Raw genomic sequence first — 142,873 nt, 5'->3', positions numbered from 1 at the left:
GAGGGATGTGTGGAGGAGGGATGTGCAGGAGGAGGGATGTGCAGGAGGAGGGATGTGTGGAGGAGGGATGTGTGGAGGAGGGATGTGCGGAGGAGGGATGTGCAGGAGGAGGGATGTGCAGGAGGAGGGATGTGCAGGAGGGGGGATGTGTGGAGGAGGGATGTGCAGGAGGAGGGATGTGCAGAGGAGGGATGTGCAGGAGGAGGGATGTGTGGAGGAGGGATGTGTAGGAGGAGGGATGTGTGGAGGAGGGATGTGTAGGAGGAGGGATGTGCAGGAGGAGGGGGATGGGCAGGAGGAGGGATGTACAGAAGGAGGGATGTGTAGAGGAGGGATGTGCAGGAGGAGGGATGTGCAGGAGGAGGGATGTGCAGGAGGAGGGATGTGTGTAGGAGGGATGTGCAGGAGGAGGGATGTGCAGGAGGAGGGATGTGCGGAGGAGGGATGTGCAGGAGGAGAGATGTGTGGAGGAGGGATGTGTGGAGGAGGGATGTGCAGGAGGAGGGATGTGTGGAGGAGGGGTGTGCAGGAGGAGGGATGTGCAGGAGGAGGGATGTCCAGGAGGAGGGCTGTGCAGGAGGAGGGATGTGTGGAGGAGGGATGTGCAGGAGGAGGGATGTGTGGAGGAGGGATGTGCAGGAGGAGGGATGTGCAGGAGGAGGGATGTCCAGGAGGAGGGATGTGTGGAGGAGGGATAGAGCAGGGTAGAGCAGCACACTTGACAAGAGTCATTCTCTGATTGATTCCTGCCATGAGCTTAACCCTGGACCTGTAGCCATCCTAGCCCTGCCACCCATGCTGTGTTGGGAGCTCCAGCTCCAGAGTTTGTCTGTGGGTGATGGGAGCCTGAGGACTAACATGCCGCCTGGCATGCAATAAACACTCAAAAGTGACTGTAACGTCAGACATGTTAGCATTCTGTCTAAACTCAAAGAAAGGGGGGGGGCTGTTGAATTATGATTGATATAAAGAATAATAGAAGTTTTAAAGCTTATTAATTTCAGACATTAAAATCCTTTAAATGCAGCAGTAATGCTTTTCAGTTGTGTGGTTCCTGTTGACTGACGCTGGCCTTCTGTCTGCCAGGCTTCTAACAGCGCTTCCTGCCCGCCTGCTGCAGAATCATCATCATTCACGTGCCATGAGCCCACAGCTCGGCAAAACTCTGAGTCACCGCTAAGAACCCAAACTGCATTCAGTGGGATTCCAGAGCTGACAGTGGCTTTGTGCTTGCACCGCAGACCAAAGACTGGGTGTTTATAGGAGGCCGGCGGAGGCAAGGCAAGGGAGGGGGCAGGTTACCTAATGTCACGAGCCACTGATAGATGGCCATCTTCAGTCGCAGATGATGAGTTTAGAGAGATCTCTAAACTTGAAATTCTTACTTAAAGAGAAAAGGGCCAGATGTGGTGACACATTACCTCAGCACTTAGGAAGCAGAGGCAGGGGGATTGTTGCAAGTTGAAAGCCAGTCTGTTTGCGTGGTGAGTATAAAGCCAGCCAGGGATGCAGCTACTTAAATATGTCTCCTTGATGGTCATATGGCTCAAAAGGCTGAAGAAAAATAATTCAACGGGATTCAAAAACTCCAATGATGCTGATTTTCTTCTTTTGGTCTTTTTTTCTTTAATTATTGTTGTTCGTGGTGGTGGGTGTGTGTGTGTATGCGCGCACATGCACGTGTGTATGTTTGTGTGCATGCGTGTGCGCACATCTGCGAATGACTACATAAATAGGACTTGCTGCTCACCTGTATGATTTTAGGACCAACCATTTGATACTGGATAACCAATCAGAGGCTTGATCCTGAGGAAGACTAGCTCTTGGCAGTCTCTAGCTGCCTGTAGTTCTTTATTTGGACACCCACACTCACTTGCTCATGAGACTGAACTTTTTCATTCCCGGATTCTGTGCATGGTTTACCCAAAGTTACCGAGAGCTTCAAGGTTCTCTCTCCCACAGCCCTCCACAGCTTTCTCTGCTCATATGGGGGGGGGATCACAAAGTTACAAAAGCCTTGCTGGTGGGGGGCACTACAAAGTGTTTTATTTTGAATGTAACTAAGTATTTAAATCCTACAGGAGGCATGAAAGAGGTATAAGGGAGTTTTGGGTTTTTTTTTTCCTATTTTTTTCTAACTTTAACTGCATTGTAGTTTTTCTTTTCTTTTTCACGATGGGTAAGTATATAACAGTATTTTTACTGTTTTAAGTGTAAAACCCTGAGTGAAGCCCACGCTGCAGAGTGAGATGTTACCTGCTCAGAGGAGACACGGGAGAGAGGCCTGTGGGTGTGGAAGGCCCGGCTTACTGTGAGTGGCACCATTTCCTGGGCAGGTGGCTCTGGGCTGTGGAAGAAAGCTGTGAGCTGCCCAAGCAACACCAAGCAGCACCCCTCAGTGATCTCTTCTTCAGGTTCCAGCTTGCACTCATGTCCTAACTTCCAGCGGTGATGGACTGTGACCCGGAAGTGTAAGCCAAAATAAATCCTTTCCTCTATAAGCTGCTTATAGGCCACTTTATCACAGCTGCAGAATAAAACTAGAACCCCTGGAGAAACTTCTAGAACAGAATAGCCAAGGCTGTTAGTTCCTTCTGGGAGAAGCTATTCCCAGGGCTACCAGGGCTACGAAGGGGAGCTCGGAACCCGAAGAGCAAAAACCGATCCCCACCACCAACCTTCCATTTCGGTCTGACTCTTCTTTCATACCCAGGAGAAGACAGAAGATGAACAATAAGGCTTCACTGAAGGTCTTACTCTCTCACTATCCATTACATTAGGATTCACTTAAACACCAGACTTAGATTCTCTTCCCCAAAGCAAACAATTGTTTAAGCTTTGCACCAGAGGAAGAAAAGCTAGCGTGACAATTATACTCCGGATTAAAACTTTCCTGTCAGACTCCAAGCCTCGGGGCATGCACGGAGAGGCAACAGCTGAGATGCTTATGGACAGGAGACAGAGGGATGGTAGCTTGGGACAGTATCACAATGGTGCTGTCTGCACACATGGCGGCTGTTTTCCTGTCCTGCTGGGGGAGCCTGCTGGGGACGCTGAGATGTATAGTTTGGGACTGGGCGAGCATCTCCCACAGGCACCACCCCCCGAGGTGCCCCGTGGCCTCAGCTCCCCCAAACAAGCAAAGTCTCACCACTTCATTTAATCTCCACTGAGACCCGAGGGCACGGAACTGTTTTTAAAATAAAATACATTATCCTAATTAACCCACAAGTAAAAGCAACCCAAAGCTTGTTTAAGAAAGTGTGGTGGCTTGAATTAGGCGACCTTCACAGTCTCAACCGCTTAAACAGCTGATCCCAGTTGGTGGTGCCCTGTGCGGAGAGGTTCAGGAGGTGCGGCCTTGATGGAGGAAGTGTTTCACTGGAGATGACTGGCATTCTTCCCTCTCCTCTGTGCTTGATGTCAAGATACGACCCACAGCCTTCTGGTCCAGCTGTGATGCCCTCACTCCACCACCACGGGCTCTAACCCTCTAACTCTTGTGTACCGAATACAGGAGTTACACAGACACTTGCCCAACCCCAAACTCTATGCACCGAATACAGGAGTTACACAGACACTTGCCCAACCCCAAACTCTATGGATCTCAGTGGATTTATATACAATTAGAATGGCCGTTCCAAAGCAATGAAGGCTCTCTTAAGGCTTTACACATTCACTATCAATGAGAGAGAGAGAGAGAGAGAGAGAGAGAGATCATGACAGGATTGAAGCAAAAAAAAATCCCTTATGTCATCTATATACTATTTTAATCACAGTTGTATATGTGAGCAATTCAGGTTTAGAGAGATTAAGTAATAGGAAAGAAATTAAAGATATTAAATAATGGATAGCAAGATAAAAGTGCTTGCCACACAAGCCTGGTGGCCTCACTCGGATACCTGAACCTCATGTAAAGGTGGAAGGAGATGACCAACTCTACAGCATCCTCTGGCCACACATGTATTGTGGCAAATGTGCTCCCACACACATCGCGCAAAGGTGCAATAATACTTATTTATACATGGGTGTATACAGGATGCAGCTGAGGTGCCTCCTCTCTTGATAGGAACAACAGAAGTGACAAAATTGCTCGCTTTCAAACAGAGAAGGTCTTCTTTTTCAAAACAAGCTCGTGTTCTCTGTAATTTTTTTTTTTTTTTTTTTTTTTTTTTTTGGTTTTTCGAGACAGGGTTTCTCTGTGTAGCCCTGGCTGTCCTGGAACACACTTTGTAGACCAGGCTGGCCTCGAACTCAGAAATCCGCCTGCCTCTACCTACCGAGTGCTGGGATTAAAGGCGTGCACCACCACACCCAGCTCTCTGTAATTTCTACTTGCTCTTGAGTACCCAAGACATTGGAAGGAGGCTCATAAGACCTAAACAGTAGTGAACAGTGGGCACCACCTTAACGTCACACAGCATTCCTGTAGACCAGCCGTTCTCAACCCGTGGGTCATGATTCCTTTGGGGCATTGAATGACCCTTTCACAGGGGTCGCCTAAGACCATCAGAAAACATATTTACATTACAATTCATAACAGTAGCAAAATTACAGTTATGAAGTAGCAACAAAAATAATTTTATAGCTGGGGGTCAACAGAGCATGAGGAAGGCTGAGGACTATTGCTCTAGACACTGCCACCAAGGCAGAGTTTGATATGTCACCAAGCTAAGTGGCCCCAGGCCATGAGGCCACTGATCAGCCAAGACCCATCCAATCCTTTCCAGTCACCTCCTAGATTCTTCCTGCACTGCCACATGTCTGGTAAGATATCATGAACTTGTCACATTATACACACACAGCCTGCTGAAGACGACAGTATTATATTAACGTGCATTAAAGATTTCCTGGCATTAGAGCTATAGGACTTCCAAATGAAGCACACATCTATTGTACTTCCACGTGGTTATCAGGATGCAGGCACTCAGAGAACAGTTGGGCAGCCGAGAACATTATGTCCATTTTTTACAGTATTTCAGTTCTGGGTCTGGAAAGACCTCGGCTAGAATGAGAGGCAGAAAATCGTACAAAATGAGTAGAAAATTGGAGTTGTCTGGCTGTTTAAATTTTAAAACAGAGAAATCAAATTTTTCCCCCTGACTCACACAGCACAAGGAGGTCCTGTGACTTCCTCAGCTCTCCCTACCATGGTATAATGGGACTTGTGGTCAGCCCCTGGGGACCAGGGCTTTCATCATGGAACATGAGCATGGAGGTTGTTTTCTGGAATATCTTAGGTCCTTTATCCACCATGACAGATTTAGGTGTCTGAGCATTCACTGTGGCACTGATGGTGTCTGAGCATTCACTGTGACACTGATCTCAGGACAAGCTGGGAGCCAGATGACAATGCCCTCCAGCTGATCCATTTGCCCCACATTATAAAGTGAGAGCCACTTGTCTATTAAGCATGCCTCTATTATGTTCAGCCTCGTTAAAGTTTGAGGCTAAAAACTTTCTGAACCAAGGAACAAATATAACAGCCTTGCTGTTGGGGAGTAGAGTAGGCAGGAGAATGTGAGGGAAGGTGTTGGATTTACGTTAGATGGTAGAGTGACACTCTCCAGCAAGTGCTTCAGGGGGAGGTGGGATGGGGTGCCGAGTGGAAGACCCTGGCTGGCTCCCAAGTTCTAGGACTTCTCCAGGAGCACAAGACTTTCAGATAACTCATTACGCTGCCAACTTGTTTGGGCCGCTCCTGTGTTTATGCTTTTGACAAATATTTGAAGGTGTCATCAGTTTTTCAGAATTCCACAAGGGAAAGGCAGGCCACTGAGCAGGGTACAAGTGATCTTTGGGGGGAATAGGAATGAGGAGGGCTCTTTGGGGACGAACGAAATAAAGGAGGAGGGAGGAGAGTAAAATATCGCTAAAGATGTTTGAAAAGTTATAGGGAACTACAGTACTAGCTATCTTTTAAAAACCTATAATTTGAATAACTCTGTGTACAAATATGCATATATAGTTTAAATGAAATTTTCTCATCTGAAATGACAACGCTCCATCCAGCAGACAAAGTCCATCTAACAAAAGCCCCAAAGCCAGGCCTGAGGAACCATCTTTTGAGTTGTTAGTCAGGGTTATTCAATAAACTCCCGGAAAATACCATCTTCTGCTATTGCTGTGGGTTGCCCCCCACCCACCCCAGCCAAGAGATGGGGTAAGTCCCTATTGCTGAAGGCACCATGTACTTCACACAAGGGGCTCAGGGGACCCTGAGCTGTAACCTATTTAAAAGTTTCCTCCCTGAAGACTACCTCACGATCCCAGAAGGCACCATGCAAGCTTCCAAAGGAGGGAAGCAACCAACTCTCCTAGCCAGCCGGGTACCTATGAGCCACATCACTGGTCAGCATGGCACAGTAACCCTAAAGGTGTAGTAGTGGCACACACACACCTGGGCTGTAACCAACACCTCTCTTTTTTTTTTTTTTTTTTTTTTGGTTTTTCGAGACAGGGTTTCTCTGTGTAGCCTTGGCTGTCCTGGAACTCACTTTGTAGACCAGGCTGGCCTCGAACTCAGAAATCCGCCTGCCTCTGCCTCCCAAGTGCTGGGATTAAAGGCGTGCGCCACCACGCCCGGCTAACCAACAACTCTCTAACTGGACTTTAGACTAGATCGACAAGAGGGAAGCCAGGCCTGGTACTGGAAACATATCTAGCTACTTAGGGCTCATGAGGTGAAGCCATGAATCTTGGAAGGGAACCCACAACCACCACTAAACAGGCAGAATTTCAGGGATGATGCTGGCTCAGTCACGGTATTAGGTCAGAAAGCAGATCCCGAGATGGCAGTGCGGCTGATAGTGTCCTAATACATACTATATGCTATGTGCTATAATATATAACATATAACATATAACATATAACATATAACATATAATACATAATACATAATACATAATACATAATACATAATACATAATACATAATACATAATACATATTACATAATATATAATACATAATTAATACATAATACATAATACACAATACATTATATAATATATATAATATATGATGATATATGATATATGATATATAATATGTAATATGTAATATATAATATGAAATATACAGTATATGATATACGATATGTGATATGTGATATGTGATATGTAATATGTAATATATAATGTATAATATATAATATGTAATATATGATATATAACATATAACATGTAATATATAATATATAATATGTATATGTAATATGTAGTATGTAATATGTAATATGTAATATGCAATATGTAATATATGATATGCATATGTAATATGTAATATGTAATATGTAATATGTAATATGTAATATATGATATATGATATATAATATATAATATATGATATATGATATATGATATATGATATATGATATATGATATATGATATATGATATATGATTGATATATGATTGATATATGATATGTAATATAATATATAATGTATAATATACAATATAATATATAATATATTATACAATATACAATATACAATATACAATATACAATATACAATATACAATATACAATATACAATATACAATATACAATATACAATATACAATATACAATATACAATATACAATATACAATATACAATATACAATATACAATATACAATATACAATATATAATGTAATGTGTAATATGTAATATGTAATGTGTAATATGTAATATGTAATATAATATATGATATATAATATATAATATATGATATAATATATGATATATGATATATGATATATGATTGATATATGATATATGATATGTAATATAATATATAATGTATAATATACAATATACAATATACAATATACAATATAATATAATATATAATATATTATATAATATACAATATATAATATACAATATACAATATATAATATATAATATATAATGTATAATGTAATGTGTAATATGTAATATGTAATGTGTAATGTGTAATATGTAATATATAATATGTAATTATATGATATATGATATATGATATATGATATATGATATATGATATATGGTATATGGTATATGGTATATGGTATATGGTATATGGTATATGGTATATGGTATATAGTATATAGTATATAGTGTATAGTATATAGTATATAGTATATAGTATATAGTATATAGTATATAGTATATAGTATATAGTATATAGTATATAGTATAATGTGTTATGTATTATGTATTATGTATTACATATTACATAATACATAATACATAATATATAATACATAATTAATACATAATACATTTTATAATATATATGATATATATTATACATATTGTATATATAATATACAATATACAATGTGTAATATGTAATATAATTCATAATATAATTTATAATATATAATAATATATATGCTATATGTAATATAATATAATATAATATAATATAATATAATATATAATAATATATGCTATATGCTATATGAAATATGCTATATGATATATAATATATAACACACACACATTTTCTTAGTTTGGTTTTGGTAAGGTTGTTTTCTATGATCTTGTTGAAGATCTGGTCTATGCCACTGCCTTGGCGTTCTCCTCCCTCATCTATGCCTATCTAGGGAAGGTTTGAGTGTTTTTCATGGTGTCCTACATGTCCTGTATGTTCGATCCTCTATTTTATCTTCAATCCTGACACTCTCTCTTGTACTAGATTCATTCTATGTGGAAGACTTGCCTTTCTAATTTCTAGGTGACTTATTGGGTTTTGTAATTCCATCTTCACTCCAGCGTGAGTCCTCCTCGGTGTTTCTGCCTCCTGGCTGAATTCCATTTTCAGGTCCTGGATTGCCTCCCTCCTTTCCTTCAGTCTTATGTTCGCGTTTCTGCTGGCGTCACTCAGACATTTATTCTTTCTCCTTAATGTCACTGAGCTGTTTCTTTATGCCCTCTCTAAATTATTTGGATTATTTGATGAAATTTATGATCAATCTTTTAAATTCTGTATGCTGGAGTTCATCTAGGTGATTCTCATTAGCAAATATTTCTACAGGATGGGTAGGCTTTGGAGAGAAGAGACTGACTTGATCTTTTACATTGTTATTATTATTAATTTTTAGATGAGCTCTGGACATGTAGAGTTTTTTGTTCGTCCTAAGTTTGATATGGACAGAGAAGGTCAGAACAGAAGAGAGGATATGTGAACCTAGATTGGACCTAGAGGTTGAAAATGGCATGGGTGACATGAAGTCGTGTGGGAAAGGGGACTGAGGTGGGACCTAAGTTGTGCTTCCTGGTCCAGGCCTGGAGAGTTGGTATATATGGCTGGGTGGAAAGGTTAAACATGGTGTAGCAGGGGCCTGTGGGTTGAGGGGTAGGTAGAACAGGGCCTGGCCAAGGTCTAGAGATCATTTCCAGTGCAAGCAGTAGAGACCAGATGAGGTCAGAGCACTGTAAGTAGAACCCAGGCTAGATCTCACCGGTTGGAGAAGGCATGGGTGGGGATGTCAGGTTACACCCTGGAAGAGGTGGTAGGAAGTCAAGTTGGAGAAAATAGGAAAGTAGATATCAATCAAAAGTATGTTCACCAACAGGGTATTACATAACCCCAGAGGGCCTTCCCACACCAACACATTAAGTATAAACAGAAGGAGTAACTACAACAAAAAAATGCCTGCAGGTATCACCTTAATCAGAGAACCAAAGTCAACATGGTCAGTGATGGGACAATCCAAAGTGATGCTCTTGTCTGCTAAGGTCGTCAGGGACACAAATCCTACGATGCTCCCATAAAAAGGCACAACTAGGATTCAGTCTGACAAACTGAGGGCTATCCTTCATAGAGCTGACACGAAATCTTCAAAATTTTAAAAGGTCAAGAAAGTGAAGGAAGGACTGAGGAGCTGATGCAGGTCGTAGAGGATGCACACAACACACGCATCTCAACTCAGTCATTTTGCACCACTGGTCAATTCGTAAGGGATGGTGACACTTAGTGTCAAAGGATGGGTCGTAGTCACGTCTCTACTGATTTCCTGAGTATATTATGTTGCTGAGACGTTCACAGTAAGTTCTGGGGAATGGAGAGACCATCGATGACGATGGATGCTATTTGTACCAAATTTGCAACTTTCTTTTCACTGGCAGATAATTTTAAAATAATGGTATAGTTCTTGGAATTTTCGATGGGCTACCACTTTTACCTATTTCTGATTTAATGTTCCAGTGGTTTGAAGGGAGCCATCTAAATAAATAAGTAAATTCTTACTTATGCCTTCCAAGTGCAAACGTAGTGTTTGTTGTACACAGCACTCTGTCTTCCTCTTTCTAAACAGTATGTCCTAAAGAACACTCCACACGGGCACACATAGGAGCTTCTTGTGTCTTCGGAGTGTTCCCTCCACTCATTTAAGTGTCAGTGACCTCCTGACCTCCAAGCCACAATGAATAACATTCAAGGAGCTACCATTTCATACTCACACACCGTATAATTAGAACACATTTCTACAAGTGGGAGTCTTCAGCCAGAGACAAATGTTCCCTTCATTTATAACATTGCCATACTGTTCTGCATTTCTACCGTAGATCTCTCGTTCCCCCACAGGCTCACAAATAGAACATGTCTTAGATTTTTTGCCAACCTGACAAGCAATTTACATATTTTACTATGCAGGTGAAAAGTACTAAGCTCCCAAAATGTATGCCTTCCCGCAGCACGTGAATTTGACCGTGCAAAATATAGGAACTGCTTGCTTGTTGTGATGGTTTATCTCAATTGTTACATGATCTAGAAACAGCTGGGTGTGGTGTGATATCTGAAGAATTATCTTTGGAGAATTCTCTCTATTAGATTAATTGAAGTTTGAAGATCCACTTTGGGTGGCACTATTCCCTGGGCTTAGACTGAATAAAAAGGAGAATCATCTAACCAGATGCTTGAAGCCCCTGCTGCCTGACTTCTATTCCATGATACATTGTATCCTTTCTATCTTGAATCGATCTTGTCAGGGCTGTGATTATACCACAGCAATGAGGGAAAAATTAAACAATAAATACTGTTAGCGTTTATTGCTTTTTATTGACATTTAGTTCAAGACTCTAACCAATTAAAGTATTCTTTTTTCAATGAAACACTCTCCAGCATCCTCAATCTGGCCTTAGGGCAATTACCCAATAGCGATATGTATAAAATTGATCCTAAGATATCAGACTTATCGGTTTGAATGATGTTTTCCACTTAGTTGTTGACCCTTGGGAAATAAAGCACTATACCTCATTCAGTCTCAGATTCTTCGATTCCAGCCTCATTACTAGTACAGAATAAGGTGTTCCTTAAGAGTGTTCCAGTCAGTGAAGAAGTGATTAATAGCTAAAGCCAGTGTTAAACTCATAGGCGAAGCAAACATGTCCTTGCTCTTTAAAACACACACAACAAAAAGGACATGTCTTTTTCTTTCCTGGCCTTCTAGAAGTCTGTAAGGACTGGTCTCAGTGTGAGCTCCTGATACCTTTCCTAAGTCAGTGATGCATGAAGCCTGGAACCCTTCACAGACATCCTCCAGTGCTGTTCTTAAATATGATCCTGAAATCTGAACCACTCTTCCAGAACAATCGTCACAGGCAGGACATCTCTCTAAAGTTTTTCTTCTTCTCTCCTGGTCTAGGGATATGTACTTCTGATAACTTATTTCATCTTTGAAATTTTTCTTATGTCATGTTAGAACCCAAATACTTGGATCCAGAGGGTTATCAGCATAACATCTGCCTAGACTACTATAATTGCCTTTTCTCCCCAAGAGAGGGAAGATCTTAAACACAAAGCATCTATCTGCCTACAATACAATAGGAATCCAAACTCTGTAACAGTCTCCTTAGTCGAGTCCCTATTTATTCTTAAAAATAGTCTGAATCACTCTAGGAAGCTGGTAGTGGTTCTTAACGGTAGGATGGTTGGCTTAAAGTGCCAGGAGCTACAGCTGTGGAAGGAGCTGTGATGGCAGTTGGATTAGCTTGATTACGTCACAGTGGGGCTCATTATAAATGTAGGAGGCTATAGCTCTGCTCTTGAGGAAAGCTGTTCTGTCTAATAACAGCTGCGTCTACTCCACTACCATTCTGTACTCTTCTGTCTTAGTTAGGGTTTCCATTGCTGTGAAGAGACACCATGACCAAGGCAACTCTTATAAAGGAAAACCTTTAACTGGATTTGGCTTACAGTTCAGAGGTTTAGTCCCCTGTCATCATGGGGAAGCCTGATGGCACACAGGCAGACATAAGTGCGGAAGTGGTAGCCAAGAGTTCTACATCAGAATAGGCAGAGAGCAGGAAGAGAGCGACACACTGGTCCTGGCTTGAGCATCTGAGACCTCAAAGCCCATCCCAGGTGACACACTTCCTCCAACAAGGCCACACCTACTCCAATAAAGCCATGCCTCCTTATAGTGCCACTCCCTGTGAGCCAATGGGGGCTATTTTCATTCAAACCACCACATCTTCTAAATATGTCTGTGAATCACTTCTAAGCTACCCCTTGGTGCTTTTTATACACACACAATTTTAGCTCAAAATAAAAGTTGTTACCTAGATTTGCAATGCAATGCAATGAGGTGAAAAGTAAGTCAAGGGGCAGCAAGGTTGTGTCTCCAACCTGGTACCGAAAAAAACTGAACCAACAGAAGGCTCTGAAGTGGCCTCCTTGGGCAGCTGTGTGTCAGTCTCTTATCAGGAAGCTTTAACATCCACAACAGTGCAGATGCTAAAAGGAAGGCAGAAGCAAAAGAGGTGTGTTTTAAAGAATGCATTTGATAGGATGGTAATGCATCCTGTTCACATAGAGGGTTCCTGCCATTGCTAGTGTGTGTGGGCTGGGAGCTGTCCTTGTCCTTCTCCACTATTGATGGGTTCAGTGTAGGAGGGAACAGAGCCCTAGGGAAGTGGAAGCAGGCAGATCAGGGTCACCCTCTGCTACATACTGAGTTGATGACTAGATGGAGTACAGGAGACCTCTCAGGGGTCAATACATTAAAATAATAAGAACCTCTACCTGCAGCTCAGACAAGGTAGAAATCACGGAGCCTGGTCCCTATGGGCTGTGGCCCTGCCAGATCTACAGGAGACCCCAGCTATAGATTGAGAGACCCTAGGAGACTGATTTGCTGTCTATCATGCCATTTCTATTCAATGACATCTGTCTTGGTACCCAGGTATTGAAGCAGAGACTCAGGAATCACCAGAAGCCCTCCAGAATTTTGGGGAGTTTTGTGCAGCTAGGGGAGGGCAAGACCACAGGTTTGAGAAGCCCTATGGGACACCAACCTCTGGGTGTCAGAATCAGCAGCTGCACTCACAACTCATCAAGGGCTCCGGGATCAATAAGAATGAGCCTGGACCACCAGCTTTGTGACTGGCAGCAGAGAGCCTTGTGGTACACACAGGAAACACTGTTGGGCCAGTTGGAGTGGTGCAGATGGGCACAGGGGCTCTGTCTTCCAAGGAGCTCTAGATAAACGAAGTCTCAACTTTCTCTCCCTTAGACTGAACCTGGTAGCTAGGACCTTTCAAGCCTCAAGGTCAGTTTGCTGTGAGACTGTGTCTCCTAGAAGTGTCTACACCAATAAAGTCTCACCAATATGATTACATAACCAGGAGCTGAACAAGGACAACAACAATAGATTTGCCAAAGTGGATGAGGAGAAAGACCATGAGAGCTCAACCCTACATAAAGATCTACAGGCAACTAAGGAATGGTGAGAGCAAGAGAAATAGTTTTTCCCAAAGAAAAGCACAGCAACTGGTTATCCAATACCCAATGATCGGTCCTGAAAACATACAGGTAAGTAACATTATACAGTCTGACCAGGAAATCCTAGGCTGGGCTCAGTCAAGATGGAAGCACCTTGGCATTCCCTGCTCTCCTTGCTTTGGGCCCCACGATCAGGATTACAGCTGGGAGCAGTGCTTGGAGCTAGAAAAACACTTGGAAGTGGAGCCACACACTGAACTGAAAGCGTCTCACTGCCACCTTCTCTATCCTAGAGGAGAGTCCTCAGGAGTCAATAGACCTTCCTTCCTGATATCTGTTCAGATGGTTGGGGGTCTGAGTTCCTCCAAAAGACTTTTGGATTTCCAACTTCAACCAGCCTCAGCCAGACTCTATGCATCTCTGAAGCTTTCTTCAAGCATTGACATCCAGAGACTGGTCAGAAATAGAAACATGTTGACAGCTGGTCAATGTTCCAGGCTTCTTCTGAAGGCCTGGAGATTGGTCAGAACCATCCATAGAGAATCTTACACCTGAATTTCGGATTGGCTACCACACGACACGCTTTTAAATAGCAGAAGAGTCCCATAAAGCATGAGAGAAGTGCTATGGTAACCTAACAGGCTAGATGAGAAAGAAACTCACTGGAGCTCATATTCTGGGGCATGGTCTGTGAAATCCCAGACAAGCCCCCAAGATCTTGCTGCATTTCTTGTACCTGTGAAGGTGCCTCATAAACTATAAAGAATAAATCTCACAGACTTGAGAAAATTTGCTCTCAAGCAGTGGTTCTCTACCTTCCTAATGCTGTGGCCCTACAATATAGTTCCATATGTTGTGCTGACTCCTGGACCATGATATTATTTCATTGCTACTTCATAGTTGTAATTTTGCTACTGTTATGAATTGTAAATATCTGATATACAACCCCTGTGAAAGGGTCTTCCATCCCCCATAGACTCATATGTTTGATTGCTTAGCCCAGAGGGAGTGGGACTATTAGTAAGTGTGGCCTTGTTGGAGGAAGTGTGTCACTATGGAGGTGGGCTTTAGGTATCATATGCTCAAGCTACATCCAGTGTGGCACACAGTCTCCTTCTGCTGCCTGTAGATCCAAATGTAAAGCTCTCAGCTCCTTCTTGAGCACTATGTCTGCCTGCAAGCTGCCCAGCCATGCTTCCCACCATGACAATAACGGACTAAACCTCTGAGACTGTAAGCTGGCACCAGATAAATGTTTTCCTTTACAAGAGTTGCCATGGTCATGGTGTCTCTTCACAGCAATGGGAACCCTAACTAAGAGAATCAGCAAAGAGGTAGCACCCCACAGCTTAAGACCACTGCTCTAGCGGAGCAGAAAGTACTGCTTGTGGGAGGTTCCCCAAGCATAGGAAAACTATTTAAGTGGTGAGGTTTACGGGTTTTTAACTCCTTGAAGAAAACTGATGGGGTAAAGGATGAGCGCTCTTTTTCTAGCACACAAGATGGCTGACTTCTTATTGCCCCCAGACTGCCTGAGATAGACTGGTAAGTTTATCAAAGGGTCAGTAAGTAGAGCTATTAGTTTCTATTTTCTTGTCTTAGGCTTACATGGAAAGTTTGTTTTGTTTGTTTGCTTGAGTATTTTGTTGCTGCTGTTGTTGTTGAGATACGATCTACATATACATGTCAGGTTGGCTTTGAATACACAAATTCAATTGACCTAGGCCCTCTGCACATATGTTACAGTTGTGTAGCTTGGCCTTTCAGTGGGACTCCTAACAGTGGGAGCAGGGGAATGTCTCTGTTGTCTGTCTTTGGGACCCTTTCCTCCTACTAGGTTGCTCCATCTAGCCTTAAAGGGAGAGGAGGAGGAGGAGGAGGAGGAGGTACCTAGCCTTAGCGCAGCTTGATATACATAGCTGGTTGATTTACATGGGAGGTCTGCCCTTTTCTGAAGAGAAACATGGAGCGAGTGGATGAGGGGGTGGACTGTAAGGAGAGGGGAGAGGGGAAACTGCAGTCAGGATGTCAATTAATTAATAATCAATTAATTTTTAATTAATCAATTAATTTTTAAAAATTCAAGATCTTACTTCCAACATTTTCAGAGTATGGAGATTACAGGCTTGTGTGAGCAGGCTGTGAAGGTCACTTTGGAAGGACCAGCCTTCTCCTCGGACTGTGTGTCTCACACATCCCAACCTCCCTTTCTGCATGAAAGCTCATTTCCTGTCTAGTCTTTCCTCTCTTCCAAGTCTCACTCTTTCTTACCTTTTCCATCCTCACCTCCGACAAGCACTCTCACCCTAAGCCTATTTAACAATATGCAGTTCTCCAGCAATCCACTTCACGTTTTTTTTTGTTTTGTTTTGTTGATGTTTTGTGTTGTGTCTTTATTTGCCAGTTCTTTATAGTCTGTCTCCCCTCGTTAGTCCGTGAGGTAGGGAGAGTAGGAATGTATCTGCCTTACAGATCGTTGTACTGTCAGACTGGGGGAGGACTATCAGCATTCCTGACGTGATTGGTTGACTAGATAAATTAACGAATGGCCCAGTGCCTTTGCCCATGCTGTCTGTTTCCATGTAAGATAGCCTTTTTCCTTTGGCCTCGCTGCTTAAATCACATTTCTCTTCTAATGCTCAGTTTAAATATAAATTCTTCTGAAAAAAAATCTGACTGTAATTTCCTTTTCCTCTCCCACCACCCACTACTTACCCACATGTGTACATATGCACACAAACACACACACACACGCACACACACACACACACACAAACACACACACACACACAAACACACACACACACGCACACACGCGCGCGCGCACACACACACACACGCACACACACGCACACACGCACACACGCACACGCACACACACACACACAAACACACACACACACACACGCACGCACACACACACACACACAAACACACACACACACATACACACACACGCACACACACGCACACACACACACACACACACACAAACACACAAACACACATGAATGCACACACACGTATATGCCATGCAACTGGGTTTCATTGTCTCCTGAACTCTCATTTCAACCCTCCCTCAGGCATATGTAACAGGGACAAGTGGCCATCCAGGAAGCATTTGCCTTCCATGGTTCAGAGCTGGTGCCAGAAAGTAGCCATCAGACCCTGATCTTCCTGGAACCAGGATGACGGAACCCTGACAAATCGCTTGTAGACATCACTTCTTAACCTGTCCCGCCAACATGTCCTGGATCACAGTCTGGCTTCCTCTCACTTACACCTGCTCATTGATGTCCTCTGAGCCGGGAAGGAGCTCTGAGTCTGTGGGAACTGGTGGAATGCTTGCAGACTGCCAACCACCCCCACAGGGCTCTGAGCCACATGTACGAAATAAATGGCAGGATGGTGAACCATAGGCTTTGGGAGCCACCATCCCAGCATTTATCTCACGGTTACACACACTGACCACAGGGCAGAGGGAATCCGTATCCCTGCATCTGGCCCAAAGTGGTCCATTTTTCTAGAGCAGGTACTGGAGGGCACTGACCTACATATCCAAGGCCTGGAGATCTTCTCTGTATGGCCACTGTTGGAACGTGGTCCAAACAATGACCCATGCTAAACAATGCCTTGGGGAGCTCTGAGAGGGGTTCCAGGAAAAAAGGCAGAGGGCCTTTGTGTCCGGTCCATTTTGTTTCCTAGATTGCTGGTGGATGGATGTAATTTTAATTCCTCCCACAAGGAGCATTTATATTCAATTTCTAAGACATGTTTATCCTTGTTAGATGTCAGATCGTAGCTATAGAACCCAATCTGGTCAGTGTAGCCTGAATCCACATATGGCCTTCTGCCTTGCTTTTGTGCTTTCCCAGGCAATCTATATGTGCCTAGCAAGTGGGTTTAGCTGGGTCTGTTCTGAGAGAGTTTTCAGAAAGGGCCTCTCTGTTCATATATGTGCTTCCTGGCGTCTACTTGCATGGCTTTCCGGGCATGTTTTTCAGAACTCAGACAGCCTGCCTTCAGTCACTGCTTTCTTTGCCACAGTCAGTAGAAAAGTACACTGAAGCTCAAGGAGAGTTGTCAACGGCATCAGACAGAGGTCTGCCCCATCCTCTCAGATCCTGGGTCTCTCAGACAGATCTGCGTAGTCGGGGGAAGCCCACAGCTACTACGTCTGGCGACTAGAGCATGACTCCAGAAAGCAAATGCAAAGCCAACTCTTGATTTTTCTCCCTAACGTCCTCTCTCATATAAATTCCTACTCTCCTATCACGAATTCCTCACCCATGTTTTACCCTGGAAGGTCACTTGAACTCGCTGCTCCCCAGAATCTCTGCCCCTGTGAACTTCCTTACCAAGTAGCTCAGCTTTCCGCCTCTGTCCTAAGACCTCACTGATGCCATCGCTTTTGTCATCAGTGAGGACAGAGCAGTCTCCGCCTGAGACTGCTCCTACCTTCCCCCCAATATGTTTGGTTCATTTCGTTTGGTTTTAAATGGCGCCTCTTCCCATTAATGAAATAAATGCTGCCTAATTCCCTTCCTCCTGTCCAGCCTAAACTAATCATGACTGATTCTGAATTAGGTGGATTTAATCCTGGTGAGAGCTACATTTCAGTGAGAGTCTGAATAGCGTAGGTGGAAGTTAATCACATTTCTGAAACAAACAATAAAACCCAAGTGGATTCTGGGATGCCAAATAGAAGTGGACATTTCTGTCCCAAGCTCACGTCCAGACTGACGAGCAATGTCTCCGTCCATTTTGTGGTGTCAGACCAAGTCACCTGGGTAGGCTAGGTAGAGCAGGAACTGACTTCTCAGAGTCCTAAAGACTTAGAATTAATTGTAAGACCAATCACGTAGTGTCGGCACCATTCGATGAAACATTTTTTTACAGAAGGTAGACAGGATCTCTCTCATCCGAGTTAAGTGTCAGCTGGTCTTGGGTAGCTACACGTATACCAAAACAGTGACATCACCACCATCCAGTGCTGTACAAAGAGAGCTCGTCACTTCCGTTTATCATCCATTGAAGGAGCGATATTGTATACAGCAGCCTGGATGGGGACCCTACATTACTTAGCTTTCCACAACCTAGAGACAGTCTCCATGAGCCATCCAGCCTCCTCAAGCTGAAGTACTACCATCACCACAGACCTCTGAGCATCTCTCCATCCTCAATGGTCTCAGAAAGGCTCACTTGCACAACTGGGCCCAGCTCAAGCCCAAAGATTGCCCTGCAGCCTGCTGTGTATGGCGCTGGAACTGGCTTCCCAGTTCTGAAGGGTTCTGGCCCAGCTCTGTGACCCGTCCTCTCGTCAATCATATGGAGCTGCTGAGAGGACCCCATACACTTTACATCGTATACTGTGAGGTCATGTCAGTCAAGGTTGATCTGTTTTTAACTGTGTACTCTATCATGCATGTCTTCTGTGAACTGCTGCGCTAGCTTAAGAGGCTTCTGGCAGCTCACTAGCGTAGCACTTGGCTTTCTGTTGATTTCTCCCTGGGAACTTGACACAAATCTTGGCACATTTGCTTCAAGAGGCCAGGACAGACTTCCGTATCTACATTTCTATCAGCTCAACTTTGATTCTCTCTCTCTCTCTCTCTCTCTCTCTCTCTCTCTCTCTCTCTCTCTCTGTGTGTGTGTGTGTGTGTGTGTGTATTTCCCCTTTGGAAGATGGAAACTTTCCTGTTTTCCTTTTCTCTCTCGCCCTCATTAAAATCGCCTTCAAAAAGACTTCCTGGGAACCACACATACACGTCTGTTACTCACCGAAGACAGGAAGCCCATGGCAGATCAAAGTACAGATACCACCAAAGTCCAACTTGGTGAACCAAAGAGTTTCATTTACAGAAATATGCGTCAGGGGTTAGAGACAGGAGGAAAAATGATTCAAAAATGGCTACATCACCAAAGCCCACCCCAACATGGATGACAGCTCACAAAAGCCAGGAACCTGGAGCACACTGCACAGCCTGCAGGCTGCTCAATGGTTTTAGACAGTGTCCTTTCTGAGTGACTCGGGTGGTCAAACTTCTTCCAGGCAGCTCTACTGGGCTCAGACTTTTTTGCAGCTCTGCTTGTCTGAGAATAACTCTGAGAAGTCTCTATTGCTTACTCTGGGAGGGCGGGACTTAATGAATCTGGTCAGTTTCAGGAACTTCCTAAAGGTATTTTGAGTTGTTTACCGTCTGGGTCATGGAAAGTCCCAAAGACAGTCAAGACAGATGTGACTGTCTTAGGGGCTGAAAGCATCACAAGACACAAAATGGAGTCAGAGTGAGATCAGGGCAGGATGGTGTTACCTCGGTCACTGCAGAGTGAGAATGGCCTCCATAGGCTAATCTGTTTTAATCTTGGACCCTGACGTCTTAAGGAGCTTCCCTGGGAGAGGGAATGGCTCAATCCCAGAAGAAACTGCTACACAACAATCAAAATGTCTCTAGTCTCTCTCCAATTCTGAGGCCACTCAATAATTTTAAATATTTGTCTGAGTGGCTTTCCACTTCTGGCACTAATAGTCTGTTTCAGCTCATTTAAGGTGCTATAAAATTTTTTTAGAGATTAGGTGTCCTAGTTATTTTTTTCCTGTTGCGGTGATATGGCACCATGACCAAGTCAATCTATAAAAGAACATTTAACTATGCTTACAGTGTCAGAGGGTTAGAGTCTATGATGGGGGAGCAAAGGCAGTGATGGCAGGAACAGCAGGAACAACAGAGAGCTCACATCTTCTTCCACAAGTAGGAGGCAGGAAAAGATACATTGAGAATGACAAGAGTTCTTGAACTTCAAAGCCCATCCCCATGGAAACACTTCCTCCCAAAAGGCCACGCCTCCTAATCCTTCCCAAACAGTTCCAGCAACTGGGGACCAAGATTAAAACAGATTAGCCTATGGAGGCCATTCTCACTCTGCAGTGACCGAGGTAACACCATCCTGCCCTGATCTCACTCTGACTCCATTTTGTGTCTTGTGATGCTTTCAGCCCCTAAGACCCCGAACAGTCATATCTGTCTTGACTGTCTTTGGGATTTTTCCATGACCCTGATTATGGCATCACCAACCTTTCTGCCAAATACATAGTCAAAACCCAGTGTTACCAGGCTCGCCTAACCTACATCTGTCAATGATGTCATTGTGGGTCTCACCTATACAACTACTGTACTTCTGAGCTTTGGTGCTGAGAGTTTGTGAGGGCAAGAGTTGATAGCTAATAAAGGGCTCTGATTTGGCCTTATCTGTATGGTAGTCTGCAACTACCTTACCTGAACGATAACAATTCAACCCACCACACTGGGTAACTGTTTTACTGCTGTGAAGAGACGCCTTCGAGACGTATTTACCTCCCCCAGACCCATATCCTAACCACACACACTGGAATCAGGGTTTCCGGATATGTCAGGATGGGAACATTTCATCCCGTGACACCATTGAGTGTTTCCAAAGAGGTTTTAGATGCTAAGCTTTCTGCGCTTGAAACTATCCATCACTAGTTAAGAAGATACAATCTGCTTCATGCGGGCCACGACACACTTCAAAGCAACCTCTTTCTAAAGAAATGTTTGATTTACCCATTTTTAAAGTCATTGATATGTCTTGATTGCTGCTGAAGAAATAGGAAAGAGAAAGAAGTGATGGGCTCAACTAGGAAAAAAAAATAATACTTAAAATAAAACCCAGCCATTCCCAAAGGGCATCTTCATGTCAGTTTAAACTGTGCAGCTTGACTGATGTGGAGCTGTTTGTTGCCCATCGAGTGCCATGCGTAGATACTTACCTCAGCCTCCATGCTCCACAAGAACAGTTTGGGAACTGCATAATTATTTCAGCAATTAAACCTTGCAAGTACTGAGAGTGGCTTAGAAAGCAGCCACATGGAAACTGGATTCTGAAGGATTTGGAAGATAAATACTTGGCGAGGAAAAACAACCGAGACAAAGACTGAGAGACAAGAAATCAAGAAATCAGAAATGCAACAGAAAGGAAGACCCAGCAACAGGAATGGAGGGTGGATTTGAGCCTTAGAGGGGGACAGCGGGGCTGGGCCTCCTAGCTGTCAGCTGGTGCAGTCCCGGGACCTACTCCCTTCTTGTTAGCAGGTCACTTTCCTTAAAATCTCTAAGGTCCCTGAAAATCTGTTTATGATGGTCCATGAGAAGCCGCTAAACAGATACTTGCATTTTAAAACTAAAAACCCATTTAAAATGACTGCTAATGTGCCTAATATCCGGCTCCTCTTTCTGCAGGTCTATGTGGCTACTTCTTAATGTTGTTCCATTTTAAAAGTATCAGAGCTCCCCCTCCCTGCTGCCCCCAGGAAGCCTTCTGCCAGGCTTTGCTTGATTAATTCTTTTATCTGCCTCGGAGTCCAGGGACCTAGAGTGATCTGGCCCTCCCCGTTCGCTAATGCTATGACCTAGTTTGGGCCCATTTCACTTAATAAACAGGAGACTTGTAGCCTCAGGCTGCCGATCCATCTGAGGCTGCTTCGGGCCTATGGTTTGTTTATGAAGGATGTTTTCGCCCCCAGTGAATCAGGCATCAGCTGCTGGTTTCTTCTGAGTTTATAGAAACAGACTGAAGTCTGCAAGAAAAGTCTAGGCTCCTCAGACACGCTCGTGAAGGTGTTATTTTTGTCTCTTAACATCCTCAGGGGTTGGGGGGGAAAGCCCTGTATATGTCTTCCCCAGATACACTTTGACAGTCCCTGTCCCCTTCTGATAACTGACTAGAGGCAAAACACATTGCCCACAGCACCTACACCACAATAAATCATTCACTTCCAAATCTCCTGGATTTGTTCTGATATTATTACACCATAAATGCACAACTGCAGTAGTAACTAACTAGTACTGACTGGGTATTCAACTAACTAGCACTGACCGGGTATTTAACTAACTAGCACTGACTGGGTATTTAACTAACTAGCACTGGCTGACTGGGTATTCAACTAACTAGCACTGACTGGGTATTTTCAACTAACTAGCACTGACTGGGTATTCAACTAACTAGCACTGGCTGGGTATTTTTAACTAACTAGCACTGACTGGGTATTTAACTAACTAGCACTGACTGGGTATTTAACTAACAAGCACTGGCTGGGTATTCAACTAACTAGCACTGGCTGGGTATTCAACTAACTAGCACTGGCTGGGTATTCAACTAACTAGCACTGACTGGGTATTTTTAACTAACCAGCACTGACTGGGTATTTAACTAACTAGCACTGACTGGGTATTCAACTAACTAGCAGTGGCTGGGTATTTAACTAACGAGCACTGACTGGGTATTTTTAGCATACAGGTTCAGGGCTAAGCTCTTTGCGTTCATTAACTTATTTAAGCCATGGAACGTTATGCAGTAGACACCACCACCCCCACTTTATAGGCATCCAAGAACACATATCTCAGTAAAACCATTAAAAACAGGGCCTGTCTCATTCCATGTGGACTTGGTTATAGTCATGATCTAGAATGCACAGAGCCGTGGGACCTGAATCATTGTGACTACTTTAACCTTGCCTGATCTGTTTCCTGGCTATCTTCCCTGACCTGTTTCCTGGCTCTCATTCTTGCAAGATCTATTTCTCACCTCTGTAAGGCCCAATGCTTCGAATGAAGAAATAGAAACTTCGAGAGTTTGCACGTCTTACCCAAAATAGACCTGTCCTATTGTGGGGTACTCACCAGAGAAGACTGCCGGGACACGGGTTAACCAATGGAAAGTATTTGCTAGAAACTACATGGGAAGTTCAGGATGCCAGTGTAGCGCCAAACCTTCCTCAAGGTGAGCGTTTAAGCACAAAACCCACGTCCTGGGGTGATATACTTCAGTTATCAAGAACAGTTAGCCAAAGCAGAACTACAGATGTAAAAAGGCAAGGTTAATACATTCTGAGACTTTCCCAGAACTATGAACTTTGGTGAATTAGGCCTTTGGTTTAGTTTTGGCAGGTGGTGCTGTCTACATGCTGGGCTTTACAGCCTGAATGGTACTTCCAACATGAAATCCATTGTGCTAAGGTCTGTCTCAGGGACCCTGTTATAGTCTAATGTGGGGAGAGAGTGACAGACACAGAACACCTGGCTGAATTAGAATTTCAGATAATGAATAATATTTGAATTATATTTATTGTTGGCATCAGAGACCAGCTTTACCGTCGCTGGTCGCCTCTGACTCCAGTGATGACGTCACCGCTAGATGACAAGAAACCGCCTGCATCTGTAGTCACGGCAACCGCCACACATTCCCAGCATGCACCTTGCCTGCCTGCTTTACTTGTGCATCTCAACTGTGCGCGGTGGTGCGCCTGATTACGTCACAGCCCGAATAAAAGGCAGAGACCCCCTCCCAGCCCCTCTCCCCTTCTTCTTCGTCGTCCCCACTTCTTTCCTCCATCTCTTCCCCGCTTCCCCCAATAAACCTCTTCTTGTAGAGCTATGCTGGCCTGGGGTGATCTTTCCAGATCCGAGCTGCCTTCTAACACAACATTTATTCTAAAAACAAGAATTATTTGTCTGAAGTTGAATGTCATATAAAATTAATGGTAAGCAGCAAATAACCCTTTAGCATAAATACATCTTAATAAATACATCCTAATTCTTATCCAAAATCTAAATCCAACGGGGTGCTCGGTGTGTTCATTTATTAACCTTATCCTGAAGTGACTTTATAGTAGGAAGCAATGCTACGACTGTAAGGCAGGTTTTCTCCCCAGGTCTGGGTCTCCATCCCATTAAAGAGTTTTTACCCTCAAGAAAACAGCCTCGGTCGGCGGTGTACTGGGGTGCGTGGAGGCTGTAGTCACGGTGGCGCTCGCGGGGACGGAGGAGGGAATGAGTGAAGAGGATCAGGGCTCCGGCACTACTACAGGCTGCCGGCTGCCCAGCATAGAGCAAATGCTGGCCGCCAACCCGGGCAAGACCCCGATCAGCCTTCTTCAGGAGTATGGGACCAGAATAGGAAAGCCGCCCGTGTACCACCTTCTCAAAGCCGAGGGCCAGGCCCATCAACCTAATTTCACCTTCCGGGTCACCGTTGGCGACACCAGCTGCACTGGTGAGGGCCCCAGCAAGAAGGTAGCCAAGCACAAGGCAGCTGAGGTGGCCCTCAAACACCTCAAAGAGGGGAGCATGCTGGAACCAGCCCTGGAGGACAGCAGTTCTTTTTCTCTCCTAGACTCTTCACCACCTGAGGACACTCCTGTCGTTGCTGCAGAAGCTGCTGCCCCTGTTCCATCTGCTGTACTAACCAGGAGCCCTCCCATGGAGATGCAGCCCCCTGTCTCTCCTCAGCAGTCTGAGTGCAACCCTGTCGGTGCTCTGCAGGAGCTGGTGGTGCAAAAAGGCTGGCGATTGCCAGAGTACATGGTGACCCAGGAGTCTGGGCCTGCTCACCGCAAAGAGTTCACCATGACTTGCCAGGTGGAGCGTTTCATTGAGATTGGCAGTGGCACTTCCAAAAAGCTGGCAAAGCGTAACGCAGCAGCTAAGATGCTCCTTCGAGTACACACCGTACCTCTGGATGCCCGGGATGGCAATGAGGCAGAGCCTGATGACGATCATTTTTCCATTGGCGTGAGCTCCCGCCTGGATGGACTGAGGAATCGTGGGCCAGGCTGCACCTGGGATTCCTTGCGGAATTCTGTGGGAGAAAAGATCCTGTCCCTCCGCAGTTGCTCCGTGGGCTCTCTAGGGGCTCTGAGCTCTGCCTGCTGCAGTGTCCTCAGTGAGCTCTCTGAGGAGCAGGCTTTCCATGTCAGCTATCTGGATATTGAGGAACTGAGCCTGAGTGGGCTCTGCCAGTGCCTAGTGGAACTGTCCACCCAGCCAGCCACTGTGTGTTATGGTTCTGCAACCACCAGGGAGGCAGCCCGAGATGATGCTGCTCACCGCGCCCTACAGTACCTCAGGATCATGGCGGGTAGCAAGTAGCATCCCACTGCAGTGATGGATATGCATCTTTTACTTCTTGCTCCTTCTGCCCCTGGGTCCATGTATCCACCTAGCTCTGGTACCCTCCAGAGGTGCCATCTCTACCTCTGACACAGCCTGTCTGCCTTGAGACTGAGGAAGGCACAGGCAAGCAAGGAGCCATGAACCATAGGGCCCCAGCCAGCACAGGATTTGTCCTCATTCCGTGGGTGATGAATCTATTGGAGTCCTGAATAAATGCTGCTCTTTGGCTTCCTAAATCCTGCTCTCTCTCTGGCCTTGGGTCATGAGGGTATAAGGAATAAACATGGTGAGCTTGTTCTCCTTTTGAAAAAAAAAAAAAAGAAAAAAAAACAGCCTCATACCCATTAGTCAAGCAGTCATGTAAATTAATACTTTTTTTACTATAGGTAAATTGACCTAAAACAGGCATGAATCCTGTCCATACATGCTGGTCTCCAAATTATAAATGTATTTTCTCCAACTCAACAGGGTTCTGTTTTCAGGCCTCCTCCTACTGAGCTGATGGAAGGTCTGCTGTGAGTGAGGGGTAACCTGATGAACCCCGTCTTGGGAAAGTCCCCACAGTGCCTAGAGTGATCCTGTGCATTGTAGTTGCGGGACTGTAGCCTGCAGCAAGTAAAAGGGAGAAACTGTAGCTTATAAACACCTGGTTCTCCAAAGCAGGACGTATGTCACAATGCGGCAGAAGGCTACTTTATCACCCTGCTGGATTTTGTTTCTCTTCAAATTCCCTTTTGTCTCTCCCTTCATTCAATTAGCTGCTCCTGTTTACTTCCCCCTCCACCCGGAAAGGGAGAGATGCTCTCTTGTGAGAAGGCCCAGAGACCTTGTCCCTAGGCTGAGCTTCAACTCTGGGTCCTACTTGGTGCCAAGCACCTAAAGAGAAGAAGGCTTTTGGGTCAGTGTGTTGTAAGCTAAGTGGCTGTCGAAGGCCCTCTGAGCCCTGCAGAGCACGCTTCCAGAAAGGTTGGATTGCAGGCCTTGGCAGAGCCTCTGGGTGACTGTGCCAGAGAACAGAGGGACAGAACAGCTGGGCTCCTGTCACCTGTCACCCTCTCCTCCACCTGGACACAAGCTGTCACACTTCCTTCTTCTACTCCTTGGGGAATCACACTTCCCTTCAGTTTCTCTATTCTTCGGAATCCTTCTTGGGTCCCTTGAGGTTGGGGGTGGGGTGGGGTGGGGTGGGATGGGGCTGTGGCAGGGAAGGGGGGATGGAAAGGTATGTACAGATATACAGAAGCAATGGAACAAAGCATTGGTTCTTTGAAAAGATAAACACGAGCCACAAACCATTAGCCAAACTAACAAAAAGAAAGAGAAGGCCAAAATTAATAAAAATTACAGGTGAATATGGAGGCTTTATAACAGATACCAATGAAAAACTAAAAACAACTAGAATTTATCTTACAAACATCTATACTTACAAAATTGGAAAATCTAAAAAGAACTTGGTGAACTCCGAGATGCATCTGTCTATAGTTTTTATCACAGTAAAGCCGAAATGAGATAAACCATGCAAACTGATTGTAACAAATAACAGGATTGAAGTAATAATTTAAAAAAAAAATCCAACTGGAAAAGCTTCACGCCCAGAGAGATTCCCTGCTGGGCTCTGTGAGACCTTTAAAAATGAACTAACACCAATGTTTTTAAACTATTTCATAAAGTAGAAAAGAAAAGAGAGGGATTTTGTCAGATTCCCTAATACTAATACCAGAAAAACCACACAATAAAATTTATAGGGACTGGAGAGATGGCTCAGTGGTTAAGAGCACTGACTGCTCTTCCAGGGGTCTGGAGTTCAATTCCCAGCAACCACATGGTGGCTCACAACCATCTGTAATGGGATCCGATACTCTCTTCTGGTGTCTGAAGATAGCTATAATGTACTCATACATACAAAATAAATAAATCTTTTTTTAAAATGTTAAAAACATTTTATAGACTAATATCCCTGGTGAACATAAATGCAAAGCTTCCCACTAAACCAAATTGAACAGAATACTAAGGATGTCATTTTCAGGTTGGTTTCATCCCTTAGTTGCAGAGACAGGTCAACATAAGAAGGTCAATGCATGCCAGTCATCACCTAAACGAACTCAATGACCCAAACTTGTTTATCTGAGTCAATGCAGAAAAAGACTTTGACCAACAATTCAACATCATGGTAAAAACCTTGCAAGTAGCATATTTCAACAAAATTAAGGCTATACATAATAAATCTACAGCAAAGATTATACTAAATGGGAAGAAACTCAGTGCGTCCACTGCAACAATGCGGGACAGTTCCTTTCTTCACTCAATGTAACACTTGGAGTCTTAGCCAGAGCAATAAAACAAGAAAAGAAAACAGAAGGGGAGGGGAGGGGAGGGGAGGGGAGGGGAGGGGAGGGGAGGGGAGGGGAGGGGAGGGGAGGGGAGGGGAGGGGAGGGGAGGGGAGGGGAGGGGAGGGGAGGGGAGGGGAGGGGAGAGGAGAGGAGAGGAGAGGAGAGGAGAGGAGAGGAGAGGAGAGGAGAGGAGAGGAGAGGAGAGGAGAGGAGAGGAGAGGAGAGGAGAGGAGAGGAGAGGAGAGGAGAGGAGAGGAGAGGAGAAGAGAAGAGAGAAGAGAAGAGAGAAGAGAAGAGAAGCACACACATAGGAAAAGCAGAACCTAGAATATCTTTATTTGGAGATCATATGATTCTAGACGTAAGAGTCCCCCAATATTCCACCAGCAAATTCCTACAGCTGACAAGCCAGCTCAGCAAAAAGAAGTGTAGGCAATTTCTGTCCACCAGTCCAGCTCTAGAGAAGGAGCTCGAGGGAGAACTTCAGCCTGAGGGGGTAACCACACCCAAGAGAGTAAACGGCCCCAGAACAGTAAATCAAAAGAGAAGGGGAGGGGACCTGTACCACAACAACAAGATAAGGGGAATTAATGAACACTGCTCATTAATTACTCTCCATACTAATGTCTTAATTCCCCAATAGAAAGACATAGACTAGGAGACTGGTTTAGGAAACTGGATCTGTCTTTCTTCTGCCTCCAGGAAACACACTTTATCAATCAGGATTCTCTAGAGAAACAGAACTTACAGAATGTGTGTGTGTGTGTGTGTGTGTGTGTGTGTGTGTGTGTGTGTGTGTGTGTGTGTTAGGGAAAAGGGAGATTTATTAGAATGGCTTACAGACTGTGGTCCAGATAGTCCAACAATGTCTGTCTATCAACAGAAGGTCCAAGAATCCAATAGTTGTTCAGTCTGTGAGGCTGAATATCTGAGCTGGCCTTCAGTATGACAGATTCTTAAGGAAGTGGACTCTAAAGCCAGTGAAGGAATAGACTTGCCAAGGAGAGTGAAAGTAAGCAGGCAAAGAGAGCAAGCTTCCTTCTTCCAAGCCATTCATACAGGCTGCCAGAAGAAGGCATAGCCCAGATTAAAGGTGGAGCTTCCCACCTCAACAGATTAGAAGCCGGTCTTCCCACTTTAAATAATTTAATTAAGAAATAAATCCCCCCGGGGGGGAGGGTATAGGGGACTTTTGGGATAGCATTTGAAATGTAAATAAAGAAAATATCTAATAAAAAATTGAAAGAAAAAAAAAAGAAATAAATCTCTTAAGGCCCACCCAGCCATTTGGGTTTTAGTTCACTCCAAATTAGTCATATCAGCAACCAAGCATAGCCACCACAGTCACCTTATCAAGGACAGGCTTCATTTTCAAATAAAAGAATGGAAAAATGTATTCCCAGCAAATGGACCCAAGAAGTTAGCAAGTGTAGCTTTTTAGATATCTGAAACAACAGACGTCAAGCCAACACCAGTCAAAAGAGATAAGGGAAGACACTACATACTCATCAAAGGAAAAAAATCCACCAAGATGAGATCACAATTCTAAATTTTATGCGCCAAACAGAAGTGTGCCAGATTCATAAAAGAAACATTACAACTAAAATCACACACTGAGCCTCACACAGTGATAGTGTGTTCATACCTCACTCTCGCCAATAGACAGATCATCCAGACAAAAACTCAAGAGAAATGCTAGTATTAAATAATATCATAAATCAAACGGGCCTAGTAGACATCTACAGAGCATTGCACCCAAACATTAAAGAACATACTTTTCTCAGCAGCCAATGGAATCATCTCCAAGATTGATCACATATTAAAACATAAAACAAGTCTCAAATGTCTAAAAAAAAAAAAGTAAAATCCCCCATGACAGCCCATCCACTAACGTAGACCACCACTCACTAAAGATGCTGAATGACAATAGAAATGGCAAAAAGTATACAAACTCGTGGAAAATGAACAACTCACTACTGAATAAAAATTGTATCAAGACAAAAAACCAAGAAGGACATGTAAAGCTCTTTGGAATTGGATGAAAGTGCGAACGGAGAACATAGCAAACCTACGGGACATAATGAAGGCAGCGCAGAGCACTAAGGGTCTAACAAGACAAGACAAAACAAACAAACAAACAAGAAAACCACACAATTAGAATTTAAAACTTGGATAATTTCATACTAATAACATACTCTAGAAAATCAGAAAGGATTAAAACCCAAAAAGAATAGCGGGGAAGAAATAATCAAACTCCATGCTAAAAATCAATGAAACAGAAACAATGCATGTATCAATCCGTTAAAGTCTTGGTTCTTTGAAAAGATCAACAAGATTGACAAACCTTTAGCCCAATTAACCAAAAGACAGAAAAAGACCATCCAAGTTAATAAAATTAGATATGAAAAGGGAGACATCACAACAGACAGACGCCGAGAAAGTTCAGGGAGTCATAGGACATACTTTAAAAATAGGTATTCCACCAAACTGGAAAACCTAAAAGAAATGGATAAATTTCTTGATACACACAACCTGCCAACGCTAAATCAAGATGAAGTAAATAATTTAAATAAACAGACTCGTGACTTCTTATGAAATAAAAGATAAAAGCAGAAACTAAAACTCTCCCAACTTAAAAAAACAAAAAACAAAAAACAACAACAACAAAAAAACCTCACAGGGCCAGATGGATTCAGTGCAGAATTCTACCAGACTTTCTTTCTTTCTTCTTTCTTTCTTTCTTTCTTTCTTTCTTTCTTTCTTTCTTTCTTTCTTTCCTTCTTCCTTCCTTCCTTCCTTCCTTTCTTTCTTCCTTCCTTCCTTTCCTTCCTTCCTTTCTTTCTTTCTTTCTTTCTTTCTTTCTTTCTTTCTTTCTTTCTTCCTTCCTTCCTTCCTTCCTTCCTTCCTTCCTTTCTTTCTTTCTTTCTTCCTTCCTTCCTTCCTTCCTTCCTTTCTCTCTCTCTTTCTTTCTTTCTTCCTTCCTTTCTTTCTTTCTTTCTTTCTTTCTTTCTTTCTTCCTTTCCTTCCTTCCCTTCCTTCCCTTCCGTCCCTTTCTTTCTTTCTTTCTTTCTTTCTTTCTTTCTTTCTTTCTTTCTTTCTTTCTTTCTTTCTTCCTTCCTTCCTTCCTTTCTTCCTTCCTTTCTTCCTTTCTTTCTTTCTTTCTTTCTTTCTTCCTTCCCTTTCTTTCTTTCTTTCTTTCTTTCTTTCTTTCTTTCTTTCTTTCTTCCTTCCTTTCCTTCCTTCCCTTTCTTTCCTTCCTTTCCTTCCTTCCCTTTCTTTCTTTCTTTCTTTCTTTCTTCCTTCCTTCCTTCCTTCCTTCCTTCCTTCCTTCCTTCCTATCTTTCTTTCAAAAAGATTTATTGTATGTGAGTACACTGTAGCTGTCTTCAGACACACCAGAAAAGGGCATCAGAACCCATTACAGATGGTTGTGAGCCACCATGTGGTTGCTGGGAATTGAACTCAGGACCTCAGGAAGAGCAGTCAGTGCTCTTAACCTCTGAGCCATCTCTCCAGCCCTCTACCAGACTTTCAAAGAAGAACAAACATCAACACTTTTCAAATAATTCACAAAATAAAAACTGAAGGAATGTTTCCTAATTCTTTTTACAAAGCCACTACTTCCCTGAAACTAAAACCACACACAGACCTGAAAAAGAAAGAAAGAAAAGAAAAGAAAAATTGCACCAATTTCCTTATGAAAATAGATAAAAAAAGGTCCCTAATAAAATATTTGCAAACTGAATCCAAGAACACATCAAAAAGATCATCCAACATGGTGAAGTTGGCTTCATCTCAGAAATTCAGGAATAGTTCAATGTGTACAAATTAATAAATTTAATCCACCACATAGACAGACTGAAAGATAAAAACCATGTGATCCTCTCATTATTTGCAGAAAAGCCTTTGACAAAATCTAATACCCCTTCATGATAAAAGTCCTGGAAAGATTAGGGGTATAAGACACACACCTTAACATAAAAAAAAGAGTAGTTTACAACAAACTGACTATGAAAAATCACTGTGGCTATTCCTCAGAAAGATGAGAATAGATTTACCTCAAGATCCAGCTATCCAGCTCTTGGGCATCTACCCAAAGGATGCTTCATCCTTACCATAGAGACACTTGCTCGGCCATGTTCATTGCTGCTCTATTTGTAAGAGCCAGAAACTGGGAACAACCTAGGAGTCCATGAACTGATTGATGAACGGACAATCAAAATAGGATGCAGTTACACAACAGGGTACTATTTAACTGTTAAGAAAATGAAATTTATAGGTAAATGGATGTAGCTGGTCATAATCATCCTGAGCAAGGGAACCAGACCCCAAAGGACAAATGCTTTCTATTATAATATGCAGATGTTGCTCTTTAAGCTTTAGATGTGTGTGTTTTGATCCAAATAAACCATGGAGGTTAAGTAGCTAGTAAGGGGCCACAGGTGAGATCTTCCAAAGAAGGGGCAGTAGAGTAGTGTTGTACGGAGATGAAGGGGAAACGGGAAAGGAGAATTAAATACAGAGAGGGATGCGGGGGAGGGCAGGGCAAAGGAGGGAAGACAGACAGGGACAGTGAAAAGCCACGTGAGAACCTACTGTTGCAGAAACATCCTAAAATATACATATATGAAAGTATTTAAATGGAGCTATCACATTGTAGGTTTAGATTTTTTTAAAAACCCACTTTTAATAAGGGTTCTTAAATGTTTTAACATATTGCTATATCCATAGATCAGAACCGCCATCAACCGCCATCACAGGAGCTTCTTACGGTCGATGGTAATCAACCCAGAGACTCACAACTGGGCAATCTGGAGAGAGTCAGAGTCCTTGGAACACTCGGTCCTAAATGAGATGTCTGCATCAAATTCCTCCCCTCAGGGTTCAGGGAACTCGGCAGAAGAGGAGGCTGGAAGATCGTAAGAGGCAGAGGAGATGGATACAGAGACTGTGGCAGCACCCACAAGGCTTGCACAGGTTCAAACCAGACAAAACTCTAACACTGACCACAAGAAGTGGACACAAAGCCCCACCTAGAACCAAGAAGCTCTTGGTAATGATGCCTACTGTGAAGGAAAAATCGGTTTTCTCCAATGGAGCATGACTGGGTATACAGACCACACTCCAGAGGAGGCGCTGTATCTAGTAGGAGTAGTTGACCAACACTAAATGAATTCCATATTTGTGTATTTGTGTGTGTTTTTTGTTTTGATTTGATTTTTAAAAATCTCATTGGTTTTCTTTTTCTTTTCTTTTTTTTCTTTTTTCTTTTTCTTTTTTTTTTTTTTTTAGCTTTTTTGATTTTCAATTTTAGTTTTCATTTTGTTATTCCTGTTTGGCTTATTTGTTGGGGTGTTTTTGGTTTGTTTGATTGTTTGCTTGCTTGTTTTTGAAAGAGGGAGAGAGAGAGAATGAAGGTGGGTGGGTAAGGAGATGGAAAGGAAACAGGAGGAAGTGAGAGAAGGGAAAGAATTTGATCAAAATATATTGTGTAAAAATGTTTTAAATAAGAAGTATACCTGATAAACTAGAGGTAAAAGACCTCTACAATGAAAACTTTAAACACACATACCAAAAAAAAGACACTAGAAGATGAAAAGACCTCCCATATCTACAGATTATAAGGATTAATGTTGAGATAATGGCTGTCCTACAAATTCATTATAATCCCATAAAAATTCTAATGCCATTCTTAAAAGATACAAAAACACACACACACACACAAAACCAAAACAGCCAGGCAGTGGTGGCGCACGCCTTTAATCCCAGCACTAGGGAGGCAGAGGCAGGCTGATTTCTGAGTTCGAGGCCAGCCTGGTCTACAAAGTGAGTTCCAGGACAGCCAGGGCTACACAGAGAAACCCTGTCTTGAAAAACAACAACAACAACAACAACAACAAAAACCAAAAAACAAAATCTTCAAGATTCATATATGGACGCACAAAAGACCCTGGACAGTCAAAGTATTTTGGAGCAAAAAGAATAGCACTGGAGGAGCTGGTGAGATGGCTCAGTGGGTAAGAGCACCCGACTGCTCTTCCAAAGGTCCAGAGTTCAACTCCCAGCAACCACATGGTGGCTCACAACCATCCGTAACGAGATCTGGCTCCCTCTTCTGGAGTGTCTGAAGACAGCTACAGTGTACTTACATATAATAAATAAATAAATCTTTAAAAAAAAAAAAAAAAAAAAAAAGAATAGCACTGGAGGTACTGGCATGCCTGGTTTTAAATCATACTGCAGAGGCACACGAACAAAAACAGCATGGCACTGGCCCAAAGCAGATACACAGGGCAGTGGGTCAGTGGGATACAAGAGAAGACCCAGATTGAAACATACACACACACACACACACACACACACACACACACAGAATGTTGTAAACAAACAAACAAACAAACAAACGGTGGATAAAAGACAAATCTTCCACAAATGGTGCAGAGAACTGGCTACCCACATGTGAGTACAAAATGTACTTTCCTAGTACAAAAATGTCAACTCCAGATGGATCAAAGACCTGAATCTAAGTCTTGGAACTCTGAAACTGTTAGAGGAAGAAGCAGGAGAAACACTTGCAGGTTATAGGCAGAGACAACGGTTGTCTGACTAGGGCTCAAGTCCCTCGGGAAATAATGCCAGCAACTGACAGGTGAGCTTCCATGAAATTGAAAAGCTGTTGCACGGTGAAGGAAGCAATTAACTGAGCAAAGAGACAGCCTACGGAGTGGGAGAAAATCTTCGATAGCTAAGTACGTGACAGAGTATTATCTAGAATATACTACAAAGAACTTAAAGGAAAACTAAACAAGCCGACATTAAATAAACTCAATGAATGGTCTAACAACACAGAGAATTCTCAAAAGATGAAACAAAAGTGGCTAATAAACATGAAAACTTCAGACTTACTAGGCATCAGGGAAATGCAAATCCAAACAAGGAAAAGACACATGAAAACTTAAAAAAATGCATGTGCCTAAGGACTGATGCCAACTGTGAGGCTGAGCGCATGCGCTGTCTCTATCTAACGCGAGCTCTGGCTGAGGCCGAGCGCATGCGCTATCGCTGTCTAACGCTCTCTGGCCATGTGACGTCCTCACTATGGACTACTCTTAGGGACTCTAAGAGTGAGCCAAATAATCTTCTGGTTATAAAACACTTAGTCTCTGCTACTGTAGCAGAAAATAGAATAAGACGGGGAGTCAGAGATGCAGCAGCTGACACCAGCATAGGAATCCCAAGAGAGAATCACAGTAGCATCAACGTGGACTCATAACAAATGTCAATTTGTCCAAACTCTCCACAGTGTAGCCAAAAGAAAGTGTTTCCCCATGGACCTGGGTTTCAGTGCTTATTCCTGCCCCAGCCCCATGTGAGCAAGGCTCACCAGTATCAGAGGCATCTGGGCATGAGTTCTCCAAGGGGAAATCAAGTCAGGCATACTGAGTCGCGCCTCGTTCCCCCATCTGTCAGATCTTCTCGGCACCGTAGGGAGGTCTCTGCCCACACTGCCTGTGGGAGTATCGGAAGTTCTTCCCCACAACTCTTCCAACAAATATTCCTGCACATGGTGTCAGAGGCCAGGGTCAGACTGGTAGCCGCTAGCCTTTCCCAGCATGCTCGATGGTACACACAAACCTGACTTCCCCATTCACTTCTCCCCTGGAGGGCCTCCCTTTGTTGAGACTCAACCCACTCATCCAAAAGAAAGCCCCAGACTTGACAATGTTGTTATTGAGGCAATGGCTTCGGAGCCTCTGGTGGGAGAGGTACCAAACTGCTGCTGGGTGCGGCCTTACAGACACCAACTAGTGTCTGTGACTGAACAATTTCCCCACAGCAGGACAGAGGAAGGATCCTCAAAGCCACACAGATCTGGCTGAGTGTGGGGAGCAGGGAGAGCCTGAGAAGCCCAGACAGGGGCAGGAGCCCTGGAGCCTCCTTTTCAATAGATTCACGCCTTGAATACTATTCCAAAAATAGGACCTAAAAGCCAGAGGGCTCCCGAGTGAAGTAGAGATTTAATTTAGATAGCACAGCGGGAAGAAGCGTGAAATCGGAACCGACAGCAGGCAAAGGGCTGGGATACTTCCTCCAGGACGTGACCCAGACTCTAAATGAGAAAAAGTGGTTCTCCACCAGGACAGATCGTCACATTCGCCAGCATTCCCTAACCAGTGTACCTACTGCTGCAGGGCTGCAGCCCCGCTCTGATGAAAAGCCCTGCTCCGAGCTGTAGGCAAATGAACAAGAGCTGCTAGTGCCAGGCCAATGAGGACCATCATAGCCAGAGTCCTTCCTTCCTTGTTGATTTGGGTCATGGGCAGACCTATATGGTTCTGGGTTCTTAAGTCTGCCCGAGATGCATCTCAATTGCTATATGTGCATCAGGGATGGCTCAGCCCACACACACCCCTCGCAACATTTCACAACGTTCCTCTCCATCCTGTAATACACGGTGCGTTCACACCCAGTGATAAACCACAACCTCTCTCACTGGCGGTTATAGTTTGCTTTCTATTGCTGTGCTAAACACCATGACCAACAGCAACTTGGGGAGGACAGGGCTTTATTTCCATTTATTTCAGCATCATGAGCAGGAACTCAAGAGAAAACTGGGGGGGCAGGAGCTGATGGAGGGGTGCTGCTTACTGGCTTGCTTCCCCTGTCTTGCTCAGCCTGCTTTCTTACAGAACCCAGGACTACCATCCCAGGGATGGCACCACCCACAATCAGCAGAGCCTACACCCGACTCCATCAATCATTAGTCAAGAAAACACACCACAAGCTTGCCTACGGGCCAGTCTGATAGAGGTTATTTTCTCAGCTGAGATTCCTTCTTCCCAGATGGCCTCAGTTTGCATCAAGTTGGGGAGAAAAAAAAACAAAACAAACAAACAAAACTAACCAGCATGCTATGTTGCAAACCCCATACCAAACATTTATTTTAGTTAAATAGTTTTTATCTTGTGATGTGGCTTTTTATTATTTATTTATTATGTAGTATGTATTTATGTATTTGGTAACTGACAGTTCGGGAACTTTGGCCCCAGAGCTGGGGCTCAAACATCTGATTCTTCTGGGTAAGTTCTGATGCTGTACCGCCTCTCCAGACATGATGCATAAAAGCCTGGGTGCTGTCCTTCATTCCCCCGCTCAGTAAACGTTTACTGCATAACTACAAGCCATTCTTGGTGGGTAAATACAGTATGCAGATAGGATTGCTATTTGAAAGGAGCTAATATTTCAGACATAGAAGAAAAAAAAACCCATAAGAAATGAAAATGCCCTGGTACGTGGAAAAGATAAACCGAGTCACGATGCTATGAATGAGGGGAGATGAGAGAGTGCTCATTCTTCAATCGGTACATGGCTAGGACCCTGGACTGGAGCAGGACCACGTCTGATAGCTCTCACTTTCATCCAAGATGGCATACTCCCCAGTTGTTGTATAGAAGAAGCCCACCTTTCTAGGGTTTGTTTTCACGAGTAGGTTCTTCCTCTGTGGGAATTTTAGAGAGCCTGGCTCTTGCCTCATCCAGTCTGGTCCCTGCTGTCACTTAAAGCAACCCAACCCACAAAGAGCATCTTGCCTGGTTTCAGTTCAAGAAGGAGAAAGGAGACCTGGCCCTGGGCCTCACCCTACAGAATATAGATAAATGTCCAGACACCACAGGGCAAAAGGTGTTCCAGCTCTGCACTCCAGTTCCCTCACTGGATTATCTCTTTGTGAGGGGTGACGTGTGTACATGTGTGGGGTAGGTGTCAGCTTCCAACGGCTTCCTTGGTTGGCTGAATGTAGAGATCTCTCCCACCGCTAAAGGACAAAACCTACATAACACACAAAAGGATCCTTACACCTATGGACCCAGTTCTCATTTTCAGGTAACAAATTCTCAGGAGCCATGCTTGGTGTGGCTAAAGGACTCAGGTCTGAGCAGGCTGGGAATCCAGCAAAGGAGGACACCAGCTTCCAAGGACAATGGACGACAGGCTTAAGCCAGTTTTAGCTCAACATAGTATGCCCAATTCATGCCCTTGGGTGACAGGCTTTTCTGAATAGCCGCCAGCCACACATTCAGCACCGCGAGCAAGCACACAGGCGGGTGTGTGAGTTCACCCTGCCTGGTCTCCCCTTCCACAAACTGCTGTCTGTCCATCACGGTTCTTTCCAGTGGAGAGGCTAATTAAGAAAAAAGCACACAGAGCCTGCAAGAGCCTAGATGAGCCAGAAAAAACCTTTCACTGACTCTTGGAGATAGATCGGAAATTCATTCACTGAGAAAATGAAGTCTATTCAATCCAGCTCCTTAGCCAAGCTCACTTTTATACGAACATGAATGTATGTTGTGACGGTCCAGCCCGCTCGACAATAGCTGACAACTCCGAATGTGTCTCTGGGACTCCGCTTTCTCCTCCCTGTAAAGCTCCTATCTTCCCTTCCAGACCTGGAAAAGTCCTAGTCATATTCAAAGGCCTCGTTCACATGCCATCCTCTGTGGCAAGCTTTTCAGAATGTTCATCCCACCATCCACGAGGAAGCACACTGCTCCTTGGGTGCTGTGCTCTTCCTCAGTCAGCTCCCCGCCGTTTATTCAACCATCCTACAATGGCAGTGGCTTGTGCTCCCAGGTGCTGACATGAGTCCACTATCCACGGGAAGGCGAGAGTCCTGCTCCGTTCATGCTTGTGGCCCTGGTGCCATGCACAGTGTCTGGTGTTTATGTGTCCTCAGTCACCAAGTGACTTCCAGGCCTCAGTTTCTCCTCCGTAGAGTGTCAAGGCCATCCACAAGCCAGGCTCTGTCCACGTGCAGTATGGCAATGTGAAGTCCTGCCTTGCCCTCCACAGACCACCTCACCAGGAGTTCACTCCTTTCACCTCTTCCAGCATCCCAATGAACGAGAGACAACAATTCTGATATTGTGAAGTGTATACCTCAAGGGGGTGGGTGGGTGGGGAGTGGAGGCACACGCTAGCAAATAAGTAACGATGCCTGTCTTAGTCAGGGTTTCTATTCCTGTACAAACATCATGACCAAGAAGCAAGTTTGGGAGGAAAGGGTTTATTCAGCTTACACTTCCACACTGCTGTTCATCACCAAAGGAAGTCAGGATAGGAACTCACACAGGGCAGGAACTTGGAGGCAGGAGCCGATGCAGAAGCCATGGGTGGGGAGGGAGCAGAATGCTGCTTACTGGCTTGCTTTCCCCGGCTTGCTCAGCTTGCTTTCTTATAGAACCCAAATCTACCAGCCCAGGGATGGCACCACCCATAATGGTCCCTCCCACCCTTAGTCACTAATTGAGAAAATGTCTTACTGCTGGATCTCATGGAGGCATTTCCTCAAGGGAAGCTCCTTTCTCTGTGATAACCCCAGCCTGTGTCAAGTTGACATACAGAACCAGCCGGTACAGTGCCAGAAGATATCAGAGAGCTCGAATAAAATTAAACAGTGTTTAAGAAAAGTTTCATGAGTAAGAGAAGAAGTTAGCGGCTCTCTTAGAGGAGGTGAGACCGAGCAGGTGGGTGCAAAGGCCCTGAGACAGCATAAGACAGCACTAACAGAGAGGAAAAGGAGCAAGGGGTGCTGGGAATGCAGTGACCACGGGAAGAATCGATAAGTATTAGTGGCTGAAACAGACAGCAGGTAGATCACGTAGGGGCTTAGTAGACTATGAATAGGAAGCCTATTTCAGGGCTGGCATAGTTAAGAGTACTCACTACCCTTGCAGAGAAACCCAAGTTGGGTTTCCAGCACCCACTGAATGACTCTTGATCATTCATAACTCCAGTTCTAGGGGAGCACATATCCTCTTCTGGCCACATGGTGCACATGCATACATACATACACATATACATACACACACATACATACATACATGCCTACACACACATACATACACACATACATGCATGCATGCATGCATACACATACATACACACATATATACATGCATGCATACACACACATACATACATACACACATACATATACATGCATACACACATACATACATACACACATACATATACATGCATACACACATACATGCATGCATGTATACACACATACATACATGCATGTATACACACATACATACATACACATATACATATACACACATACATATACACATATATATATATACACATACATGCATACATACATACATACATACATACATAGAGGCAAAACTCTCATACACAAATTTTTAATTAATATTTTAAATTTTTTAAAAAGATGTTATATTTTATTAAAAGTGTAATGACATACCACTTACAGATTCTTTTGTTTTCTCTTGTTTTGTTATGTATTTTTTGAAAGGGTTTCTCTGTGTAATCCTGGCTGTTCTGGAACTCCCTCTAGACCAGGCTAGCCTCGAACTCAGAGATCTGCCTGCCTCTGCCTCCTGAGTGCTGGGACTAAAAAGGCCCTGTGCCACCACACGCACCTAACTTTCCAACTCTTAATCCAGCAGTGGCAAGAACTGACTTGTGCTTTTAGAAGTTTGGTGGCTGACGTGGGTAAAAAAAATGCTTACCATAAAGATAAACTGAGTTCTTTCTGTCCCCAGATGTGGGGCACCAACTCCATGGAGTTATCCTAAAACCACACCTGTCATTCTCTCTCTCTCTCTCTCTCCCCCCCCACACACACACACACGTATACATTAATAAAAAACATTTTCACGTTTACCTTTGCGATAGAGAACGGCTTATAGGGACTGGAAGCAAAGAGAACAAATAGCAGACTAGGGAGACGTTGACTTGTAGACTTTACCTCGTTGGTACAGCAAAGGGCTGGGACCACATCTAAGTGAGCTTCAGAGAGGGAACTAAGAGGACTTGGGAGAGGGGTGGCCTGGGGGCTATTGCACCAAGGACGGTGATGATTATCTCTAGATCCCTAGCCATTCAGGCTAAAAACCATAGGTGGGGAAGTCCTGGAAGATTCAGTGTCTGGTGAGAGCCTGTTTCCTCACATGGTGCCTTCTTACTGCCCCCCTTGTGGTACAGAAGGAGCAAGGCAGATCTCAAGGGCTCCGTCTTCTAATCTCTATCTTGTATTTTCGCCTTCCTAGTCGCTGTGATGCTACCTGGCAGAAGCAATTTAGAGAAGGAAGGATTTCTCTCGCGAGGACACTGCCCACTGTGGCAGCGTTCATAGCCTGGCAGCGGGAGCCTGGGGCAGATGCGTGCTCCATGGCGTCAGCCAGGAAACAGCTGGTTGATAACCCTCAAGACCCTTTGCCTGTCAGCTAGGTGCAGCGTCCAGATTACACAGCCTCCCGAAACAGCGCCACCAGATGGAGACCAAATGTCCCGAAACACGAGCCTGCAGGAGATGTTTCACATTCAAACTGTAACATTTCCCAGAGCCAGCCTGTCACCTTCGAGACTTCACAGAATCCTGTAGAAGGGACCAAAACAACAATCTGTTAAAGAGAGATTACCATGCACTAAGTCTCACCCAGAAGCTTCTGCCCCTTGCTGCCCCCTTGTGGGGACAGGGATGTTGGGCAAGGAGGTCTTAATCTCACACCAGAAACTTCCGGGTGAGATTAAGAATTAAGTACAGAAGATATTTTTAAAATGATTAAAAGTCGGTGCAGTTTTGCATATTTCCACTGCTAATTACAACTGAAAGGACGTCGTCGTGTACAGATCATTCTAAAAGACAATTCTAAACGCCGGGTGCAATGGCTTACACCTTTAGTTCCGGTACTCGGGAGGCAGAGGCAGGCAGATCACTTAGTTGGAGGCCAACCTGGTCTACAGAGTGAGTTCCAGAATAGCCTCGGCTACATTATGAGACCCTGTCTCAAAAGAAGAAGGAGGAGGAGGAACAGGAGGAAGAAGAGGAGGACAAGGATGAGTGGGAGGAAAAAAGCTGCTAGTAAAGTAGAAAAAAGAAGACAGACTGTAGCCGGGCAGTGGTGGCACACGCCTTTAATTCCAGCACTTGGGAGGCAGAGGCAGGCAGATTTCTGAGTTCAAGGCCAACCTGGTCTACACAGCCAGGCCTATACAGAGAAACCCTGTCTCAAAAACAAACACACAAACAAAACAAAAAAGAAAACCAAAAAACCAACCAACCAAACAAAAGCAGACAGACTGTCCGGGGACCTTGGGATATGAGGAATTCAGTGTGAATTCCCTGAGCTTAGTGTTTTTCTCACATACTAAACAGCTACAAAGGCCACCAGCAAACTAGAAACTCCAATTGTGTGCATTGCAAGAAAGCTCCTAGGATCACCCATAGGGGACCAGCAAGAGCTTTTTCTCATTAGCCACCGCGGTGCAAAGGGTGGCGCTGACATCCCCCCCCCCCAGCATTGAAAAGGAAGGCTGTCAGTCAAGAACTCTGTATCCAATCAAAACATAATTCATTCGACGCAGTTTTGGTTTGGTGAGCCTTGTGGTTCCACATAGAAGTTTTAAGCAGTGGTGTCTTTTTAAGTTTCTATTTTGGTGCCCAACCATCGAGTACCATGTTGTGTTCATTAGATCCCTTTTATGAATGTATATGACCCCATTACTACAACTCAATTTTTCTAACGTTTTAATGCAGGGTAATGTCAATGGACAGTCGTGTGGTGAAGTTCACAATGTACCACCTATGTACTTAAGAGTTTATGGGGTAAACCAACCAGCTTGAAACGTCACGATGGGCTTAAATGAGAAGCACAGCGCCATCTCCTGGCCAGAAGCTAACAGTGCAGCTGTTTAAAGGGTGCGGTTCTGGATTTACTCAAATCATTACCAGATCTATGAAGAGTAATTTAATTAACGAAATTAAGACTCTTTGGTTTCATAATAGCACATGTAAAGGAGAATGTAACTAAATCCCAGTGTCTATCACTATAGTGTGAAAACCTTAGTCCTGAGTTTAGGTCATTGTCAATTAGTTTCATTGACCTGTAACAAATTCTCTGGTTAACAGTTAGTGTGCTGAAAGGTTAATTCGCGATAGCTTTCTCCTGGTGCCTCGATCTATCACATGCAGTGACAAATCACGCTCTGAGAGACGATGTGGAATGCACGGGTTCCACCTCAATGCACGGGTGGAGCTGACTTGGCCATGTCGGCTTTGAGCCTTGGGACTGAGGTGTTAGGATTGTTATCCGGGGTTTTGAGGTTGAAACGTGATAGAGTGTGTACGTAAGGGCAAAATAAAATTTCCCATACGCACTGCCTCGAAAAAGAAAAGCGAAACAAAACAAAACCCGAAACTCGGTTGGCGCATGTCAGACCCACTTCCTGCCTTCTTTCTCTTTCAGGGCTTTGTCTTTTCAAGATTCTCCCATTGTTATGGACGTGGAATTTCCTCGGCCTCTGCCTCCCAAGTGCTGGGATTAAAGGCTTTTGCCATCACTGCCCTACAGCATAATAATAACCCGACAGTCACCAGAGACATTTAGCCACAGTCCAACTCCACCACCTTCAGCGCCATAAAAAAGGAGCCTTTCCACAGGCTCCTTCCCGCCTGTATTTTCAGGTTATCTCTTCCTTTTCAAAGTCCACTATGATGTTTATTTTAAACCGGGGGTTGGGGTGGGGGGTATGTACTGAAATATATTGGGGGTTTGCTTCTTCAAAACACCCCCCAAGTCTCTGGAAAGACCTGATACACATCTACTTTGGGGTGGGCAGACAGCATGCCAGCCTAGCCACAACTGGACACTGGTTGTGAGTCTCGAGCTGTGCGCCTGTCTGGGGAAGGCACCAGGAACTCAGCGTCTCTGACTGACCTGCCTATGGCCCAAGGGCAGGGTGAGTCCCACAGCCCTCTCTGTGTGCTGGCTTTTTAGCTGTACCACCATCATGGCTGGCACGGATGTTAGCTGTACCACCATCATGATGGATGTACACGAATGCAGCCTCTGTGAGATGCCTCTTGTGTAAATGAGAGAACGAGCTGTTTCTGTCACAGCCCCCAATGTCCACCCCCACCCCACCCTACCCGGGACTCACTTTGTCCTTTTTCTGAACAAAGCATTCAAAAGTTATATCCTAATTTTTACTGTTTATATCTGATACTCATCTTGTTTGTCAACTTGACTTTACCTAGAATCAACCAAAGCCCAGGCTACAGGGATTCGTGTGAGGGATTTTCTTAATCAGATTATTTGAAGCAGAAAGGCCCACCCTGAATCTGAGCTACAATTCTGGTGGCAGCCTCATAAAGGACACAGGAGAGGGAAACTTTGCTCTCCTGGGCAAGCTCATCTATCCTGTTGCTGCTGGTATTCAATCCAACTTCTTTAGGTTCTCAACACAGACTGAAAGCCAGGAGCTCTTCAGACCCTCCAGGACTCCAATATACATATATGTATACACATGCATGTGCAGGCACACGCACACACGTGCACATATGTGTGTGTGTGTGTATGTATTCATTCTGACTAATGCAACACACTAAAGACTTACAAATTCAGCAGTCCATCTTACTAAGAAATTAAATTCACTTTCATGGTTGCTAACAAATGTGGACATGTGTTGCTATTTTCTGAATGGCCAGCAGGTGGCAGTAATGCCAACAGAACGCCAACAGCCAGCCTGGGGAACTCTAGCTGTTGTGTCTTTGTGTTCTCAAGGTCAGCTTTTGTCACGGAGAGAAACAGAAGAAACATAGACGTCTAAATCGTGGTAGCCGCTGCATGACCCCCAGGACAACCTGTTCTCCTATTATTTTCTGAGTTTAAACATTATATGCAAAGCTCCGGGTCCAGTGACTAACACACGGTTGGAGCAGTTACACGTTATCATTAAGTCCATTTGAAGTGGTGTGACCCACCAAAGAGAGCTCTACCAAGAAACAGAAATGCAAATCATGTTCCTTCTCACTCAGTGTTCAAAACACGTTTGAGAGGAGCGGCTCTCTGAACAGGATCTTATAAAAGAGAATTGAACTAATACCCCTTAACAATGAGAAAAGGTCTTTAATGTTCAGGCAAGGGCTTTGCGTATGTTCAAAGGCTCTCCGTCTGGAGACCCCACTCCAAGGCATTTGGATTCCTTCATTGTTCTCTTGTTTCGTGAATATCTAACTAAGCAGTGCCCTGTGGGAGCCACTTTCTGCATAACCTCCTAACCACACAGAGAACAGTTTCTTCCTAGTTCCCACTTGCCTTTGCTTGGGTTTGCTTTAAAAATAATAAACAATTAAGCGGCTTAAGAAGCAAGCATTCTGTTCTGGGGGCTGAAAAGAAAAGATCGTGAGTCGGGCGTGGTGGCGCACGCCTTTAATCCCAGTACTCGGGAGGCAGAGGCAGGCGGATTTCTGAGTTCGAGGCCAGCCTGGTCTACAAAATGAGTTCCAGGACAGCCAGGGCTACACAGAGAAACCCTGTCTCAAAAAACAAAAAAGAAAAAAAAGAAAAGAAAAGATCGTGATACTGTAGACGTGGTGCTTGGGGAAGGTCCCTCTGGTCACTGACACTGTGATCCTGTGCCTGGCAAGGTCCCTCTGGTCACTGATACCATGGGCCCCGTTACTGGTGAAGGTCCCACTGGTCATAGATGCTGTGACCCTGTGCCTGGTGAAGGTCCCTCTGGTCACAAACACTGTGATCCTGTGCCTGGCAAGGTCCCTCTGGTCACTGATACCATGGGGCCCTTGACTGGTGAAGGTCCCTCTGGTTTTAGATGCTGTGACCCTGTGCCTGGTGAAGGTCCCTCTGGTCACTAATGCTCCAACCTGGTGCCTGGTGAGGGTCCCTCTCCTCTGGTCTCAGATGCTATGACTCCGTGACTGATGCAGGTCCCTCTGGCTGCAGGCAACCATCTTACTGTATTCCCGAAGTGTAGAGGGAGAGGGTAAGCTCAAGAGAGGAAGAGGAAGCTCTCTTCTCTTCCTCTCCTCTCCTCTCTTCTCCTCTCCTCTCCCCTCCCCTCCCCTCCCCTCCCCTCCCCTCCCCTCCCCTCCCCTCCCCTCCCCTCCCCTCCCCTCCCCTCTCCTCTCCTCTCCTCTCCTCTCCTCTCCTCTCCTCTCTTCTCTTCTCTTCTCTATTCTCTTCTCCTCTATTCTCTTCTCTTCTCCCCTCCCCTCCCCTCCCCTCCCCTCCCCTCCCCTCCCCTCCCCTCCCCTCCCCTCCCCTCCCCTCCCCTCCCCTCCCCTCCCCTCCCCTCCCCTCCCCTCCCCTCCCTTCCCTTCCCTTCCCTTCCCTTCTCCCCTCCCCTCCCCTCCCCTCCCCTCCCCTCCCCTCCCCTCCCCTCCCCTCCCCTCCCCTCTCCTCTCCTCTCCTCTCTTCTCTTCTCCTCTCCTGTCCTGTCCTAAGAGCACTAGTCTCATCAGTCCAGCCTTGTGACAGATTACCTCCCAGAGGCTCCATCTCCAAATACTACATACTGGGGCTTTGGGGTTTTAATGTACAGATCTGAGGTGGATATAAGCATTCAATCCATGTACTTAAAGCCTCTACATTTAAAGACCAGGCCTGATTTTGAAAAAAAGGCCGTAAGGCACCAGCTCCAGGAACAATCTGTAAGTCCCAGAAACTAGGTGATAAGACACCAGCTCCAGAGTCGGGCCATAAAAACCAGAACAGGATCATAAAACCCCCCTTCCAAAGGAGACTTCTACAGTCCTTCCAAAAGCAGGTCTGCCGCAGCAAAACCCCACTATGCTGGTATTAGCTTGTCTTAGTTAGGGCTTCTAAAGGGAGCAGGGGAAGAAAGAGTTTATTCCGCTCACACATTCTCATAGTTGGCCATCATCAAGGGAAGCCAGGACACAAGCTCACACAGGGCAGGAACCTGGAGGCAGGGACTGATGCAGAGGCCATGGAGGGTGCTGCTTACTGGCTTGCTCCTCATGGCTTGTTCAGCCTGCTTTCTGATAGAACCCAGGACCCCCCAGCTCAGGGGTTCCCCCAGCTACAGTGGACTGGGCCCTCTCCCATTGATCACCAATTGAGAAAATGCCCTACAGTTGAATCCCATGGAGCCATTTTCTCAGTTGAGGCTCCCTCCTCTCCGATGACTCTGGGTTGTAAAAGCAGCCAGCACACCCTACAACCTGAATGCCACCTAGCTCACCAAAACGTGTGAGAACTTCTCCATGCCCAGGAACCTGGACCAGCCACACTGTGGCTCTGAGCAAGTCCGGAGGGGGAGGGGCGGGATGGAAGATAAAGCGATAACAAAGGGAAAGAGTCAAAAGCTGGGGTCAGGAGGGCTGAGGGGCTGAAGACCCAGGCCAGCCAGTTTATTAACGGTACAGTTCTTTTATTCCTCAAACAGGGGGTGAAGAATGTCAGATGGTAGAATTATAGGGAGCTCAAAATATCCCAAGTTCCACTTTGGCAAGGTACATTATGGGATGGCAAACAAAGCATTTCACACCTTGGTGTCTGCAGCATTCAGTCACATACATACACATGAGGAAAATGCCAAGTACCAGTTCCTGGATTACTGTCCCTGCCCACCCCAGGCCCTAGTGTCCATCCATAGCAGACCTTGCATGGCAAGATATTGGCTAGCGGCAGGATGCCCGAGTCCTATCATCAGGGCCTCTGGACAGTCTTCAATCCAGCCTAGCCCACAGCAGTTCCCCAGGGTCCTAGTTACTTTCCTAATAAAAAAAGACTTTGACAGAAGAAACTTCTGAGAAAGAAGACAATGGGTCTACTCTGTGGGTTCTTTCTCCATGTCTGCAGTCCAGGAGCCCAGTCTGGGAATGGTGCAACCGACAGTGGGTGGAGCTTCCTGGCTCAAATAATGTAACCAAGATAATCTCCCTGGGGCATGCTCAGAGGCTGACCCATCTCCCAGATGACTCTAGATTTCATGTTGGAAGTTGAGATGAACCATCACCAGTCTCCTGCAGTCTTCAAAGACCACGCTATCTGATGATACACTATGAGGACCTGACCAGGAAGACAAAGGTTTTATTCCTAATTTTTATTTTATATGTGTGTGTGTGTTGTGTGTTGTGTGTGCATGTGTGTTGCACTGTGGAGGTTCAGAGGCACTCCTGTGGGAGTCAGTTCTCTTCTTCCACTCCATGGGTTTTGGGTATGGAACTCAGGTCATCAGACTTGGCTGCAAGTACCTTTACCCACAGAGCCATCTCACCAACCCTTGTATCCTAGGCATTACCCTGAACAGCAGAACACCAAGTACTGAGGTCTTCTCACCAGTCAGTGGCTGAAAGGTTTTTGCTCTGCTTGGAGAGAAACCATGGGTAGACAAGAAACTCTTCAAATATGAACTTCTAGGACTTTCTCACCCCCTTGAGACTTAACAGCTGCAAGGGACTAGAGTGGGCAAGTGATATAGGAACAAGCAATGGCCTCTAATACGGCAGCCCTCATGGAAGCCTACATACCAGAACCCTTGCCCTACAAGTATTATGCTCCCTGAGCCTATAGATCGGCTACAGGGATCCTTGGCTGCGGCAGCCAGTGGCACAGGCCTCAGCCTCAAGGATGTGCACTCCTTTGGAACTCTTGGCAAGAAGCGATGCAGATTGTCTTCTCTGGCTTCTCCCAGTCTGCTCTCTCCCCATCTTCCATCTTTTGTTTGTTCTCTTCTTCCTCCCTGGCTTCTTACACTCCTCAAAGGCTATTTGGTTGTTAGTGCCCACTGTGACCACTCGAGAGTACTTGCTTCTTGGAGACAGCCTGTGAGAGCCAAGGTATACAGATGAGGCACCTGCCTGACCCTCTGAGGCATCTAGAGGGCCATTCGGAAACTGGACGCTGAGCATGGCTGGGATGAGTCAGGCATCCTCTGCCACAGGGAGCAGGGACTCAATGGACAGGTGGGATTGTTGCGGCCTGCCCGCAGTCCACAACACGAACGGTTCAACTGAGAATGGCAGTTCAGGCTGAAAAGAGAGGAATCTAGACGGGGCGGAAGAAACAATGGAGCCAAGACAACAAGTTCTGATCAAGGCTCAATTTTACTAATTCCAGACACTCAGTTATAAAGGAAGGGGGAGGGAACCCAATATCCCGCCAAGTAACTCAGGGTCCAGTAGCAGGACGAACACGTGTGTGCCTCCAGGCAGCAAGGGCAGGTTCCAGCAGTAGGTAGGCGTGGCAGGACGAATGAGCACGTAGCTCCACCCTTGAGCAAGCAGGTTCTAGGCTGGGGGAAGGGAGGCCACATGGGATTTCTGGGCAGAATCAATGCAATATGAGGCACCACACGGGAGGCACAGAGGGACTTGATCAAGGGGATATTGCTAGTACCGAGTCCTCTGACGGCTGATGCTTCTGCATCTGTCACATGACCACAGGCCTCCAAGGCTTCTGTCCTGCCAATCTTCCGCACCCAAACAACAGTTGTCAGTACTTTGCTCTAGAGAGCCAGGTATGAGGCTCATGAGCTGGGCAGCATCAAGTCCTAGTGTGGGGTGCTTATGGGCATCTGTGGTTTTCAGCTGTCAAGCTATGAGGCAGCGAGTGTGGTATCGATACTGTTAGGTTCCCAGTGGCACCTGCAGGACCCTCGGCTGTCAAGTCAAGGCCCAAGGCCTGAGCTTTTCCAACCATCAAGCTGCTACTTGAAACCAGAGCCAAGGCTGCTGCTCAGCCTACTGTCAAACCTTGCCGACTGCCACCGTCTCTATGGTAACCACTCTTCTCTGTTTCTCCTCTGTCACCAGCTCAGCCTGCGCTCAAGAGCAGGCAAAGAAAAGGCCACAGAGATGTCTATAAGACCTGATGTGGCAACACCAAGGGGGATGGCACAGAGGGGTCCCTAGGCCACTCCCAGCAAGCCTCTCTGCCTACCCACACTGTCCAAGAAGGGGTGCTTAAACCAGTCACAGCCTGACACTTGTCGTCATAGTCCCTCGGGAAGTGGTTCATCTAGGCTACAGTCACAGAACACACTGTTTCTAACAAACAGCCTTGGCAGAGGCTGTGTCTTCAGACGCCAAGGCAATCAGCGCCTTTCACTGCCATCTTTTATATAGTTGTATCAAGGGATCCACGGTGTATTCCAGATGGCTGGTGCTGGCACAGGGGAGTCAGGCTGGTGGATGGACTCAAGGCAGTGCAGGCTGCCGGCACAAGAGTCCAATAACTGCTCATTAGACACTCAGATGACCCTGTTCCCAGCGCTGGTGCTATGGGAAAACGAGGGAAGGCGTGCTTGCAAATATAAACGGAAAGAGCTTAGTACCAACAGTGCTTCAGACAGGCTGAGTGCCCAGACACAGGTGGGTCCTTGCTCTGTCTCACCCCAACCTTGGGCAAGCACATAAGGTACCCGCGCCAAGGCTGTGTGTGTCTAAACTTTATAAAAGCTTAACAGAACACACAAAACAGTCATGTGGAAAAGAAGTCCTTTTTATTGCCCCAAATGATTCAACAATCAGTATAAGGAAGTGAGTGGAGTTCCACTATAGATAGCTTCCTTTTTCTAAGTGACTTCTCCTTAAGAAGTCCTGGGTACCATTCTAAAGTGGATTGACTTGAGGATCCTACAATAAATACCCGGCGTGAGAAAAGGAACCCACTGATTCTAGCCTCCCACACAAGTGGTGATACTCTAGACTGATCAGTTTATCAACATTAACTGGACTCCTGTCATGACAAGGTGAATATTAGCACTAATGACATGTTTTAAAAAAAAAAAAAAAACTCTTTTGATATACAAGCAGCTTAAAGTCTGGCACGTAGCCAACATATTACAGATGAACAATAACAAATGGAAAGTAAATTAGATGGGCACAGGTGGTGTAGACCCACAATCCTGCAGTTGGGAGGCAGGGGCAGGAAGGTCAGGAGTTCGAGGCTAGCTGATTGCTGTCCGATAGTCTTAGTCCCCTCACTGACTGGATCTCTCTATGGACGGCATCAACCCTAAGAAGTCGGCCCCCTCAGCATTACCTTTCTTCTTCACCTCAAGGAAAGACTACAGTACACAAAGCCACCAGGCACGCGGAGTGTCAGGCAACCTCGTACAGCATCTCTGCTCTCACTTATTTAGCAGGTAACACTAGGCAAGTTGAACGACCCACACGTTTCCATCCCCTTGAGACAAAATCTGTGGCTCGTGATTCACTTTAGAAACCTGGCCTCTTTGTCACTGTACAGAAAACTGTCATGGCTTGGATCTGACCCAACAAGTCTCCCAGCGGGTCCCGGGCTCACACTCCTCCCTGCCAGGTGCTGATCCCCTCCCTACACTATGCTTCCTCCCTAGCCTTGATGGTTCTTCAGAATCTTTTCTGTCTGAGCCTAATGTCTCCTCCATGTTCGTACTTAGGACCATGATCACTGGTGGCCAGGGGCTCAGTTTAAATCTTAGCTATAAAACAGCCAGTTCTAAGAGAACAGCTTCTCCTGGCTTCCTTCTAATTTCTGCTGACCGTAAGACAGGTGGGAAGACCCCACGTGAGAGCACTGCTTAGGCCTGCTGTGGTGGTTTGAATGGCTTGGCCCAGGGAATGGCACTATTAGGAGGTGTGGCCTTATTGGACGAAGTATGTCACTGTGGGGGTGGGCAATGAGACCCTGTTCCTAACCACGTGGGAGCCAGTCTTCGCCTAGTGGTCTTTAGATAATGTAGGACTCTCAGCTTCTGCACCATGCCTGCCTGGATGCTGCCATGTTCCCACATTGATGAGAATGGACTGAACCTCTGAACCTGTAAGCCAGCCCCAATTAAATGTTGTTTGTGTAAGAGTAGCCTTGGTCGTGGTGTCTGTTCACAGCGGTAAACCCCCGCTCAGAACCCAGGCATACAAAGTCCTAATGCTTTGGCACTCATCGTTCCTGCCTCTGGGGTCTTTCCTAAGCATTTCCCATGGATCCCTTCTGCACCACCCACAAGATCTCATGGTAAGCGGAGGCTTAGGGCCATCCCTCCCCCAGAGTCATTAAACTTCTAAAAGCAAAGTCAACACTAACCCAGAACCTCACGGAGAAAAGGTTTTGCAAGTAGGCACAGGTTATAGCCTGTAACCTCTAACACGCTTGCTACAGGACTCACCACCAACACTCATGGAAGCTGGACCAGGTCTGACGCCAGAGTGAGGACTGGGCAGTGAGTGCCAAGTCTAGACAGCTGTGAGCATCCCAAACAGCCCGCAGCAGGAGCTGAAGACACTGTCTTGGTCCCATTGTTGGTAAAATGGTTGCTTTGTTTAGGTGCATGGGAAGGGAGGGAGACAACTGTGCTATCTAGTCAATAATACCCTCTCCACAGAAATCACTTTATTAATGTGGACATGAAGTAGCTGTGTGTTATAATTATAAAAATTCATGAAAATATAAAAATGTTAATTGAGACATTGAGGAATGTGACTAATATAGCATTTAGTTATTTATAAAATGAAATATCGACCCTTATAGATATAACTCATAAAAACTTAGTTTATTTGGAGCATCTCTCACTAGTTGGCCACAGAACACTTACAGTGAATCAACTGCCATCCAGAGAGAGGGAACTCCTCTCGGGTAAGGTTTCACTTTTGTAAAAAGTCAAACACTTGATTTCAGTAAGGAAAATAATGTACACAGAAGCGGCAACGTCCGATATATGGAGGTCAGCCGCCGTATCTTTTCTTGAGTTCTTCAACAGAATCTTCCTTCAGGTCTGATTTTTCTAAGTGATTAAATAATACATTTGTAACTAAAAAAGAAAAAAAAATAGATTATATGTCACTCATTTTAAGACACTATGCAAAACATAAATTCAAGAGATTAATTTGACCCATCAAATAAAATTTTTACCATCTTTTACTAGTAATTACCATTTTTCATAAATTCTTGATTGTGTACTTATGGATATTTGTTTGTTTGTTTGCGTAGCCCTGGCTGTCCTGGAACTTGCTCTGTAGAGCAGTCTGGCCTTGAATTCAGATCTGCCTGCCACCTCTGCCTCTCTGCCTCTGCAGTGCTAGACAGAATTAAAAGCAAGTCTGTCCACCATGTCCAGCTAGTCTGTACATTTAAAGAGTAATCTAAGAAGAAGAAGTTTTTCTTTCCCGACCGACCATCTTGTGGCCAGTATAACCTTCTCCTCTACCCTCAATGACAGCAATCTAAGCAGTCCCGGGAAACACTGACACTGCCGGCTTCTCCGCGCTGAGCTGGAGTGAGCCGTCCCTATCGGCAGCAGTAAAACTGGTCACCACAGCGAACGGCTCTGAGCGCTTGGTGACCGAGTCCACACACTCCCCATGTTCTCAGCAGACGGAGAGACCAGGCCAAGATCCTGCTGCCAGGGTGATGGGAGGAACCAGCTCACGCTCTCCACGTGCCCCCTGGAGAGCGAGGACTCTCGTGTACTGTGCACCCTCACACATCAGGGCCCAGTGCAGAAGGCAGGGCTCCTGCTCTCAAGAGCTTGCATCCCTTCTGAGAAAAAAAAAAAAACACATATTCGCAAAAGTGCCACACCTATTCATCAGAAAGAAAACGGAAGCAGGGTGAGGGACGGGGGCGTGGGAGGCAGGCAGGCACTCTAACCAGAGAATTGTCGGCCATGAGCGAGAACTGAAGGAGTGAAGACACAGGAGCAGATATTCAAGAGGGAAGAAGAAAGGCCCTGAGGGAAAAGGAGTTTGGCAAGATAGCTCAGCAGTCTGATGACCTGAGTTTAAGCCCCAGGACCCACATCAAGACTGAAGAAGGCACTCCCAAAAGCTGTCCACCTACCTACACACACACACACACACACACACACACAATACTGATGATGATTTTAAAATGCAAAGCTAGTGTGGTGATTTTAAAAATGACAGAAAATGAAGTCAGAATATTAATAACAGTAATACTGACTGGGAGTTTGGGGAGATGTTTTTGATCAGGTAAAGATAAGGCTGAAGGCTAGGGATAGGTCTCATCTGGTTCAGTGCCTCATGCTTTTGGGTTCAACACCTAGAATACTACACCAACGGTTGTGGTGGCAGCACCTAAAATCCAACACTCCCAGGCATAACAGGAGGAAGCTCAAGGTCACCCTTAGCTCCAAGGGAACTCCAGGCTGGCCTGAGATGTGTAAGACCATGTCTCCTGTCTCCACAAGGGAACTCGAGGCTGGCCTGAGATGTGGAGACCATGTCTCCACACAAAGGAAAGGAAAGGAGACACTCAGAAGCTAAGCCATGGGGCCTGCGTGGTCCCTGATTTGTGCTCTCAGTGAATTTACATCACTATTTATTTACCAGGCTCCATGAAGCTGTAAGGCCATTTGGTTTTGACACACTTTCTCTTCATAGTCCTGGGTGAGCTCTGAATGTCTCCAAAGGTTTTTCTGTTTCCTATATATTCTGTCTTCAAATGTCTCCGTGCATTTCCAGCTATGCACGGTGGCACATGCCTGCCATGTTAGCACTTGGCCCTCAGGAGGACTGCTGTAAGTTGGTAAGTTCTAGGCCAGCCAGAGCTACCAGTAAGACCATGTTTCAAAAAACACAAACAAGGCCTGGCTAGGACACAGATTTGGTTCCCAATGCTTAAAAGTTGGCTCACGACTGACCAACTCTAGCTGTAGCCCAGGTGTACACATGGTGCACACACACAGGCTCACAACCATAGCTCTAGCCTCTCTAGCATCACAGGGCACACACAGTGCACACACATATAAAATAAAAAATACTTTAAAGAAATCTTGCAAAATAATAATTAGCATACTTATAACTGGATGACTTATCTTCTGCCTAAATACAGAAACAGACCTCTGTGGTGGTTTGAATATGCTTGGCCCAGAGAGTGGCACTATTAGGAGGTGTGGCCTTGTTGGAGGAAGTGTCACCATGGGGGTGGGCAATGAGACCCTGCTCCTAACCATGTGGGATCCAGTCTTCACCTTAGTGCCTTCAGATCAAGATGGAGAACTCTCAGCTCCTGCTCCAGGGCCATATCTGCCTGGACGCTGCCATGTTCCCTCCTTGGTGATAATGGATGGAACCTCTGAACCTGTAAGCCAGCCCTAATTAAATGTCTCCTTTATAAGAGTTATCTCCTCGCAGCAGTGAGACCCTGACTAAGTCAGCCCCAGAACTCTGACTAACTGAAGTGTTCAGAGTTTGATGTTCTGCCAGACCGTAGTGTGGTAAGGAGCGATCTGAGGGTCACCATCGGCACTCCTGGCCCCAGCCCTAGATGCCAGGCGCACTGCACTGGTAACGCTCTCAGTGCTATTGCTGAGACCATGCGGAGCCTCCAGCTCCTGCTGATCCTGGAAGGTCCTGTTCCCCACCCTTTGTCTAACTGACTTCTGCACTTCAGAATTCAGCTGAAAGAGACTCAGGGCAGCCTCTCAGAAGGGATCACACACACCCTGAACCCAGCGCTGCGGCGGGACCCTTTGCTTGCTCCACAATGGCAGAATTCAAACAACAGTGCCTTTGTACCACTGATGACATCCAAAAAGGACCCAGAGCACAGCTGTTTCCTACCTGTGTGGCCTCACAGTGACCCCCACACCGTGGCTGCCTCCTGCGTGGGAGGATACAGCAGCGCCTACACCTGAAATCCTGCCAGGAACTACAACACGAGCCTAACTGCAAGGGACCCAACTGCGCAGGCTGCTTCTCTGCAATGGACATGACTTGTTTGACTGTACACATCTTGTGCGTGGTCAAGCAGTCAGAGATCAGCGCAGGAGGATGAGGGAGGAACCAGAAAGGCTGCTTTCTCAGAACTTACGCTTTCTCTCAGGTCCTGACATAAACATCACCGCCATGTCAAACCTTCTCAGCTGAGAAAGTCGTTCTAAGACTTCAAAGGTGAGAGCTGGCTTTTCCCTCCTGAAACAGTCCAAACATAAACAGGAGTGGTCAGGTACAGGCAGTAACAACAAAGTCTTCATTTCCCCATGGGAAGACTGTGTCATCACAGCATAAATAAACGGACCAGCCCAATGAAGACATCACAGGCTCCTCTTTAGGAGCCCAGCGCCCTATGGCGCTGCTCTCACAGAGGTCTCCACACACTTCCTCTAAGAAGTCTTCCCTCACTTACACATTCCCACATCAGTGTCTCTACAGCAGTGAACCTTACCAGAAAGCTGATGTTGCCACGTACCAAATATTAAGATTAAAGAATTAATTTTCTGGACCTGGAGAGATGGCTCAGGGGTTAAGAGCACTGACTGCTCTTCCAGGGGTCCTGAGTTCAATTCCCAGCAACCACATGGTGGCTCATAACCATCTGTAATGGGATCCGATGCCTTCTTCTGGTGTCTGAAGATAGCTATAGTGTACTCATACATATAAAACAAAAAAGTCTTTTTAAAAAAAAGAATATATTTTCTAAATCCTTGGACATAATATTACAATGGGAGAATACAACTAAAAATTTCAACTTACTCAATGTAAAAGTCGTGTAGAATCTTAATGATTTGATTGAATACATCTGGATCTAGGTTTTTCTGAAACAACTTCGGATACAAAGATGGTTCAATATTCTTGGAAAAAAAAGGAGAAAGTTGAATTGGACAATATTTATATTACATGTGTTGTATAATAATTGCGCAAATAAAAATATTATGAATAATTAATAACACTAATACTTGATGAGACAGTGAGGTTTTACTTAGACACAAGTCAAAGAAGGATGGAGCGATGGGGACCTAAGACAGCCATTCACACACACACACACACACACACACACTCACACACACATATATATATATACAACACACACATTCATACATATACATACACACATATGCATAATTTAAAATAACAAATAATTATAATAGTTAGAAAATTCCATGAAAAGAAGAGAGGGACCCTCATGAGAGAGCTCCCAAATTATAATGACAAACAGAGATAAAAGGAGACTTGCCTGAGATATTACTTGAAATGATTGTTAATTACAAAAGTGTAAGACACTATTACTACACTTGAAGAAGACTATACTAATCTATGATTTGCTAAATTCACATGACCTAGCTTATTTTCTTGAGTTCACTTTCAGGAAATAAATGCCCAGATACTACTAACACTGCCTGGCACACAGAAGACCAAGGATTTCGGGGTTCCTTCCCCCGGAGGAAGATTAAATATTAAATATTAAAGCTAAAGCTTAGTTAGGCATAGACTACGAAATTAGGCTTTAAACCATTTCATACACAGCTCACTTCCCAGATAGAAAACCAGGGCTCCTGATTACAGTCTGTCCGAGACAGAGCACAGCCAGCAGGGAGAGGCACGTTCTGTTGTCTACACAAAAGGCAAGCTCGGCACTGCTGCAGCAGCCAGCAGCTACTCTCTGACCTACGTGCAGGCGCACTGCCCCCCCCCCCACCCCCCAGCCCTGCTCACCTTTACATACTGATACAGCATCTCTGGGGAACTTCTCAACTGTCTGAAATCAGACTCGAGCTGGAAGGAGTTGGCAGGAACTGGAGGCAGAACAGCAGTGGCCAGCTGACCCGGCTTCTGCTCTGCCCTCACGGAGGCCTTCTCACTCACAGGCTGACGTGCATCCGGCTTCACCTCCACCTGTGCTCTGGAGGATTTCCGAGCATTAGCCAACCAGCAGCAGAACGAGCAGCCAAAACCAATAAAGGAGAGAACAACGGGAATCCTAACATCGGACCTCGCTGACAGTGTGTTTGCTATGTGCATCCTGACAGTGTCCAGTTCTTTCAGTGTGCGTACACGTGCGTGCGCGTCTGGCTATGCAATGGCTGCAGTCGCCTGCTGGCTAGTGGATGAGCTGGCCCACTCTGAGAGGATCATCTCTATCTGGTATAACCCAGCCTTTCAGAAATCTGAATTATCACAGCTTCAAGATATTTCAAGAAGGAAGAAATACTTCCCTTTATTCAGCATTTCTGAATAATCCATACAATACCTTAAATAAACTTCTACTATAGGCTAGTGTTTAAATACAAACTTCGTGTTTACTGAGTGGTGATAGAAGATTAATCAGAAGCCGGAACCCACCCAGTGGGTCCACACCTCCTCCACAGCCATCAGTAAGGACACTGTGTGAACTATATTGTTATTGTTAATAACAATAATTAATAATAATTGAGTTGGACGACAAGTGCGAATGTTTCACTCAAGGCTTTCCACAGACATCATCACACCCCACTCTCACCATGGCCCTGTGCCTGTATCCCTGGATAGGGCCCCTCCTCCCTAAAACAGTCTCTCTTCTTTGTTCTTGGCTCTCAACTCTAAACTGTATTTAAAGACTGTTCGACAGTCTTCAGTATTGATGGACATAATAGTGGTAACACTTAAATTCTGAATTTCTTATGCTTCCTTCTTACGCTTCCTTCTATCAAATTCTCTCTCCTCTCAGCAGTGAAGTAGATACATACTAAGTTCTAGAGGAGAGAATGAGCCACGTCAACCCTTTGCTCGTCGTCTCTGACTCGCCTGTGACCTTCCTGGGTAAAGGAACTAGGATGTCCCGTAAGCACAGTCTCAGTCGCTCACTAAACCGTTCAGTTAGTTGGCAGCTCTAACAGCGTCAGAGCTCTTCTCAGTAAGCAGACTGCCAGTGCGGTGACCGTCGTTATAGAGACAGGGACAGGGACTATACTCACTGTGGGGCTGAAGTGTCACTGACTGCTTCTATTTTCAACACTTTAGCTCTTGGCCTATCCCCTGCGGGCAGAGAGACACCCTGGCTTGGATTCTTCTTGCTTCCGGTGCCCACAGCCGCCGTTGCTCGATCACTCTCAGGGACAGTGGAAGAACTATCTGGTGCATCAACAGTCTCTATCAAATTGCCAGTTTCTTCAATAAAAACCTTCTTGAGTGCTTTCTAAAACAATTAAAATTGATTCTTTAATCAACATATTAAAAGTTTTCCCATCTTAAGGTCACAAATTTAAAAAGACTGCTATGTTCTTCCAGCTAACATCCCAGTTAAAAGTTAAAATTTCAATTTGTCAGCCAGACAGACTTAGGAACATACTATGTCTGAGAACACAAACAATAAAACTCTTTGCCTTCCCAGGTACCTAAAGGTGGGAATCAGGGACGCGCACGGTAACAGTTACAAAGGTGAAAGGTCAACTGCCAAGAGCAGGAAGGGCAGGACAGGCAGGCTGCCGGCAGCCCATGGGGGGAGGGAGGGGGAGTGCAGACAGCCAGGACAGGGCCCTCCTGACAGACAGACAGGACCCTCCTAACAGAATGCGTTCTGTGGGTGGGGAAAAGTACAGCATGGGAAGACAGGGGCCAGCACTGCACGAGAGTCCAACGTGAAACTCTACGCACCCTCCAGGCGTGCAACAGCTGGATAACCCAGTCCAGGCTACAGATTTGCCAACTCGCATTTAGGAAGTTGGTAGGGGCTGTCCAGAGCGGTTCTCCAGTTTCATAAGTAACCTTCCCTATTATCAAGTAAGCACCCAACAGGCAGCAGCCTCGCTTGCTGCTGCTGCTGTAACTGTCAGACAAGCTTCTGTCAGAGGGCTGGGCTCACACCTGCAGCACCGAATCCTGCTCTACGTGGGTTGCAGGGACTAACCTCAGGTCAGCAAGCCTGCACGGCTGGCGCTTTTGCCGCCGCCTGCCCTCTCCCTGGTCAACTGTCCGCTTCTGTCTGTATTACTTTAATCTCTTATTACGTCTACTTGTTGGGAGGGGTCATGGAGGTCAGAAGAAGTTCTCAGTCAGTTCTCGCCTCCCACTGCACGGACCCCGGAGAATGGACTCAGAGTGTCAGTCTGATGACAAACACCTTCACCCGGGGGCCATCTCGCTGGCCGCTACTTTAATCTTTTAACTGTTTTTGTTTTGTCTTTAATTTTAGCATTTATACTTCTGTACTACGTCCACTGTGTTGTGTGTCTCGTTGGAAAAGGCACTGCTGTCTGTCCTTCCTTTCTCTAAAGCTAAATGCATTGTTCTCTCTCCTGCTGTCCAGACCTCCAGCCTCCTTCTCATTCTTTACCCCCACTTTTCTGCTTCCCTATCTCCCTCGTTTACTACTTAAATGCTGATATTCTCAACTCTGAGACAAAATTGCTATAAACTACATTTTCCCCAACTAAAGCCCCAGTGGCCTTCCTAACCCAAAGCACGTCTTCTCTTGCTGTCAGTAGTTGGGGAAACTAAAATCCAAAGGACACACAGACACAGTAAAATAAACACTGAAACCACGGGAGCATGCACTACACCCGCTCCCGGCAGGGCTGACACCCTCTCAATAAGGAGAACAAAGATGATGAGGTGCCTGAAAGAGCAGAAAGAACCTGAGCTCTACCCAGAAGGATCAAGGACCATAAAAGGGACCCAAATAAACAAGGACGTCAGCTCAGGCACGGACAAGAAGTCTCCAAAGTGGAGGAAGTAGTCAGTCACTTTAAGGAGAGATTCGCCAGGAAACTGACACCAACAAGGAACCAACAGAGAGCGCAGAAATCGAAGGACCAGCAGAACAAAACCCGTCAGAAAGCATCACCAATCGCCAATATCTAACAGGACTCCAGAGACGGAGCACAAAGTTGAGCTGATAACAAAATGTCAAACTGACTCAAATTCCACTATGTAAGATCAGGATGCTAAACTGTAACTGAAACATAAGTTACTCTAGAAATCAAAACTGGTAATTCTCCCTAATATTGTCAATGAATTCTATGGGATTTATTAAAAGAGTGTTAAATAGGTATGTCAAGAGTTTTCAATGTTTTAAGCTTTCTAATTCAACGTTTGTTTCCAGTTCTACTAACATAGCAGCGGTAACCAATGGCAAGGGAATGAGAGCGCTGACTTACAGGGGACCCCCGGGGAGGCGGATTATCCACAGCTTTCACCACGTGGTGTCTCTGTGTGGAGTCAAGGAAGACATCATCCCAGCGGCCTTTCTCTATTAGTTCCTTGAAAAGAAATTTGAAACAACTATCAAAATACTTGAGTTAATTATATTAACCAATAAGTTTACATGTCCAATAATACGATGGTATTTTGGTGAAGAAAACACTACCTTTTTGATTCTGGAAAGCTCGGTCGCCGCTTGCTTATTTCCAGGTTCCAGAAGTAAAACAGTCTCAAAGTCTAACGAGAGAGAACGTTAAGAGATAACAGTGAAATGATCAAATCACGACATCATCATCAGTTAATAATCCCTTTAGTTTATTTACGTACTTTGGCTGTTTGCTACAGGTTCTTCTGTAGCCCAGGTTGTCCTGAGCCGGCTATTTACGATAACCTAAACCCTATTCATCTTGTCTCTACCACCCAAGTGCTGGGGTTGAAGCACACCACCACACCCAACAGACAACTCCTATCTCTCAGTGAGGTTTGCTTGGGACCCTGGGAGGGGAGCAATAGTGAGAACAGGGTTTGTTAAGCTTTCACACAGACTTTCTTGGACCTCTTACTGCGCCCTTGATTTTCAGATGACACAGAGCAACTTAGGAAGCACTGCATACTCACACCTAACTCCCCTAAGATGAGAACGCCACACCCAGGAATATTAGTTTCTAAAAGGCAATGAAACCAGGTGTGGTCACACACACCTGAAATCCTAGTACTTGGGAGGCACTGGCAGGACTGCTGTGAGGTCAAACCTAGCTTGGCCAACAAAGCAAATGCTAGGCCAGTCAGGGCTCTCTCTCTCTCTCTCTCTCTCTCTCTCTCTCTCTCTCTCTCTCTCTCTCTCTCTCCCTCTCTCCCTCTCTCCCTCTCTCTCAAAACCCTGAAGCTGGTAAAGGCACCTGCCACAGGCCTGACGGATCTGAGTTCTACCTCCAGGACCCACAGGGTAGGAGGAAAGAATTAACTCCCTGCAAGTTGGCCTCTGACTTCCACATGTGTGTCTGTGACATGCATGCACGTACACGCACATGTTCAGTAAATGAAAAAAGAAAATGTAAAAACGACTCGAAGAAGAAACTGTGATGATGATGGCGCCTGAGCACACGGAAAGCTTAGAAGCAGCTAAGTTAACAGGAGCAGACGCAGCAACACAGCCGGGAGACGGCCAGGAGCCTACCAATCGGCAAAGCTGACATGACTCAGGGGGCTGAGTTCAAGTCCAGCCAGGCTAAGCAGTAAGACCTTGTCTCAAAAAAAAAAGTAATGACTATTAAAATAATCAGGTTAATAGAAAACAGAGGCTGCCAGGGGCTAAGGGAAGAGGAAGATGAACAATTAATATCTGATACACAATTTAGAATAAAGACCAACAGGGTTGCACAACACTGAAAATATACACTTGAGATGGTAAAAAAAAATATCAAAGCCGGGCGTGGTGGCGCACGCCTTTAATCCCAGCACTCGGGAGGCAGAGGCAGGTGGATTTCTGAGTTTGAGGCCAGCCTGGTCTACAGAGTGAGTCCAGGACAGCCAGGACTGCACAGAGAAACCCTGTCTCAAAAAAAAACCAAAAAAAAAATATATATATATATCAAATTACTGCTGTGCAATCTTACCAGAACTTGATAAAACAAAAAGCAACGGGCTACAGCTATGCCTGGCTTGGAAAGCAACTGACAGATTTAAATGTCCACATCAGAAAAGAGAAGCCTGAGATCTGCTATACCTAGTGACATCGAGGAGTTGGGAGAAAACTGGCCCAGGACCTGGGTTTAGACCCAGGACTCTGTCTTAGCGTCTCTGTCACTGTGATAAACACCATGGCCAAATGCAGCACAGGAAAGCCAGGGCTCATTTCAGCTCACGGCTCTCAGGTCACACTCCAGCACTGACCAAGTCAGGGCAGGGACTCAAACCCTGGGCAGGCAGTGGTGCAGGGCCACCAGGGCTGCTGCTCAGTGGCTTGCTCCCGGATTGCAGTTGCTTTCACAGAGCACCCAGGACCTCCAGGCCAACAGGGCGGCACTGCCCACAGTAAGCTGGGCTCTCACGTATCAATTAACAATCAAGAAAGTGCTTCCCAGAATTGCCTATAGGCCGAACGGTTAGGGGAGCTTTCTCGGTTGGAGTTTCCTCTTCCCAAATGACGCTAATTAGATAAAACTTGACAGCATAGGTTCTTGTCTTATATTCCCCACCCCACCCCCCCCAGCACAGATTTCAAAGGAAACAAAAAAAGAGAAAAAAACAGCAAGTGAGACCAAAGATGAAGGAAGAAGAAATGAAAGCAATGAGGGAAACACAGGTAGGGCCAGGCCAGTTCTCTGAAGACTGACAAAAGGAACCTACAGCACAAGGTCAAAGGGCAGGAGGGAAAGCAACCAAACACACACACACAGACACACAAAGACATACACACACACACACACAGCAGGAATGAGAAAGGCCAGGCAGGGGCGCTGGAGCAAGCATGTAATCCAGCGCTCAGAAGAGAAGACAGGGTTTGAGGACAGCCTGGTCTGCACACTAAGTTCCAGGGCTATGTAAGCGATCCTGTCCCAAAACCAAACCAAAACAAAAAGAATAAGAAAGGAATCACTGTAGCCCTCACGTTAACCTTGATGCCCAGCTGCTGACGCCCTCTCTTCCTATGTCTTGTTTTTCCTGTTCACCTACAATTCAAGTTTTTCCTCAGGTGAGTGTGTCAGTTATTCTGCAGTGTGAGCAGGTGAGTGTGTCAGATTTTCTAGTCTTACCTTGCTTGGCCTCATTGATCTTTCCCAAAAATGTCCTTGCTGTTCCTCTTCTGGCAAACGCTTTTGAGTATGAGCCATCTAGTACAATAGCTTGTGTGCAGTCTCTCTCAGCTTCTTCATATCTATTGAACACAATACAATTACTAACTGAACAACATGAAGCTTACAGACAACAGAACCCTGGGACTGGCGAGACGGCTCAGTGGCAAGACGGCTTGTTACCAAGCTTGACTACCTGAATCCATTGCTGGGACCCACATGGTGGAAGGAAAGAACCAAGTTGTCAAAGTTGACCTCTGACCTCCACCTCCCATGCCTCCTCTCAAGTGCTGGGGCTAAAGGTACACACCACCACAGCCAACATACTACTGAGTTCTTTTTGTATGTTTTACTGCAGTGTGGTACCTCAAGAAGAGGACCCAGTTTGTTCAGGATCCACCCTCTTCCAATACTAAAGTCCTGCCTCCAAGGTCTGTCACTTTTATTATCTCAGCACCTCATCGCCTTCTGAAGCTGACCACTTAGCAAACCACGCCCCACAACTCCCCCCCCCCCCCCCCGGCCCTTCCTCTCTGTAACTCAGGCTTGCCTCGCTCATCTCCCTGAAACCACCTAGGAGTACAATGTTTCTCACATACAGTAGCGACACTAACAACCTGGATGTCTTTCTTTTTCTTTCTCTGCTGGGTGTGGTAAATGTTCCTAAGTGTGAGGTCAGCAGGAAGTGTCTGTCTGTGACCACTCTCCACCTTTATGAGAAGGAGTCTTTGGCTCAGTGTGGAGGTCACCAACCGATTGACCTCCTGGCCTGGCAAGCCTGAGACCCCCTCCCAGGGCTGGCATTACTCGCTGGGATGCCACGCCCCGCAGCAGGTGCGTTCATGTGGGTTGTAGGATACAAAGCGAGGCTCTCATGCCTCCCTCCCCACCCCACCCCACTCCATCCATCTAACGAGACACAGTTATGGAACTCAAACCACAAGACTGCTCCCTCAACAAAAGTTGATCATGCACTTTATGGTCTACATCAGCCTCTAATATGTAAAACTGCCCTCCAAGTACAGAAGGCTTGTGATACTCCGTGTGACCCTAAAGCAAATACCAGAAAAATAAACACAAAATACAAGTAAGAGCAGTATATCCTGCTATGTCTCTACATATGACCCTACCTCAAAAGTAAGGTGACTCAGCAAGTACAGGTCCTTGCCGCAAACATAATGACCCAGGTTTGATCCCCAAACCAATGTGGGAGAAAGAGAACCAATTTCTGCAACCTGTCCTCTGCCTTCCACACATACCACCCACACAAATAAATGTAATAATTTTTAATAACACACAATATACTCCACACTGTACAATTCTATTAAGAATGTAAAGATAACAACACTCACATGATACATACAGAACCAATGTACACACATTCCTTCTCTCTGCGTTTCACTCTCTCATTAACTGTGAGGAAATTACAGTTAATAAATCCCTGCTGGGGCTCGGCTCAGCACTGAAGCACTTCGCTAGTATACAAGAGGTCCTGAACTCTAACCAAGCACTGCTGCAAAAAAGAAACTAGAAGAAAGAAGAAGGATTCAAACACAGAAGATAGATGCAAAAATACTAAATCAACTAAAGCTAGCTTATCTACAGTCAATGTCCATCCTGAAAGCAAAATGTAGGCAGAACTTACCTCTGAATCTTGAGATAGGCCATGGCTCTGTTAGCTGGGAGCAGGGCGTTGGTGCGGTCCGCTGCTATCCCGCGGGTGTAGCATTCAATTGCTTGCTCGTATTTCCCCTCTTTGAAAAATCCGTTGCCCTGTTATTTTGGAGAGAGGTATGAAAGTCAAAACGTGCTGAACATTACCTCAATTCAGATCTTGAGAAAACACTCATATTAAGTCAGTGATTATACTATATTCTCACTCTAATGGAATCTAGAGAAGGAGACAGCCAGTGTGTGCAGTGCTGCCCAAGCAAGCATGGGGACTTGAATTCTGGCTTCCAGAACCAGCGAAGAAGCCAGGAGCTCAGGCTTGCCTACCCAGCAGGTCTAGCCAATTAACCTCCAAGTGCCAAAGAGATGTCTCTAGAGTAGTAATACAACACAGAGTAACAGAGAAAGACGATCTCTGGCCTTCACACAATTAAACCCAACCTCACATACATGTACACACACATACCACACATACACAAGCACACACACTTAAAAATACAGTAATAACTAAAGTCTAGTTTACGAGATATCTAGAATACACTATCATGAGTTCTCTTAAATGACAGTATTCTCTTTTCAGCACAAAAACACTGCAATTACTACAACTTCATCAGTCATCTACTAATTAAACAGGAAAGGCCTAAACATTACACCAAGTCATTACTGACATCAAAAACTAATCAAAAACGCTTGCTGAGCCAGGCAGTGGCAGTGCACGCCTTTTATCCCAGCACTCGGGAGGCAGAGGCAGGCGGATTTCTGAGTTCGAGGCCAGCCTGGTCTACAGAGTGAGTTCCAGGACAGCCAGGGCTATACAGAGAAACCCTGTCTCAGAAAATTTTTTAAAAAAATGGAAAACAGTAACAACAAAAATGCCTGCTGAGCTTGCTGGAGAGCATGGCTTACAGGTAGAGAGCTTACTATCAGGTATAAGGCCCTGGTTTTGAGTCCAGCACTCAAAAGAGAGGAGAGGGGAGGGGAGGGGAGGGGAGGAAGGGAGAGGGGAAAAGGGGAGGAAGGGAGAGGAGGAAAGGAGAGGGGAGAAGGGGAGGAAGGGAGAGGAGGGGAAAGAAGAAGCAGGAAATAGAGAGAGGGGGAAACTGTACAAAACAATTACATATGCAATCCCCCCAGGACGGTGGTTTTCTGAGACAAGGTCTCCCATAACTAGAGCATCTAGAAGCTCACTAGGTGGCTGAAGACAGCACCCATGGTCCTCCAACCCGCACCTTCGAAGAGCTGAGATTACAGGCGTGCACTGACATACCCAGCTCCGAAGTCAGTCTTTGTGAAAGAACACAGTACCAGATTACACAGCCCTCTCTTAAGCAGCATCAATACACCTAAATATAATGTACATTTTGTTTGTTGGTTGGTTTTCTGAGACAGGGTTTCTCTGTGTAGCCCTGGCTGTCCTGGAACTCACTCTGTAGACCAGGCTGGCCTTGAACTCAGAAATCCGCCTGCCTCTGCCTCCCAAGTGCCACCACACCCAGCACACATTTTTTTCAGTGCTGAGATTTATTAATTTTTATTTATTTTATGTGTACGAGTGTTTTGCTGCATGCCTATCTATCTACGTATCCTGTGTGTGCCTGATGTCCAAGGCCATGAGAGGGTATGAGGTCCCCTGAACTTGGAATTACAAAAATGGCTGTGAGCCGTGATGCGGGTGCTGGGACTCGAACCCAGGTCCTATGCTCTTACCAAGTGAGCCATCTCCCAGCTCCAATGTAAGTTAAACTAGATTGAAAATAAATTACAACCAGTAACCTCGTATGTGCATTTTAGGGACCTCTGTGGACCCACAAAAGGCAGTAAGTTCATTAAATTAGGGACTAGAGAGACGGCTCAGCAGTTAGTGACACTTTGTGGAGGACCTGCAACCCCTCAGTCTTCTGAGGGCACCAGGCGCGTGCGCAAGTGTGCGTGCATGTGCGCAAACAAATGTGTACTTTATGTTTATCGAATATAAAATAAATATCTATCTTTAAACTTCATTTATTTACTTTTGTTTTTTGAGACAGGGTTTCTCTGCATAGCACTGGCTGTCCTGGAACTCACTCTGTAGACCGACTGGCCTCAGAGATTTGACTTCTTCTGCCTCCAGAGTAACAGGATTAGCAGCGTGTGCCACCATGCCTGACTATGAAATTAAATTACACTGAAGTATAATTAGGTCATTTCCTCCTTAAAAATTCACTAAATCTTCTCAATTGAAAATATATAAATTTCAGTCAGAAAGTTCTGCATGAATTATAAGCACATTATAAAAATAAACTATAACTTGTCTCTATTAGATTTATAATTACCTACATATAAATACATATAGTTTGATCCCTAAACCTAAACACGCTTATAGCTATTTTGCATGTGATTATTCTTATGTATTAAGGCATCAGTAACTCAGATGTTGAATAAGTAGCCTCCAGATATTTTAGTATACTTAATTTCCACTTCCTACTCAAAAAAAAAAAAAAAAAAAAATTGAGGTTAGAGACAGAAATTTAATTAAATACAAGAAAGTAGGAGTCGCCATGGGCAGGGCAGACCCACGGCAAAGAGCCCCATCGCTTACCAGGTCTTTCTCCGCGATGGCCTTCTGCCTGCCCTGCTGATCGCCCTTTGGTTTGCTCTCTGCTGCAGCTGGCTTACTCTCGGCGGCAGCAGCTTCTTTAGGACCTGAGTTTTCCTTGGACGTCAAAGCCTAGGAGACACAGCACTCAACTAAAATAAAACAAGTAACGCAAGACGCGTCCATATTAGACTTGAAATGTAAACTGCTAAAACATGTTACAATTTCTTTATACTCAGATAATTGGAATACTTTGTATTCTAACTCATTCTTACTACTTACTAAAGTAAAAGCAATACATATATATGTACATAAAACAAATGTAATATTCTCCACATTTGAGCTAAAATAAGCAGTATCCAGCAAATATAGTTGGCATTTACTAATCTACAAATATTTGCCAAATCGCTACACAGTCCAGGCACTGTTCTAGGTGCTGTTTTTCAAACATGAAATAACTGAGATCACATTACTACATTTCCCAAATTTATTGTTCAGTTATTATTTGACCTAATAGATAAGAAAGTACACTTGGCAACTATAATGAAGATGAGATTCTAATCAACAATTTATGTGCAGTAAATGATATTTAAATCAGATTTCCTCGGTCACGGACACTTCTCTCCTAACATGCCAAGATGGCAGAACAGCTACAGCTTTAAGGGAAGGCCAAGTGACAGAAGCCTGCCAGGCCCTGCACTGTCAGACACTCACTTCACAGCTGAGTACTGGCTACCACCCCTTTCTTTTTGAGACGTGCTCTCAGACTGGCCTCAAGTTCATTATGGAGCACAAGCTGGCCTCAAACTCAGGCTCTGCTGCCTCCCTCCACCTGGGCTGGGATTACTGGAGCCATCCGGAAACCCGTGTCCGCTGTGCTCCTACTGCTAGGAGGTTAGGCCCTCACTAACATGCAGCTCACTCAACACAGAGTGACGGAATATGCAGGCATGGATCACAGAGATAAAGCATACACACACACACACACACACACACACACACACACACACACACACACTGGTCAGGGCGTAACCCAAAGCTGGGCTGGAGACGCTTCAGTGGTCAGAGGCACCGCTGCTTTTACAGAAGACCCAGGTCCAGGTCCCAGGACCCACATCAGTGGTCCACAACCACCTGTATGTAAACAATTTTACATACCACCAGTTCCCAAAGAATTTTATGCCCTTTAATGAACACAGACATGCACATAACTGAAAATAACATAAATCTTAAAATTATTTCAACTAAAAAATATTTCTAAAAAAAGAAGGAAAACAATTTAAAACTGTCCTTGGAGGAAAAGCAAGCAACAGCCTTGGAAATCTCAGCCAACTCTTTTCTTAAAAACCATATTTTATTTTTATTTTATATAGCATTACAATTTACATATAATAAAATGCCTTGATGGAGTTGTAGGTAGAATTCAAGGAAAATAAAAATTTAAAGAATCACTTTCTCTAAGTGGGTCAACAAGCTAACCTGTAAAGATATTTCCCCTCGAGGGGTCTGCATCACTGCATCACTGTGTCGCTACATCACTGCATCACTGTATCACTGTATCGCCTCTGCCTTACCGGTCTGGTTAAACTGAATAGTACATGAAATAAAATCATAATATTTATGTCTAATTCCAATACCTGGGTGACTGAGGCAGGATGACTGCTTCAAGTTTGAAGCTAGCCTGGGCTAAATATGGTGAAATCATAAAAAAAGAAATCTATTTGGAGGCAGGGAGCTGATGAAACAGCTCAGTGGTTAAGAGTACTGGCCGTTCTTCCAGGACCCAAGTTCAATTCCCAGCACTTACACGGCAGCCCTCAACTGGCTATAGCTCCAGTATCAGGAAATCCAATATTCTTTTGATTACCACAGGCACCAGGCTCACATGCACACAGGCAAAATACTCATACACAGAAAAATAATATATTTTTTTTTAAATCTCAAGAATATACAAAATCTAAGGACCGTTCACTGCCATGACATAAAACTCAAACCTAATGCACTTACACGGTTATAATTTACCTGATTAATCTTCCTGAGTTCATTTGTTGCTTCAAAGTTATCTGGCTCCAGTTCTAACACTTTCTCATAATCTAAGTAAGACAGGAGAGAGGGCGTTTGGAAGAGGACGGTTTTACAACCTGTGCAAGCCACAGCCACCAGCCACAGGTGACACCCAAGCAGTCACTCTACGGTTAAATGACCAATGACAACTATTGCGCTCCTAATCACTTTTAATTCTCTCCCAGGGCAGACAAAACCCTAAGGAAGTCCTTTCACAAGCCATGGCCCACCAGCCCCAGGGGGTTATGCCATCAGGAAGCACAGAGCAAAACCCACGCACATAAGTTCTAGCCCTACTTTGTCATTATTACGCAGGTCTTGTTATGGAATAACAAGACAGAATTTACTATAAACAACCGTGCTGTGCTTGCCTCCTGACTCACTACAGCCAAGATGACTTCATCGCTCTTTGCAGATGAGAACTGAAGGTCAGAGGCATGAGTCATTGCTGTGGCAATGTCCAATTACGTAAAAATGAAACAAAGTCTGACCAGTGCCAAACAGACGTTCTTCTCCAAAATAAGATAGCTTTTAAATTTCAAATAAAAAAAGGGGGTGGGCTGGGGGCTTAGCAGGTCGAGGCATCACCTGTCAAGCCTGGGCCTCTTCCACCAGTGGAAGGAGAGAACCAACTCCCTCCAGGTGTCCCTGGCTTCCACTCACACTGTGGCACCCGCCATGAATTTACTCGCACCTGTATGGTTTTTAATTATAAAAAGAAAAAAATTAAAATTGCCAAAACAGCAAGCTTTGTTCAAAACGTTCCGTAAAAAGAGCACTGTGCTGACGTGGTGTTCTCTGTGTACTGAGAGCTAAATCACTAAAGAAATACGTGAGGAGGACCCTCGGAGAGGAATACCTTTTCTGGCGTCCTCCAACTTCTGCAGAGCAAACCGAGCTGCACCTCGCCTGCCGTAAGCCTTGGTGTAAGTCCTGCTCAAGGCGATTGCCAAGTTACAGTCAGACTCAGCCACAGCAAACCTGAAATGCAAAACAATTAAAAGCCGATTTACTTCCCAGGTACACGCACTTCTGCCCCTTCTTTTATTTAATTAAACTCAAAAAAGATCTCTTCCCTCACCCTACCCCAGTGCAGGGAACAAAACTCAGGACTTTGCATATGCACTACTATATATGCTACTATATACTCTACTATAGTCACTACTGTATACAATATTATATATGTCCACTATTGTATGTGATACTATGTATATTCACTATAGTACACTACTACTCAACACACCCATCTATAGAAGCAGTGATTTGGGGTTTTTTTGAGACAAGTTCTCACTATGTAACCCTAGGTGGCCTAACCTGAAATTCAACATGTAGACCAGGCCTGCCCTGAATTCCCAAACTTAGAGATCTGCCTGCCTCTGCCTCCTGAGTGCTGGGATTAAAGGTGTGTGCCACCACGCCAGGCAAGTTCTGTGTTTTTGTGGGATTTCAAGACTCTATAAGAAAAAAAGAGACAAGCTACAGAAATGTCATAAGACAGCTGCTGAGCTGCTTGTGGGGCAGCACTCGGGAAGCAGATGCAAGGGGATTTCTAAGTTCGAGACCAGCCTGGTCAATAAAGCTAGGATAACCAGGACTACACAGAGAAACCCTGTCGCTAAAGAAATAAACAAACAAACAAACAAACAAACAAATGTCAAAGAGTTATGCTTCCAGAGTAAAGAACTTTTAAAAAATCAATATACATCTAATAGGAAATGGGCAAAATACAAAACAGCATTCCACAGGAAAGAAAAATTTTAAACATGACTACTTATATAAAAAAGATGTCCAATGTCATTAATAGCTTAAAGAATACACAGGCTGCTAGTCATGATGATGCATGCACACCTTCAATGCCAGCTCGGGAGGCAGAGGCAAGGCTGGAGTTCAAGGTCAGTCTGCTCTGTATAATAAATCCCAGGCCAGCCATCACTGCATAATAGGAACTTATCTCAACCCACAACAGAAAAGGAAACTACTTCTCCCACCAAAAAGGAAAAACAAAAACAAAAACAAACAAAAACAAAACAAAACATAGGCTTGACATACAGCTCAACAACAAAGTGCTCGCCTAATGAGACTGCATGAGACCCTACATCTGATTGCTTCAGAGGACGGGAGGGAATCAGACACAGGACTGTGGCTCATCTGCAGAGTGCCTGCCTAGCAAACACGAAACCTGGGTTCAATCCCAGCCCCACAACTGGGCATGATGAGGCACACCGGTAAAGAAAGGTGGAGGAAGGCAGGCGGATCTCTGAGTTCCAGGCTAGGCTGCTCTACAGAGGGAGTTCCAGGGGCTACACAGAGAAACCCTGGGGGATTGGCGGGGGGGGGGGGGGGGGGGGGGGAGGTAGCAGGGAGAGGACCAGAGGTGCAAGGCTATCCTCAGCTACACAGAAGGTTAGAGGCCAACCTGGGTTAGAATCCCTATCTTTAAAAAGAAAGGAGAAGAGAAGAGAAGAGAAGAGAAGAGAAGAGAAGAGAAGAGAAGAGAAGAGAAGAGAAGAGAAGAGAAGAGAAGAGAAGAGAAGAGAAAAACCATTTTATACCCAGTAAACACCTAAGAAGCCCGATCTGCGCCCATGCTGCTAAGGAGTCAGAACAGACACTCTCTGTAATGCCAATGGAAACAGGAAGCAGCCCAGAAGGCTACGTGGGCTTTCGCCACCTTTTCCACCTACTACGGTGTGCAAAGTGCTCAGCATGAATGAGCGACTCGCAGCACTCCTGGCTTTGTGTGTTGAGGCAGGCAGACCCTTCTGAGTTGCCCAGGCAGGCCTTAAATCTAGGGTCCTTCTCTGCATCTGCTTCTGAGTATCTGGAATTACAGGCCTGTCAGCAGGCCTGTATTACCCTCCATAACTTAAAAATGTGATATATGTATTATAGTAACAACAGAAAGATCTCAAAGCCTAGCTAGCATGGTGATAAATACCTTTAATCCCAGCACTCAGGAGACAGGGCAGGAAGATCTCTGTGAGGCCAGCCTGGTCTACAGTGAGTTCCATGCCAGTTAGGGGCACAGAATAAAACCTTGTCTCAAAAAGAAAAAAAAAAAAGAAAAGAATAAAAAGAAAAGGAAAGAATTAAAAAGAGAAGAGAGAGCAATGTCATTTCTATTTCCAAATAACTACAGCAGTGGAAATGTCTTCCTGCTGAATGCTTGTCTTTAGAAACGCCCGCACTAGGTCAGTTTACGTGCATGTAATGTCCCCAACATTAACTGTGCACTTCAGAGCCGGCAGAATGTAAAGATAAGCAACTATTGCAATATAATTTAAGTTTACCATAGAAAGGTCTGCAGAGTAAATAGCAAAGACAGTTTTTCAAATAATACGAAGAAATTAACACCTAAGAACTTAACAAATTAGTTTTTCTTCTCTTTTCTGCCTCCCTCTCTCTCTGCCTCTCCCTCTCGGCCCCTTGCTAGTGCTGGGAGCGAGTGAACACAGGCTTCAAACGGGATAGTCAGGAGTCTCCAGCCCTCCGCCACAACAACTTTTTAAAAATGAATTAGGTAAAGAACATCACTACTTGACTTCCGTGGGAGAGACTCCTTGGTACACCAACTCAGAGCGCTTGGTTAAGACCCAAATGTTTACAATGAATGAAATACATTACTCCATAAGGGAGTGGCCTACAGGAATTTGCAGGGTGAGAGAAATGCGGCGGTGTGCTTTCTTTCAATCTCTTCTGCAGTTTATGAAAAGCCTCTTGGAAACCTCCAGGCAGGCAGGCTGGTGCTGCCTTTGATCACAATAGGGAGGCAGAGGCCAGTGGATCTCAGGTCTACACAGAGTTCCAGACTGTTACAGAATGAAACCTTGTCTCGAAGAAGAAAAAAAGAAAGAAATAGAGAAGAGAGAGAGAAGAGAAGAGAAGAGAAGAGAAGAGAAGAGAAGAGAAGAGAAGAGAAAGCAAAGCAAGCAGAGAGAAGCCCACTGCACACACAGAGCCCTCACTTTTTCAGTCTGAAGTAAGCTGACGCTCTGTTTGTTGGCAGCACGGGATTGTAGGGGTCAGCATCCATGCCTTTCGTGTAGCATTCAATGGCTTCATCGTATTTTCCTTGCTTGAAGTACTTATTGCCCTGCAAGAAAAGAGAATCAAGCAATAGGGTACAATCCCAGCACTCTGCTAGAAGACTGAGGTGGTCAGCTCAGCGCCACCAGTTCCCAGACAGTCAGCTCAGGGAAACCTAACAAAGGCAGCGCTACAGTGTAACCTGAAAAGGAACCGGAGCCTTTCAGAGCCCTGAGGATGCAGGACTAAACACCCAGTACTTTAGATTCTGCTCCCAGGTTGGCACGTTCAGGGGACCAGGGGACAACAGGACACCTGCTAAGTGTCCTAAAGCTGATTTCAGAAAGAGGTCACAGAGATCAGAGGCCGGCCTGTAAGCCATTCACTCTACAGTGAGGAGAGTCACGTCTTCAACAAGTCCTTGATGTGTGACAAGATGCCACAGTGATAGAACACAGAGAATCGGGAGACCATAACTTAAAGAAAAAACACTGATTTTTATTTCTGTCCACCTGTTTGGGTGGCCACACACCCAGCAGGAAGTTCATCCAAAAGTCAGTATGATTGGTAATAATAAGGACCAACGGGATAGACTCTTAGACAGACAGACAGACAGCAAGCCGGGGTCTTACAGCTGCCCCCTTAGCCTTAGCCCTGAGTGTGAGCTACCAACAAGCCAGCAGGACACTCACAGCAACACTGCCGTACTAGAACCACCCCCTCCACTTCTGCCTCTCAGTGCTCACAGCCTTCCTTCACATCTGGGCTTGTTCTACCATCTCTCTTCAAGGCACTGTGGGCATCTATCAGCGACTATAATCCCAAGCTGTTTTCCTTTTCATTTATTCCACTTTCCAGGACTGTTCTTGGGCTCTGCCAGAGTGTTGATGTGTGACTATCACCACCTTCCTTTCAGTCCACGGGCTCTCAGATAAAGATGATAAAACCACATGTACTGGCAACCTGTGGCTCTGACGCGTTATTAAAGGCGGCCGTGAGCTTACCCCACAACCAGGACAGACAGTGGGTCCTAGTCCTCTGCCACTGCCAGGCGCTGCCATCGCTTTAATGATTCACCAACATCACAGCTCTCAGGACCACAGGCCTGGCTACTGTGAGTCCCCATCGCAGGAACAGCAATCCTCTATGCATTTTATTAATTTCATACGGTTTGATGTCTCAAATAATGACATCCCTCCTCCAGACTGCCTTCAAATGACAACCCACCAAGCGATAAGCTCAGGTCCTCTCATGTCCCACTTGGGAAACACAGGTAACACTTCTGGTCCCAGCATAAAAAAAAAAAATATCTCCATGTCCCAGTTCAGCATCAGACCCTGAAGATCAAGGAATTGACCTCTCACAGCAAATAAGGCAGGACAGAAAGATGGAAAATTATTGATACATGAGATGGGACGGAACCTTTCACCCCAGAGTCTCTGATTAAGAGATATTTTTGCTAGCTGAGAGGCAAAAATTCTAGGACAATTAACGTTTGCTGTGAAGGTGGCTAACATAAATATAATATTCTCTTACGTTAAAATAGCAATGTCCCACACTTAAAGCCTGAATGTATATGACCTTGGGTGGGGTCTGATTTCTTCCCTAGACAGGATTTCCTGAGGATCCACTAGCAGTAAACTCCTACAGTGTTACCGACCTCCACTCTGCTTACAGTGGAGATGGCCACCTTCCTGCATCGCTGTGTGGTTCATTCTCTCCCTCGTCAATACCACTTCTGTCAGGGGCCGCCACCTCATTTCCGGTTCTTCGCAATCCTTCAACAGCACCTTCAACCCCACCAAAATCCTGCATCTGACTGTCAGGCACACAGCCAAGCTCTGGACTGTGTCTGCATCTGACTGTCAGGCACACAGCCAAGCTCTGGACTGTGTCTGCATCTGACTGTCAGGCACACAGCCAAGCTCTGGACTGTGTCTGCCTCTGACTGTCAGGCACACATCCAAGCTCTGGACTGTGTCTGCATCTGACTGTCAGGCACACATCCAAGCTCTGGACTGTGTCTGCATCTGACTGTTAGGCACACATCCAAGCTCTGGACTGTGTCTGCATCTGACTGTTAGGCACAGAGCCAAGCTCTGGACTGTGTTTGCATCTGACTGTTAGACACACATCCAAGCTCTGGACTGTGTCAGCATCTGACTGTCAGGCACACATCCAAGCTCTGGACTGTGTCAGCATCTGACTGTCAGGCACACATCCAAGCTCTGGACTGTGTCTGCATCTGACTGTCAGGCACACATCCAAGCTCTGGACTGTGTCTGCATCTGACTGTCAGGCACACATCCAAGCTCTGGACTGTGTCTGCATCTAACTGTCAGGCACACAGCCAAGCTCTGGACTGTGTCTGCATCTAACTGTCAGGCACACAGCCAAGCTCTGGACTGTGTCTGCATCTGACTGTCAGGCACACAGCCAAGCTCTGGACTGTGTCTGCATCTGACTGTTAGGCACACAGCCAAGCTCTGGACTGTGTCTGCATCTAACTGTCAGGCACACAGCCAAGCTCTGGACTGTGTCTGCATCTGACTGTTAGGCACACATCCAAGCTCTGGACTGTGTCTGCATCTGACTGTCAGGCACACATCCAAGCTCTGGACTGTGTCTGCATCTGACTGTTAGGCACACATCCAAGCTCTGGACTGTGTCTGCATCTGACTGTCAGGCACACAGCCAAGCTCTGGACTGTGTCTGCATCTGACTGTTAGGCACACAGCCAAGCTCTGGACTGTGTCTGCATCTGACTGTTAGGCACACATCCAAGCTCTGGACTGTGTCTGCATCTGACTGTTAGGCACACATCCAAGCTCTGGACTGTGTCTGCATCTGACTGTTAGGCACACATCCAAGCTCTGGACTGTGTCTGCATCTGACTGTCAGGCACACATCCAAGCTCTGGACTGTGTCTGCATCTAACTGTCAGGCACACAGCCAAGCTCTGGACTGTGTCTGCATCTGACTGTCAGGCACACATCCAAGCTCTGGACTGTCTCTCTCCTCCTGAGTACCCCTCTTCTTCCTATGTGTTTGCTTAAGCCTGTGTTAAAATGTATGTACTAAAACCTCCCTCTCTAAAGAAGAAATGATAGATCCTGAACATCTCAAAAGGTAACCAGAGATGGTGCAGGATACAGAGAAGTGGGATAATGTTTAAACCAACAATCTCACACTCACTCCGTTACTTCTGCCTACTACTAAAAGCAAGACTAATCTCGGGTGCCGTCCAAGCACTTGGGTCACCTAACACATCAACTGCTGAGGTTTAGCAAAGTTCTGTTCCCTTTGAACAGCTAAGAAAGTGAGCTACAAAAAGCTTAAAGAGCTCATCACAGATTAGAACCAGGTAATTAACGTGGCTCTAGAACAGGCTCCTGGCTCCCCCCCAGTAAGGAGACAGCCAATACGACTTAAGTATGAAGATCTCCTGAACAAGGCTGAGAACTTTAGGACTCACTCGTCTTCATGCACAGCCTGTCTCCCTAAAGGAGCCCACAACTAACCTAGAGTACCTGTTCTTTTAGAGCAAGAGCTTTCTGGGAATCCACACGAATGCCATCTTCCTCCGACTCTGACTCCTGGGACAGAGAATCGTGGGTGCTGTCTTCTTTGTCAAGCTCGTTGAGAATCCTGTCCTGCAAGCATAAGCAGATGAGTGTGCGTCCATCACCTCATGGGGCCGAAGCTGTTAGGACACGGATGGGAGCCCAAAGCACCTCCTGCAGTCGGGTGCCACAGTCACCACATCTAGCTCTTACACAATGCCTTTTATAAAAAGATTTCAGTGGTGGAGTGTGCGAGGACGAGGCAGTGAGACAGACAGAGGAGAAGAGGGGGAGGAAGAGGGAGGGGGCAGGGGGGAGGAGGAGAAAGAGAGAGCGCACACGCATTATACACATCTGCAGATGGCTGTGGAAGCCAGAGGGGGAATCAGATCCCCTGCATCTGGAATTATAGTTGTGAGCTGCCAGGTGAGTGCTAGGTAGGCAATCATGCCCTCCGCATGAGCAGCCAGTGCCCACAATGGCCAAGCCAGCCCTCCAGCCCCACCCACTACTGTTTAAAAGATTACACTGTGAGTGACTGCCCTCCCAAAATCAAGCAACCGCCATTGTGGGGCACTCATCTGCCCCTGCCCCTGACACACAGACTGCACCGCTGGATTAGTTGATGGTGTCCACCCCTCATCTCCACAGAGTAGGACAGAAGGGTTTTACCTGAGTGCTTGCTCCCTACCACCTGGCTAGGCTGCACACGGGGAAGGGACTAGAGTGCACAGAGGTAAGAGACTATGTGGCTATGGGGACATCTTCACTGCTGGATACAGCTCGTTTGGAGAGTGTTCTACAGCCCTGTTAGGAACCCCTCTCCGAGGCTCTCTAAGGGACGCCCCCGAGCACCCTCTGGTAGAACTGTGCCTCAGTTTACCATCTGGACCTTGTTTTACACCTTCCCCCAAAGAAAGAATTTTAACAACACAGTAAATAAATCTTTTTTAAAAACAGACAAAAAGACCAGGCATGGGAGTGTGTGCTTTCAAACCCAATACTCGAGAGGTAGCAATAGGCATGTCTCTGTGAGTTACAGGCCAGCCTGGTCTAAAAAAATGAGAGGAGAGAAAAGAGAAGGAAAGAGGAAAAAAGAAAAGGCGAGCAAGCAAATAAACCGACGGGTTGGAGAGGAGTTTCTGCTCTCAAGAGTCGTGCTGCTCCTGCAGGGGATCCAACCAGGATCGGTTCCCAGCACCCAGAGGTTACAACTACCGGTAACTCCAGTTCCAGATTCGACCCCCTCTTCTGGCCTTTGCACACAGGTGGGCGTTCTTACATATAAGCAGGCAGGACACTCACTCATAACTTAAAACTAGATAAATCTTCTTAAAACAAAACACGGAAGAAATGTTTATTCCAGCCACACAGCTTGCACACCTCTAACCACACAGCATGGAGCACGCACACCCTAACCACACACTTTAAGAAGTAGGCATCCAGAATCAGGCAGGATCGGCCAGTAGGTCGCCTTCACGGGCTAACGTGCCAGTAGCTCTCTGGAGCTTTGGGGAAGGTTCTGAGGCAGAGGCTGACTAATCACAGCAAGCGTCAGGTGGGAGATGAGACTTGCATAGTAACAGGATCTATCTCAGATCTAGGAAAGCAGAGCCTTCTACTGGTCTACTTGTGCTGGCTGGGCTCTGTCAGCTAGACACAGGCTGGGGTCATCTGGAAAGAAGGGACCTCATTTGAGAAACTGCCTCCATCAGATTGGCCTGTACACAATTCTGCGGAGGTAATCATTCTTATCAACCTCGAGGGCCCAGCCCACCATGGGCGATCCCACTCCTGGGCGGGTGAGACAGCAGCCTAAGCAGGCTCTCCTGAGCTCCTCTCTGCTTCCGTTTCCCCCTCCAGGTTCTGGCTGAGCTCCTGCTCTGGCTTCCTCTGACGACAGACTCTCTAACCTGGATGACGGAGTAAGTCCTTCTCCTTGAATAGCTTTTGGTCAATGTTTTATTACGGTGATGGGGAAGCACCTTAGGACACCCACTTTCAGATGATATGGCGGTATATACCCGTCTGTAATGCGGCACTCCTGAGGCTGACACAAGAGGATCTCAAGTTCAAAGCTAGCCTACGTATGACTACATATGAACCCCTTTCCCAACATTTAAAAAAAAGGGGGGGGGGGGAGAACGCACAGGTCCTAAGGACATTGTTACTTTTTATGTCACCTGTGACTAGTAGTTGACTCCAAGAAATGCTTATCTAAGTACTAAAAAGTACATAACTAGATAAACTTACCACATCAAGTTTTGCCCAGGCATCATAGTCGTAAGATTTTATTCTGTTTTTCGTGTTTTCTTCTTTGGTTTTTCTGGATGACTCTTTAGCTTTGCCTTTCTTCTTCTTCTTCTTCTTTCTAAAATTCCCATTTCGAATAGGAGGTAAATTCTAGACAGGAGAACAGAAGGAAAAGAAGAAAGAAGAAAGCTTTGGCATTTTGCTCTGTTGCTTCTATATAACTAACAATGTTGGAAATGATAGTTTCTTTTGTTTCTTTTGGTTTTCTGAGACAGGGTTTCTCTCTGGATGCCCTGGAACTCACTGTGTAGTCCAGGCTGGCCTCCAAACTCAAAGATCAGTCTGCCAGCTGGGCGTGGTGGCACACGCCTTTAATCCCAGCACTTGGGAAGCATCGAATTTATGAGTTCAAGGCCAGTCTGGTCTACTGAGTGAGTTCTAGGACAGCCAGGGCTACACAGAGAAACCCTGCCTCAAAAAAACAAACAAACAAAAAAAGATCAGCCTGCCTTTGCCTCTTGAGCGCTAGGATTAAAGGCGTATGCCACCACTGCCTGGCACTAAATAATATTTTCAAATAAGAAGTTCTTCTTTCAATTTAATTTTCAAGTTCATTTTATACTACTGATGATGTGGACTAGAGACACAGCTCAGTGGATAAGAGCTCTGGCTGTGCAAGCAAAAGGACCTGAGTTTGAATCCCCAGCGCCCAGGTAAAAGCCAGGCATGGCCACACACCCTGTAATCCCGTGGGAAACAGACAAGCAGATCCCAGGAGCTCTGGAGCCAGTCAGCCTTCAGGGTATGTCAATTCACTGAAAGACCTTCTCAACAAACATAAGGTGCGGAGCAATGGAGGAAGGCACCTCCGTGTGCACCACATGGGCACACACACACACACAAGTGCACACATGTGGGCATACGCCTCCCCACCCCACACCCCACAAAAAGGAGTAATTATGTTTATAAGTTCAGCTCACTACTGATGAATGCTGCACACTGTTCAGTCACAAGAAAGGTATTAACATGAAATCTGAATTATGCCTTTAAATTCACAACCATAAATCCAAAGCTCAAAAACTACCTGATTTTCACTTAGCACGGCGAATGAGCAGATGCTCAAAGGCAACCTGGTGCCTCCACTGGCTACACACGACACAAAAACCTAGCCAGATTTCAACACACTGGCTTAACATGAGTCTTATCTGCATTTTAATGACAATGCTGTTTATAAATTATTAAATATATGATTATATTATTTTCAGATACAGACACACCCCTACATATTTTGAGATTATTTAAGTACTATCACATGACCATCCTCTCACTAAATACCAAGACTTAGAATATCTTTGATAGGTTAACACACAATTATTCAAAGCTTCGTTAGGAAGCAGAATCTCTGAAAATGTCTCCAATGATGCAAACCACTATAATCTCAGCGTTTTTTGTTTTTGTTTTCGAGACAGGGTTTCTCTGTGTAGCCCTGGCTGTCCTGGAACTCACTCTGTAGACCAGGCTGCCTCGAACTCAGAAATCTGCCTGCCTCTGCCTCCCAAGTGCTGGGATTAAAGGCGTGCGCCACCACTACCTGGCTGATCTCAGCATTTTTATGTAACAAGATCTTATATTGCCCAGGCTAGACAGGGTTCCTCCTTGTAGTCTTGGCTGTCCAGGCATTTGCTCTATAAACCAGGCTGGCCTCAAACTTACAGAGATCTGCCTGCTTCTGCCTCCCAAGTGCTGGGTAGGATAAAGTGTGCACCACCACCACCACCTAACTTAAACTCTAGATCCTTCTGCCTCCACTGCCCGACTACTAGGATTCCAGGCAACCTCGGGACTTGACAGCACATTTTACAGGGCCATGCTTTATTTGTAAATGTTTCTATAATTTAAATTTAACGATAACATGGCTGGGCACGTCTAAGTGCTTGTTGCAAGCCTGTCGACTCAAGTTCGATTCCTGGAGCCCACAAGAGAGAACCAACCCCAGGGAGTTATCCTTTGACTTGTAATCCTGTGCTGTGGCATGCTGGTGTGTGTGTGTGTGCCTGTGTGTGCGTGTGTTTGTGCATGCACACCCACGTGGTACACACACTGATAAGTAGGTTCCGCTGCACATGAGCAGAGACCCTTCGCTCACCTCCTCGGCAACGCCACCCTGTCTTCTCAGCTCCAGGTCCTTCTCCTTCATGTCCTTCTCCCAGTGCTCCAAGTCCCTCATGAAGTCCTGCAGCTCCTCTGCGTTGTGCTTCACCTGGAGCTGCAACTCAACGGCCTTACTCGCCGAAGTCATCGTGTCCTGCCAAGTCTTGAGCACACAAAGTTTTGAAAATCAGAGCAGCAGATGCTTCTATTTACGATGGGGGAGGGGGGGTGTGCATCCCCATAAAACCGTCATCACTTCATCATACTGTTAAGTAGAAAACTGCATTTACACCTGGTGTGATGGTGCATGCCTGAGAGCCCACTAGTAACAAAAGACTCAAGGTCAGAGTGGGCCAGTCAAGTGAGGAGCAGGGAGGACCAGGCAGCAGAGAAAAGCTGAGGGACAAAGAAGAGGTGAAAAGTCGACACGGGGCAGACAGTAACACACCAGGCCTGGGGGGTGTTAGCCAACATTCTAAAAGCCACATAAAAGTAATTGACTGGTAATATAAAAATAACCTGATGCCTGATTAGATCGAGACGTTGGGAAGAAGAGAAAGATTTAAACGATGTTCTAGATTTCTGCTTGGTAGAAACTGGTAATATCTTTTTAAGTCAAGAAATCTAGCTCTGAGGGACTGGAAAGGTGGCTCCTGACTAGAGCACTCAACACTCGAGCCTAACAACGTTAAGGCTTGGTGATACCTAGTGGTACCCACACGATCCCTGGTACCCCACACACAGGTGCAAAGGGAAAACTGACTCCACAAAGTTGTCGTCTGATGTGTGTGCCATGGCACATGCATGCACCGTCGCACGTCACATACGCATAGCGTGAAAATAAAACTTTGGAAAAGCAATGCAATTGTAAAAGGAAAACTCGCACGTTGGGGGAGGGGGCAGATGACTAAGAGGACTGCTTCAGTCTGGAATATGTTGAATGTGAGCACTTAGGGGCCATCAGAAGGTATCGAGTAGACAGAAAGGACTAGAGAGAAATGTGGGTGACACCATTAATAAGGTAGAAACTCTTGAACGTGCTCAGAGACTGTACTGACGGAAGCTCGGCAGGGCCTGAAGAGTGGCAGCCTTAGGGAACAGGAAGATCAGAAAAAGCAGGTGGCAGTACCTAGGGAGCTGGGCCCATATGAGAGCTGCCTGAGAAAATTAACAAGTTAAGTAGGAAAGGTTAGCAGCGCACACACGTGCTCGTATGTTCATGGCGTTAGGTCATAAAAAGACTGAGATAGTCGCAGGATTTTTACGGATAGAAATTAGTTAAATGAATCACGTTACATGGGACAGGGGTTAACGTTGTCTTTCCTAATATAACTCCATCGGAAGCACATGAAGCACACAGAGGGGCACAGTAGACCACTGCTTCTGGTTCCAGCTAGTCAGGAGGCAGAGGGGGCCTCACAAATTAAACTCAACATGACACCTTAGCAGACCTTAAGAGTAAGTTTTAAAGGGCTAGGACATAGCATTTGCTGACATGTGAAAGATGCTGAAGACTGCAAGAGAGACAGAAGACAGACAGGCAGACAGATAAAATGGGTAAAGTGACTGGACTAGGTACCTTAAGATAGGAATACTTGGAGGGAGGTTATAAGAGCTCCCCCCTCCCCCCAGTAAAAAGAGACTGTTTAAAATGGCACGGCCCGGCAGTGGTGATGCACGCCTTTAATCCCAGAACTCGGTAGGCAGAGGCAGGCGGATTTCTGAGTTCAAGGCCAGCCAGGTCTACACAGAGAAACACTGTCTCGAAAAACAAAACAAACAAACAAACAAAAAGTGTAAAACGGATCTTCTGACTCAGCCTCAACGAGGCAGTTTAAGCGTCAAGCAGTGTCCACATTTGGTTATGCGTATACATTTCATTCATAAACAAATCCAGCATAGCGCTTTGCTGGACACAAACCAGTACACCTGCAAAATGAGACCCTTAACCACTGCACGCCTTCAATCCCAGCACTCAGGAGGGAGGCAGAGGCCCGCGGTTCGAGGCCAGCATGGTCTACTACACAGCGAACTGCAGGGCAGCCTGGGCTACAGAGAAACCCTGTCTCTAAACAAACAAGCAGACCATGAGATGCTGTAAGGGTGGCGGCTCTCCTTCCACCCACCCCCGGGTCCTAGGGCAGCCCATGCTGCCAGGACGGGGTTCGTTCCGCAGGCAACCAGAAACTTCCAGAGCCTGGGGAACCACGTTCACGTCCCGTATCAAGCCAAGCCTGCACACCCTGGCCTGAAGGCGCCGTCAGGTCCGCCGCCCTCGCGGGACCGTGGCTCCGGAGGTCCGGCCATCGCAGACCGCCCGAGCCCGGACGCGGAGCCAGCTCAGGCCGAACCCTGGGCAGCGCGCGGAGAGCGCACTCGGGAACCAGCCCTGGCGCCCCGCCGCTGCTCCCGGCCCGGGCCCAGCCCCGCTCTTCCTCCCCACGCCCCTGCAGCCGGCGGGAACCGTAAAGCCAACTCACTCGCCACGGCCGCCACCAACCTCACCCGCTCCAGGGAGACGCACGGCGTCCTACCTACTCCACCGCCGGAGGTCTGCGCCTTCCCACAAGGCCCCGCGCGCCGCTCGAGCGTGCGCAGAAGGTTCGGCTCCCGCGCGCGCTCCGCTGCTCTGGCTTTGCTGGCGGCGGACGTAGACTGATGCTCTAACCTCTTCTAGACTAAGCGTGAGGATCCCCCAAAGTGCACCCATCTTGACGTATTGACCTCCAAAGCATAAAGCCTTTGACTCCGCTCGATTGTGTCTCTGAGAGCTGCCCTGCTTTCCACTCACGAGATGTTTGTAGCCTCTGAAAATCCTAGGAGAACGTTTCTGTAACTTCTAACAACTGTCTACGCTGGAACTCTGCTGTTTTCTCTGAGTCATGTATGTGGCTGCTGGTCTTTCTTGTGCTTTTTTGCTACTAATCTTTTTCCTTTTCTAAGATTATCTGTAGATTTCCGGCTTGTGTCTATCTTTAGATAGACCCTGGCTTATCTAAAAGAATGACTGAAACCTGTAATGCTTGCTTCTGCTTCCTTGTGAGTGCAGCTGTTTCCTATGTAATAACTCTGTTGTACAATGCAATGGGTATAATTTTTTAAGTCCACAAACCAACTTTTTCAAATTGAATGGAAAACATATCATCTCCAAGATCAGTTATTCATTCACAAGTTTAACTGAACCTTCGAATCACACAAGGGAGGCAGCGTGCAGGTGTGTATCCCACACACGCTGATTTATAAATCTTATCCCAGAGGTTTGACATAATTAATCTTCGATCCAACTTCAGCATCAGTCATTTTCAAAGCATGGGGTACAGCTGTGCAGCTGCAAACCACCAATCTACCTGCCAGTCAACGAAACACCGCCCCTGGTCTTTCCTCACTAGGTCATATCATTAGGATCTTTCTTTCCCTCATGGTGTGACTGGTTGTCTTTTAAGTTCATTTAAAAGTAAAGATCAGAAACTGGAGAGAAGTCTCCATGGTTAAGAATGCTGTTCCCAGGCTGTCAAGATGGCTCAACGGGTAAGAGCACTGACCGCTCCTCCAGAGGTCCTGAGTTCAAATCCCAGCAACCACATGGTGGCTCACAACCATCTGTAATGAGACCTGATACCCTCTTCTGGTGGCATTGGAAGACAGCTACAGTGTACTTATGTATAATAATAAATAAATCTTTGAGCCAGAGCGAACAGGGACTGAGTTGACCAGAGTGAGTGGGCTGACCTGAGCAGAGGTCCTAAATTCAATATCCAACAACCACATGAAGGCTCACAACCATCTGTACAACTACAGTGTACTCACATAATTAAATAAATAAATAAATCGTAAAAAAAAAAAAGAAAAAGAAAGAATGCTGTTCCCTGTTGCAGAAAACTTGGGTTCCCAGCACCTGGGTGGCAGCTAACAGTTCTGTAACTACAATTCCAGAGGATCTTACGCCCTCTTCTGGCCTCTTAGCACCAGGCATGCATGTGGTGTGCATACATACATACATATATGCAGGCAAGCACTCTTACACGTTATAAAAATAAAAGAGCATTATTTTCTGATGGTATTGTAGATAAACTAGCTTTTAACAAAGTGTAACCAAGGCTGGTCTTGAACTCATAATTCCCCTGCCTCTGTCTCTGTAGCAAATCCTATTCTGTGTACACCACCACACACAGCAGGTGCCATTGCAGACAAACTAGGTTTAAAAAAAAATGTTTTTAATGTGGATGCTTGGGTACAGCTTTAATCTTAGCGTTGCGGAGGCAGAAGCAGGTGGATCTCTACGAGTTCAGGGTCTACATAGTGAGTTCCTCACCAACCAGAGTCCTGTGATGATACCCAGTCTGAAATAAATAAAAATAAATAGAAATAGGGCTAGAGACGGCTCACCAGTTCAGAGCACTGGCTGTTCTTCCAGAGAACCTGGATTTGATTCCCAGAGGTGGATCACAACTGTGTGTAACTCTGGTTCCCAGAGAACTGACATCCCGGGGCACCGGGCACACATGTGGTGCACAGGACTACATGAAAGCAAAACACTCAAACACATAAAGTTTAAAACACTTTTAATTTTTAAAAAAATAAATAAAAATTTAAAAGAATCTTAATGTGTCTAAATTAACCATAATTCTATTTAAAACAGACGTTGACATTCATAGGAAAGCAACTGCATTTGCTGTCTCACTTTCAGGCAGGGTTGATGGAGAAGGGAGACAGTAGGGGGCCAACCAGCTGCTCCACTGAAACTCCATAGCACCCTTGGGTGGTGAATCCTTCCCCCTCCCCCAATGTGTGTGCCGAATACAATCAATTGTAACGGAACCATCTCCATGGCCACTGCTTCCGAACTTTGAGGTACTATTGTCCCACTTGTGACAGCCGTCCCCTCTGTGAGCTCAGACTGGACCATCTTCTCTGTAGATGGCATGCCTCTCTGCTTCTGTTGACCATTATCTCTACATAGGCTCCCGTACAACAGGCAAACCATGTCTTCCCACCCCCTCCTGTGAATAAACTGTAGTCATCTCCATTGAGTTTACTGGTAATCTCTTCAACAGTTGTTCTCAAGGAAATAGTCTCTTTGTTTGATGTCTATGTTGAAATTGTAATGGTCACTGGAAGCAACCACAAATATTTATTTATCACTGCAGAAGTGAAACGCTGCAGCGACCACTGAGAATGCTGCTGAGGTTTCATGTTGCAATTACTGATCTCGTTAAACAGTTAAGTGGGGAAGGAGTCTGACCAGTGTTCTGAGTCTTAGGAAAAGATTATTAATTAACTTGTTTCCTGGTTGGGTTTGGTGTTTTGTTTTGCTTTTTGGGATTTCAGATGTTGCTGTTGTTTCTCGGGAAGACTCTTGCTTTGTAGCCCAGGCTTGCTTATCTCAGTCTTAAGCTCACGATCTTCTTCCCTCCGTGATGTGCACACATGGCATTCACTCACACAGACTCAATCCTGTGGGGACTAGGGTTATAGGGATGAACGACCATAACCAGCTCCTAAGTGCTCTACAAAGACAAGGTGCGAGCCTTGAGACTCTGTATCATTTGGCTGTATTGTAAAAGGAAGCCTGAAGTCAAACTGAAACAAGAGATGTTTCTCTTTTTAAAAAAAAAAAAAAAAGACTTACTTATTTTTCAGAGTGTCTGTGTGAGTGCCCGCATGTATATCTGTCTACCATATGAGTGCCTGGCACCTGTGGACATCAGAAGAGGATATCAGGTTGGAGCTGGAGTTTCAGGCGATTGTGAGTCACCTGGTGTGGATGCTGGGAACTGGACTCATGTCCTCTGCAAGAGTATCAAAAGTTCTTAACTGCTGAACCAGCTCTGCAGCCCTGCTATTTGTGTCTTATATAAGACCAAATATAAACAATCCAGACTGGTATAATAGCCAGCATCAATCAGATAGAGGGTCCTAGTAACGTGTGTGTGTGTGTGTGTGTGTGTGTGTGTGTCTGTGTCTGTGTGTGTCTGTGTGTGCGTGTGTGTGTGTGTGTGTCTGTGTGTGCGTGTGTCTGTGTGTGTGTCTATGTGTGTGTCTATGTGTGCGTGTGTCTGTGTGTGTGTGTCTGTGTGTGTGTGTCTGTGTGTGCGTGTGTCTGTGTGTGTCTGTATGTGTGTGTCTTTGTGTGTCTGTGTCTGTGTGTGTGTCTCTGTGTGTGTCTATGTGTGCGTGTGTCTGTGTGTGTCTGTGTCTGTGTGTGTCTGTGTGTGTCTGTGTGTGTGTCTCTGTGTGTCTGTGTGTGTGTGTGTCTATGTCTCTCTGTTTCTCTGTCTCAGTCTCGCCCCTCCTGGCCTCATAGTTTTTACTCACAACACAACCTCAAGCTCCAGCAATCTTATCTAAAATCAAACCAGCAGGGAGGGACAAAACCATGAATCGGACAATACAACCCTCTGCTTGTTAAGATGGCTTTCCTAGCTGGGCAGTGGTGGTGCACGCCTTTCATCCCGGCACTCGGGAGGCAGAGGCAGGAGGATTTCTGAGTTCAAGGCCAGCCTGGTCTACAGAGTGAGTTCCAGGACAGCCAGGGCTACACAGAGAAACCCTGTCTTGAAAAAAATAATAAATGTCTTCCCTACGGTATGGAGAGGTGGTGTGGCAGTTAGAAGGCCTTGCTGATCTTTGAGAGAGCCAGCTTTCTGTTCCCAGCACCCACACCCACGTTGACCAACTCACAACCATCTGTAATTCCAACTCACTTGCACACAGTGGCAATCACTCACACCGATACAAACACATACATATAAGAATAAGACACATCTTTTTTAAAAATCCCTTCCAAATGAGGCATTGCATATAAAACAGCTGCTTAGCCCAGCTTTAACAAAGGTTACTTCACCCCTGTCTCCTGCAAAGCTTAGGTCTAGACCCTGGGATACAGTAGCATCTTTGTGTCTTTCTGTTTCCCAGTTATCAACTAATGAGAACTTTAAAGAGACCAGTAAGAACCAAGAGGATGAGGGACCAGTGGGCAGAGGTTAAAGTTAATCTGGCAAAGGTGGATTGCCTCTAAGGAAAATCTGCATAAATCAGACAAATAGGAATGACAGCCTTGGGCTGGAGCGATGGCGCAGCAGTTAGGAGGACTCGCTGCTTTTGCAAATGTCCTGAGTAAAGTTCCCAGGACCCACGTTGGGGTGGAGCCCACAACGGCCTCCTGTTCCAAAGGATCAAACACCTCCACTGGCCTCCACAGGCACTGAAAGGGCGTACATGCAGAAAAAAATATTTACATGTAAAATAAAATTTTCAAAATGTGGTATCCAACAACTTTCATCCCAGCACTGGGGGAAACAGAGGCAAGCAGATCTCCGTGAGTTCAAGGCCAGCCTGGTCTACCTAGTCAGTTTCAGGATAGCCAGGGCTGCAGCTACCCCCATCTCCAAACTAAAATAAAATAAACCAAGAATAACAAAAAGCTGAAAAGAATGGCGTGTTGTTTTCCCATTGCTAATTTCACACTGGTAATTAGTAGCTTCCTTGTGTTACTGTTAAAGACACTGATCTGAATAAGAAGTCTATCCATGTGGGCAGACCCTGGTTAGACACATGGCGACCTAACTTCAGTTTCTATACTTTGACTATCAAGTCCCCCTAACCCTTCTCTTGCCCACCGGACCAGAGACAACTCCTAGGGAGGGCAGCACAAGGCCCTGCTACATCCATCTTTGGCTCTGTGCCTCGAAGGAGTTAGTCCTGCCTGACGTCTTCCTCACACTTTGGCCTAAACAGTCTGATCTGTCTGTCCAGCCCCTGCCTTCCTTCCACTCCATCAACCCTGCAGCCACAGAAGCTGGCTCTGAGCATCCTTCTGCGCCTCACGTATGTGGTCAGGGGACAGATTACTGGGGCTGAAGCCACCAGCCTCCGTCCCTCCCTCACATGTCTTAAGTCGTGTGACAGGTGTACCTGAGCCTCCGTCCCTCCCTCACATGTCTTAACTCATGTGACAGGTGTACCTGAAGAATTCTTTTCTTACTCCCCAGGATAGAGACTTGCTGAGCCTCAGCTGCTGCATCGAGATAGCACATTCACGAGCCAGACTGCAAAGCATCCCAGTCCTGCTCCGGGGAGGAGGTCAGAGACTGGCAATCAAGATCAATAAATACAAGGATGAGACACATTTCAGGTTTTCTCCAGTGGCTTTAATTGGAAACTTGACGCCTCTGAGCTGTGGTACAAGCCTGGCTCTGCGGGGTCCGCATCTGGCTCCTGAGCATCAGGCGCAAATAAACATGTCATTTGGGGTTGAAATTAGAAACCCCGGGGTCCCTCTTCTCCCAGCCCAGAATGTTTCAAACTATGGCAGCTGGATAAACATTAATATAGTTGTCAATGACACCAAGTTATAGATGGTTGTCCTCCTTTGATGCTCAGCCATCCTCCTGTGAGGGGAATTCTTTTGAAATGAAACAAAACTATGGAATCAAATGCATGTCTGTAACTGCACTGAACATCTCCAAGTGGGAAACTTCTGGAAGCAGATGCTGAGTTGGCCACACAGACGTTTAGGACTGAGGAAACCACATACCCTAGCCCACATACCTCCCAACCCGTGACTCTGCACTGTCCTTGGCTGACTCTCTAAGATTCACCTGCTTGGTTCTAAGGCTTGCTTCTTTGGGACCCTACACAAGGCTGAGTCACAGCTGCAGAGTGTGTGCACTGGTGGCCACTGGTAATCCTGAATTTCTACTACCTGTTCTCCCTAAAAACAACTGAAGACACCTTCGCAGTCATAATACCTTCAGCCTCCCCCCAACCCCCAGCCCCAAGGAGGGAAAGGGGCAGACCCCTCCCCTTCACATTAGAGGGAAGTGTGGGGCCAAGGACTTGCTCATGGCTCCACTACACAGCAAAGAGATCTTGAGGGCCGCTCCTTTCTCTAGGCAGAGAGAGCTCTGTTTCGCAGTTCATGTTGCCAAAATACAGAGAGACAAAGGTTTGGCTGATTCTCTGCATTTTTCTAATTATATCTTTTTCTTTTTCTTTTTCTTTTTTTTTTTTTTTCTCTCACAAGTGGGCATTTCTAGATTCGAGATTCCTTTTACAAAACTGAGCTCTGGGATTCCTCCCAGACTCCTCCCTCCCCTCCCCAGTAACGAGCAAATAGCACCAGGACCCTGCTTGGCCCTCTGCCCACAGACCCCAGCTGGCTGCAGGCTCTATTGGGAAGAAGACACCACGTAGGCTGTGGCAATGTACTTCTTGCCATTTCCGTAGGTGGTCTTATCCCAGGTGTAGGTCTGGATGGACAAAGGATAGCCACCCAGGCTCAGATGGCACCTGTAGGGAAAGATCATGAACTGAATTAGTGGAGCCCACAACTTCACTACTTCCAGACGGGGAAGATCTACTCATCCCAGCAGAAGGGCCCCAGCCTCCCAGACAGAGTGACCTGCATTCCAAAGTCCCTGCTCCAACTCCCTGTTTTCAGCAAGCTTTCCAAGCCCAGACCTTGGTGTCTCTCTGCCTCTGGGACAATGCCCTTGTCCCTCCCAGAGCAATACTCTGCATGCCTCGAGCCGAATGCTTCGGAAATTAGGTGTTTGCTTTCTGCTTCAAGAGTAATAGGACTAGAGCAAGGCACTGCGGCACACATCCAGCACTTGAGAGGCTGTGAGGCAAGAGATCTGTAACCCTGGGTCCATGGTGAAGCAGAGCCCCCCCCCCAAAAAAAAAAAAACAAAAAGTATTAGGACCCAAAACAAGTTCTCAAATGACAGAGACCAGTTATTATCAACTGTTTTCTTTGGGACTCTCTGGTTCTCCCAAACAGCCTCATGTGCCAACCAGGGAGGCCCAGGGAGGCTCAGGGAGGCAGGGCAATCACACTGCTGGCTTCTCGAATGCTCCACTTAAGGAGGGAAAAAGGCAGGAGACGGTTCCACTGCTCGATGAAGACTGGCCACTACCAGGCTAATCTAACTACTTAACCACTGACGGGGAGAACAGTGGTTTCCGAGTGCCCGGGCAGACTCACATTCTCCTGATGCTATCCTGGATGGCAACCGTCAGAGACACCCCTCCTGCTACAGTCCCTTGGTCACCCAGCACTCACTTTTTGCCTGGCCTGGTGATGAAGCACAGAGAGTAAAGGGCAAACTCAAACTCAGGGCTGCTGCCAATGAAGACGGAACCCACTTCTTTGTAGTAGCCATCCCAATTGAACTGCATGGCCAGGACATCGGGGTAGGAGTCCCACTGCAGAGGAAAGGACAGCCAAGGTTACGTGACAGAACCAGGCAGGCTCCAACACTCAGCTAGTATGTATGCAGGTCTATGAGGAGACATTGGCTTCCTTAAAAAGACGGAAGGGACAGTCTACTGTACAGAGTGTCTGAGTCCCGCTCAGACCCACTGTCTGAAACTACGAGCTGCAAGGTCACTGTAACATCCACGGGCTCAAGCCAGAATACAGGGACACCTGTTCCCTATGGCCCTCCACATGCAGGAGGTCAGTTCATTGCCCCCAAATCGTCTTCTGGTGTAGGACAGCAAAAGTTTCAAATGAAACATGCAGATTAGCTCAGTTAGCCAGGCTGAACACTCCGGTCTTCCTTCAAGGACATCCAGGCCGGGGGGAGTGGGGGGTGGGAGGGGGATGGGAGTGGGGGGGAGTGTAGGTCTTTGTTCTCTACTTTAAAGCCTTGACCCTTGACCTTGACCTTCCCCTAGGAGCTGGAGCCCTCTGCCTCCTGTCTCCAGCAGGTTTGGAGACTTTACTGTTGGTATTGGGGTAGAAATCTGCTCTCTACCAGATGAGGACGTGATGTCCCTATCCCCTGTTGGGAGGTTGTGAGGGCCAGAGTGAGAAGCAGGTCTGACTGCTTGGAAGGCAGGGGAAGAGCAGGAAGCCCAGGCGCCACCCAGACTCCTCCAGCCCAGGTACTCACAGGCCCGTCGTAGTTGTGACTGTAGTAGTCGAGCAGACCCTCCTTCTCCTGCAGGTAGAAGCGGATCCAGTTATGAAAGCCAGTGACCTTGCCTTTCTTCACCTCGCCTGTAATGAAGAGTCCAAGGTGGGTGGGTGGTGTGGGCTCCCTTTCCATCCTCCCCTCCACAATCCCCTTTCTACTGCTCCACACCAAGCCTGTCTTCAATGTCCAGGCTCTGACTTCTAGAATATTCACCAGCTTACTTGGTACCATGCCTGACACCCTCATATGCTTATCCTTTCTATTTTGGCTCATGACCTCAGGAGACTCCTTTCTCCTAGACAATCCACCTCCCTGGCATATTCCTCTGACTGTTTGTGAAGGATCAAGCCAGGCTCTGTAGGAACTTTCAGGGATGAAGGGACACAATTGTCTCTGTAGGAAGTCCCTAAGCAAACGATAGAACCAGAGAATGCTCAGAGGCAGATGAGCCAGTAAACACTTGCTCACACTAGACAGAACCCTGGAAACTCAAGGCTGGTGTTGCCCTCTTAGATATTCTAAAGCGATTGGCATTCCTCAGCATGACTTCTCAGATGCCTTCACAGTTGGCCTGGGAGTCCCTCCCTGCTCGGTGGGTTGGTGGCCTGTTAACCAATGCTCAGGGCTGTGCAGACCCGAAGCAGACATCTTTGTCCCTCCCACTCTTCCCCGCCAAGCAGAGAAGCCTACCAGAGAAGACATGTTCAAAGCCACTCGAGTCCCCTTCATCATTGCCTCTCGAGTACAGCCCAAACCACATGTTCTTCAAATCGTCCACGAATTCTTGTTCTGAGCTGTAACGGTCTGTGGAAAGAAAAACAGAGAACTCTTCAGGAAGGAGGTGGGTCAGGTCCTGGGAAGCGAGGAAGGATACCTGTTCCAGAGCATCAAGAGAGGCAGGGGTTCAGCGGGTATGGCCAGACACTCATTATACATGGTCAATGGGCTGAGGAGTATGCACGTGTGCACCTGAGCGCGCGCACACGCGCACACGGGCGCACACACGGGGTCTGTCTCTACAGCTTGCTTTTCATGGGAAGGCATGAATAATAAACAAAAATAATAACTAATGTCTCAGATTAGTACAAAGTCTACCCTATGACAACGTGAGGAGGAGATGGGAGTCAAACCTGTGTGTTTCGGGGTTTGGTTTTTTGTTGTTGTTTTAGATGGGGGTCTCATTAAGAAGCCCTGTGTGTTCTGGAATGAGATATGTAAAACAGACAGGCCTTGAACTCACAGAGCTCTGCCTACCCCTACCTCCCAAGGCAAAGGAGTTGGAGCTGGGCCAGGAAGTGGGGCTGTTAGTCACCAGATACCTGCAGGATAAGGATTTCTCTACTCAGAGATCTGAGGAGACATTTCCAGAAGACAGTGAGCAGGAGGGGAGAAAGTCAAGTCAGAGAAGGAAGCAGCACCCAGATCCTTCAAGCCACAGCAGTAAGGCCAGATCTACTCCAGAGATATTACTCTAGCAACAATACACCAACAGCACAGCTCTATGGAGCAGAAGCTGCATTCACACTAGCTATATTCACACTAGCTGCATTCACACTAGCTGTATTCACACTAGTCATATTCACACTAGTCACATTCACACTAGCCACATTCACACTAGCTGTATTCACACTAGCTATATTCACACTAGCCGCATTCACACTAGCTGAATTCACACTAGTCATATTCACACTAGTTATATTCACACTAGTCACATTCACACTAGCCGCATTCACACTAGCTGTATTCACACTAGCTATATTCACACTAGCTGCATTCACACTAGCTGTATTCACACTAGCCACATTCACACTAGCTGTATTCACACTAGCTGCATTCACTCTAGCTGCATTTACACTAGCTGTATTCACACGGGCTGCATTCACACTGGCCACATTCACACCAGCCGCATTCACACTAGCTGTATTCACACTAGCCACATTCACACTAGCTGTATGCACACCAGTGCATCAAGTGAATCTGTAGCAACCCTGAATCTTCACATAACTAATGATACTTGCCAGCCTGAACTTGGAGATGCAGAAACTGAGGTAGACAAAAGTCACAAAACTCATGCAAGAGGACACACACTGTTAGCCACTGCACTTGACCCCACAGAATATGGCTTCGAAGATGGAACTCTTACATCATGGCAGGTTCTTTGTGGTAGACAGTGGCCTGGTTGGTTTTTTATCAACTTGACACAAGCTAGAGTCATCTGAGAAGAGGGAACCTCAATCTAGATAGTGCCTGTCAGACTGGCCTGAAGGCGTTTTCTTAATTGATGATTGCCCACTGTGGGCAGTGCTGTCCCTGGGCAGGTGATCCTGGGGGTCTCTAAAAGAGCATATGGAGCAAGCCAGGACACAGTGGCCCTCCATGGTTGTTTTTTGGGGGTTGTGTGTGTTTTGTTGTTGTTGTTGTTTTGTTTTGTTTTGTTTTGTTTTTAGCAAACTCCTGCCTCCAGTTTCCTGCCTTGGCTTTGCTCAGCGTTGGGCTGGACATGTCAGATGAAATAAATGCTTTCCTTCCCAAGTTGTCTTTGGCGATGGTGTTTATCACAGCAACAGAAATCTAACTAAGACAGTGGATGTGACATGAATGGACAAGGCAATAGACATGAAGGGTTTTTTGGGGGGAGGGAGCAACTATAGACACATAGACATACATATACACATACATACATAACAAACATATGCATATACACATACACATAGATATATACATAGATATACACACAATAAACACACAGATATACATACACACAGATATACATATACATACACACACATATTAACATAGACACACATACACATACACACAGGCACATACTCACAGACATACACATACACACACACCCTAACTCCTAGGCTTCAGGCATGAGAGCTGATGGATTATGGCAATGTTTCTGAGATGAGAAGACCAAGGGAGGAGCAGGTCTGGGGAAGAGGTGGGAACAGTGAGTTCTTTCTCTTTACACCGTGATATGTAAATAGCTGAGTAGAGTTGTTGAGAAGGCCACTGGGCCCCAAGGAGGAAGGTCAGAGCTGAAGTTTTAAATCAGGGACTTCCAGAATTATGTGGAGGATCCAAAACAGATACCAGGAATATTCTCTCCTTTCAAGGACTTAGAACGCTGATGGGAAACAAGCCTGAGTAGACATGATAACAGACCGGCTTCACAGACCGAATAGCTATCCTTATTAGTACTTGCTGGGCTTCCTCTTTGATGCTCCGCAAGCATCAGTCCTCAAAGACCTCCTGTCACAGCTAAGACTGGGAGAGGTGACATCCAAACTGTGCAGGTCTGCCATGTACTGCCAAGCCACATCCCTGCCACCACATGATTTATATTGAGTAGCCGTTGGGTTAACTCACATTCTGGAGTTTAGGAAATCAAATATCGAGTGCTGGCATCTGAGAAGGGCCAGGAGAAGCAGGTACACTAAAGAGGGGTGGAGTCTATAATAAATGATAATCCATGAATCGGAAGCTGAGTCAGCTCCCTAAGTTCTCACCTCTAGTCACCGTTAATACACACGGCACTAGAGATTATGGGATTTGTTTGTTTGTTTGGTGGGTGGGTGGGAGGGAGTCCAAGACAAGGTTTCTCTGTGGAGCCCTAGCTGTCCTGGAACTCGCATTGTAGACGAGGATGGCTCAGAGCTCACAGAGATCCGCCTGCCTCTGCCTCCCGAGTGCTGGAATTAAAGGCGTGCACCGCTGCTGCCACCACCACCTCCACCTGGCTGAGATTACGTTTCTTTTTTTTGTTTGTTTTTGTTGTTGTTTTTGTTTGTTTTGTTTTGTTTTTTTAAATATGGAACGCTTCACAAATTTGCGTGTCATATTTGCGCAGGGGCCATGCTAATCTCTGTATCATTCCAATTTTAGTATATGTCCTGCCGAAGCGAGCATGAGATTACGTTTCTAATAACGTGGAATTTGGGGTGCTCCTTGACACTATAACACCACAATCACACAGGCGGTAACAGAACTCAAACCAAGTCTGTCTGACCTGAGTTATTTTCAGCCATATTCAAATATCTCAAACTCTAAAGATATGCTGGCTTGAGCCATTGGAGCCTTCGTAAACATAACAGAATAGCAGATCCAGGGTGAGGGAGAGGGGATGAGTGCTGCGAAGCCTGAGCTAAGTGTTGGAAAAACGGCTTCCGGTCCCTTGCTCTCTTAGGACTTTCGGCCTGACTAGACTTCCAGTTCTCTTACTAAGAACCAAGGGCTTACTTAGCCCAGTGGTTCTCAGCCTTACCTCTTTGGCAAACCATCATCTCTAAAAACATGTTTACATTATGATTCATAACAGTAGTAAAATTACTGTTATGGAGTAGCAAGGAAAATAATTTTATGGTTGGGGGTTGACACAACATAAGGAACGTATTTAAGGGTAGCAGCGTTCCAAAGGTTGAGAAACACCGGCATGCCTGTCTCTTGTGCATTTACTGCAGAGCAGGCACCAGGGGGCATCCCAGGATTGCGTGTGTCTTAGAGAATCCCACATTTCACCTCTAACAACAGTTAGTAACTGTTGTTGTCTAAGGTTGCAGACAGGTTTGCCTGGATGCAGTCCCCAGGGCCAGCCACGGAGACCCATACTGATCCGCGTCTGAGACAGAATCCAGCTTGCCAGAGTTCAGGAAAGGAATCTGGGGCACACTAACAAACAGAACCCAGAGCCAAGAAGTCCCAAAGCCAAAACCTTTTTTGGTCTGATTTGCATGAATCTGTATCTGAGGTGGTCCAGCCAGACCTCTTACCAAGAGACAGGCTCTCTGAGCCTTGGCTGGTTCCCTGTTACTGCCCAGAAGGAGGTGGAGGGAACCCAAAAACATGGCTTCTAATGTGACTCTGGGATTGGTGAGGTGACTTTAAAATGCCCAGAGTAGGAGAAGAGTTGGGGATGGGGACCCTCAGCCCCTTCAGAAGGTAGACAACTCACAAGATACGTGACATCCAGTCAAAAGATGGGATATATATTATAGGCAAGCCAGAAGGCCATTCTGCTCCTGCTAGGGCCCTGATCTCAGTGGCTTGTCTGTGGCCGTTTCTGGATGTTACTAGTCTCCATTGCTTGCTCTCACACCCTGACCCACCCCACCCCACCCCCACTCCCACAGAGACCTCAGCGGTGTCTGGTTCTCCTGGAGACGCCTTATCCCACAGCTCTGAGCAGCAGAGAAGGCACACTCACTTTGGTGATGGAGAAAGCTATAGAGCTCCTTCATGACAGCTGTCTTCATGACCTCCCTGAGGAAGACACCCTGTTCCTCCAGCTGCTGGGCACTGAAATGCTCCCCGTGGCCTGTGGCCCGCTGGTAATTGTTGAGTAAGTTGATAAAGGCTGCATAGGTAGGCTTGGAGAACAGCTTCTCGTTGACGTAAGTGAAGAGCCTGGGCAAGTGGATGGAGACCCATTGAGAGACCTGAATGTGCACTTGAAACTCTCCTCCAATCTTCCAGAAAGACCAGGGGCAGGACATAGAGATGGCTTCAGGAGCTAGGGGCGACTTGAGGTGTTTTTGGGGAGTTGGGTGTTGTTTTTGTGATTTAGTTTGGTTTGGGGTTTTGAGTTAGGGTTTTTCTATGTAGCCTGGTTGTCCTGGAATTTACTTCGTAGACCAGGCTGGTCTGGAATTCATAGAGATCCATTTGCCTTGGTTACCCAAGTGCAGGGATTACAGGAGTGCATCACCGTCCCCGGACTGAGTTACTTTTGACAGCCAACTCTGAGGTCTGTTTCCTTCCATCTCACCTCTTGGAAGGCCAGCCACAGGAACCTGGCTATACAGCCACCTACACTCAAGGTGACTTCTTTGTTTCTGGACACCAGTTGTCCAGGTCAGAGGGACATCATCTCCCTGTGCATTTGCCTGACTTGAGGAGCAAAGAGCCAAGGAGTCAAAGGAAGTGAGGGTGGAGGAGAGACAGGGTGAGGGGCACTCACGGCTCTGGGCATTGATCCACTTGGTTCCCTGTCTCTGATGGGGAGATCCGGTTCTGACTGTTGAGCACAATGTCTTCCTTCTGGGCTTTGTTGGTATCTACCCTGTAGATGGTCTCGGAGATGCTCTCAAGCTCCTCCTTAGTGACGGCATCGCTGCTGTGGGAGAAACCCTCTGAGAGGAATTGGGAGGTGGCATGAGAACTAGAGAGAGGCAGAGCACCAACTGTCTGAAGATCAGTAGAGTCCCCCTTGTCCCCCTCTTGTCCCCTTCTGGAAGCTTGCTCTAGTGATAAGTTAACACTGCCCAGTATTCTGTAGTTAGAGGGCGGGACGGTAAAAGACCCCTGAGGCCAGCACGTGTCCCGGCCATGATGTGCCCAGAATGTCCATATCACCCTTCTGCACCAAGGCTCCCAGACCGAGGCAGGCATCACAATCGCCTGGAGGGCTTATCCAATTGGCTAGCCTAGTCCAGAGTTTCTGAGCAGCAGGTCTGGAGTATCCTCTCCTAAGGATTCTCAGCTGCTGCTGCCGGTCCAAGGACTACACTGAGAGAACTCTAGACTGTTCCCGCGTGTCTGGGGCTAGGCTGACGGAGCAGACTGACCATGATCACCACCACACAGGCTGTCAAAATCCTCACAGCAGTTTCCAAACTCTGGGCAGCGGTCATTACAGTGGCAAGGGTGGTGCTTGTCGTAGGCTTCCCGGCAGCGGCCCTGGCAGGAGCTCGGTGCAGAGTAGAGGTCTAAGAGGACAGAGAGGGGGTTGGGTCCCTGGCAACCTGCTAGAAGCCTAAAGACCAGCCCTTCTACCCACACCCTTAGCTAGGCTCCTTACTAAAGGTCTCCTGGAAAAAACCACCACCAACAACAACAAACAAGCTTAGCTTCTTGCACACTCTGCAGTCAGGAAATCCTTCGCTTTCTGATGCTGGACTCTACTCTGGCCTGTTGTTTTTATAATCTCCCCACTCTAAAAATAAAATCTCCTTCATTTCCCTCCTCAGGCCTCAGATGCTTTCCTGGCCACCCCTCCCATCCCCTTGGCTGCTTGGATCACGCCAGTGTCTCCCCTGGATAGGTCCAGATTGATTCTTCTGGCTTAGGCCTGGGTCCTTGCCCCTAGTGAGGCACCCTCTCCCCTTGTCACCCCTGGGTGTCCCCATCTGGGCTTCAGGCTTACGGCTGGTTGGGATCTCGTCCTCTGGATCCAGGAATGCCTTTGGCTCTGGGGCTCCTTCTTCAGCTATGACATAGGAAAATAAAGTCACCATCCATGCTGGGATTTCCCTCCAGCTTTCCCCCCATTGCTGGTCTTCCTACCCTGGAGGCAAGCACGTGTGTTGAAAGGGTATTCGCACATCCCACCCCAGCCCCCCAATCTGACACAGGAGGCTGAGGACTGAAAAAATGGAAGGCTTTCCAAGGTCAGATGACAGAAAACTTAAACAAAACAAAACAAAAATAATTTCCCCAGGTGACAAATTTCCTACCATTCTGGCATTTGGTGCCCACTGCACCCAAAAGATATAAAAAGAAAAATATGTAAAATAAAAAGGAAGAGACAGGGAAGCCCCTTCTGGATTGAAAACCAACTTGAGTTGCCCCATATGAATAGAGCAGTTTAGCATTCTCCAAATGAGGGGAGACTTTCAGTTGAAAACATCCTGTCCCTATTAAGAGGGTGACTGGGGACCCACCTCTCCCTGGGGGGCTGGGCAGGTGTTAAGTATGGTTGAAGCACAGTTTAAAATCTGTCCAAAATCACTGCTAATAGTGGGATGCTTTCTTCTAGTTGGTCCTTATGACGTTTGCCCGCAAATCAGCGTGGGATGGGACAGTTTGACTCCCTAACTGGCAGCCTTAAGATGCCTGGGGTTAAAGAACTCTTCTCAAAACAGCTAGCCATACTAGCTGCGTGCCAGCTACAGCGTGTGGAGGAAGCCACCAGATGATGGCAGCTGCTTACTCCGGATCCTGAAAACCACAGTCCCTGGCACAACCATTTCAAACGGTTAGCACCACACTGTGCAAACACCAGCTTCTGAGGACTGTAACAATTTACACCCAAGCCAACCAGAGGCAGAGCCTTTGCCCCGCGGGCCTGACCCAGGTTTAGCTGTGGGTCACACACAGCCTCATATAGGCTCCCATGACTGAATACGGGGTCACAGAGAACTTGCCACCAGTAGAATGTCTCTGGACAGGCAATGGGTGGGGAAAAAAAATTAAACCCAAAATAAAACATGTAATGAATCTGAGGTGTTTCTGGCAGGATTCAATTATGTGTCATGTGACCTCACTGCAGGTTTGGCTCTGAACATACAGCATACCCTGTGCGTGTCGCCACAGCCCGCAGGCCCAACAAGTCTGTTCTAGTTCAGGCCTGCAGAGTGTTATGAATTACGTGGCCCTTTGATCTCCTCCCACCCCTCCCCTCCCCATGACTGCTTGGGTTATCCCAGTGTCTCCCCTGGACAGATCCAGACTCATTCTTCTGGCTTAGGCCTGGGTTTATTAAATATTTCGTGAGACAAGCCCTCAGGTAGACCAGGCTGACTTTAAACTCACTCTGTAGCTAAAGATGTTCTTGAACCTCTAGAACTTCTGCTTCCACTTCCCAAGTGCTACAGGGTACAGGTGTGTACCACCATACTCGGCTATTACAGTGAATGTTTGATATACCTGTTTTATAGAGCTATGTGTCCAGAGTCACGTACAAGTCTCTCAGGCATAAAGGAGTCCCAAGTGGAAACAGTTGAAGAAGCTTGGTCTGATGGAGGGAGGAATGATCGTAACTATCTCAGAAGGCCGATGCCACAACTGGAGTAAGTTGCACCAAGCTTTATCTGCATGCTGTGGCTGGTGCTAACACTCCTTCTTCTACAACTACAGCATCAGGCTTCAGGAGCTGGGCAGGAGACGCCCACCTGTGCTGCCAGTCCTGGCACTGGGACATTAAACCTAGAAAAATGCCTCTCCGAGCATCCTCTCTCCCTCTCGATGGGCTGATCTGAACCCAAATTAAAAGGCAGCAACTGGGCCAGAAAAATTAAGATAGCCATCACAGCAGCAAGAGGACAGAGGTTAGGCAGGCTAGAGCAGGGAAGGGAGTGTGTGCAGAAGGGAATCATGGGAAATGTGTGCTGCTTTTAATACAGGCTTTAGCTCCTGGGAAAAAGTAAGGTCAAGGCCCATTATGGATTATGAGTGGATTATGTGGCCACTCCGTTCATTGGACCATTAACACATGATTACGGCTCCTGTTGGGTCAAAGAACCATGCAGAGGGTAAGTGAATATTTCTTACTGGTTAGGCCTGCCACATATGCAGAATTATGTCTCAATAAAACTTGACCTCAGTTCCAATCTTGTTCTCACCCTAAGTTTCATAAAAGGTCGCCAATAACGCAACAAGGTGGTATGCTTGATCCTTGGAACCCCTCTGTGGTGGTTTGAATACGCTTGGCCCAGGGAGTGGCACTATTAGGAGGTGTGGCCTTGTTGGAGTGGGTGTGGTCTTGTTGGAGGAAGTGAGTCACTGTGGGGGGTGGGCTTGGAGACCCTCCTCCTAACCACATGGGAGACAGTCTTCTCCTAGCTACCTTCAGAACAAGTGGTAGAACTCCAGCCCCTCCTGCGCCATGCCTGCCTGGACACTGCCATGTTCCCACCTTGATGATAACTGACTGAACCTCTGTGCCTGTAAGCCAGCCCCAATTAAATGTTGTCCTTTGTAAGACTTGCCATGGTCACAGTATTTGTTCACAGCAGTAAAACCCTAACTAAGACACCCTCCCACTCTGTAGCATCTTTGTCACTTTGCCACATTCATTTTCTTCACTGACTCCTCATCACCTTTCTTTACCCTTTGTAGATGTAACAGTGAACCCCAAAACTACAGAGCTACCAGCTAGAGGTGGCTTTGGGGGACATTGATTTGCTCTCTCAGATCTCCTACTTAAGTTCTGTCACATTCCAGGGATTCGTTCCACCTTTGCAAGTGGCAGAAGCAGGCGACTGAACAAAAAGAGAGACAGTAGTTGCTTCTTCAGCGATAGACTCCTTGATAGAGGCCAGAACCAATTGCAGGGTCAACTTCAGTTAAGAGCCATATAACAGCTGTGGGATCCTGGCACTCCAGGCCCCCACAAAAGCTGTAACACTTACAGAGCCCCGAGGACCAGTACCCTAGACCCACACAAGAGCTGTAACACTTATAGAACAAAAGTCCTCGTACGGGAGGCCTGCCCAAGAGCTGAATCCTAGAAAGTCCCTCCTGCTGTCCCTCCCATCTGCTGCCTCACTCGCTGCTGTCTGAGTGAGGCACGCAGAAGCTGTCAAGGACAGTAGTTAAAAATGCTCATTATGTACCCAAGATTTCTATCCAGGTAGAAGAAAAGGATACCATGCAGCTGAGGGGCAGCACCCCCACCCCCCAAACTGCTGGCCGGACTCAGGAGAACGTTCTCAGGCATTAACAGATACGAGATGCCATCTTCCCGTTCTTCCTGGCTTCACCTGGCAGAACAGCATGTTTGTCTCACTGCCCATTCCCTTCCCAGAAAGGCTGAGTGACTAAAGCCTTGACTCTGGGCAGAGGGGGATCTAGTAAGAATGGAGAAGAGGAAAGGCTATTTCCAAGGGTCTAAACTCCCCCTCTCATCACATGGTGGAGCACAGCTGCCCAGACCCACAAAGAAAGGACAGCACTCCGGTGGCTCTGAATCTGTTGGTGAGATTGCTGGCTAGCCCTGCACCATCACCATCAGGACCACAAGTCAGGCTATCCGCTCAGATGAGATCAACCCATTGCTGAGTTAGTGCCAGGCTGTGTTGCAAGTGTTGGAAATCTACAAGCATCCTAGCTACATTCTATGCTGAATAGACTTTTGTGAGCTGAGCTAGACTTTCAACCAGTCCAAGATATTTTGTATAGAAAAAGATTAAAAAGCTTTGAGTTGCAGATCAGAAGGCGGGGGGCTGAAATGGCTTTCAGGTTGGCTTTGCCTCTGTCAGCCAGCATGATGGCTCAGAGTGAACAGCCCTTTCCATACCTGCTGAGTGATTCACCCAGTGAGCCAGAGCTGGGCACAGCAGGAAAAGCTGGGTTCTGATTCTGTCAGTGAGCTCTGGGCCTGAGCCTGCTCATTAGGACCTGTGCAAGTAGATATGTAGGTGCATTTTATGTAAATTGAAGGCTATTTCATATGAGTGGAAGCAAACTTAGGAGGAGCACATGGCTGGGTCAACAGAAGACACCTTTGAGCAAATTAAGAGAAGGCATTCCACCAGGCAGTAGTGATGCACGCCTTTAGTCCTAGCAATCCGGAGGCAGAGGCAAACAGATCTTCAACTATGAAGCCAGTCTGGCCTACAGAGTGAGTTCCAAGTTAGCCAGGGCTACACAGAGAAACCTTGTGCTCACCCCCAAAACAAAAAACAGCAACGAAAGGAGCACGGGGGTAGGGGACTCTTAGCAAACAAAGGTCTTCTCCAGAGCTCACATCTTGTGAGAAGGATGCGCACTGCATTTTGCTCTAGCTTGCCAGCTCAGCTAGGTGACCTGGCACAACCTGTATAACCACACAGACCTGTCACCTATGACTGGGCTTTCCATCACCCGTGACTATGCTTTCCTAGCTGGTATGGGCCGCATGGTATGACAGCAAACCCAGAAAGGCTTCATGTCACAACAGCAGATGATCCTTCCACATGGGAGTCTGCAGCACTGCAAGCATGGAAACAAGGAGTCTGTTCAACTGATTTTTCAAGGTCTGGAGAGATGGCTTAACAGTTAAGAGCAGTGGCGTAACCGGAGGAAGTTAGATTCCCAGCACACACGTTGGGTGGCTTGCAGCTAGCTGCCCATAACTCCAGTTCCAGGGAGCTAACACCTTCTGGCCTTCTTAGCTACACACACACACACACACACACACACACACACACACACACTTACTCACTCTCTCACACTCACTCACACATGCTCACACAAATGAAAAAAATATTTAAAAAACATTTTGTCAACAAGTATGCCCTTAGCTGGGCCTGGGTGTAAAAAGCCTGTAACTCTAGCATCCTTGGCAGGCTACAGAGGAAGATCATAGTTCAAGGCCAGCTTGGGCTACATAGTGAGTTCAAGGCTGACCTTGGAAACTTAGCCATATCCTGTCTCAAAACAGAAAGTAGACAACGAGCTGAGAATACAGCTCAGTAGAAGAGTACCTTCCTCACAGGTCTGAGCCCGTTGTTCAATCTCCACTACTGAGGAGGGAGAAATGCATTTAGATTTGTGCTGCTAGGGAAATAAACGGCCTCTTGGGGGAAGGGCGTGTCTTGCTTTGCTTTGTTTTGTTTTGTTGTTTGTTAGTTGTTATTGTTGTTATTTTGAGACAGATTCTCACGATGTCGCCCCCAGCTATCCTGGAACTCACTGTATCTATCATGTTGGCTTCCAACTCATGGAGATCCCCCTGCCTCTGCCTTCCAGAGGGCAGGAATTTAAAGCAGTGTGCTACTCCATCGGGCCTGGGAAAGGAAGCTGAAAGCCATGGCTGTTCAGTGCGTTCCCTGGAGAAGCATGGTCTTTGTAATGACATCACAGAGGCCCTGCTATGTTCCCTGGTTCATGAAGATTGTGAGTGCTGCCTACCACTTATGCGTGTGCTTTCCAGTGTGACCAATAGTGAGTAATGTCACATATACCAAAGTGTCACTTTGTTTGTTCTCCGATTTGGGGGCAGGGGGGGGAGTACTTAAGCTTTCAAGATATTGTTAATCCCGATGGTTCCCAAGTCAATAGCATCTGTCCTACTTTTCTTTAGGAACTTCTTAGAAGGCCTGAGTCTAGCAATCACCAAATCGCTGACCCTCGTAACCTTGTAGTCTCTGGTCTCCATGCTCTCCTCCTGGGTCCTAGAACCCTCTCCCCAGTCTCCAGCCTTGCTCTGGACATATGGACACCAGTCCAGACGTGCACACAGCCTGGCCTGCTGTGTCTCCGACCATTCATCCCACAGATGTCTCACCAGTGCACAGATGTTCATAGTCATCACAGCAGTCATCATGCTGGGGACACCGACGATCACACTGGCAGACAGCATCCCGGTTAAATTTCTCATGACAGCGAGATGCGCACGACTCCAGGTTTCCTGTGACAGTCAAGGCCACCAGTTCAGCGCTTCAGGGACCCCACACTTTTCCTAAATCACCCCTGCAGGAGAGCTCAGGGACAGATAGGGGAGGTCGTTGCTGCCTGTAGGACAAGCTTGCTTACAGCCTCCCAATTCAGTATAGACCTTCTCCACTTTCAACCTGCCCGGCGTGATCCCGGTCTCAGAGCATCAACCAGGGGCTCAGACTCAGGTGCTTGTTGACTTGACATCAGGACCCCATGACAGAAACAAGCAAAGAGGCAGTGTGTAAGCAGTAAGAAGACTGTCAAAAACTCCACAGCCGTGGCCTGACCAGAGTCTACCGCCACTTCCCAGACACAGCGGATGTAGCCAGGGTTTCCAGATTACCAAAAGAAAACTTCATTTGGGGGTGAAAATGTCTCAGATTTTCAACTCCCACCAGGCTGAAGGAAGAGGTCAGCGGCCAGAAGGGGAGTCACTGCCGCTGTCTCCAAGTCTTCTGCCACTCCCCTAGGCCACCCCTCCCTGCTCTCCCATCTCCTCCCCTCCTTCACCCTTCTTTCCACCCTACTCCCCTGTCACATCTTTGCTCCTTCCAGCCTCTGGAATGCATTCTGTGCTAGGGTGGGGAGCGAGGCCGATGTGGGTGAGAACTGGGCTTTGGGACAGGATTCTGTTATGCAACCGCAGACCACATCCCATGCCCCAGACAAACCGCTTACAGAGGCAAGCTTCTGGTCACAAGGGGCATATGTTTTGTTTTCTCAGTTTTGTTTTGATTTTCGAGACAGGGTTTCTCTGTGTAGCCCCAGCTGCCCTGGAACTCACTCTGTAGACCAGGCTGGCCTCGAACTCAGAGATTCCCCCCTGCCTCAGCTTGGATTAAAGGTGTGTGCCACCACACCTGGCAATGACCAGAACTTCTGCAAAGAACAAGACAAGCACACAACCACTCTAAGAGAGAAACCAGGTCCCACTCTGCCCACTATGACAGCAAATGGGGAGCGGAAGGTGGAGCAGGGGTCTCTCCACTCTTGACTGAGGATGTTTTTGTGGTGGCTCCTGAGGTCTCGGGCTCAAGAACACTGAGCTGGGGGATTAGCCTGAGGACTGTGCAGAAGGTCAGGATCAGAGTCAGAGGCCAGGCACTTGTTTATAACGCCAGGACTTGTGAGCCAGAAGCAGGAGGGTCAGGTGTTCAAGACCAGCCTTGAGAACAGAAGTTCAAAGTCAGCCTGAGCTGCATCAGATTTTATCTCAAAAGAAGGGGGAAAAAAAGAAAAGAAAGAGGGAGGGAGAGAGAGAGAGAGAGAGAGAGAGAGAGAGAGAGAGAGAGAGACCATGAGCACCTGGATTGGTTCAATGAGGATTTAAAAACCTAACTTAGACCACAGGGCTGGAGTTGTCCGTGAACTTAGAACTACATCAAGGAGGGGCTTGCACTAAATTGATTGATAAAGTAACCCTTTTGTATTGCTATTTGGGCAAGGACAGGAGCAAGATGAAACTTGACATTTACAGCTGAGCATGTACCCAGACTAGAAAGGGAGAGAGAATCATTTTTGCCTCAAGTGAGACGTGGAGTTGGGGTTATATCGTGCCTAAGGAGGGGTGCACAGCGGGGTGAGGCTGGACTCCGAATTGGAATCCTGGTTATCGTGCCTTCTGGCTGTGCGAGCCTGGGCAAGTTATTTAACTTTCTGTGTCTCTGTTTTCTTAATCTGTAAAAATAGGAAAAAAAAATTAGAGTCTATCTCATAGACTATGTATAAGAATTAAGTGAGTTATCATTGGCAAGGCGCTTCCTGTGGCGTGTGACACAGAACAGAACCATTTCGGTCTTTGTTATGTAAATAAACAACAGCAGCATTCCACGTTCATATCAAAGATGGCAGATGTCCAGACCGGCTGCGGCAATCATCCTGGTCAGGGAACCTGCACACAAACTACTTTGTCTGACTCCCTCCCCCGGTTCAGCTGGACCGTGCCATGAGCTGGTGGTTAGCACCTGTGCGTTGGATGGTTTGTTTACTGACATCATCATCATTATGGGTCTATTCTTCACATCTGAGAGGTGTCAGGTCCAGGTTAAAGCAGGTCCCGAGGCCATTGCATATTGAGTGCAGGGCCTCCAACACACCCAAGAAGACAGGGCATAGCTCCAGTGGATTGTCCCCAAAGGAGGCCAAGCCCAAGGCCACTTTTGCATCCAAGCACACAGGGAACCCTTCATGAATCTTAAGTCATCTCACTTGGCACCTAAATGCTAAGGTCTTAAGAAAAAACGTTCAGTACAGGAAGGCTGGGTCAGCTGCTTGCCCTACTAGCCTGGCAGAACACCCAGAGTCCCGAGGGAAAGAATGCTAGCAAGCAAGGGGCCTTGCTCTTAATGGGCCACCGAGGCAGAGTCCAAGGGTGGAATTTGCCCCGTGAGTTCTAGGGCTGGCAGGAGTAGGGGACGACTGAATAGCTGGCTGTGGAGCCCAGGAGAGCTCTCCCAGTGGCCCATGCTGTGTGTGTTTCTCATTTCTGCCTCTGAGCTTTGTCCCCAGTAAGAACCCGATGCCAGCAGGTCTCACGTTCCTCTGTGAATTTGTTTTGCTTCAAGGTAGCTCTGTGTCATAGGGGTGGCAGGCTGGGGTAGAAGGGATTTTTTTTTTCCTCACAGGGAATCTCAGTGTGCTGTAGTGGGGACATTAGATGACTCCTCACTGTGACTCTGGGTTCCCACCCAGTGCCTCCCTTTGTCACAAAGCCTTTGTATAAACCTCACTCACCAAGCTAGGGCTGACATCACTGCTCCAGCAGCCTTTGTCCCTCACCCCTCTGCCTCATCTCTCCCTCTCTTCTGCCTTCCTTCATTTTGTGTGTCCTCTCAGCCCCGGGTCCCCCTTCCACTCCCCGTTCAGAACCCCGATTCCCTCCCCCGTGAAGAGCTACACTTCCTTGCCTCCTCTCAAACCATCACATGCCACAACCTCCACAGCTCTTTCCCCACTGGCCATCAATAAAGGTTGGTGCCAAGCCTGGATAGACAGAAGATCCCTATACATCACCCCTCAGGATCTTTGGCAACCGAGGCATCCCCACATGATGGTCTCCTAGGGAAACCCAGATGTTATTTCCATGGAAACCCAGTGAACCAAAAACCTTCACCTCCGAGACCAGCAGCTTCCTGCCTCTGCTTGCTTGAACCAGCCAAGGTCTTGGAAGGCATCTGGCTTGTAGACCATGGCCTGTGCCTGGCCATGACCCCTGGTGTGGCCCATACTTCAGTATCCAACTCTGAAGATGCTGGACGCTCACTCCTGCCCACTGGTGTCCCTCCATCCACCCTCCCCTCACCTCCCATCCATGTAACAGCAGAGGCTAACCATCACTTTCAGCCCTAGTAGCCCAGGGCTGCCTGAACCTCTGAAACCACTACAGCCATGCCCTCGGGGACCTCCTCCAAGGACCAGATGTCTCCCACGCAGTCCTATCCCAAGCTCCTTGACCATCTTCCTACACTAGTTAGTCCCGCACGCTCTCCTCTATTCCCTCAGTGGGCAGACCTGAGGTAAGGTCCCGAGCCTACATAGGCTTCCTCTTCTTTCCCTTCCTCCTCTTCCATTCCAGCCCTAGGCAGAGCTGAGTTCTCAAAGAGATGCCTGTAGTGTTGGGAGCCACGGGAATGACTTTTCCCCTCCATGCCTTCCCTATTTAGGAATCCCCTGGGGTTTCTCTGTGCGTCCCCTGATGGGGAAGATAAGCAAAATTCAGCTCCTCCTAGAAATATTTATGCTACAGACCCAACAAGTCCCAACGGGCTGAGCCCTCGACTGCTCCTCCTGCTTTGACTTATCAGATCCTGTCACAGTCCGAGGCAGGAACACCCTGGGAGGCTGGAATGGCAGGAACTCTGACTCTCCTGGAGCTCAGCCCCCTCCCTTGGCTCTCCTCCCTACCACCCACTAGTGGCTCATTAACACAGCAGTAGCAGCTTTTGCACAGTTACAGAACAGGAAAGTGTCCCTTTCCTCTTCCAGTCCCCACCTCCTTCCATCACTACCTGCAAATGCAAGGCCCATCCCTTCTCTACCTTTCAGCTCCCCTAACCTGGGGCAACCCCACCCCCACCCCATCACACTAACCAGTCATTCGTTCGTTCGTTCCCAAGTAGGACAGGGCTCACCTCTGAGTCAGGGGCTTTGGTTTCCTCCTGAGCCCACCCATCTCCTAACGCCCACCTATCACCAGGCAGCTGCAGAGCGAGTGACCAAGGGCATCCAGGTAACTCCAACTCAGCAACCTCCTTCCCTTCCAAACCATGTAGTAGCCCCAAGAAAACAAAACCTTATGCAAGTATGGAGTCTGGATTTTCTAGTGATGTTGGAGCTGATCCTCCAAGACTCTGCAAACCCTTCACATCATTAACCAACTTCAGAGCCTGATCCTGTAACCTCAAGCAAGGGCAGGTCAAATGGTCCACCGGGTTAGGACATCATTCATCCCCTGTTATGCCCCAGCCCTCTGTTCTTTAGGCAACCCAGCCTATGCCCGTGCCCACCAGAGAATGACTTACCAGCCCAGGCTAGACCACAGAGCATAGCCACTATAAAAGGAACGCGGGCCTTCATGATGCCACCTGCAGCAGAACGGCCGTTGGACTTCCCACCACAATCAAGATGAACGTCACAGTGCCCAGATGAGCCGTATCCCTCAGGCCGATCCTTTTAAAGACACCAGGACTTGTGGATCTGGTGTGGCTGGATCCTTCCAGGAAGGAAAAGGGGGAGGGATGGATCACAGATGGATAGGAGGTAGAGAGGAGGAGGAGGGGGAGGAGGAGGGGCCCCACAGCTGTTTGAAGCCTAACAGAAGGTGACTAAGCAGGCAGGTCATGCCAGATGTTTAAAACAGGTAATGCTTGCTATTTGTAGCTAGAAAATAGGCCACACTAGCAGACGCAGCAAGATGAACCTAGTTTGGCAGGTTCTCTATTCAAGTGAGGAGCACTCATGTGTTCCTCTTTGGATGATCTATTCTAAACACCCACCTACCCCCCAGTCCCAGACCTGGCCTGCTGGAGACTGTAGTTCTAGACTCCACTCACATAGCTGGTGTGTTTCTCATTCAGTATAGAAATCCCTTCCGTGATCCCAAGTGCTTGTGGGACTTTCCCTTGAGTGTCATCGTTCTTGAAGAGGTTGAGGTACATCCTCTCTGGATTGCTCGTCTCCCCTCACAGATCTCGTTCTTAACCTCTAGGACTTTACAGCCTAAGATGGACCAGCACAGAGAAAATTAGTTAAGGGATCTGTAGAGAAAGACAGCAGGACACTAAGTCAGCAGTCAGCAGCTCATTCACGCAGAGGTGACTTGGGGAGAAACTTGGATTCCCCTCTGGCTAGGTTTTACAGCAACTTGGCACAAGTTAGGGTCATCTGGGAAGATGCCCCCATAGGCAAACCCGTGAGGCGTTTTCCGTGGTGGATGACTGACATGGGAGGTCCAGCCCACTGTGGGCGGTGCCAACCTTGGCCACGTGGTGTTGGGTTGTATAAGAAAGCAGGCTGAACAAGTCACGGGAGCAAGCCAGTGAGCAGTGTTCCTCCATGGCTTCTACTTAAGTTCCTGCCTTTACGTTCCTACTTTAGTTTCCTGCCCTCGGTGATGAGTTGTGACCGGAGGTTTGTAAGACAAATTAAACCTTTTCCTCTTCAAATTGTTTCGGGTCGGTTTACCACAGCAATGGAAACCTTAATTAAGATGGATGCTCACAGCGTTGTATACAAGCACCCGGAAAAGGTGGAATGCACCCCCGACAGGCTTTTCTATTTGCTGGTCATCTAGGAACCCCACCGCTTCCCCTCCTCGGCTCTCTTGCAGCTAGATGCTCACTTAGGCTTCTATCTTGACAAGCTTTTCCAGGGAGCCACTATGGAAACTCCAGAAGACTGGGACCAGCATGGGGAAGGATCCAGGGAGGTGCATGGTGAAGGGTGAGGGGAAAGAATGCTAAGGGGAAGAGGCCAAGGCTGCTAGGGCTCGGGGCAGGCAGCCATCAGAAATGTTGGAAGTGGGTATCCTATTTGATGATAGCTATCCAGCCGCCATTTTATACTAAGTGCTATATTGTAACTGGGTTTAGGCCTTAACAATTCTCTCTGTGAGTTATATATCTATTCTCATTATTGATCTGTCTGACAGATCAATAATGTAGTAGGTAACCTACAACCTACCTATTTCATCTGTGTGTCTGTGTATCTGTCTGTCTGTCTATCTGCCTGTCTGCCTGTCTCCATCTCTCTGTCTCTGTGTGTGTGTCTGCATGTGCCTGTCTCCATCTGTGTGTGTGTGTGTATGTCAGTCTGTCTGCCTGTCTCTCTATTTGTGTGTATGTTTGTGTTTCTATGTTTATACGTATGAGTACAGGGACATGCATGCTACCGTACTCATGCAGAAGTCAGAGGACAGCTTCGGGTGTTGGTTCTTGTTTAAGACACGATCTCTATAATCTCTGGTGGTGTTCGCCAGGCTCACTGGCCTGTGAGCTTCCAGTCGTTCTCCTGTCTGTACCACCTCCCATATTCCCAAAGGAGTTCTGGGATTTGCATATTCAGGCACTACTGTGTCTGGCTTTTATTTGTATTTTGGGATCCTAACTCGGGTTCTTGTGTTTTCATAGCAAGCTCTTTCTCTGGCCTCCTGGAAACCATTGATCTCTGCTGGTAAAAAGTACACAAGAACCTAGCAATAGTCCTCTCCTCACCAGCTCACTGGGAACCAGGACCTGGAAGGATCAGAGGTTGAGATGGAGAGAGAGAGAGAGAGACAGAGAGAGAGAGAGAGAGAGAGAGAGAGAGAGAGAGAGAGAGAGAGAGAAAGACACAGAGAGAGAGACAGAAAGGGAGAGACAGAGAGAGACACAGAGAGATACAGGGAGAGACAGAGAGACAGAGAGAAACAGAGACAGAGACACACAAAGACACACAGAGAGACAGACAGACAGACAGACACACACACACAGAGACTGGCCCCAGGAATATAAAATGCCCCCCAGGCCAGCCTACTCTACCATGCTGGTCCTGTGAAACCAAGACCAATAATGTCAACACAGAGAAGAGTCTGGAAGAACTTTCAACTCTCCCAGCTCCGGGAGGTCTGGATTACATTTCCAGAGTGGGGGTGGGGTGGAGAGGGGCAGATTCAGCTTCCAAAGAGACCCCAGTACATAAAGATGCATTCTCCAGGCTGTGGCCTAGCCCTAGGAAGAAGGCCCAGCCAGGCCATTCCCATCTGATCTCACTAAGGCTCACAGCTGGCCACATGTGGGTTCCTTTCCTACAGCAGTTTGAATGCTACACAGCACAGTAGGCTTTCCAAGCCTTTTCCTTTGAAGTTTGCAGGCAGCCTGACTTTTAGCATCATGGTCAGTTACTGCCTGGGCCCACTCTCTCCTAGTCCTGGGCTGTGTGTATGGTTCAGCCAGCCACACCCATGCTGGCCTCTGTGTAGAACCTCCTCTGCTCACTGGCTGTCTGTCCTGACAGAGACTCTGCTCTGGATATCAGATATTGTTTCATGCCTCTGACACATCAGTCACCTCTCACTGGCACCATTGAACCCCTGCACTGCCACTCAACCTTGCACCCATCCAGCCATTTCTGTGGCTCATCTCTGAAATTCCTTCAGACGGAGGATCCCAAGCCCCCTCAGCTGCTTGGTCTGGCCATCTCACATGTGTTAGAGAACGGTCACTATGTGTCCAGGAATGGTCATATGAATGCATGAGGGGACTGAGCAGCCTCACACCTTATCCCTTGTCACTAAGGACTTGACTAAAGATATTAGCAAATAGAGGCACAGACGACTTATCTTGTGCACCGAAGGGAATTGGACCCAGGAAGTAGGACCCAGGGATTCATGCTGAAGTTGTATTTTATAAGAGCTGTTTTTAACTATTGTGTGAGCTTTTGTGTCTTTTTTCTTGTTGGTTTGTGTGTGTGACACAGGGTTTTCTGTAGTCCAGGCTGACCTTGAACTCACTATGAAGCTGTGATGGTTTGTCTATGCTCAGCCCAGGGAGTGGCACTATCAGAAGGTATGGCTCTGTTGGAGTAGGTGTGTCACTGTGAATGTGAGCTATAAGACCCTCATCCTAGCTGCCTGGAAGTGAGTATTCCACTAGCAGCCTACAGATGAAGATGTAGAACTCTCAACTCCTCCTGCACCATGCCTGCCTGGATGCTGTCATGTTCCCACCTTGATAATAATGAACTGAACGTCTGAACCTGTAAGCCAGCCCCAGCAAAATGTTGTCCTTATAAGAGTTGCCTTGGTCATGGTGTCTGGTCACTGTAGTAAACCCTAACTAAGACAGAAGTCAAGGGTGACGGTGACGTTGAATTCCTGATCCTCCAGCTCCCAAGCTTGGGGCTTACAGAGCGAGAGCCTCCTGGTATTTATATACACATATTTGTGGCCAACGGAAAATTGCGGGTAGAACCTAAACTCTCAAGCTCCCTGTGGTGGCTGGGTTGCAGTTTCTCCCTCAAGAGCTCACATTTTGGAAGTTTGTTCCTAGGTATGTTGATATAGAGGTGGCGGGTCTTTAAGAGGTAGAGCCTAGGGGTTGGAGAGATGGCTCAGCCGTTAAGAACACTGCTCTTCCAGAGGTCCTGAGTTCAATTTCCAGAAACCACATGACAGCTCACAACCATCTGTAATGAGATCCGATGTCTCCTTCCGGTGTGTCTGAAGACAGTGACAGTGTGTACTCATATACATAAGATAAATAAATATATCTTTAAAAAAAGAGAGAGATAGACCCCAGTGGGAGGCGACTGAGGCACTGTCTGCAGAAGGGACTAAGGGAGTTCTCGGAGGATTCCCAGGTTAGTTCTCCCTGAGGGGCTGTGATACAAGCGAGCCTGGCCCCTCCACCTTGTCTAGAGCTCCGATGTCTACTTCCTACAAACGCTTCCTTATGACGCCATACACCACTGGGCCCACTCCAAAGCCTGAAACAATGGAAGTTCACATCATCTCCAGCTTCTGGCCTCCAACCTCTTTCTAAGCCAGACATTGCATGCCCAAAATCTCGGCTCTCTGGAGGTTGAGGCAAGAAATTATAAGTATCATGATGAATGTCTGTTAAATACTTCATAGTGAAACTTGGTCTCAAAACAACCAGGCAAAAATTACAACTTTTTCCTTTATAAATGTATCCAGGGGCTGGAGAGATGGCTCAGTGGTTAAGAGCACTGACTGCTCTTCCAGAGGTCCTGAGTTCAACTCCCAGCAACCATCTGTAATGCATACAATTCCCTCTTGTGGTGTGTCTGAAGGCAGCTACACTGTACTCATATACATAAACAAATAAATATATCTTTTTTTTTAAAAGAATCCAGTGTCTGGTATTTTACTACAGCAACATCAAACTAACTAACACACCACTAGTATATTAATTCGTTTTGGTGCTAGAACTTCAAGGGAGGGTAAGAGGATAGCTAAACAGAACCCAGGATTCTAGCAGCTTCTGAATTGGTAACATAGTTTCCTGGTCTTTTTATGGATCCTGGAGTAAAGATGTGCATCCTTGAAACACTTGCGGAAGGGCAGGCAACTGTGCCAATGTTTGTTTTATACACCTCAACAGTGCTGATGAAGTAAAATTGCTGTCACAGGGCCTCCACCCGCTTTGGAAAGAGCATAGGCTCAGCACGCACACAGACACGGATGGGACTGGCAGACAGAGATAAGGAGCCTCAAGTAGACAGCAAGGCTGTGAGCAAAGGTGAGAGAGAGAGACCAGCCCTAGGCTGAGCAGGAGCCAGGTGTGGCAGGAGGCACCTTACCAGCTTCTTGCCCTGGGTGTGTTGGCACAGTCAAACTGTTCTAGCTTCGTAAAGACGGTGACGAGACACAAGACTGCCGGGAGCAGTTCCTGGTCCACGTATGCAAACCTAGTCTGCCCAAATCACCGTGGTTGTTACGCTAGGGAGTCAGGCTCTGAGGAGTGTCTCCTTTTCCCAGGCATCCCTTCTTCACTCAAGGACCTGCAGATTGTAAGAATGGAATGTCACTGTGCCACCCCACATGTTGGCACAGCAGATGCAAGGTAAGTTAGCCAGAATCTGAGAGCTGGGACACAGTGGGATGATCCCTATTTGAAGCTCTGGTTTGGGCCACCTGGACACAAGACTGAAGACACTGATCCTGAAACCAGGCCACATCTGCAGTCTCAGCTCTGCCGTTCACGACTTCGTACAATTCCCGGGCAAGTTTCCTGACCCCCCTCAGTCCTCAGTTTCCCCAGCAGATGCAAAATGGAGTGGGCAAGAGACCTTAACAAGCCTCCTTGAGGACTGAATGGCTTAAGCCTTGAACCTGTAGAATGGTGCCTGGCATGTGACAGAACTAGGTAAGCATATTTTACAAAACAAAAGTAGGGGCTGGTGATGTCACTCTCCCTAGGCGCATGAGTCCCCGGAGCCCACCCTCAGCAGCACATAAACTGGACGCAGGGGTGAGTGACTGTAAGCTCAGCGTTTGAGGCAGAGGCAGGAGGATCCGACGTTCCAAGTTTAATAGGAGTGAGGACAAGAAGAGGCAGTAATGGGCGAGTAAAATAGAAATACATTTTATATACATGAATGAAATGCCATAATGAGTCCAATTGTTATGTATAACTAATGTACATTAAGAGAAATTAATTAAAAAAAAAAAAGAGTGCTCACTGATCTTGCAGAGGTCCTGGGCTTGGTTGCTGCCACCCAATGGCGACTCACAGCTGCCTGTAATTCACTCCAATTCCAGGGGACTGTATGCTCTCTTTGACCTCCATGAGCTCCTCTGTGCACATAAACTCACACAAGTGTGCACATATACAAATAATAAGCACACCAACGCACACATAAATCTGTCTTTAAAAAGAACGTTTAAAATGATCCTTAGCTACATATCAAGCTCAAGGCCAGCCTAGCGTACATGAGACTTTCTCTCAAGTGGGAAGAGGCTCAATTTAAATAGGATGACTTGGGAAAGCCTCTTGTGTGTGTGGGGGGCAGGGGGCGGGGAGAAAGAGACAGGGACTGGTTTAAAATAGAGACACAAAGCATGTCTTAAAAATAAATGTAAATTTAAATGTAAAATTTTGGTTTCCGTCCAGAGGTCCTCCAGCGAGTCACACTGTCTACCTCACTGCTGGAGCCTGGTTTCTGAGGTGCAGCCTGCAGCCTTCACCTGCTCCCTGGAGGTCGGTGTTCCTAACACTGCTGTGGCTCACAAGCTGCAGTCACCTGCAGCTGCTTGGTGTGAAGACCCAAGAGAAGAGGCAGGCACTCAGGGAACCTTCCAACCCAGGGGCTCTCCTTGCAGGATGCTGGGGAGGGCACATCTTAGGACTTCCTGGCAGACCTGAACGAGACCTAGCTCTGCTTTGCCCTCTGAGAAATCTTGGGATTCCCCAAGAGATACGGAAACACTCCATTTCCCCAGGCAACACCCTGGGCTTTGCCCCAAGCACCCTCTACTGCTATTGCCTAGGACGGATTGTTTGTCCCCTTTAAGGAAACGCTAGAAACGTTCGTTAGTGTTCTTAGGTTATCCATCTACATTCCACTTTCTCTAGGCAACCCAGTCACCCACCCATGCATCCATAGGGGCAGACATTACTTAAGAAGTAGCAAAGATGTCAAGCTCTTTGCAGGGGACAAGGACACTTTGCTTATCAACTGGGTCACTTTTAAGTTAGCCGATCAGATGTGAGGCTGAGCTCTGGCCTCTTAGAAGCAGGTACAGTTTATCCCCGTGTGGGGATAAAAACTGCCACTCGGTGCCCTTGCATGCTCCATCAGGAGCCACGCTCCCTTTTGTATACTGTCTTTCACTCACTATCCTGAGGGTCACGGTGGCCAGCCGCCGTCTGCACAGCCACCCACAGCTCCCAGCACAGAGAGTTCAAGCTTTCTCCCTGCTTCCAAAGGTGCTGGTGGTGGGGTCCAAAGCTCCTCCCTCAGTGTTCCATCCACCCCTCCTACCCTATCCATGTCCTGGGATGTCCCCTCCGGCCTGGGAGAGAAAATGTTCCTGAAGTCAGTGTGGCTTCACAGCATAGTCCACTTATCACCAGTAGGAGGGACACAACTCCCCGCCTGGGCTGTAAGTCCTTCGTCCTGAGGTGCCCAGTTAGGCTATGGGAGGACTACAGCTCCCCAATCTGATAGAGGAATCCCCCTAATCAATGGGGATAAGTAGACAGGCCCAGGTGAACAAGCCTGGGGCTCTAGCAGACACATAAGGTGACCAATTTTTGAGTCTATAGACAGGTGGAAGGGGTGAATTATGAAGTGCAACATCAGAGTCGGCGCCAGCCACTGGCAACCATACCCGCCTGAAACTCAGGCAGTTCACACCTGTGGTGTAGCAGAAGTGCCCTCAACAAGAGGCGAGGCTCTGCAAGCTGAGGCCCGAGGAGTCCTGTGAGCATGCGTTTCAGTGTGAGAGCAGTTCTGGGCCTCGGGTCTTCTGGCAAGAGGTGAGATTGGCAGCCAGAGGCTTTTACTAACTACTCTTGAATGCAACTCAACCTCTCAGACCGTCCTCTTCTGATGGGCTTGGGGGAATCGATCCAGGAAGGTCAGGGCAGCTGATCTCATCCACAGAACCCTCCCTTCATGTTTGGAAATCAGATGCTATGCTAGAAGAAAGGACTCCACGCCTGGACTACTGCTGCAGGAGAAGAAAGTGACATTCAATGAGGTGGCACTGGGCCTGCCAGGGACATGGCCAACACGCAGTCACTTCACCAGGCCACCCTGTCATTAAGCCGTTAGGTGACCTTAGGCAAATCTCTCTGTAGCTCGGTTCCTCTGACTGTGAAACAAGGTAAAAATAGCCTGAGCTCCTATTCTGTCATCAGATAAAAATATGGCCGTAGAGGGGAAAGCCCACTGAACAGAGAGCAGAGGCACCATTCAAATCTCAGACGATTATTATCCTGACAAATCTCATGAATAGCAGCCACGTCAGAATGTCTCATTTTTGCCACCTGGGAAGCAGAGTGGTCTCTGTTTCAGGGCTGTTGGGGACAGAGAGCTAAGAAGCCTGTGAAAGCAGCCTGTTCCCTCCCAGCTGAGCTGGGTCACACTTTTGTGCTAATCCTCCCATGGTGGGCAGAAGGGCTTAGAGGACAGGGGAGGGCTGGCTCCAACCTATCTACCCCTCACCAGGCACTGTGCGCTGCTAGAGGCAAACATCCCCTAGCGAAGTCCTAGCCCAGCTCAGCCTGTGGCTGTAACCCTTACAGGGACCATAAGGGAAAGGGGAGGGTCACAGACGTGTGCAATGAAACTTCCTTCCGTTCTGCTTCTCCTCACTAGACACACATGCAGACACACAGAGACACAAATACACAAACACAGAGACATACATACACACATACACAAAGACATACACAGACTCACACACAGACATACACAAAACACACAGATGCACAGACACACATACACACACAGAGAACATACAGACGCAGACCTACACATACATACACACACACACAAACACACAGAGACATACACAGACACACACAAAAAAACCACATACACAGACACACACACAGACACACACATATATACCTAGACACACACACACACAAACACACACACACAGATGCACACAAGCATACATATACACACATATACACACAAACGCAGAGACACACGCACAGTCTCACACACACACACACACACACACACACACACACACACACACACTTGGGCCTAGATACATGGTTGCTCAGCTCTTGTCCACACACACTCACACGCCTCTGCTCTACCTCTTTAGGTGACAGGTTTTTCAAAGGCTAGCTCTAGGGCTTCTTCCCTTGTCTCAGCAGACCTGTGATCTTGGCCTCCACCACCACCCACCCATACGCACCCTGGGCTTCTAGGGAGCAGGAGCAGGCTCCCCACCCTCTGCCTGAACACCAGGAGCCTGCTGCCACGAGGCTCTGTACTCTGAGCCTCCTGTCTTCCAGCGGTGACCTGGCTCGGACATCCACTCCCCAAGTCTGTGCTCCCTGCCTCTCCAGAGAATTGTTCTTCTGTCTTTCCCATCAGGCTCAAAGAGGTCCAGCCTGGGGTAGAGTGGCTCGGAAGCTGCAGCTTGTCTAAGCTGGAAGACCCACAAGGAGCCCAGAATTCTGATCAGAAGGTAGGTGTGTCCAGTGAGGAGAGGACAACGTCTGTCTCATCACTGGGCTGGTTTCACCCCAGAGTCCATGATGGGAGCAGAGCCGAGACTGACAGGCATGGTCTCCACTGCCACACTGACAATGGCTGGGAGGACAAGAACGCTTCAGGGACTCTTTCCTGACTCACGGATGCTTAGGCCTGATTTCATGATTGCTCAGCTTTGGTCTCTTCCATCAGATCTTCCCTCCCTGCCCACAGGCGAGGGAACTGGTTTGGTCATCCCTGGCAGTCAGTCCATCCCGAGAGCTGTGTCAGACTCTACTCTGGGAGATGTAGCTTGTCCTCCGGGGCCACAGACACAGGACTGGGACAGTCACTCTGGGAGAGGCAACTCCTGCTGTCTTGTTTGTCACTTAACGACCAGATATCATACCCATCTTACAGATGGACAAATGAAGGCCAAGAAAGAACATGGGTACACTTGGGTTCATTAGACCTGAGGTGTAACGTCCTTGCCAACAGCTTGGATCTCTCCTGGGAGCCCGCTGACATGACATCAGAGTGAAGTGTCTGGCAGTGTGGAGGCCAGGGGGGAGGAGTATGTCAAGTCTGAGCCTGGCCATTGCACCCATAGGACAAGAACAGGGCTGCCCCAGCTGCCTCCGGCCCGCTGCTGTGAGCAGACCTCCTCAGACACCTGAGAGTCCTGCTGCCCTGGAGTGTACTGGGAGCTGGGAGCTTCCAGATCAGATGTGTCTAGAGCTGCCAGGCTCCCAACACGGAGAGTAGAGAGGGCAGCAGTCCTCTGTGGAGGTTCTAGGCCTGGATCTGTGTCCAGTCAGGGACTGAAGAGGCCGGGAAAAGAGGGCCTTAACCTCCACAGCCCGTGTGGGACGGGGGGTGGGAGGGTGTGGGGTGGGGGCAGGACACTCATCACCAAGGCCTCCCAATCCTCTGCCTAGTCTCTTCTCTCACCCCTTGAGGCCCCTGCTCAGCATATGACACCCAACAGGGTCAGGAGCTATCTGCTGGAAGGGGAAGATAGAGGATGCTAGCTGTAGCTGGACTCTCATAGTGTCTCTGTCTCTGTCTGTGTATGTATGTATGTATGTGTATATATATATATATATATATATATATATATATATATATATGGTTTTTCTTTTTTTTTTTTTCAGAGAGCTGAGGGTCCCCCAAGTGCCTGGGACAACAGTGGAGCCCATCTGGGTAACGGCTAGCCTCCCTGGAGCCCAGCCCGAGATAGACGGTGGGTGTCTGCTTTTCTGTACCCAGGGAGCAACCTCCTCCACCGGCTTTCCCAGCCACACACCCAGGCTGTAGAACACACACATATCTTTGTTAATTTATGGGAACAATACAACTCCTCTGGGACCACCGCTCTAGGCAACAGCCCTGCCTACACCCAGCTGTTTATCTCAGATGTGTGGAGAGAAAAGAAGAACTCCCCACCCTCTCCCAGGCAAGGTCCCACCCAGGGCTCACATACACACACAAACCCTGCAGATGTGAGCTCACTGGCCCCAGTGAAAACCAGCATGGGGCCTGGCGACCACTGGATGGTACAGCTGCACGTACAGATGTACACACGTGCAGATGTGCAGAAGGCCCGGTGGTGGGAGGGCTCTCTACTGATCCAGAGTCCTGTACCTCCCAGCTCTCCTACCCACGGCATGGCCTCAATGTCCCCCTTTCCTTGGCCGTGAACAAAGATCTCCATAGCTGACAGTCATCACAGGGACAGCTGCCCTGACACTGCCCACTCCAGGGCCTTGAGTCCGCTCTGTGGAGAGCCCTGCCCAGCTGTGGCTGGCCTCTGGACCTCTTGGTTGCACAGGCTCTGGCTTCCTTGGAGAGAGTGCCTGCTTCAGCCAGTCCTTCCTCATGGTTCCAGCTCCCGGGAGAGGCGGGACAGTTCCCGCTGGTTGTCAATGACCTTCAGCTGCTGGACATAAGCCCAGGTGCTGGCTGGATTCCGGGTGCTCAGGGACTGCTCAGAACCTGGAGGAAGGGAGAGCCATCAGAGAGAGAGAGAGAGAGAGAGAGAGAGAGAGAGAGAGAGAGAGAGAGAGAGAGAGAGAGAGAGAGAGAGAGAGAGAGAGAGGCGCCATGGTCACTTCACCAAGCCCACCTCTCTCTCTGGGGAACAGCCTCAGCTCTCTCTCCCCTCCCCTACCTCACATCCTCTCAATCCCAGCCCCCAGACTACTGTCTCTCCCACCACAGAGTCAGGAGGGCAGTGGATGCAAAGTCTGAAGAAAGAAGGTCCCTCCGCCCACCAAGGTCTCAGCATAATACCCATTCTCTGGGTCAAAAGGAACTAAAACAGACTGGATATGGTGGTGTGCGTTTATAATCCTGGAGCTTCAGAAGCTGAGGCAGGAGGATGGAGAGTTCCAAGCCCTGTTTCAAGAAACAAACAAGAAATGGCCAGGCATGGTGGTGTATGCCTTGACTCCAGCACCCAGGAGGTGGAGGCATGGAGATCTTTAGGAGTTTGAAGCTAGCCCGGGCTACATAATGAGTTCCAGGCCAGCAAAGCCAAAAAGGCAAGCAAGCAAAAGCTGGTGGAATAGCTTAGGGCGTGAACTGCTTGTCCTAACAACGTGTCGTGTTGGGCGCCTGTAATTCCCATGCTCAAACAGTCAGATCGCTGGGGCCAGTCTGACAGCCTAGGACACTTGTTAAGTTCCTGGCCAGTGAGAGCTTGTCTCACAAAGAAGAGAGAGCGGCTGTCCAAGGATGACCATCCAAGGCTGTTCTCTGCCCACCGGCCCTGGTGTGTCCTCATATGCAATGGCTGGCATCCATCCTCACACATACACACAGGTGTATGCACACATCAATAAAAATAAAACTTGAAAAAAAAAAGTTCCTTGTGATATGCGTGACGCATGCAGGTGTGAGATAAGGCTATTTTTTTTTTTTAATGAAAACACAGGAAATAGCTCAGGCTTGGAATCTCAGCCTGGGCCACGAGGCAAGACCGTCTCAAAAATCAACCAGCCAAAAAACAAAATGTAAAATAAAAAATAGGAGTAACTCAAAATTCATCGTAGTGGCTGCTGCGGAGAGCGAGCCAGTGGACAGCGGAGAACCAAGTCGCCATCTGTGCTCTCCGCCTGGGACTGAGCCACGGGCTCAGACTATTATGAATATATCGAGCCCAGGACAGCTACCATAGGCAATGACTACTCCATAACGGCATGACCTCCCATCAGATAAGTGCATAGGATGGAGTTAGCACAAGAACTTCACCTCCAGCACTTCCTTTTAGCTTGGGCTAGTGGGGATATCTGTCCCATTCAGGTGCCAACGAACTGTACAAAAGCGTCCGTACGTAAGCGTCCATACGTAAGCGTCCATACGTAAGCGTATGTACGTACGTAAGCGTCTGGCTCTGTCCAGCTACGCCAGCTGTCAGTACCCTGTCCCATCACTTACACGTGGAGATCCTTGATCCCTGGCTGTCCTCGTGGATGTGAGAAACTCGGCTTCTGAGTGGTGATAGAGGCGCTGGGCACAGAGAGAGGGAGAGTCAGGGAGATGGCCCCACGGAGCCTCCCGGGGCGGATGCTGAGGGGCTGTCGCCCAGGAGAGCATCTCTTACCGGTGCTGTGACTTCGGCAGTGGTGAAGCATCCGCACGGCTCTGGCCATCATCCGCTGAGGACAACACAAAGTCATGAGATCTGGCCTGTCAGCCCGAGGTGTCCCCTGCATATGGGGATCTGGGAGTTAAGCTCCCTTTGAACCATGCTGATAGGGACTAGGGGTCTATAAAAAGACAGGGTTATGAATGCTTCAACCCGGCACATCCATGTGCTCAATAAGAGCTGGCAGCAGCTGGAAGACAGGGATCGGGGAAGGCTAAGAGATAGGAGTAGAAAGGGCTCTTATTGAACAGTGTGATGATTTTTTAAATAAGATCTATTTATCTATATGATATACATGGTCACTGTCTTCACACACACCAGAAGAAGACATCAGACCCCATTAGCCAGCTGGGCATTGAACTCAGGACCTCTGCAAGAGCAGTCAGTGCTGTTAACCACTGAGCCATCTCTCTAGCCCAGAACAGTGTGATGTTTGAGGCTATCATCTAGTAGTCCTAAAGGCAGACCCTCCCACGTGCAGTAGAATGAGACAGGAACTACTTTAAAAAAATAGAAAACAAACAAACAAACAAAAAAACCAGGGGGGGGCGCACATCTTTAATCCCAGCACTTGGGAGGCAGAGGCAGACGGATATCTGAGTTTGAGGCCAGTATGGTGGTCTACAGAGTGAGTTCCAGGACAGCCAGGGCTACACAGAGAAACCCTGTCTTGGGAAAAAACAAACAAACAAACAAACAAAACCCAAAACCAAAAACAAGGTCTCTCTATAGCCCAGGCTGTTCTTAAATATAGTAACCCCAGTCTTAGTCTCCTGCCTACTGGGGTTACTTGCACGCATGCCTGGACTCAGGTTCTATCAGTGGACACCCACCCCTGCCCCTTCCTGGGCAGCTGTCACACTGCTAACCCAGACTAGAGGTGGGAGCCCACTTTCCTGAACTCACCATCTTCTCAAAGTTGATGAGGTTCTCTACCAGTGTGTGGTTCCCCTCGTGGATGAAGGTCACATCTGCAAAGGGAGGACTTTCTTTGCTAATAGGTCCCCAAATGCCTCCCTCTCCTGCATCCCAAGAAAGCTGAGGGGCCAACCGTAGGAAGCCTAGGTCCTGTCCCAGTCACACTGCGCTTAGCCTGCAGCAGCCTCAGAGCCATGGCAACTTGCTGGTATCTCCTGGGGTATCTACCACAGCCTTGGCGCAGCCCTGCTGTGTTCCTGCCCTAACTTCTTTCAGCTTGTCAACCTCTGATTGAGCTGAGCACTCCCTGGGTGTCAGCCCTTCAGCTGTCATGGCCACAGAGTGTTAAGGGGCCTACCTTTGAGCAGCAGGGGCATGAAGGGGATGACAGGAGGGGAGAGCTTGGTGAGAGCCAATCGGTACACTCGGTGGTTCCAGGAAGGGTCCTGTGAGGAAAGAAGGCTGCCCTGATGGAGGCTGCATATGATGGCCCACCACAGACCCAGGCCACACTGGAGAGACTCCAAGCCAGCCTCCCCTCATACGGAGGCTCACCGAGGCAGGGTCTGTGGTAGACCAAACAGCACTGAGGCCTGGCTTTCTAAGTTCCCAGTGACCCCAGGAAATCTTCATGGTGATTAATCCCAGAGACCCCAGGTTTCTGGGAAAACCTCTCAGCCTCTCTATCTCTGGTGAGTGTGTTCCCCTGAACCCCTTGGATCCCAGTTTTCTTGAGAACACCCAAGACTGAAAACACGTTGGCTTTCTTCTCTCTGGAACACTACAAAACCTTCAAAAAAAGTTCCTACTCCCGTCTCATTCCTTACTTTTGTCTTACAAGCCCTTTTGTCTGGTCCGCAAGCCCTTTAAGGGTCCAGGAGGGTCCAGTGACAAATATCCTCTTACCTGATACACAATGGGTCACAATGACACATAGTAGGTCTTCTTCTCACTACCTCAAGGAATACCTCTTTGCTGTCAAGTTCAGCCCAAACCCTTGGGCAGAGCAGCCAGAGCCTGGTATCCTCTGACTCCTCCTGCAACTCAGACCCAGGACATCCCGGGGCCTGCTGTGGTCGCATATCCAGGGCAAATGTCCTCTCCATGAATAGCAGAGGGTAGAGTATATTCCACAAGCCCCTATCACTATATTGAGTACCCTCAGCCAGCACCCACAACCACAGACCAGAGGGATCCAGGCTCTAGCTGGGCACCAAAAGCCATGAAAGGCCCAAGCCAGGGTCCAGAGAAGGTGGAAATGGGTCCAGTACTCACCAGCAACCTTTCCAGGGCTGAGTACAGCTTCCGTACTTTATGGGGCAGGCGCTGTAAAGGTGAGACAGGTGAAGGGCCACGGCTGGGAAGAGAGAGCCCCCCCCCCCAACATCCCCCAGGAGGGCAGAAGCCTGGCCTTGGCAGATCCCGGATACTCACCTCCCAGGTGTGGGCCAGCCGGCTGATGGCCGAGTTGCTGAGGCCAAACATGACCGCAAAGAAAGAGTTGAGGTTCTTCTGCTCCTTGAGGCTGTGAGTGAGCACAAGACCCAGACACCCTCAGAGGAAACAGCCAAATCCCCAGAGATGCCTTTGTAGGGTGGGTGGGTTAAGTAAGAGGCAAAGGCTCTGGGAACCCAAGAACAAAAAGAAGGCAGATTGGGCAACGCAGCAGGCAGGGAGAGGGGTTAAGAAAGGGTGGCTGCAGGACTGGCAACACACCACCCTGTCTCTGCACATTCCACTATCCTCCCCGTACCCCATCATCTGCACACACCCTGCAGTCCCAACAGGCACTCACTGGGCTGCCAGCTTGATGAACTTCCGGAGTAGCTGAGCCCGGGAGCCAGGAACAGGGCAGAGACAGAGCTCCGTGGCCACCCAGTACTGCAGCTCGTTGAAGCGCCGCATGAAGCGCTCCAGGTTCGCGGTGGTGACATCCCGCAGGTGCTGGGGGCCCAGGACATAATGGATCAGCTCCACCTGGACGGGCCAAAGACCAGGTCAGCACGCTAGGCCTGGTGTCCCGCCCACACCCTCCTCCTCCTGCTCTACCTCCTGCACCTGGTGGATCCTGTTGAAGAGGTTCCAGTCATGGTCGGTCAGCTGGCCTGCCAGGTCCTTGGCACTCACTAGGTCCAGCATCTCAGAAGAACCCAGAGTGGGGCCCAGCTGCTCAGGGTGTGGGGTCTGCAGGAGAAGAATGCTCAGACACAGGGGGGACCTGGGACAAAAACTCTGCCTGTGGTGGTGAGAGGGACAGCGGACAGACAGACAGGGCACTGCGAAGTAGAGAGGCTTCTCGGGTCTGTGGACAGTGAAAAATGGGCTCTTCTGAGGGGTCACTGTTCTGACAGTTCCCTCATGCTGGAACTCTGGCTTGAGACCCTGGAGTTAGGGTTAGCTAACCCCTCTTTCCCCTTGGCATCTCCAAATGCTGTGGCCAGCCCTCCCTTTTCTCCCAGTGAAGACTCAGGAGCAGCCAGAGGCCATTCTCTGTGGCCACCCCCCACCCAGAACCCACCCTGCCTCCTGGTCCCAGAGTTCCTCGGGCTCTGGCAGCCTGCCTGTCCCTACCAGCTCATGCACTTCCTGTGGGTCGACAACAAAGAGCCGCTCGTTGAGCCCCAGGGATGTGGCCACACCGCGGGCATCTGGCTGCAAGCCAACGACATCTGTGAAGACAGCAGAGGCTGTGCTGAGGGGAGGTGGTTGGGACGGAGGCCAGGGAGCAGCTGGAGGCCCTGCCTAGCTGAAAGTGTTCTTCTTCTGGCGATGGCTGGGGAGAGACTCTAAAGGCACAGGTGCTCATGACCACACCTCGATGCTGCCTGTGGCATCGACTCAGGCAGCACCTGAGACTCGTCACTTATGGACGAGACATCCGCCTTCCTGACCCTCGATTTCCTCTTCAATAAACCAAAGCCTGTAAGGCTTGCCCCAACTACTTCCCAGGCCATTTTTATAAGTGTGGCTGCTGCAGGGAAAAGATGTGTATAAAAAAAAAAAAAAAAACCAAAAACAAAAAACTCTGGAAATTAGGAAATGGCCTATCTACCTCTTAATGTTGACCTTCATCAGCTATGGACTGGACAATACTTGAGTCTTCCCATCTCTGGGCCCTTGACCAGTGGCTTCCAAAGTATGGCATACAAGACTACTCATGTGTCCAGAGAAAAACTTAGCTCTTCTATTTAATCCACTTTGTCTATTTTCTTCTATTAATCCATTTCTTCTATTTTGTGTATAGCTTTATAATCACATGTTGAGGAAGTGGTTTTATATATAATGTATACGCAAGTGTACACTTAGGGAGATTTGTACATTTTTTTTTAATTTATTTTATTTATGTGAGTACACTTTAGCCATTTTCAGACACACCAGTAGAGGGCATCAGATCCCATTGCAGATGGTTGTGAGCCACCATGTGGGTGCTGGGAATTGAACTCAGGACCTCTGGAAGAGCAGTCAGTGTTCTTACCTGCTGGGCCATCTCTCCAATAGAGCATTGGCTAGTGACCATCAGTGGTCTGAAAAATGACTGCCGCATAGTAGGATCTCAATAAAGGACACTGAGCAGCAGTGACTCTCCAGGTAGCCACCAGAGGGCAGTGCTTCCCAGAGCCCAGGTGAGCTCTAGAGTCACTCCTGCTGACTCCTGAAGGGTGAGGGCTTTTCTCTTAGCCACCCTTGCCACAGTTCCCTGATGACCCCAGTTCCTGACTGCTGGGCTCTGACCGTCAAGTCCAGGCTACACTACTCAAGGATAACAATGGCTTTTAGCGTGCCAAAAATCTCCCAAAGCAGGTCCTGATAACGTAGACAGGAGTCTAGGAAGAGACGTGCTAGACTCAGGGTTGTATGTCTTGTGGGCATCGGCAGTCTAACAGCTACAGACTCTCATAAGAGTGCAGTCACTTGGCAGACAAGGACATGGAGAGGCAGAGAGGCCCAGGGTGCCCCAGTTGGGTCGTAGTTAATGTGAAATTCTCTCCCTAACCCTGGGAGTCTATGTTCACCATCACCCAGCAGATCTGTCAGAGTCGCTGTAGGAACTAGCACATTGCTGCTTCGTAGATGATGCTTCAAAATGTTTTCTATTAGGGCCGAAAAGGTGGCTCAGCAGTCAGGGACACTGGTTACTCTTCCAGAGGACCTGGGTTCTATTCCTACCCCACTTGGTAGCTCACAACCTTGTGTATGTCTTGTTTCAGGGGGTCTAACCCCCTCTTCTGAGTTTCACAGGAATCAAACACATGTAAGCCTGCAGAGGCCATCCATTTGGGCAAAATAACCACTACGTATAAAATAAAAACAACACTATCTTTAAAACCTTATTTTAAAAGTGTTTGCAGTCCTGGTTAGTTAGTTCATCATTCTGACACAAGCTAGGCTCATCTAGGAAGAAGGAACCTCAAGTGAGAAAATGTCTCTGTCGGGCTGGCCTGTAGCAAGTTCTTGATTAATGATTAATCTGGAAGGCCCAGCCCACTGTGGGCAGTGCCACACTGGGAATGTGGTCCTGGGTTCTATAAGAAAGCAGGCTGAGCAAGCCATTGGGAGAAGCCAGAAAAAGCCATGGCCACTGCTTTGGTTCCTGCATTGTGTTTCTTCCCCGACTTCCCTTTACAGGGGACTGGATTTTTGTTGTGTGTGTTTGTTTGTTTGTTTGTTTGTTTGTTTGTTTGTTTTTCAAGACAGGGTTTATCTGGGTAGCCTTGGCTGTCCTGGAACTCATTCTGTAGACCAGGCTGGCTTCGAACTCAGAAATCTGCCTGCCTTTGCCTCCCAAGTGCTGGGAATAAAGGTGTGCGCCACCACTGCCCCACAGGGGGCTGTTAAGATGAAAGATGAGATATTCATTTGCTTCTCCAAAATTCTTTTGATCATGCTTTTTATGACAAAGCCAGAAAGCAAACTAGGAAATCTGCTGAATAACTTAAAAAAAGGAGGACTATCTAAAATCAAAGGCTAGCCACAGGCTCACTAACTCCATTAGCTCTGGGAGTAGGCTGAATTCTCTTGAGCGCCAGCTTCCATGGTGGAAAAAAGGGGATAGGATTTCCTCCTGTGGGCTGGAGAGATGGTTCAGGGGTTAAGACCACCGACTGTTCTTCCAAAGGTCCTGAGTTCAATTCCCAGCAACCACATGGTAGCTCACAACCATCTGTAATAGGGATCCAATACCCTGTTCTGGTGTCTGAAGATAGCTATAGTGCACTCATATAAATAAAATTTAAAAAGTCTTTAAAAATAAAGATATCCTCTGTTGAGACAGCGCTGGGGAATGAGTGAGTGTATAGGAATGGTACATGTCAGAAAGCATGCTGAACACTTTCTTGTCTTAATTCTCACAAATCCTCTATCAGGCCTCGCCATTTTACCATCTCTGCTTTACAAACGAAGAGCTCATACAGAGAGCTCACACACCCCGGGTCGGGAGCCACAGCCAGTGAGCGAACCAACCGGCTGGGTCCTCGAGCATTGCTTCTGAAACAGCCAGAAGAGATGTGGTAATCCTGCCGCAATTCAGGGCATGAACAGTAACGGTCTGAATTCAAGGGAGTGGGTTTGGATGCGACGGTGCTCTCTCAGGGCAGAGAGTTAATCCAGAGATACAACTCACCACCGGCAGAATTGACCTTCACCAACACCTGTCCCTTGGTCCAGTGGTCCTCATGGGCCAAAGCTGCCATCACTTCTCTCACCGAGGCCGTCACCGGCAGGTGCAGGGTCAGCACTGAGTGGTCAGGTCTGCAGATGTCGTAGGGGACTGGAGGGGAGGGGGTGGAGATGAGCTGGAAGCAGAAACCTGGTCTCCCCTCCCCACGAGGAGTAGGGCCCTAGCTCAGCAGCAAGAAGACTCCCATAGGCCAGAAACAGGATACAAGGCATGGCAAAGTGGGTTGATATCAAGGCCCGGTGGGGAGTCCCAGACCTGAGGAAGCAGCACAGGTGGCTGACAACCTGCTTGGCACAGCTGTAGAAAAGACCCTGAGGAGGGCCAAGTCTTCCCCTAGCCCACAACAACAACAGCCAGGCAAGAGGGACAGAGACAGCATGCCTGACCTGCTCAGTTACCCCACCCACCTTTGTCCCCAACTCGGATGGCACCCGCGCTGCTTGGGAGGGGTTCCTCCTGGTTAGGGAGCCAAACAGGTGCATTCCGGGCCTGAAAGGGAAACAGAACAAGGCTCCAGAGACCAGGGACAACAGACAGGGGAAAGTCAGGGAGGGTCTCTGTCACCGCCAGCAGGGACCCCCAAAGGATCCGTCCTACTCCCAGGGGCTCTGCTGGCCGCATGAACCCAAAGTTCAGGGAGCCAGGCTTGAGGAGACCCAGAGGTCAAGCGCAGGCCAGTCATCTGATAGGGGAGGGGGTGGGGTTGAGCCACCTCCATAAACAGGGCCAGGGCTGTTCCAGGATGGAAATGTCTGGGCCTGGTTGCTTTTCTTTTTCCTCCCTTCTGCAAGCATTTGCTACAAAGTGGGCGGGCCCAGTTCTTTTTTTTTTTTTTTTTCTTCTTTCCTTCCCTCGCTAGCATTTGCTACAAAGTGGACATTGTTCTGGATGTCTAAATATGCAAGGTCGTCCTCAGAGAAAAATATTTTCAGTCCCGGTTTTGTGAACGTGATAAATGAGGCTCAGAGAAGTGAAGTGACGGGCTACAGGGTACACAGCCGCCGCGCGTGGCTAGAAAACTTGCGCTCTCTGTTCCCCCCTGTCCTGCAAGAGCTGCCCTGTCCCAGTGGGCTGCAAATGCCAAATAGCCTTTCTGTGAGCTGTCCTAACATGGGCTCACCTGACTTCCCCTTTCTCTCCAAATCTGGTACTTTCTCTCTGCCTCTAAATGGAGCTGGCCCCCTGCTCTCTGCCCCTTCCTGGACAGTTCCACCATGAGTGCCACCTGAGCACCTGAACCTGTGCTGGGCTCACCAGGGCCCCGGCCTTAAAGTTACATCCCCATCCATCACCCAGTGCTCCAGGCTCTCACACCTGGGGGTCCCCTCATCCCTGTCCCTTCCGAGTTTATACTCCTCACTGCTCCCTAGAGATTACCACTTTCTTCTGGGTTCTTCGCTTAAATGGGTCCCCAGTGCCATCTCTCCTACCTCAAAAGTAACCCCCCACACACACACCCGGCGCAGCCACTCATTTCTAACCCATGTGAGCAGAGCCACACTGAGCTGGGGACAGAATCCGTCATTGCTTGTCCCCTTTAACCTTTCAACAATTCCAAGGCGGGATCCTAGGAGGAGTAACTCTGGCCCCTGACCCCCTTCCTGGTCTCCTCTCCAGCCTCTAGCACTGCCTGGAGCCCTGTTTGTCATCATCAGCTCCTGGGACACGTCTCTAAGCCTCATGGTACCTCAGCACGTCAGCGAGTCATCTTTTCTCTGCCTGCTCTCTCAGGCGCCTCTGACTGCATCAGGAGACTATTTCACAGTTCTGCTCCTCTAGTGACTGTGAACCCACAAGCTGGGGGCCCCTCCTGCCACACCATCCAGCATCCAGCAGGGTCTCTGACATTCCTGGGTGACTGGCATTGATTCCTCAGTGTCAGCCACATGCAGAAGCAAGCAAGGGCCCCTCATGTCCAGCCCTACATCCTGATGGGATGGGATGTAACAGATATGAACATCGCAACTTCTGGGGTGTGGGGGAGGAGCCTAGTATCGGAAGAGGAGAAAGGAAGAATTGTAGAAAGCAGGGAGAGGGGACCCCTGGGTATGAGAAGTTTGAGGCAATGAGCCAGGTTCCCTTAGCAAACAAAGGAAAGCATCTACAAGGTGAGTGCTTTGAAGAAACCAGAAAGGACGTCTGGGGATGCTCAGGATGGGAACAGGAAGGCCTCTTGGGGACACACATTCTGGCTCTGTTCAGAACAAGGGTCACAGAAGACAGGCCATGCAGAAGGCTAAATACAAGGTCCTGGGGTGAGGCCAACTGTGACTACAGCAGGAAGGAGCCTCTGGCTGGCCGGGCGGGGCCGGCTGGAGCCAAGTTGCTCACTTTTGAATTCACATCCCTATGACCAACCCAGCTTCCTTTCCTCCTAGTTCTTTCTCATACCACTCCTCAACCAAATCTTTTTTTTGTTGTTGTTGTTTTGTTTTTGTTTTTCAAGACAGGGTTTCTCTTTATAGCTCTGGCTGTCCTGGAACTCACTTTGTGGACCAGGCTGGCCTCGAACTCAGAAATCCGCCTGCCTCTGCCTCCCGAGTGCTGGGATTAAAGGCGTGCGCCACCATGCCCGGCTCCTCAACCAAATCTTACCTCCAGTCACAACTGCCACACCTCCTCCCCAGCCCCACCTGGAGCCCGGGGACGGGCCTTATCAGGCCATCTAAGCACCTACACCACCACCCACCAGAAACCCTTGGCTCTCTGGGATGAACCCAGTCACCCGTCTCATCTCCCAGCCACAACTGCAGGCCTGAATCACCTCCCAAAGGAATACAAGCTCCCCAGGGTAAGGATGAAGGTGTCCCCTTCACCCTTGTAGCTCTCACACAGGACCTTCTCTGATGCACCCAGCACAGGCCAAGGACACTCGGGTGTCAGGGGCTGGAGGGGCAGAGGGAAGATGGCAGGCTGGGCAGAGAGGAAAAACAAGAGGCGGGACAGGCACCTTGGTCTGCGGAGATACATTCCCACAGCCATTCTCCAACCTGCAGAGAAGAGTGAGAGAGAGAGCCACTGAGGACCCTGGCAGGCAGGACACTCTCAGGGCCAGTGGCCACAGTGGTCTGGATCCCATCTTGCCCTTTCCAGAGGTTCAGAGGGATGTGAGAAGGGACATACACAGGGCAGGGGGCAAGGTGTGTTTAAAACCCGGATTGGCTTCTGTGGTTTCCCAGAGGCCAGAAGGAAGGGAGGAAGCAGGAGCAAGATACAGGTTCTTGGGATGTGAGTGAGCTCTTGTCCCAGCTACCCCCAGAGATGTCTGGGGAAGCAAGATAAACTCAAAGGAGTTGATCGATGGACAGGGCCAGTGGACATTGGTACCATACTCCACAGTAATTGGCCAAAGGGGAGACGTAAGTATGCAAGTGCATTCAATGTATAGAATGAACGAAAGGATGACTGTAGCATATGTGGGAACGGAACAGCGGCTGATAAGAACCCCTCATGGGCTAAGACAAGCTGCCTAGCCTGGGGGCCTGGATGCACCAGGGCCAGCAGCTCAGCCCCTGCTGCACAAAGAGGACGGATAAGCTTCCGTCACTGGTCACCTGTGGTGTCGCCGTCTCTCCGGATACTGTTCCCTCAGCAAGTTGCTAAGTCGGGCATCTCTGCTCACCAGGTCTGAGAGTTTCTGGGAAGGGCCAAGAGTCAGCCCCTGGGACGGCTGCAGCTGTACCTTCCTGGGTCAGCCCAGCCAGCCCAGCTCTACTCCCAGGTACCTGGAGGAAACTGGTGGCCACGGGATCCGAGTGGAGCATCGGGCTATACAGGGCCACCCACCGGCTGACTAGCCGCAGGATCTGCTGCCTCTTGTTGCAGATGTAGGTGCTGCGTTCCTGCTCGCTGCCTCCAGCAGGGTCTGCTGGCTCCACGTGGAAAGTGGACACCAGTCAAGGGAACCACAACAAGTCACTGAGGCCACCCATCATACAGGACCCGACGGCTCAGGGAACCAGGGAAGGGTCATACGGCGGCCACTTTGAGATTCCTTCCCTCATCTCGACACCCCACCCCACCCTGTACCCACCCATCATCCTGTGGGTGGAAGGATATTGGTGCAGGAGGGCAGTGAAGAGCTGGGTGCTGGGCATGAAGACACTGTGGGTCAGCAGGAAGTCACTGAGGAACGCCTCTGTTGGGCAGGGTTAGGGTTGGGGAGGGATTTCAGCCCGAGTCATAGCTCACCTATATGGGCACCCGGAATATACGTCCCCTAAGTCAGCACAAGCAAGGGAAGCGGTACCCAGCCCCTGTGACAGTTCTCTCCACCCAAGCAAAGATCACTTCCTGCCAAGTGCCAGGATGCACCCATCTAGAACCTGCCGAGGTCAGGCTGCAGTGCCCTCCCCGATGACTCAGAGAACAGGGAGAGTGTCTTCTGTCGCTACCTGTTGGGTCGTGAGCACTGGAATCCGGTCTCATAGCCTCCAACAGCAGTTCTAGGATTTTCTCTGGGGTGCCAGACATGACCGTATACCTAGGGGCAAAACAGTAAATCGATAGCATGTGTCCTAGGGACATCACCCCCCCCCACGCCCTGCACACAGACATCAATAACTGATTACATCACACCTTACGGTTGGCTAGCCCTAGTCCATCTTGGAGAGGGGGCATTGATTATCCTCTCAGTCCCTCAGTGCCTCCCACCCCCAGATGGGCAAAGGGCATCAAGCGTGGCATGGAAACAGAGCAAGGCTTGGAGGTGCGAGAAGCATACTGGGTAGGGCAGTGTGGAGCTGTGTTGGGAGAGACATGATAGGCTTGTTACCGGTTCCTGCCTGGGGTCGGGGGGCGGGAAGGGCCAGCACCCTGAGAGGTTCTCTCCAGAACCAAGACCACTTTGCCATGTTCTTCCAGTCTCATGGTTTTTGCTTCCACATCCTGGAGAAGGAGCCACACTCACGCTAAAACCCTAGGCTGCCCTTCAGATCTCCTGTACCACCTCCCTTCCAAACCTAGAGGCCCAGAGGCCCCCTAAGGGGGCCTCAGCTCTTCTCCAGATCCACCTGCATCAGACCTCTCCTCCCTCAGTGCCTCCACAGACCCAACCCCTCAATCCCTGCCCTGGCCAGTCCTTGTTCTCTCACGCCAAACTGTGGATGTCCACTCCCAGCCAGATCCCAAGTGTCCTTACAAATTCTCTCTGAATGCCAGTGCCTCTGCCCAGATTCCGCCCCCCCCCGCCATGTCCTCACCACCACCACCTCCCAACCCCCACCCTGAGGCACCTTGATGATGCGGTTGAAGTCCTGCTTGTCCACACGCAGAAAGTGACAGTTATTTTCTCGAAGGATGATGGTGGCTGCCCGAGGTGCATCGTTCACCAGAGCCAGCTGTCCAAAGTCATCTCCCTCGTGCAACGTGGTCACCAGCCCCTGAAGCCAGGACTCAATCATAGCCCGTCCCTACCCACCAGCCCTTGGTAGGAGGGACAGACTGGGCCAAATGTGTGGGATCAGCAGCCTTGGGGCTATCAAAAGAAGTGTCCATGAGGACATGAAGTAAAGACCGTTGACATCTATCCCGGTGGGCTGGAGGGAGGGCTTACCTTGCCATGGGTCACCACATTGACAGATCCTTTCCAGATAATGTACCACGAGGTACCCTTGTCCCCCTGGCTGAACACTGGCAGAAACACCAATCAGATTTGTCCCTTCCTATCACCCACCACTGTCCCATGGCTCCAGACACGGTGGCCAACCCAACTTACACACAGTTCCTGCCTTGCTGTGTGGTTCAAAGAGTAGAACAGCAGCTAATTCCCGCTTCACCTAGGGGCAGAGAAGAGAAGTTCAATAGAGGTAGCCTTGGGGAAAGAGAGACAAGCTGAGAGTCAGGGTATATCCAAAGACAGCACTGGAGGATAGAGCTATGGTCAGGACACTTGTCCCTGGGATGTGGCAGAGATAGAGTAAGGGGACGGAATGGACAATATTTAAACTGAGGTCTGGTGGTAAGAAACTAGGTGGAGAGACTGCAGAGATGGCTCAGTGGTTAAGAGCCCTGGCTATGCTTCCAGAGGACCTGGGTTCAATTCCCAGCATCCAGGTTGACAGCTCACAACCATCTGTAATGTCAGTTCCAGGGGATCCAGTGCCCTGTCCTAGATTCCATGGGCACCAGGCATGCATGTTGTGCACAGACACATTCAGGCGGGCAAACACATCCATACACATAAAGAAATAAAATATTTTAAAACTGTAATTTTAAAAAGAAGACCTTGGACAAAGGTCTTCCTCATAGCCATAGACAAGGGGAGGGAACTGCCCTCCTCCCTCCTCCCTCCTCCCTCCCTCCTTCCTCTCCTCCCCCACCCCCCATCTAGCAGTAGGAAGGGGTCTGGCTAAAGAACAAGCCAGTTGTGTATACTGACCGAGTTAGAAAGGTGGGCCACCGCCTTGATATGCAGCAGCTCTTCAAAGATGAGGTCCAGTTCTTCATCTGTACGCTGACCTGGGCTGCAAGAGCAGAGGAAGCCCTGAGAAGCGTGGATCTGAGCCAGGGAGGTGCCATGCCACGCCACCTGCCCGCTGGGGCCTGGGGCCAACTGGCCACTCCACAGCAATCAGTCAAGCCAATGGTTATCAATAGCAGGCTTTGTGGGTGAGCCCCAGGGACGGGCACTGTGCTAAGCACCGTCTGTGGACTGTTTCATTCTACTCTCACGAGGACATGAGCAAGGATGATCCTCACTTGACAGAAGAGGAAGGAAGCTGGCTGGAGAGGCCCAAGTCACCCAGTGAGTAGCTAGCTGGTTGGACTAGAATTTGAATCCTGACCTCTTTCTGTCCAAAATCCATATCCTCTGTCAGTGGGGAGGGCCTTTAGATCCTCTGGTCCTACACCCTCAGGAATAGAAGGAGAGATGGTCTGGGATGTGGGGGCTGAGCCTCTACTGCCTAGGTCCTTTCCCCAAGATGAACCAGAGAGCCTATGGGGTTTGAACTGAAGGCTGTGTGGGAACGGGAGCAGAAGCAGGCTCTCCACTCACGGCTTCCGGAGCGCCACGGTGAGTAGGGCATCAGGCCCTCGCTGGGACAGGAGGGCCATAGCCTCAGCTAGCTCCTCTTCCACGTCATGAGTTCCTGCAGGCTCGGGCTCCGGTCCAGGGAACCTGTAGAATTGGGCATCTCGGTCCTGGAAGGTCCAGTCATGTTTTACTGGGGAGCCAAGACATGGCAAAGAAAAGAAAATCAGGCGAGGTATTGATTGGACTTAATTCTAGCAATATCAGAATGCCTTATCCAGCGGTTCTCAAACTGTGTATCGAGACCCCTTTGGGGGAATCACATATCAGATAATTATATTATGATCCGTAACAGTAGCAGAATTATAGATATGAAGTAGCAACAAAATAATTTTATGGTTGGGGTCACCACAACACAAGGGGTCTCGGCCTTAGGGAGGTGGTGAACCACTTGCCTTAAACCTCTCCACAGCTCCCACCAGAGTCCACTCCCCAGGTCGGGTCTCCCTACCCCCCACCCAGTCCTAGTGCCCAGAGTTCAGCTCACCATGGCAAAGGGCACCCTCATCCAGCAACACCTGGCAGATGCCCACGGCTTGGCTCCGTGAGTGGACCCCAAGCCCCAGAGCCAAGATCCCATCCACTAGCTCCCGGCCAGAGCAGCACTGCCTGTGGGGAATGGCAGGGGGTCAGAGAATCAAAGTGGGAGGATGCCGAACTCTATCCAAAGGCACCACCCATCCAGGCCCAAGTGCAGCTCTTCTACACCCCCCACTCCTACCACCCCCTAGCCCCCCACTCCCCACCCTACCCCACTCCGCCCCACACCCCCCTTTGCAAAGCAGGGCTGGGCCCAGATTCTTGCCGGAGAGAAGGGAAGGAAAGACCGGATCCCAACTCACCACTCACCGATATAGTCGCAGATGGTATTTTCTGTCTCGGATGAGGGTAGGGTAAGTGGCCAAGAGATGGCGGTGCAGGAGCTTCCCTGCCTTGTGCACATGCTCTGTGGTGGCCTGGGACAAAGCAGGGAAGGGCACCACAGACTTAGACCCTGAACACCGTCCCCTGCAGCCCGTAGCCCCTCCCAACTCTGCCTTCCTCAGCTCCTACCTGCTCCAGACTCACTCTGAAGTCCAGGGAGCCCTCGCTGTTGGTAAGTGGTGTCTGAGGACAGTAGAAAGAGTTTGCAGGTCAGCGGGAGCTCTTCAGACTCACGGAGTGGGACCCCCTCCCTGCCCCTCTCAGAAGACACCTTTTCCGACACCAGTGTGCTGCTGGTGAGAACCCCAAGATCCCTATTCTGCGCAGCCAGGGTCCACACGTACTCAGGCTGCCAGGCAAACAGGCCCCCTGTGTGGCTGGTCGGGGGTGGTGCTAAAGGAAGTTAGAAGATGTGCTACAAGATTCAGGAGAGGCCAGGGCGTGAACACCTTGGGAGGCCTGGGAACACCAGCTTCTGGCTGGGTCTACAGGCTGACCTCAGGCTCAGATCTGTGTCCAACCACAGGGTCTGGACTAAATCTCTATGTACAAAATCGCTAAAGCGTAAATAAGAGAAACTCTCGAGCTTTTGGAGGGCCCCCACGAGCCGGCACAGATTGCGTGTTTAAACACTGCCTGGTGTATAGTTGTGCACATGTTAGCTTTTACTCTCTAAAATGGCAGAGGTGTGGCAGTGGCTGACAGGCCACAGCCCTGTAAGGATAGGGAAGGCCTTGGTAGCCCGGATCGGGCTTACCATAGAAACATTGTCTAAAGATGCTCTTGGTAACAATGTTTCCACCAGGGGCTCCAAGGCAAAAGTGCCCTGCCGAACAGACATGAAGGCCCTCACAACCCTCTTGTCCATCCATCTGAAAATGGAGAGCCTATGCCCAGTTTCCGGCAGGCTGCTCTGTTGTCTACAAGCCCTCCCAAGGCATCCTTTCCAGCTCAGAGCATATCCACCTTCCTGACACCCCCACATCCTAGGTGTGCTAGGCAGACATGATGTGTTCCCTCACGACTTTCAGGGAAACAAGTCTGCATGTGCATAACTAACCACGCAGGCGCTGGATTGTCAACCAGGTATGGGTAAATTGGAGCTCCCACCCAAAGCGGTCTCATTTCCACCCATTCCGCCCACCACACCTCCCTACGCTCAAGGAGAAGTGTTGGCTGGGGCTGTGGGATCCAAGACCTTTCCCTGAGACGCAGATTCTAAGCAGAGGCATCTTTTCACTATACCCAAGCAAAGACCTGACATGAGTGCCTAGCCCAACATGGGGTGGAAGTCACAGGGTGTCCCAAGGGTATCTCTGTCCGGGTCACGAGCCCAGGCCAGTGCCAGACACACAGCCCTAGAGACTTAAGGACAGGAAATGAGGAGGAGGAGGAGCCAGAAAGGGAGGCAGAGCAGGAATGTATCCAGCCAGGCCCTATGTTGGAACAAACAGTGCCCGAGTGCTAATGACTTCTTGTTATTTGTATCAAAATGCCCAAGTCACCCTAGCTCCTGTCCCAGCTCCCTGTGGTGCCCACAGCCCAGGCTCTAGCTGGGCTCCATTACTATTGTTGTTAGATTTGTGTGTGTGTGTGTTCATAGAAGATAGACAAGGATCAGATTCCCTGGAACTGGAGTTACAGGTAGCTATGACACTGTTGCTAGGGGTCAAACTCAAGCCTTCTACAAATTCAGCAAATGTTCTTATGCACAGAGCCATCTCTTCAGTTATTTTTTTTTTTTTTTTGGTGGTGGAGGGGGGAGGGTGCAAGGTCTCCTGCAGTCAAGGCTAAAGTCATTAAGTATCTGAGCATGTCCTTGACCTTCCGATCAGTACCCAGGGCTCCATGTTAAGTGAGCACGTTATCAACTGACCCCTAGCCCACCCTTCCTGGAATTATCTTGACCCGGGAAGCCACATGACCAAGGTGGTCACTTCCTGCCCTGCTCCAAGGGATGGGCACGGGAGGGGGGGGGGGATATTCACTGCCAAGGGTTACACAGTTGCTCAGCAAGGCAAGATCGGAGGTGCTGCCTCTGTGTGAAGCAGGTGTTTGGATTCTATTTCTAAGCCAGCGAAAAAAGGTTACATAAGCCACCCTAACAGGTGGTAAACAGCACTCACACCGGAACTGCCTGACTCCACAGCCCATGCTCCCAGCCCTGCCTCCTCTCCTGAGTTCAACCCTGTTCTCATGTCTTCACTGCAGGCCACAGCCATAGAAATAGCAGGGCCACTCTGCCCTCAGGACCATTCTACAGGCAGAACAAGGGGCGAGCCTGTGACCACAGCCCTCTGTGTCCTTGTCATGCTCCTGCGGATGGGACCCTTGGAACCAGGCAGGGGGAGGACCGCTAATGAGCAGCAGTGGGCATGCGTGTGGCCTCCAGATGCCTATGTTCGGATGCTGGTTTCTGAGTGGCAGCCAGAGTGTGTAACCTTATGGTGATTCAAGCTCTCTGTGGGCCAGCTTCTTGTCTGTGAAGGGGACTGGCAATAAAAGTACCTACTCCCGAGAGTTATCATCATATTATTTAAGTAGGTTAGTAATCTGAAACCCATGGGATGGTGCCTGCTGCCTACAGTAACTGCTTGGAAAACACTAATGCAGTAACTGAGGGTTTTGTTTATTTTTTTGCTTTATTTATTTATTTATTTATTTATTTATTTATTTATTTATTTATTTTTGGTTTGCCTTTTCAAGACTGGGTTTCTCTGTGTGGCCCTGGCTGTCCTGGAACTCACTCTGTAGACCAGGCTGGCCTCAAACTCAGAAATCCACCTGCCTCTGCCTCCCGAGTGCTGGGATTAAAGGCCTGTGCCACCTCACACCGCCACTTTCTTATTTCTTATGTGTACCTACTCCCTTGACATAGGAGCTACAGCTGGCCCTGGACTTGGACTCATGACCCTAATTGTCATGTTGAGGTCCTCAGTTGGCTCGGCCTTCACCTATCAAATCTTCTTAGCCTGGGACAGGCAGGATCCCAGGTAAAAGACGATGTGCTGGCATTAGCCAGATGGCCGGCCCCACCCTACTTCCCTGTCACTAAGTGTCAGAGCTTGGCTAGATAGAGAGTCAGGGACAGCCCCGGGACCCACCAGACCAGTTCCTTTGGTCATGGCTAAGGTCCTAGGCCAGGTTGTGCATGGAGCAGGGACACAGAGGGTGTCGGAGGTATTCTGCAGGTAGATCTTGCAGCTCAGCCACTCAGCAGCTGTGGAGCCCTTCACCAGCTGCTTGACCTCTCTGCGCCTCCCTCCTCACATCTGTAAGATTGAAACCATTAGGACTGATCCCATCAGGCAGGCTGTTGTGAGCACATTTAGTATGACAAATACAAAGCTGTCATAGGGCATGGGACACAACTACTGTGACTCTTAGCCACTATTATTATTTGGATGGATTTGAGAATAGAGCCACTTCCCCCCAAAACTGTCCAGTCTTGCTTGAGCCTTTGGGGCCCACCCAAGGTCACTCTGAGCTTTCTCTTGTTCTCACATCTAGTACAAGACCTCATCTCTCCCACATCTTTTTCAAAGCTGTTTTTCACCCCATTGCTATGCCGCCTTTACCATAGCCAGTCACATCTGGCTGTGAGCCCCTGGATCTACCCTGCTTCCTTTTTCTCTTATCCTGGTCTCTGATGAACTAACTCTTCTTTAGAAGGTGAACCCACTTCCCTCTACTCTTTCTAAAGAGGGGGATGTAGCCCAAACAGCCCAGGCCTACCTTCCTGGCCTCTGGGCTGTCCTTCTTCAGCCCGTGCATGCACACGCCCTACTGCCACTTGCAACCTCACAGGAACACTTCACGAATCAAAAGAGCCATAAGAGAGCCAAGAGGTGCAGCCTCCATGGGGGTCAGAGAGCCTCTTAAGTCCAGGCACAAAAGGCTGAACCTACCTCACTCCACTCATAGGGATGGGCATGGTGGAGAGAGGGGAAACAGTTATTCCAAGCAGCCTAGACCCATTGCCTCCATACCTGGCAGAGGAGGGCCTTGCTTTCAGACCTCTGGCCCCCTTTACACCTCAGCAGCCCCCACACAATCTGGCCCTTCCTTTCTGAGGTCTTAGGGGAGAACAAGACTGAAGAGGACTTCTCCACCCTCTCAAACTTCCGATCCCAAGAGATTCCCCAGTGACCTCATTGTCCTGGTAACTGACCTTCTCCTACCCCCTACCTAGCTTCTCCAAGCTGGGAAGGGGACAGGAAATGCACAAGTAATTATAGCCTGAAAGGGAGGGCGGGTTCCAGCCGGCTAGATTCCAGCAGGAACTACTGGACTGACCCAGAGCCTGTGTAGGGTTGTGGGATAGGACGAGCCTCCCCTCCCATCCCCGCCCCTATCAGAAAGACGCAGGGAGAGAGGGGCTAGCAGGGACTCAACTCCAGTGCCAAGGGTCTCCTCTAGACCCACCTAGGGCTTTCTCAGCCCAGTGTCCTCTATTAGAAATGGAAGTAGCGTTTGGACAAGGTAGGAAAAGGAGATAACCAATCGTGATATTTTTTACTCAAAAAGACTTGCTGGTGAGAGATGATCCTTTCTAAGACTGTCACCCATTCCTGTCTTCTCTCCACCGTCCACACAGTACCCTCTGCCCCCTACACACACACACACACACAGAGCATACAGACAGGAC

General features: G+C 47.7%; 3 protein-coding genes, 1 non-coding gene and 1 pseudogene across 13 annotated transcripts in view; 1 reads left to right on the top strand and 4 right to left on the bottom strand.

The window, feature by feature from the left end:
* Window positions 1-24,496: 24,496 nt before the first annotated feature.
* On the top strand, window positions 24,497-25,902 carry LOC110310612 (RISC-loading complex subunit TARBP2 pseudogene; annotated as a pseudogene). Of its 2 annotated transcripts, XR_015045574.1 has the most exons (2): window positions 24,502-24,767; window positions 24,871-25,902. The product of XR_015045574.1 is annotated as an RISC-loading complex subunit TARBP2 pseudogene, transcript variant X2 (transcript). The 2 variants fall into 2 exon arrangements; XR_015045573.1 differs by having other exon boundaries at window positions 24,497-25,902.
* Window positions 25,903-52,314: 26,412 nt separating this feature from the next.
* Rpap3 (RNA polymerase II associated protein 3) lies at window positions 52,315-84,362 on the bottom strand. 4 transcript variants are annotated; one of them, XM_021183490.2, is made up of 17 exons: window positions 84,331-84,362; window positions 81,792-81,959; window positions 79,646-79,795; window positions 77,360-77,482; window positions 73,769-73,896; window positions 70,663-70,784; window positions 69,762-69,832; window positions 67,743-67,871; window positions 65,139-65,266; window positions 63,455-63,576; window positions 60,865-60,935; window positions 60,656-60,757; window positions 58,475-58,695; window positions 57,237-57,423; window positions 56,277-56,374; window positions 55,615-55,715; window positions 52,315-52,591 (listed from the first exon to the last, which is right to left on the bottom strand). In XM_021183490.2, exons 2-17 carry the CDS (start codon window positions 81,942-81,944, stop codon window positions 52,506-52,508), a joined length of 1,992 nt encoding a protein of 663 aa, XP_021039149.1. In that variant the 5' UTR covers window positions 81,945-81,959; window positions 84,331-84,362; the 3' UTR covers window positions 52,315-52,505. The 4 variants fall into 4 exon arrangements, with proteins under 4 accessions (XP_021039149.1, XP_021039147.1, XP_021039150.1 ...); XM_021183488.2 differs by having other exon boundaries at window positions 84,277-84,361; XM_021183491.2 differs by having other exon boundaries at window positions 84,302-84,348.
* A 5,579-nt stretch (window positions 84,363-89,941) lies between these two features.
* On the bottom strand, window positions 89,942-110,488 carry Endou (endonuclease, poly(U) specific). The gene is made up of 10 exons (XM_021183671.2): window positions 110,385-110,488; window positions 105,713-105,835; window positions 99,869-99,931; window positions 99,291-99,431; window positions 98,684-98,855; window positions 97,931-98,130; window positions 93,412-93,525; window positions 92,698-92,804; window positions 91,863-92,005; window positions 89,942-91,087 (listed from the first exon to the last, which is right to left on the bottom strand). The coding sequence occupies exons 1-10, from the start codon at window positions 110,437-110,439 to the stop codon at window positions 90,967-90,969; spliced, it is 1,239 nt and encodes a 412-aa protein (XP_021039330.1). The 5' UTR covers window positions 110,440-110,488; the 3' UTR covers window positions 89,942-90,966.
* LOC115029531 (U6 spliceosomal RNA) lies at window positions 96,533-96,634 on the bottom strand. The gene has a single exon (XR_003835092.1). It is a non-coding gene; the product is annotated as a U6 spliceosomal RNA (small nuclear RNA).
* Window positions 110,489-121,351: 10,863 nt separating the features above from the next.
* The window catches only part of Rapgef3 (Rap guanine nucleotide exchange factor 3), a 23,022-nt gene continuing 1,500 nt past the window's right edge, over window positions 121,352-142,873 (bottom strand). For 4 of the 5 annotated variants that reach the window (XM_029469932.2, XM_085832011.1, XM_085832012.1 and 1 more), the window contains 26 exons: window positions 138,355-138,408; window positions 138,151-138,257; window positions 137,789-137,910; window positions 137,266-137,434; window positions 136,648-136,732; window positions 135,985-136,045; window positions 135,823-135,899; window positions 135,503-135,649; window positions 135,043-135,155; window positions 134,663-134,751; window positions 134,328-134,406; window positions 133,994-134,153; window positions 133,823-133,905; window positions 133,219-133,258; window positions 130,676-130,757; window positions 130,212-130,358; window positions 127,163-127,260; window positions 126,650-126,775; window positions 126,387-126,568; window positions 126,026-126,116; window positions 125,867-125,917; window positions 124,950-125,037; window positions 124,580-124,644; window positions 123,629-123,683; window positions 123,463-123,534; window positions 121,352-122,019 (listed from right to left, as the gene is read on the bottom strand). In XM_029469932.2, coding sequence (XP_029325792.1) covers window positions 121,901-122,019; window positions 123,463-123,534; window positions 123,629-123,683; window positions 124,580-124,644; window positions 124,950-125,037; window positions 125,867-125,917; window positions 126,026-126,116; window positions 126,387-126,568; window positions 126,650-126,775; window positions 127,163-127,260; window positions 130,212-130,358; window positions 130,676-130,757; window positions 133,219-133,258; window positions 133,823-133,905; window positions 133,994-134,153; window positions 134,328-134,406; window positions 134,663-134,751; window positions 135,043-135,155; window positions 135,503-135,649; window positions 135,823-135,899; window positions 135,985-136,045; window positions 136,648-136,732; window positions 137,266-137,434; window positions 137,789-137,910; window positions 138,151-138,257; window positions 138,355-138,408 — 2,562 coding nt within the window. In that variant the 3' untranslated portion in view covers window positions 121,352-121,900. Of the gene's footprint in view, window positions 122,020-123,462; window positions 123,535-123,628; window positions 123,684-124,579; window positions 124,645-124,949; window positions 125,038-125,866; window positions 125,918-126,025; window positions 126,117-126,386; window positions 126,569-126,640; window positions 126,776-127,162; window positions 127,261-130,211; window positions 130,359-130,675; window positions 130,758-133,218; window positions 133,259-133,822; window positions 133,906-133,993; window positions 134,154-134,327; window positions 134,407-134,662; window positions 134,752-135,042; window positions 135,156-135,502; window positions 135,650-135,822; window positions 135,900-135,984; window positions 136,046-136,647; window positions 136,733-137,265; window positions 137,435-137,788; window positions 137,911-138,150; window positions 138,258-138,354; window positions 138,409-142,873 lie in introns of all 5 variants that reach the window. The other variant, XM_029469929.2, reaches the window with a different exon arrangement.

The sequence above is a fragment of the Mus caroli genome, unplaced genomic scaffold (genome assembly GCF_978045245.1).
Source record: "Mus caroli unplaced genomic scaffold, Mus_caroli_1 scaffold_16, whole genome shotgun sequence".
NCBI classification, from domain to species: domain Eukaryota; kingdom Metazoa; phylum Chordata; class Mammalia; order Rodentia; family Muridae; genus Mus; species Mus caroli.
The sequence above is the reverse complement of the archived record's forward strand: the minus strand, read 5'-3'. Positions and strand labels throughout refer to the sequence as shown.

Excerpts from the sequence above, each read along its gene's own strand:
- Endou (XM_021183671.2), bottom strand. The coding sequence starts at position 110,439 with ATGAAGGCCCGCGTTCCTTTTATAGTGGCTATGCTCTGTGGTCTAGCC. Across the intron at positions 98,856-99,290 it reads CCTGTGTGGTGGTGATCATG|AGGGTTTCTCCCACAGCAGC; the intron begins GTCAGTCTGCTC and ends AATTCCTCTCAG. Across the intron at positions 92,006-92,697 it reads GTCACAACTACGACGGGCCT|TGGGACTCCTACCCCGATGT; the intron begins GTGAGTACCTGG and ends TTTCCTCTGCAG.
- Rpap3 (XM_021183490.2), bottom strand. The coding sequence starts at position 81,944 with ATGACTTCGGCGAGTAAGGCCGTTGAGTTGCAGCTCCAGGTGAAGCAC. Across the intron at positions 60,758-60,864 it reads AGCTTTCCAGAATCAAAAAG|GAACTAATAGAGAAAGGCCG; the intron begins GTAGTGTTTTCT and ends TTTCTTTTCAAG. Across the intron at positions 55,716-56,276 it reads CTACACGACTTTTACATTGA|GAGGGAAAAGCCAGCTCTCA; the intron begins GTAAGTTGAAAT and ends GGACTGTTTCAG.